The sequence below is a fragment of the Sarcophilus harrisii genome, chromosome 2, assembly GCF_902635505.1.
Source record: "Sarcophilus harrisii chromosome 2, mSarHar1.11, whole genome shotgun sequence".
Lineage (NCBI taxonomy): Eukaryota > Metazoa > Chordata > Mammalia > Dasyuromorphia > Dasyuridae > Sarcophilus > Sarcophilus harrisii.
In genome coordinates, this window is record NC_045427.1 from 518,800,919 (window position 1) to 518,945,097 (window position 144,179).

A 144,179-nucleotide genomic window follows, 5' to 3' on the forward strand; every position below is an offset into this window, starting at 1 on the left:
CCTGCTCTCTTTGTCCAGTTCAGACTCTTTGTGACCCCATTTGGTGTTTTCTTGGCAAAGATACTAGAGTGGTTTTCCATTTCCTTCTCCAGATCATTTTACAGATGAGGAAACTGAGACAAACAGAGTTGAGTGACTTGCCCAGGGTCACACAGCTAGTGAGAGTCTGGGGCCAGATTTGAAGATGAGTCTTCTTGACTCCAGGCCTAGCACTCTCACCACTTATTATATGCTCTTTTAAAAACAGTATTAACAGAAATTAGATTCATGGGAATAGATTATAAACTCTTTGAAGGCAAAAGTTGTCTTTTGCCTTTTTTCCCTATCCATAGTTCTTAACACAGTTCCTGGCACATAGTAGGTACTTAATAAATGTTTAATAATTGTTTGGAATTGAAAATGAAATTAAATCATTTCTGTTCTTCATAATATGAAATATTTATGTTTTCTAGGTCCATGCAAAAAAAAAAAAAAAAGGAAAAAAGAAAAAAATGATTCCCCTGTCACCAACCTTCTCCAAATTTGAGAAGTCAGGACTAAAATCAGGAAGTCCTGAATTAAAATCCCAGTTCAGACACTTACTAACTGTATGAACCTGAGTAAGTTGCATATGCTCATATGCCTCAATTGTCTCAGATGTAAAATAAAAATAATAATAACACCTCCCTCTCAGAGTTATGAAGATCAAATTAGATAAACTTGTAAGTCACTTAGTGCCACATAGTAGATGCTTAATAAATTTTTTTTCTTCCTTCCTTCCTTCTTTTCTTTCCTTCTTCCTTCCTTTTTTTCTTCCTTCTTTGGCTTATCCTGGGAAATGCAATCTGTTTCCAAACCCATACTTGAAACCTTTCTAACTTAGGAAGACTAACTACAGTTTTCATTCTGCCAGTATAGTCTAGATCACAGGGGTCCTCAAACTATGGCCCATGGGCCAGATGCAGCAGCTGACGACGTTTATCCCCCTCACCTAGGGCTATTACGTTTCTTTATTTAAAGGCCCACAAAATAAAGTTTTTGTTTTTATTATAGTCCGGCCCTCCAACAGTCTGAGGGACAGTGAACTGGCCCCCTATTTAAAAAGTTTGAGGACCCCGGTAGAGGAATCCACACTTACGTCCACACAGTGATGGGGTATTGGAGTATAAATTTTTCATATATAAAGTGCTAAATAAATGACATTCTTATTTATCATAATAGACAAATTCTGTCTTTTTCCAAGAAAGAAAATGTGTCAGAAAGCAGATGCTTAGTTTCTTTCCAAAGTTTTCCCCTTCCCAATATTTTTCCAATTTTCCTGATTTCATTAGTGAGAATGGCCTCAATGAGGTGCTAATAGACTTGAACACCTCTCTTTTACATCTACACTCTCCCTTTTAACAAGCAAATTGTGCCCAGCTTTAGAGAAGTCTCCAGACAGAGGCACTAGCAGCCAAAGAGGAGGGGGTGTGGCTTCATCAGTCAGCTTGAAGGCAAGAGATTTTGAATTTACAAATCATAAGGATTTCATCCATTTCATTATTTTCTCACTCTTTGAAAATTAATAAGCCATCTACTAACTCCTTAATCCAGGGATAACCCATCTAATAACTCCCTACTTATCAAAATATTTTCATAATGATTAATACTAACCTTTGGGTTGACAGAGGTAATATGGCATAGTGGGTAAAGTTTTAGACTTAGATTCAGGAAAACCTGCATTTAAGTTCCCGACTGGAACACTGACTAGTTGTGTGACTCTAAGCAAGTCACAGAATCTCTTTCTGCCTCTATTTCATCGATTTTAAGATTCGAAGTTTGAGCTCAACAGCCTCTATGGTCCCTTCCAGCCCTAAATCTAAGATACTATGACCCTAGAAGTCCTGCAACTCAAACAATCATTGCCCTGCATTGGTTGTCTCCTATACTGGTCATTAGAATAATGGATCTCAGAAAACTTTTTTTTTTAACAGATGAGGAAACCAAGGTCCAAGGAAGTGACCTGACATATCTAGTATTCTAGAACCAACTGTCCTGAATAACAGATTACTTGTATTCAATTTTGGTTTGTGCCAACAGTTGGGAGAAGAGGTTTGATGGGAAGGAGATGGAATCTATTGGTTCAAATGAGGTTTTTGGATTCTCTGTGGATGTCAATTTTCCATGCTCTCCCTGTCTCCTTGACCATGGAAAATTCTAAGAACAGACTCCTCTCTGAGTCCTTGAAGGTGCTGCTTAGCTTCTAACTTGGATTCTCCCCTTTTATCCCCTTGTCCCTCCCCTCTCCCCCAACACACACACACAGTCTAGAAACTGAGACTGGAAGCTAAAGATGTCTGGGGGGGACACAATTCTGTCCCCTTGGGGATGGGTGGGTGTCTGACTGACTGCATCTGGCAAAACCCAAAGCAGTTATAAATCGACAGTGGAAATTACCAAGTTATTTAGCAGTTTTGGCTTTTAAAATAAAACAAGCCATTATAAATGAATGGTCTGACGATTTTTAACTTAAAAAAAAATGCATCAGGGACAAATGCCAATATCCTCCCCTAGTAGTCCCCTTTCACACACACACACACACACACACACACACACACACACACACACACAGCCCTGTTCCCAGTACTTGCCTTGTCCTGGCAGTCTATGAGAGGTAGTCTAAGAACGACAGAGAAGGTTTGTCATTTACTTGTTGGGTGGGTTTTTGTTTTTTTTTTTTCATGTTCTGAGAGAAAAATTCTCTGCTACAGGGTTGAGACTTGGTATTAGAGCTAAGCAGTTGGAATTCCCTGAGGGGATAAGACTTATAACCCCTGAAAATCAGGATTACAACAACGAGAAATCTGACAGACCCTTCACCACTGGGGCACCAATGGCGCCACTCTGGTTTTATGGGATCTGATGTGGTTTTCGATGTTCGTTTACTTTATATTTTCTTCCACAAAAGGAAGGATTATTAAAAAATCAAAATAGTCATCCATCAGAAATAGGAATGGCAGGCATCAATTTTCTCTCAGCCGGAGAAAGAGAGATTGTTATTTCATAATTGTCTGTTTCTAATAAACAGATTTAGAAAACATCAAACTAATACAACATTTTAGTCAACTCAAGTTTACTAAAGTTTAAGAACTTGAGGCAAAATTTTAGGCTATATATTTTAAAACACCTCCTCTTTCAACATTCATGATTAGAAATGTTTATTTGATTTCTTTGAAACATATTAATGGAAATGTAAATCAGTGTGTATGTACAAGTGTACTCTGTGTATGTGTGTGTGTGTGTGTGTGGAGAAAGGTTAGTAACTACATGGTATAATGTAATAACTTTCAAAGCATGCTTTTGGGATCTCTGGGAAGTCCCTAAAATCCTTTTAGGGGGGTCAGTGAGGACAAAACTTTTCATAATAATATTAAGACATTTATATTTCTAATGTTCTCAAATATATAAACAATAGCTCTTTGGGGTCCTCAATAATTTTTAAATGGAAAAGGGTCCTGAGACTAAAAGCCACTGTCTATATATAGTGTTGGAGTGATGGACTTGGAATCAGGAAGATCTGAATTTTAATCCTGTTTCAGGTCATAACTGTGTGACCCTGGGCAAGTCATCTAAATTCTCTCAGCTTTTGTTTCCTTACCTGTAAAATAGGAATATTAATAGCATCTACTTTACAGAGTTGTCATGAGGATTAAATGAGATAATATATGTAATTTGTTGTTCATGCATTTCAGTCATATTTCAGATTCTTCATGGCCCTATTTGGGCTTTTCTTGGCAAAAATACTGCAATGGTTTGCCATTTCCTTCTCCAGTTCATTTTATAGATTATATATTTTACTGAGGCAAACAGGGTTAAGTGACTTGCCCAGTGTCACAAAGCTAGCAAATAAATATCTGAGGTTCTATTTGATTCCAGGTCTGGTCTTCTATCCATTGGGTCACCTAGCTGTCCAAAATCAAGTATATTTTATACTAAAAATGGTTCCGTGTAACAAGTCTTTTTGATAATACAGTATTTCACATTTCACAGTACAAGGATTTTCACAGAACCAAAAGGAACTCCAGAGACCCTCTAGACCAAATTCCTCATTTTGCAAATGAAGGAATTGAGGCCCAGGGAATTAAGTATTTTGTCAAGGTCAGAAAGTATCACAAATGAGGAAGCATTACTAGCATCAAAGTTTTCTTGCAATGTCACCATTCACAACCCTCCCCCATACCAAGATATTGTAGAACACAGTCTGTAAAAAATGTGCATCTAGTCTAATTTCATTTCACAAAGGGGAAACTGAGGCCTAGGAAATGATTTGGTCAGTTGAATGGTGGGACCAAGAATAATAATAACAATAACAATAATAAATAGCTAGCATTTATATAGCACTTTAAAGTTTGCAAAGAACTTTACATATGTTATTTCAGAAGGTCTGAGTCTTCACCAGTGTTCTATATACATCATGGGAAGCCTCAAGTCCTGGATTTCTTAGGCATTATCAACTTCTGGACTCAAGTAAATTAGGCACTTAAAAATGCAATGATCTACATAAAGTACTTTGCAAATCTTAAAGCAAAATATATACAGATAGGTATATGCACATATATATAATATATATGTAATGTATACAATATATTATTCATTATAGTATATAGTATATATTTATGGATAATATATGCACATATATACACATATAAAATACACACATATAAATGTTAACTGCCATTATTGTTGTTGTTATAACTATTATTACCAATCTCGACCATCAACTAACTCCCCAGCTGGAATTTGCAGAGATATTCACCCTCTGAGTCTTTTATTCCTTTGTATTGTTAACTTTTTTCTCAGTGCTTTGGGTGTATATTTTCTCTCTCTGAGTGAGAAAGATGGAAGACTGAGCTTCTTTCTGCATTTCCTTGTATCCTAGTCCTTAGCATGATACCTGACACATAGTAGGTGCTTAATAAATGCTTGTTGATTATAAGAGGCAATCGTGCAAAGATCGGGTCTCAGCCTGTACTAAGAGGCTTCCTCAGGAGTTTGAACAACATCCTGTCCTCAGACTGGGCAGCCCAGGAGCCCAGCCTCCCTGCACCACACACAATCCTCCCAGCCACCCACCCCCACCCCACTTCCTCAAGGGCCAAGAGGGAATCAGAGTTCTCAGTAACTTTTCTCCAGGTCCCACTTCTGGAAATCACTCTAACTTATTTACATTGTTTCTCAAGCTTCCTGCGCCTGAGTCATAGGGAGCTCTGGGTGGTCTGAGGGAAACCACGAAAGCAGTTTTACAAGTAGGGCACCATTAAAGGGGGGATGTGTAAAAGGGGGAGCGGGCAAGGAGAGAAGGATGTGGGGAGCCAGGGAGAGACGAAGATGAGTCTAGCTTAACTAGACTTGCCCCTTCACTTGCAATGTCCTATACAAGTCCTTTCCACTCTCACCCCCAGTACCTTCATCTCTAAAATGAGAGGTTTGGATCAAGATGACATAGGGACCTTCTTGGCTCTAATGTTTCAAACTTCCAAGAGTCTAGCTTTTCAGTATTGTACAAAGATCACCATGATTGACTTGGCTATCCTCAGAGATACAAAGATCCGAGACAATTCCCTTAGACTCATGATGGGAAATGGTATCCACTTCCAGGGAAAGAACTGAGGGAGTCTGAATGCAAACTGAAATCCCAAGTCCATAAGAGTGGTTTTTTCCTTTTACAAACTGCAATTTTTTTTTTTTTGCAAACTGCTTCTTCTTACACAACATGTACAATATGGAAATAGGTTTTTATAAGATTATACATATATAACCTATATCCAATTGCTTACCATCTCAGAGAGAGAAAATTAGAAATTCAAAATCTTATTAAAAATGAATGCTAATATATTTCTACTATGTTTAACATATTGGACTACTTGCCATCTAGGACAGAATGTGGGTAAAGGGGGGGATTGGAACACAAGCTTTTGCAAGGGCAAACGTTGAAGAATTGTCCATGCATATGTTTTTAAAAATAAAAAACTTTAATAAAAGAAACTGAATGTTGGAAACTATATATATTTGGAAAATAAAATACTATTATTAAATTTCAAAAAAGAAAAAATGAATGTTAATAAAGTGATATATTGGTAAATGTTTTACAATTGGCTCTCAGGGTAGGCCAAGTGTGTTATATCATACTTTTCCCCATTATTAACATGTTTTCCACTAGTTTCTTAAGTCTGGACAATAAACGAAACAAAAAATGAAGTACTGTTCTGTTTTTTTTTAAAGAAATGTTTAAAATTATCTTTTTAAATAGTATTTTTCCCCTACTACATGTCAAGAACATTTTTAGCATTCATTTTTATAAGATTTTGAGTTCCTAATTTTTCTTTCTTCCCTCTCCTCTCCTCTTTTAAAAATGGTTTCCAAATCAGTCACAGCTGTGGAAGAAGAAATACATCAAAAGAAAAAAAAAACACAAGAAGGTATAAGGTAAGTGAAAAAAATACATTTTATATGCATTCAGGATTCATGAGTTCTTTATCTGATTATAGATAGCATTTTCCTTCATGACTCCTTTATATTTGTCTTGGATAATTGTGTTGCTAAGAAGAGCTGAGTCAATCATAGTTGATTATCACACAATGTTGTTAAATGTGTTATGTTTTCCTAGTTCTGCTCATTTCACTTTGTATCAGTTAAAAATTGTCTTTACATGTAATTAGATACTGTTAAATATCCAATACTGGATTGGATAAATCCAATATATAAAACTGGATAAAAATAAAATACTGTTAAAAATAAACAAACAAACAAAAAAAGAGTTAATACTTTTCTAATGGGACTGTTTCCCCAAGGGTAGAAAATAGAGTCCATTTCTAGGTAGGTGTGTTCCTACGCTGAGTAACTAAATTAAAGTTCAAATCACTGACTCACATATAAAGACAATTAGAGTTAGGTGTGATCTAAGGAGGACGAAGGGCAAAGTAGAAAGACTGCTGAATTTAGCATCACAGAATCTAAGTTCAAATTCTGGCTCTGTTCCTTACTAACCAAATGATGTTGAGCAAGTCATTTAGTTCCATGGACCTCATTTGCAAAACAAAGGGGTTGATGATGTCTACATTCCCTTCCAACTTTAAATTTTTGAATTTTTTCTATCTTCAGACTTCAATAAGCAATGACCCAGTTTTGGATTTCTACTAGGATTGTTGATAACACAATATGGTGTCAAAAAATTCTTAAGAAGCACCAAAAGGAGTTTTTAGGAGACCATATATAAACTTTTAAAAATGTTTTGTCAAGATAGCTAGGTAGCACAGTGGATGGACCATTGACTGGAGTCTGGAAGCTCTGAGTTCAAATCCAACCTCACAGCTTACTAGCTGTGTGATCCTGAGCAAGTCACTTAACCCTGACTTCTCCTCCCCCACAAAAAAGAGTTTGTAAACATCTGTTCAGGAAAGCAGTCAGCACAAAGATGTAACTATCATGTCTTTCTCAAGAATACAACACAAATTTATTGGGTAGGGAAAGTATATATGGTGATGAAGAAGAAGTTGTGAAAGTGAAGGGGGGAAAGCAGAGAAGAAAGCAAATAATATCAATGAAACATTTAAAATCTACTCTAAGGACAGCAGAGGAAATTATACAGCAGGGCACAGTCAGTGCAAGACAATGTAGGGGTTACTGTATTGAATTGAAAGTATATATGATAAACTATATGAAATGGATTTAAGGTTTCATGTTCAGTTCCCACTTTCTGACTCTATGTGAATTGAATTGTTCATATCTATACATGATTTCTGACATATAATTTTAAAAAAATTTTAAAGTAGAAACAGCCGTGGATTTTAGACATTCAAAAAGAGTTTAAATCATTTTTTTGACAAGGTTACTGGACTTTCAGATCATAATATATGGACCCTGAATACCTGAATTTCAGTAAAGCATTTGACAGTCTTTATTGCTAAATTTTCAGAGATGAAGAAAGGAATTGTTTTCCCTTTTTGGTCCTTATATCCTCAGTATCAGCACAGAGCCTGAAACAGAGTAACTGCTTAACAAATCCTAGGTTGATTGATAACTGATAGTACAGCCAGCTTTATTTGGAACTGGTTAATGACAAGGCTCAAAGAGTAGTCATTGTTCAGTCCTTTCTAATTATGTCTGACTTTTCGTGACCCTATTCAGGATTTTCTTGGCAAAGATATTGAAATGGTTTGCCATTTCCTTCTCTAGATCATTTTACTAATGAAGAACTGAGGCAAACAGGGTTAAGTAACTTGCCCAGGATCACACTACTATTAAGTGATTGACACTGGTTGTGACTCCAGGTCTGGCATTCTACCCACTATGCCATCTATATTTCCAAAGAGTAGTCATTGATGTGTAAAGATCAACTTTGAAGGATATCTTTAATGGAGAGTCCCAGGGATCTATTCATGGGCTCATTCTATTAAATATTTTTATCAATGAATTAGAGGAAAGCATAAAATGTGTAAATGTCATAAAACTAAGAGGAATAGCCAACACATTAAATAACAATTAAGATTCAAAAAGATCTTGATGGCCTAGATATTACAAAGCAAACCATGGCTCATAAGCCAAATCCAGTTTGAAGCCTATTTTTGTACAATTAGTAAGCTAAGAATGATTTTGAGGTTTTTAAATAAAGTTTTATTGTATGCAACACTGCATGTTTGCAATGTAATGCAAAATGCAAAAATGCAAAAAACATTCATGGATCATAATTTATTCATGCCTGGCCCTAGAATAATAGCTACAGTATAATTAACAATGAAATTTAATGGTGATAAATGTAAAGTGCCACAGTTGGGTTAAAAAAATCAAGTATATAGGGGATATATTGTGAAGAGCTCTTATGAAAAATAACTGAAGATTTTTAGCAAGCTACAAGTTTAACGTAAATCAAATCTGTGACATTACAGTAAAAAAAAAAAAAAAGACAATGCAATCTTACGTTATAGTAGGGGGAAAACAGGCTGGAACAAGGGATGTGATTGCAATCTTCCCTTGTCAGTCCACATCTAGAGTACAAGCACACAGAAGAATTCGTTTTCAGTCACCTCACTTTAGAAGGACTACTGATAAACTAATGCCCAGAAGAGAACAGTCAGGAGGATGCAAAAATGGGGCTAGATATCCTCTTTTGACCACAAAGGGCAGAGTTAGAAACAGTTGGTTGGAAGTTGGACAGAAGTAGATTTGGGGTTGATACAGGGAAAAATCTTCCTAATAATTAGTACTGTCTCTCATCACCACCTCCACTCGTAGAAGTCTTCAATTAAAATTTAAATGTTGACTTATCACCTAAATGTTCCCATTCAGGATTGAAAAACCTTTGAGCACCCTCCTAATTCTGAAATCTGTGACTTTTGTGATAAAGACACTAACAACTCAATCTCTGGAGCTGAAAGGGACTACATATATCAAACATTTCAATCTTCATTTTATAAATAATGAAACTGGACAAGAAAGGACTGCAGCCTGTACACAATTTCAGTGGAGTAACTGGAAAGATATACAGCCTCACCATACCATTATCTCTTTGTTGATCTTTGATACTTAAGTTTCTTTGAAAAGGGAAAATATTTTATTCAGGAGGAGCCTATCATCATCTAAGAATGAGTGCTTAGGACAAAATCAGTTCCTTAGGTCAAGAAAACAGATACCCAAATTGATGGCATGGTGCTTTTTTCATATATACATACACACACAGTACATAGACAAACATACACCTCATATATGTGTGTATATCTACACTTTTTTTGTTTTTTGTGCCTCTACAGGTTAAAAAAAAAAGGCAAGCATTTATAGAGTGCCTACAATGTTCCAGGCACTGTGCTAAGCACGTTATAACTATTATCTCATTTAATTTTCATAATAACCCTGGGAGATAGGTGTTATTATTATGATCCATCTTTTTTTGCAGATGAGGAATCTGAAGAGTTCCAGATTCCAGGCAGCATTCTATACACTGAGAGTCATAATATATACTCACACATATGTACATATATAGTTGTAATATTCAGATATATGTATATATTTATATGTATTTCATCTCTTTGCATTTGCTTCTCTTCTATCTTCCCCCACCATTTATCGATTATTTCCTTCCTCAATAAATTATGAGTTTGGATTTCCAAAGATTGTTTTTGTTCACCACCTAGAATCCAATGGATTCTAGAACATTAGAACAATAAAACATTAAAAACTGGAGGGGGAAGTAGGAAATTTGAGTGGGCAGGATAAACATCTAGAGCATACTGGAGAAAACAAAAATCTAGATCCATTTTTTCAACTCATAAGACTTTTGAAGTCATCTGTGTTAATTTTCCAATTGTCACAGAAATTCTCATATTATCTGATAATGGTCAACCAAACTGCTTTACCAGGGATAGGGCTTGGAGTTGTGATTTTATTTGGTATCAAGTACTCCCAGGTGAGGAAACTCCCTTTACCAATGTAGGTCAACACCTTTAACTTATAGTATTGAATCTTTGCTTTAATACTTGCAATAATGATGAACTGAAGAAGAAAATGGTAAACCACTTCAGTATCTGTTCCAAGAAAACACCAAATGGAGTTGCCAAATACCACTGAAAAATGACTGAACAAAAAATGATACGTTCACTACTTTTATGACAGACTATGCAGCCATTGCTGAAAAGCTCTAATTTTTATTTTAAAATCTTCCCTTCTTTGAGCTATGATCTGCCTTCTTTTAATTCCAAACAAGACTCCTGTTCAGTTGTTTTCAGTTGTGTCTAATACTTTGTGACTTCATCTGGAGTTTTCTTGGCAAAGACACTGGGATAGGTTGCTGTGACTTACTTAGGATCTCACAGCTAGTTGGACAGTGGGGATAAATTTGAACTCAGAAAGATAAATCTTCTCAACTCCAGGTCCAGTGTTGTATCCATGGTCCAATTTAGCTGCTCCAAAAGATGCTGTGGCCTTCCAATTCAAGCTGCAAATCCCAAACCAAGTGCTTCCCCTTCTTGCCATCATCTTTATAACTGCCTTCCTTGGAAGCAAAATACAACACTGGATACCAGGCATGCAGACTCAATCCCAAGTCCAAAAAGCTACTCAGAGGAAGTTGTGGTGACTTCTGAAAGCAAGTTAGGTATAGCTGGTGTGACTATTGCCTAAGGCCTCTCCTCATTTGGCTAAAACTCTGACTAACTAAACAAGAACCAGACATGATGATGACATTCATGCTGATCTCAACTGGCTTTCTCTAAGGCACATTGAGGAATCCAATAGTCCATAAGAACAGACTGTAAGGTGGCAAAAAATGCTCCAGAATATTGCTGGATCCTATTCCTTCCTTTGCCTTTGCAGGAAATGAAAGCAATGACTGGCAGATTGGACAAGATCACTGCTAAAATCTTTCTCACATCCTAGATTTTAAAGCATTTTACTTGATGTTTGACATCTACAATCTTAGTATCAATGTAGGTTAGCAAATTTATATGTGCTTCATCATCCAGCTAAACTGGTGATCTAGGCTTTGACACTTGCCAGTTATTCTTTAGAGGTTATATTTTCTAGTATTTGGGAAAGTAAAGGAAATTAAGACGTAGAGAATAGATCCAGAGAGAGTACCTGGAACCAGAATACTCAAAATGCCCATAGCAGCTTTTCATTCTCATGACCAACTCCTATCACTTCACATTCTGATCTTGCTTTGCATCCTAAAAGTCCTAAGAGGTAAAGGGGCAAGGAAGGCACGACTCAGTATCCATTCACTTCATGGTGAGGGAAGATTCGGGCATGGATTACCCTGGCTCCTAGATTAGCACTTACCTTTCTGCTTATGACAAAGTTGCCACATAGGAAAATATAGGACAACTGATTCCAGTCAAAACTATTCTTAGACCTGATCCACAGAAGTTTACTATCTTGTTTTTGGGGGTCCCCAAGCCATCCCTATTATATCCTTTCTAATAGAGAAGGGCTAACATACTCTGATACCCAAGAAATTACAATGGATGAAAAGTAGCTTCAGTCTGATCCGAAAGTCAGCTTTTGGTCTTTTTGCTGTAGATGTCAAGAATAACTCCCAGGGAAACCAGGTGTTTCCACAGCTATCTACAGATTAAGTGAATGTTATCTATCACCTCATTCTGCATTCGATAGATAGTTAGCTCTCTGAGGACAGATACCATGTTTTCTTCTCCATCCCATACCCATAATGAGGAGGAAACTCAAGAATCTCCTTTGTTATAGTCTGACTTTAAGTTCTATTATTTTCCTCAGAGGAGGTGGACTAGTGAATAGTATTAGATCTGAAGTCAGTAAATTCTGAGTTCAAATCTGACTTCAGACCCTAGCTGTGTGGACTTGGGTAAAGTAACTGAATTCCTGTCTGCCTCATTAGTTTTCTCAACTGCAAAATGAGAATAATAACAGCAGAGCTGTTTTAAGGATCAAATGAGAAATTTTAAAATTGCTCTGTAAACTTAAAGTGCATATAAATAAGTGTATATCATCATTATTAATTTTTATCCCCCTATTTAAAAAATGAATGGAAGCTTCCAAATTCAGTGTTTTCACTGAATTGATCAGAATCCTATTGATATCATAATATTTAGAGTTGATAGGGACCCTTCAAAATTATCTAATGCAAATTTCTCATTTAATAGAGTTTTGAAAAAAGATCCAGAGAAATTATATGACTTGTTAAGAATGGACTTTATATCCATGGGTTCTCATCCTTTAAATTCAGTCCCATTACCTCTCAACTTTTGTCCTTCCTTAAGAAAAAAAAAGACAGAAAATTTATAATGCGAATACTTTATTATCAATGAGTGACTGGTATTAGCTTTTTGTCTGGGTATTAATAATATTTCAAAAACCATACACCAAACCCAGGTTTTTTACCTAGTTCTGCTGTATCATTTTTTTTAAAAATCTGTATTGAAAGAATTATATATAAGCCAAAGTGCGTTTTCATTTCTTTGTCCATATACACATTGCACCATACATAAATAATTACATTGTAAAATGACTCCATCATTACAAGTATAATATATATTTCCATATAATATATAAAACTTTATATTAAATCTAGGTAGATGATATTTGGGGTAGTCTGTGGGATTTTTGTCTTTTTTTCTCTGTCTCCCTCCCAGGGGCTCTTCCTTGACTTAGCTTTTCCTGCTGGAGGCCAGTTGTTATCTGTTGTTGCTGAGTAAAATCTCAAGCCAACAAGGGCAAGAGGTGATGAACTGTCTGGAGTAGCAGGGGCCCCAGCCCTTGGCAAAGCTGATCCGCACGCTGTTGGGATCGTAGGGACCGTCGGTGTAATCCAGTTCTGTGGCGTGCTGCTGCAGGAGGCAAGACTTCTCAAAGTCAAACACTTTGATGGAGTACCCCGGCATCACCTTGCGCACAATCAGGGTCCGACAGCTGGGAATGTCCAGTGTTGGGGAGTTGACAAAGATGGGATGCTCGCCCCGGTTGTACGCCCACACGCCGTCGGGCTCCTTGCTGAGGAAGATGCCGTAGCCAATCTTGTTGCGGGTCCTCCTGACTGTCTCACTCCGGTGCTCCAGGTTGAGCTGTCCCAGGCAGAAGCCATTTCCTTGAGGTAGGTCATAGAAGATGCTGACGGACTGTTCATACACCGTATAGAGGCGGCCCACTCGGGTCCGATGCTCCCAGTAAGCGACATTACACCAATGGCTCTGCTTCATGGTATCAGGAGACATGCTGGCATCTGCGAGGAAAAAAGTAAGTAATGTCACTCACGGACCGGGAAATCAGCCCGACCAGTCTTTTTTTTTCTTAGCTGAGGCAATGGGGATTAAGAGACCTGCCCAGGGTCCCACATCCAGGAAGCGTTAAGTGTCTGAGACCAGATTTGAACTTGGGTCCTCCTGACTTCAGGGCTGGGGCTCTACCCACTGTGTCACCTAGCTGCTCCCCAACTGGTCCTTTTTTAGTGTGTGCACATTATAGGGCCTCCCAACTACCTACATATAGGCCCTGGGGACACAAGGAAACATAAGACAACATCTGCTCCGTGGAAGCTGAAGACAAGAGTGCCAAGCTGGTGAGAGTTGGTTCTTGGTTACAAGGACTATTGTTCCAACTTCAATTTAGAGGATTTTTTTCCCTCACAGTTTCTGTGATCCTTCTGAAGGACAGACATTAAAGGTAGTAAGAAGGTTCATAGAGGATGGTTCTAGGATCTGCTACTGACATGGATACTAGACCCTTTCTTCAGAAAAACCCAGCAATGAAGGCGTCCTCATCTGCTTTCCAAAAGGCTAGCAAGGACTAGTCTACCCAAGGTTTGTATTATCACATCCCCTCTCTGGGTCTCAGTTTCCTTATAAAAAATGAAGGTGTTGGACGAGACAATCTCTAAGGTCCCTTCCAACTTAAAGAATTTTTTCTGTGCACCTACTACCTAATGAATGATACCAACTTAACGATGACCGACCTTCAAAAAGGCAGTTACCTCCCTTCCCAACCTGACTCTTTAAGACACAATTTAAGGTGTTCTCTTGGTTTCTGTTCCCTTCCCTCCATCTATGATGGAGCTCTCCCTATCCATTATGCTATACATCCTCTCATTATTTTATATCTACTTTGCATTTACTAAAAATGCTGAAGATGCTATATTCCCCTTCCTCCCTTCCCCCTTTAGAATAACTCATTGAAGATAGGAAGCATTTAATTGTTGCCTTAATACACCTCCTCCTTATGCATTGCTGCATAAGTGCTTGATAAAAAATGTCTATTGAAGAGAATTGAAATAAGCTGACTTAGAGAACCCAAAACAGGTTAACTAACCGAGGCATTCTTTGATTCTAACAATGGGGAGAGCTACTCATCCTATCTAAGTCTTAGGAAAAGTGAAAGATTATTTAATGCCTATTCCAAAAGGTCTGATGCCCTTTTTCATCACAGTCATGAGAACTTGGGTTAATTAATAGTGGGTAGTCCTGTACCTTTGAATAAGGGCAGAAGCTTAAGCAAAAGGACTCTCTAGGAGACATGAGAGAATCAATTTAAAAAATACAGTGTATCTAAACATTGTATGTATTGAAATGTAACTTTAACACTGAACTGGAAAAGGATATTGTTAAAATAAATGTATGAAACTCTAAAATATGTTACAATTTTTTTTAAAATGACCTAGGAGGCTTAATTAAGCAAATTCTCCCCTTTCCTGCACATTCAGTGCAGGTCTTTGAACATAATATTAACTCCCTAATAAACATAACCTGTCCAACTCTTTTACAGGGCACCGTGCATGAATACAAGACAAGCCAAGGCACACTTGTGTTAAGGAGTTTCACTCTAGTTGGTGAGAATAAAAAGAAATAACATAATGTAAGACAGTACAATGTTTATTTTTGTGATATGAATATGAGAATAGTTTCAGAGAAGAAGAAACATCAATTAGCTTAGCATGACATGTCCATAGAAGGCATTACCATGAATGTAGTGAGAATTGGGATAAGGCATTATCTCTTTAAGTGATACAAGAAGCAGAAAAGGCATTTTTATGTAAAAGAAAAGTTTATCGACTAGTAAAGAATTTAAAGCATTGCCTCTGTCATAGTAAAACATTTTGACGTCAGAAAGAAATAAGAAAAGAACTTTGGTTTCATAAAAACTTTAAATATATATAGATATATATAGATATATATATATATATACACATATATATATATATGTATGAAAAAACAGGATTTTCAGATGGGATTTGAGCAGTTTTGGAAAGAAAATGAATTGTGATAACTATGTACATTTTGATTAGTAGATGAATATATATGTACACACATATGTGTCTGTATACACATGAAGACTTAAATCATCTTGGTAATGCTATAGGGAGATGCCTCACTTCTGTGTGAATAGTTTGATGGTTTAAAGGAATAAAGATAGACCTTTTATTTGTTAAAAACTGGAAAAATTTGAGTATGAAGAAACAGTTTCAATGATACAAACCAGAATATTTAGAGGACCAAAGAGTTTCACAGAATCATAAGCATTCATCTCATCTACATATAATTATTTCACAACTTAAGAGTGTAAAACTTTTGAAAATGAGATATTACATAATTAACAGCTAAGGTATAGTTTTTAAAAGTTTTTTTTTTGTTTTACTAGGAAAATGTAATGGTTTTTTTTTTTGGTTTTGTTTTGTTACCATTTAGATAAAAGGTAAGTCACTGAATGCCAGGAGGCTGATTTATGCCAATGAAAAATATGGAAGACAGAAAGCTGAGAAATTAGAGGTTGGAAATTGAAAAACTTAGCCAGAGAAGTGGACTTGACAGGTGGTGAAAAGCTACTGCCTGAAGAGACCAGAAGCAGGAAGTTAGTTGAGAGAAGGATTTGACTAAATGACTACTGACTGGTTGGAAAAACTCCATCTTTCTGGACAAAAGCTTCAGTTCCAGATACTGTTCTTTAGTATCTATAGGAATTTAGGTTTCTGAAGTCTCTCAGATGTATCTGTAGCTTACTTTCTGCTTCACACACACACACACACACACACACAAAACGGGAAAAGAGAGAAAAGTCCATTTTCATTATTGCTATACTGCTATATGGGAAAAGTTTCAAGGATGTAAATGGATGTTTCAGAATCCTGATAAGTAAAGAGTGGGCTAAATTTGTTTGTCTTGTTCTGGCCAATCTGAACTATTTTGTTATAATCTGACTGGACAAGACCACATCCTGGTAAGTGAATAGCTGGTGACAGCTAAGCTATATTGGCCAGAGACAGCCTACTTACCAGATGCCTCTTGTAGTTTTCTGGCTTCAAGGGAACTGTCATCCAAATTAAGAGTTTAACACTTTCTAAAGGTTCTTTTGAGAAAGATTGTAAATTGAAGAGTTTGTAAATGCTGATGAGAATAAGGGAGGAGAGAAGAGGAAAAGGAAGAGAAAGGAAATTTGTTTAGTTGGAGAACAGTGAAGACCACAAGACAAGCAGGAATCAGAGGAAACAGCTTTGTATGACTATGTTCCTAAATGTATGTATGACATCAAAACCTAAAGTCCAGAGCTGTGAGTTAAGAACATAGCTGTTCCTTCCTCAGTTAAACTCTGCCCCACAGCATCTGAGTACACTAGTAAGAGAATGGTCCAAGTTTATAGGAGGTTTGTGATTATTGATTCACTTTACCTATGACTTTTTTTCTTGGTTATATTTGCAATTTGAAAGTATCATTATTGTGAATTGCTGGTTTGTATATACATAGAAACACATCAGAAGGGGCTCAAAAGCTAAAGTCATGAGTTTGTACAAGGATATATGTGAGGGTGCATCCCTCCTCAACGGAGTTTAGCCCTAGATCCCTAAAGAGAATTTGAGGGTGACAGCACAGTATTTTTCTGGGACCTTGGACCAGCCAGTATATGAGCAGGTTTGGAGTACATCTATTAACCCAGAGAATGAACAGGTGTCCACACACATATGTGAAGAGTTTGGTGGCACAGTGAATATAGACATCTTTTTCCTGGTGTTATATATGCCTTAAAATCTGACATTAGAAGCTCTAAGGAAGACAACCCTAATATAATGTAAGGCATGAGGGCAGGAGCATAGGATGATGAAAAGCATCCCTCAGAACTGCCATTTGAATGATACCCCAAATCTGTCGAGAGAACTTTGCTTTAGGTTCCCTTTGAAGCTAAGTCATGACTCAAACAAGGACATGTGCTCTAGGATTTGCTTTTTTTTTTTTTTTTTTTTTTTTTTTGGCCAAAACAGTCAAAACCATTATTTTATGTGGAATGAGTGCTCCAGGTGGAGAGAACCTGGCACAGCAGCTGGGAGTAGGGACAGAGAATTTGGTGTGGCCAACAACAGAAAGGAAGAGATTTCATGGGTGCAGCAAAATAAAAATCCACTTCTTAAATCATTCTGTTCCTTTGGTCCATATGCTGTCCACCAGCTTTCAAGTCCATGCCTGGATAGGGATTGATTACATTTCTATTGTCAACTCTAATCATTCTCTGAATAACAGTGAATAAGCTTAAGTTCAAACACTCTTTATTGCCTGTCATAAATGATACATGTGAAATTCAAACACATTCAAGTTTAAATTTCAGGAACAGCAGGGATCTAAGCTCAGTCAATATTTTCATATACTGACCTCTTCTAAGCAAAGATTGGGTCTTAAACTAACAAAATCACTATCCTTCACAAAAGAAATACAAACGGGGCCTTCATTAATGAAAGTGCTAACTGTCCTTCCCTAGCTTGAAAACAGAAAGTTAGGGCAAGTGCAGAATGCCAAAGACTAATCTCCTTGCTGACTGACCTCGATGGGCTCTATAACCCTAGCCATCATCAAAAAGACTGCTTTATTTGTGCACATTGTTATACAAAGGAGGATTATACCAGCAGAAGCCTTGATTGCTAAATTACATTTTAACATGGATCCCTCACCTCTCAAGTCTGAAATCAAGATGGAAAGAAATTTCTGCTCCATTTTAGCTAAAGAGAGAATACTCTATTCAGACAGTATGGGTTGCAAGTCCTTTCTCCAAATATGTAAAGGAACTCTAGGGGGTACCAAGCCAACATTTAAACCTCCCACCCAAGTGGTCTGGGATATGTGAGAACAGGAAGTAATCATTCCCTATTCCTTCCTCTTTCTGCCCCCCCCCACCCCCACAGCCATGAGGCCTCCCTGCCAAGGGACCTGTTCTTCCATCACACAGCCTGGTTTTCTGTTCCCCAATTCCAAATACATATCATTCCTCTTTGGGGGAGGAAGGAGAGAGAAAGAAATAAGCATTTATGTGGCACCTACTGGATTCCAGGCACTTATTAAACACTTTTATAAATATTATCTCATTTGAATCTCATGATAATTCTGGAAGGTATGTGCTAGTATTATTTCCATTTTACAGATGAGGAACCTGAGGCAAGCAGAAAGTAAGTGAATTGCCCAGAGTCAAATAGTAAGGGATTTGGACTCCCGATGTTCTAGAGCTCCAGGTCCAGGACGGACCACTAGCTATCTCTTTGCTAGAGATGTTCAAGCTGAGGGTGATCTTCTGTTCTGTATCTCTTCACACATAGTAGAATTATTTGTTGACAAAACCAGAATTCAGCTTCCACAGGTGCCCATGATTAAATGAACAACCAAAAATTTAACAGGGAAAAGGCTCCCAATGACTTCATTCATGACCTAAGAAGGGGGGGCTGTTCCTCTTTTCTCCTAGGCAGGCCCCTCCTCTACACAAAATGCGCCTGACATTCTTGTTCTGGCCAGGCGTCTGGGGGTTACAAAGACTCGGCAAGGGAGCTTGGCATCTGAGCAAAGCTTGTGCTCGGCCTGGCATGAAGGTCCCTGACAACAGATCACCAGACTCTGTCCTGTTGACCTCCATGCCTTCATGCCATCAAGTCTGATTAACTCACCCACCGGGTGATGCTATTATTTTGCTTCAGAGACTCTATTGCCGGATTTAAACCTCCGGCTGACAGCTCCAAGGCTTTTCTTTCTCAAATGGCGCTGGAGGGGAAAAAGCCCACCCCCCTCTTCTTCTTCTCCTCCTCCATTATGGAAGGACTGAATTGAGTTACACTGTGGGAGTGTTTAAAAAGAGCTTGTACAGTTGCAGCTCCTGTTAAAAGTTTGGGTAATTAGACTGTGAGAATACTATGCCAAGAGCAAATGTGTGGGCGGCTGGGGAACACCCCAACCTCAAGCCCCAGACGATGGAAGACCAAGTAGCTATTGTTTCTGGTCAGGACCAACCACATGGTACCCACACTAGAAGCCTTAGCACTGAGAAACTGTTCCCCATCTCTTCAGAGTAATCTATTAGGGGCTGGGGGCGCTGGGAAAGGACATTTCAATGATCAATACAGTCAAGGATCGTGCCAAACCAAAACACCTATGGCTCGGTCTCTAGTTCAACAAGCAAGTATTATGGTAAAAGCTTAGAGATACACACAAAGAGACACACAAAAATACAAAACTAAAGGACAAAAAAGCAATTTCTCCATAATCAGGCAGGAGTTAGAAATCCAGATGGAAAAAGAGGTGATGCAATAAAGGAAATCGATATAAAATAATTTCTCCCTCAGGAAAAAAAAATGCTTTGCAGAGATGATTTAGTCTTGCAGGTATGTGTATTCCCATTTTACAGATGAGTAAACTAACACATATAAAAGTTAAACTGAGTAGACTATGGTCATACAGAGCTGGCAGTAGCAAACATAAGGGTCAGATTAGTGGGACAGATGGTGAAAGCTGGTCAGAAGGTCAAGAGTCCTTTAGACCTAAAGGGTAGATGTGGAAAAGAAGACTTTATGGATCACAGATTCACAGTTCTGGAGCCGAAAGAGACCTAAGAAGCCATTTAATACAATCCTCTCATTTTACAGATGAGTAACTATGGTCCCAAAAGATCACATGATTGGTGTCACAGGTAAGATTTGAATCCAGCTTTGGTCATTCAACACTAGAACCCAGGTTTCCTGACTTCACCATCCAGCACCCTGGTATGGTGAAAAGGATCTAAATGTAGGTCAAAGGATGCAGCTCAATGAGATAACCATTCCAGATCAAATCAACTTAAAAAGCATTTATTAAACCCTTACTATATGCCGGAGAATATGCTAAGTGCTGGAATAAAGACAAGGGAAAAAAGCAAAGTAGTTCCTACCTCAAGAAGCTTACAGTCTAATGGAAGAAGACAACACATAAGGTAGAACTTATCCCACCTTTTACGGAGGAGTAAAGTGTGGAGAGGCTGCTCATGGTCTTCATGACTCCAAGGTCACTGACACTATAACCTTAGCCCCATGGTTCTGAATTCATAATAGTTTTATCCATTTGTCCCCAAGGGCAGCGAGGTGATACAGTGAATAAACCAGAGAGCGTCATGTCATGCATGTCTCGTGTCACTCAAGTCACGAGGACTCAATTTCTTAAGATCAAATCTCTGAGACTATCTGTATGACCCTGAGCCAAGTCACTGCAGCCTGTTTGCCTCAGTTCCTTCAAAAATAACAAGCCACTCAGTATTCTTGCCAAGAAAACTCCCAAATGGGGTCACAAAGAGTTGGATGGGACTGAACAACAAGATAAAAAATGGGGATTGTGAAATGGTGTGGAAGATTTGTGGCGACTGTCTCATTTCCAGTTCAACATGGCTTCCTTTGCTGGAAGCTGAGCCTAAAGTCTGGATGTTTATCAGGGGCACAAAGAGAGTATGGCTAGCTGGTTCCATCCCCTCTGGCCTGAAGTCCTACCCAGTAGACAGAACTGATTGCTTCAGAAGAGGTCTTGGGGGAATCACACCTGTGATACAAAGACCCAGCAATGAAACACTGGATTTTTCAAGCATCATAACCTTGAAATTTCCTAGATAGGCCCAAAGAATGACTTAACCAAGATCACCTAGTTCAACAGCATTGGCAAGTCTGGGACCCATGAAGTCTGTGCTTTGTGTCTGCAGAAAGGCCAGTGAGTAGATGCTGAAAAAGGGCTGACTGCCAAAGATCTTTGTCCCTAAGTGGCTCCCCAGTTGCCCTTCTTGTGGGACTAGCCATCTCCCACAGCCATCAACCTAATTAAGAACTAGCTACTTAACAGCAAATAAATCCTGCCGAGTCAGACCTGAGTGAGCAACATCAAAGGTGACCAAAATCTGACCGAAAACTCCCAGTCACCAACCACTGACCACAGCCTGGCCCTGTTTCCTTATCTAATTCTGAGTCCTGGCTCCAGTCTCCCAGGATTCTAAGAGACTGGCCATCGTTCCAATCCCTGAGATTTGCAGTGTTGGAAATCATTCCCACCATCCCATACTCAACTAATTGCCAAAACTTAAGGTTTCTAACCCCAATATCTCTAGAAGCATTTGGCCATTCTAGTTCAGGCTCTAATCACCTCTCACTTGGACTTGTATATACATGGCTTTCTTCTAAGTCCAGGGAGCTTCCCTCCTTCAGGCCTATTCCTTTCCAAACCCATTATCCTTATAGCAGCCAAGGTGACACACAGAATAGAGCTGATTGTGTCCTTTCCCTTGCTCTAGAGCTCTGATGGCTCACTAGGGCCTCCAGGATAAAATAAAAACTTCCTGTGCTCAGGATCAAGAGCCCTTCGAAACTGCCTCCAATCTACCTTTCCAGGCTTATTATACATGATTCCCCCTCACAGACTCTATGTCCCAGAAAACCTGACCTGCTCTACCTGCTATTCTTTGGACTGGATAATCCACCTCTTTTCTTGTGTCTCTCTTGTGCTGGCTGTCTTCTGTGCCTAAAAATGTCTTCCTCGCCTTCATTTCTTAGAATCCTGCTTTGCATTTGGAAGCTTATGACTCTCGGCAAATGACTTCCTACTTCTTAGTTTCCTCATCTGGACAATGGTGGGGTGCATGAGATAAATGGCTTCGGAGGCTCCGCTGAGCTCTAAATGGATGGTCCTAGGACCGACCCTTGGTTGTCTCAAGACTCTGGACTGCAATCAGAACCATATGACTAAGGAAATCTACAAAGAGACCCTGGAGATGATTGAATTCACCCCCTTTCCATTTAGAGCTCAAGAAACTGAAGCCCAAATCAGCCAAAGTCGCACAGCAAGCAAGAGAACACTAAACTGACTCTTAATCTAGGATTTTGTTAACGCACTGCTCCTGCCTCTCAGTTTGGTGGTGGCTGAGATGATGCTGAAAGCCCTCGTTCCAGGTTAGAATTCAAGGAATTCTACAGAGCTGGTAATTTTAAACTTCAAGGAGAGAAGGGAAGGAAAGTCCTTTCTGCTCTTAGCAGGCAGCCCCTCCTCCCAAAGGGCCTTTCAGTGCCCGGGACCCAGAAGAGGAATGAAGTCTCATTCCTTCCAGGAGAGGGCAGTCGGGCAAAAGCACCAGGACCCCCTCTTTCCCTTACCAAGCAACCAGTCTGGCATGGCTGGGGACGAAGGGGAAAGAAACAGCCCAAACAATAGGACTGCCCGCCCGGGGAACAATCCCGTCTCTAATCGTTGGAATTCTTTCCTCTGGGTGCTCTTGGTCTTTTGAAAATGATCAGAAAAATGGTAGAGAATGTATAATTTTGTGGGAGACCAGACAACAAAAAAGCAGCTAACTTGTGAGGAGGAAAGGTGAGAGAGAAAAAGATAAATAAGCTTCCTGAGTCAGCAACTTTCTGTTAAAAAAACAAAAAACAAACAAAAAACAAGAAAGGAAGAAAGAAAAGACAGCCCCCAATGAGGCTCTGCAGAGGGGTTAGTGCTAAGCATTTCTTGGCCTTTTTTTCTCCTCTTTAGCCAAACTACTCTGGCTTTAATGCATCCCCTGGTATGAACCACAAATCTGCTCCAATTAAAAGTCTCTTCCAGTCCAGCATTCAGAGGAAGCAGCACTACAATTTCTTCTTGTCTCTGGGTTTCCAGTTGGACTCACTTTCTGTTCCACATTAGAGACATCTCCTCTGACTCCCAGACACCAGGGAGACAGGAATGGGTTAAGTTTTGATTCACCTGTAGAGCCTGGCTGCTCATGAGGAAGCCACTCCAGTTCCTGGAGACCCATGCAGACCCATCTGAGCTTTCTGATTATGAACACTGGCCTTTGGTAAATGGATCTGGTCCTTTTCAAGGGTACAGGGTTAGGATGGGTGAGTATATCTATTCCCTTTTGCAACAGAGGTTAATATAATGGAGAAAAACCACAAAATCATACAAAGTTAGATTTAAAAACAGTCTTAGGGTCACCAGCCCTTCATTTCCCAGTGGAAGAATCTGGGGCCCCAAGATAATGAGTGTCTTATCCGAGGACACATGGTCTGTTAGTGACTGAGCAAAGAGGTGACCTCCGGGGCCTACTTTCCAGCTCACGCCAGTCAGGAGGCCACGATCGAGGCTTTCCCCATCCTATATAAAGCTCTGTTCAATACCCAAAGGAGCCTGTCCCTCGTGCTTACAGATTCGAGTTCCAGGAGATTTCGGCAAGTTTTTCATCTGAAGCCTGGTAGTAATTATGAGGTCCTGCATCAGTTTAACCCAACACCCCTTTAAAAGCCCTTTTTGCCCATTAGATAAGTAGTTTTTGTTATCATTCTTTAAAGAGGAAAAAAACCCAGGAAAGGAATTACCATTTAACCCTATACTATCTTTATACATAATCTAGAAAATCAGCTTTAGATCTGGCAGCAAGAAAAATTCAGGTTCAGTGATGGGACTCCAAGCCTGGGCTGCTTTCCCCACCTCCACCCCCTTTTTAAAGGGAGAAGGGAAGCCAGTTCTTTATTCTTCCTTGCTCATTAAGCTCAGTAAAACCAAAGGAATGCAGGGGTGGGGTGGGGGGTGGAGAGAAGGCCCGAGAAATGTGTATGGACACAAGTTAGGAACTCTCCAGAATTCTTTCCTTCCAGAGCTTGGAACAACCCTGACAAGGGTTTCCCCTTTTTCTCCCCGCCTCCCCCCCGACTTCCCCCTTTTCACCACCCCCTCCCCTTCTCCCCAGCACCTTTGGCTCAAGGAGGAAGATCAGATTCCAAGCGGAAGTTCCTAATCAGTCATTATATCACAGATGGGGCCACCAGATTAGCTGCCTTCATGAGGGTGAACTCAATTCCATTTCTGCCATGGGTCTCAGAAGTCCATAGGCTGGAACCTGCCTTTGCCTCTCTATGAAAACAATTCATTCTGTAGGTGAGAGTGGTCCCTTTTTTCAAGTACATGCAGAAAGAAATAGGGGTTCAGGCATTGTACATAAAGAAAAGAGGCAAAGAGCCAAACTGGGATGATTCCAAAGACTTGTGCTGGAGAAGATCTGTGTGATCATCTAACCCACTCATTAACAAAAGAGGAAATTGATAGGTCAGAGGTGAAATCACTCAACCAAGGTCACAGTATTAATCAATTGAGAAGCCAGGATTAAAACTCTGATTCTAATTCTAATTCCCAGTTCAGAGCTTTTTCTAATACTAGTAGTGGCAATGGTTTAACATCCAGAACAGCCTTTCATATTGTCTATTAATTTTACTTGATTAAAACATCCTCATTCTCCTCCAACCAATCCTTTACACAGCTGCCAAAAATCATTTTCCAAATGTACAAATCTAACCATGTCATTCCCTAAATTCAAAGAGCTACTTATTAAATTAGATCATTTATGCAAAGTGCATTGCAAATTCTAAAGTGTTACAGATTCACTCATCACCAATAGTACAAAAATGCAAACTCCTTAATCAACTCAAATCAACATTTAAGCTATATTTCACTCTCCTCCTCCCTTCAGGTTTTGTACCTGTCAGACTAGATTATTTAGCAGTTCCATAACCTTGTCAGTTTTTCAGTTCCCCTCTCTGATGGCTGGAGGGCATCCTTCTAGAAGTAGCTTAAGTGAACTCTCCCCATAGTATCTCCCTGATCCCCCTTCTATTCCACTCCCTTTACCCCAAAGATTTCCCCTTAGAGATATATTCCATCATATTCTATATCAGCATTGCACTTCTCTGTGTAACCAAATGCTCCTTAATAATAGCTAGAATGTATATAGTACTTTACTGGTTTGCAAAGTGCTTTACAAATATTCACTTAACAAATATTAACATTAAATCATCCACAAAACCCTAGGAAGATTTATTATCCCCATTTTACAGATAAGGAAACTGAGGCAGACTAGGATTAAGTAACTCTTCCCTGACTCCAATCAATTTTTATCCAAGATAATGCTTTTTTTTTTATTATTACTATTTTTTTGGGGGGGGCTAGCCCATCCAGCACCTAGCAAACTCCTTATACATAGAATAAATGCACTGAATAAAACATTTAAATATTTAAAATAAAGATAGACCAGGTGGAGGCTGGAGAAACTATAACTCAAAGTATAAGTCACAGTTGTCTAGAAGCAAATTCTGGATTTAAATGTTACTTTTGCTACTTTTTTTTTTTAAATAGTAGCTGTGTTGCTTTATGAAAGTAACTTTTTTCTGTGACTCAGTTTCCTCATCCTTGATCCCAGATCTGAGACACTTAACCTTTTTTGTGTCATTTAGCAATCTGGTGAAGTTTAGGGATTTGACTTATTGGAATAATGTCTATATTTAATTGAAGGAAATTTCACTTGGAAGGTTAAATTTCATTTAGAGGTTAGTGAAAATAAATATCCAAGTTCACAGACTCTCTGAAATTTCTGGGTCATAAATCTTAGTTTAAGAACTGCTTATAGATAATCTCATGTGTGTATATATGTATATGTGTTTAAGCACAAAAAGACACAAAGGATACATGTATTTAAATATGTAGCCACATATGGAGGCAAGTTTTTTGTTTGTTTGTTTTGGGGGTGGGAGGATGGCAGGACCAGGAGAAAGGAACTAGAGGGAGGGATAAGAAACTGAGTAAAAAATATAGTCCAGCCTGTGGTCCAAAAGGAAATAAAGCAGGCAGCTTTTTAAAGAGCCGATGCGGGGCCCTCTGGAAAAGTTCTCAATAGAGTATGCAGGAAGGAGCCTTGCTTGCTTCTCAGAACACAGCTCCACTTTTCCCAATCTCCCAGCCAATCAAAGTAACTGCCTGAAACGTAGGTGGGTTCGGTTTCCATTCTTTTATCTCCCAGCGTATTCAAACAAATCCTGAAAAGATGAACTCATCTTGCAAGCCTGACATAAAACAAGCGCTCTCTCCAGCCCCTAATACAGAGGGCCTGCTCAGTGTCTCATCCAAAGCCAAGTATTAGTTTCGCCCGGAGCTATTAGGCTCTACCACTCAGCAGACAGCAGGGGTGATCCTGCAGAAAGCAAGCCTGTCTACACATTGGGACTCAAGATCCTCGCCCTTCTCCTCCTGCCCAAACGCAGGAACTTCCCAGGCTCGGTCGGTTACATTTCACTAGCAGGGGATGAGGTTTCTTTCTCCCACGGAGCCAGGGCCGTACCATTTTCCCTTGCAGAAAGAAGGTCGTTCTCCTCCCCCAGACCTCAGCCCCCCGTGGTACGGGCCACCTTTTTAACAACTCTCTCTCCACAGGCAGCTACAACTTATGACAGCCACATTTAGCCTGGCGTCAGAGCTATCTCCTCCATCAAAGCCAACTTTATCGATCAGCCTCTACACCAGAAACTCTGGCTCGTGTTTACTTGTGGCTCGCTCCTTGCAAGTCCCCATTTCCTCTGTTTTCAGAACTGCCTCTCGGCAGGCACATCCAAAAGGAAACTCAAACAATTTTAAGATTAAAAAACGAGATAGGAAGCAAGACAGAGAATTCAAACCAGATCCTGGAAAGAAATCAGTGCCGTGGAGTGTGGGCGATATTGATATGAGGGCTGGGGCGGAGGTGAGGAGTGAAAGGAGGTGATCAAACCCAGGCCATTCGAAGAAGATTCAAGTAATGCTAAGTAGCTTATAAAACCTGCCCCCATTTTAGAGAGGGAACCCGTTAATAAAAACAAAAGTCTTTGAACTTTGCTCCTATTCGACATTATGTTTTAAAACTGAGTCAGACTCCTTAATTTTATATTCCCATCCCCCAAAGGTTTAAAAATAATATTTCTACAAAATAATACCTGTCATGGTAGAAACTAGCATTGCTTTACAAGGAGGGAGACTAAAATCTGTCTAAGTTTCCAAACACACTATAAGTGACACTTGGTCCATTTCCAAGAGTGAAGATGCTTTTTCTCCTTCCCTCTCTCCCTCCCTCCCTCCCTCTCTCTCTCTTTGTGTGTTTCTTTCTCCCCGTTCCCTATTCCCCCCCCCCCACTCTCACACACGACTACCATCTTTTCATTCATTCAAACATTCATTAAGAATCCACTGTATGTAAAATGGTAGCCTTAATCAAGACACAAATTTAGTATGGGTCACTTTGCTTATGAGGTTAAAAGCCCAGGAAGAGAAAGACACATTATAATACATACAACATTACGTGAAAAGCGCATTAAGTGCACAAGGAAATAAAACTTATTCACAGAAGACAGATTTTTTTTTTTTTTTAAACTGGGAAAGATGATTTCTTTTTAAAGCAAAGCCCTTGACACTCTCCACCACTAATCTTCACAGTTCTTACTTACAAAATAGTCAGATGCTAACCTCAGAGTGTCAATAGTGAGCACCAGTATAATTTTAAATTTATTTTATACAGTTTGCATGCTCATCATTATCAATATCCATTTTAAAAGTTCTGATTTCCTAGGTAAATCCAAACTACCAGTCACTCCACCCCAAACACTACCCACTACACAATGATCTAAAACAGTCCCTTTTTTAGGACTCTGATAAAAGCCATTTTTGCCTGTGTGTATGTTTTTTTTTTCCTTTTGAGGTGCAGAGATACTGATTTGTGGCAGATGGCAGTATCTTGCAAAGAAAACTCTTAACTCAGACTCTGGGCATATGAAAAACTCCAGACTCCCAGGGCCAAGATAATTCATGGCACTTCAGTCAAGTTTTTACCAGGAGGCAGCTTGGTTTAATGGAAAGAATGCCGGACCTGGAGTCAATGAGCCTGGGATCAAATCCCTAGCGTGACTTGAGGCCCATCCATTCAACTCTCCTGATAGCAGCATCCACGTCTGTAAAATGGGGATAGTAATAAACTACTTACTCGACAGAGTTATCTTGAGGAAAGCAATTATATCTTAATGATTTTTTTTTTCCAGAGCAGCTTAGAGAACTCTCAGTGGAGAAACTCCACTACCTCCAAGAAGGGCACTTGTCTAGTATCAAGAGTATCCTGGAGATGACCCAGAAGTTAAATGACTTGCCCAGGCTCACACAGCTTGTAAATGTCTGAAGACAAATCTGAACTTAAGATGAGGCTTCCCAATTCTATGTATTGCAGCATCTAGCTAGGGTAAAACAGGGGAGTGTTAAACTTGAAGTTAGTGAGACTTGAATTCAAATACTGCCTCAGATGTTTACTACCTATGTGACCCTAGACTAACACCTCAGTTTTCTCATCCATAAAATAGGAAATAATAATAAAATAAGAATGCCTGGACTCTTGTGAGGATCAAATGAAGTAACATGTAAAGCACTTTGCAAACATTAAGGCATAAATAAATAAGTGCTAGATATTTTTCTTCAATTGTAAAATGGAGAACATAATTGTTCTCACTCACATGGCTGTTGAGAAGATCAGCTAAGATAATGTGGACAACAATCAGTAAAGTATCCAGCACATAGCAGGCTATAATAATTAATAAATGCTTATTCCCTTCTCCCCGTCATTAACCATATAGATGTGCCTTGCTTTACAATAAGTAGTAGTCATACATACAGGGAAATGTTTTTATATTAAAGAGTTTTACAAAGGGGGGGAGAGATTATGTAAGGGACTTAATCAATGAATAATCCTTCTCTAATTTGATTAATCTTGGGCAGTTAGGGGGTGCCATAGTGCACAAGTCACTTGGCCCTGCTTGCCTCAGTTTCCTCATGTGGAAAATGAGCAGGAGAAGGAACTGGCAAACCACTCCAGTATCTTTGCCAAGAAAACTCCAAAATAGAGTCACGAAAAGTTGTACATGACAGGACAACAACAATATGAATAATCAGTCTCTCTTAGATCTGCTTTATAAATCTGGCATTTCTAAATACTGGGTTTTCTTAAAGCAAGGCCTGCCTATACAGACATAATAGTAACAATTCTGAAACAAACATTTATAACTTATTATAATAAGTACAGAGCTAATATTTACTGGAGAGATCAGTGTAATCCAAGATTTAAAGCTAATATTTGCGGGGGGGAGATCACTGTAATGTAAAATTAAACTCTTCCCTACAAGAACACTGCAAATTATGATAAAAATGGGTAGTATCTCACCCAGATGTTATAAACACGGTAGGCTGTTTCATGACTGTCCTATGAGATATACATTCCATAGCACTTTAACCTCAGTGACCATTTCAGTTAGCTATTCTGATTGGAGGGAGAGGTGGTGGAGGAAAGATGAAAAAGGATTAAATCAATAGGGCTCCTGACTTAGGCAGGCCATCCACTGTTTCTGGCTAAGACCTTAACAAACTCTTGGAAATGCACCAATGACCTTGGATGACACACCTCAACCCTATTTAAGAGATTCTGGCTCCTGGGGTGGAAGGAAGCCTGGTTTGGTTCCCAGTCTATTCGCCCACATGTCAGGAAAAGGTCTCTAAGAAACTCTCATCTAGACCAAGCATCAGAAGAATCACATGAAACACAAAGGAACCCAGCACTGAGTTTAATAGTTATATGCATATTAAAAGAACTACTTAGCAAATGACTAATTAGCCCACACAGAGCCACACACACACATGATGGATCTCTATCCATGAATGTTGGTTAATGTCCACAGCACAGGAAGAAGAGTTTGATTTGTCAATTAGGTTTCTAGTTAGATTGTCTTTCCAAGGCTAATTATTTAAGGAAGGAGACTTAGCCTCATCAACCAAGAAGAAAATCAATTTGCTGAAACCATTCTCAATCTCTTACAAATTCTGGAAAACAAAGGAACCAAACCTCGCCATGGTCCAATATTACAAGAACCTTGGTTATAGCCATAAGTCCCATCCCTTACATAGGACCCGTGAGAGAATGTCAACTAGTTGTGCTACATCCTTGCAACCTATCCCTCAATCACGGAACATTTAGTAAGCTCCTACTATGTGCTAGGTATCCTGCCAGGCAGAGTAAACACAATATAATTGCCTGAAATTACTCAGAGAGAAAATAGGCTACAGAGCCTAGCAAATTACACATGTATAAAAGGTTTTTTGTTTTTATTTTTGCTGGAGAATGTATTTGCTGCATTCAATTAATAGATTCATCAAGCAACTACCATCTTGTTCTGTTTTACCTTGTATGGTCTCGGCCCAGAGCTTAAAGGACTTAGCATATTCTAATACTTCTGCAAGGATGCTGCTCTCTGAGTGCCGGAGGAGCGGGTGCGGGGGACAAGCAGGGGAAGGGACTCAAGGTGAGGATCAATGTAAATGTTTAAAGCCCAGGCTTCATTCAGAGGGTTAGAAAACTCCTTTCTCACTGCTCCCAAGGGTGTGACTAACTTGCAGCTCCTCCACTAAGACTGGCGCCTGAGATTCCCTGCCCCTCCATAGCCCTGCCAGCACAAATCAGCTGGGGACTAAAGCTCTTGCCCTCCCAAAGTCAGTATGTCCGCATTCCTTGAGCATATGCCCAAGACAGAATACACCGAGGATCCAGGATAATTCAAGCTAATAAATCATTTCCATTGTGAATTTCCCTTTTAGCCCCAGCAAAGTCAAACTTTTCCTTCCCCTCACTGTTAACCATTCTTTGTTCACTTTATCTCTGGACTGCTTCAGGCTGGCATGGAGCCAGCTCTCAATTATTAATTAATCTGGGAGGCGCAGGTTGCATTCCTGGCCACCCTAACCACTTCCTACTTGGGCTGGGAACTTCTTCTGCCAAGTCTTTTTAGTTACATCAAGCATGTTACAATATCTCGGCTCTATCTTGTGGCCACAAAGGGCATTTAAAATAAAATGTTAAAAATAACAACAAAAAACCCAAATACCTCAAAGATCCCCACTGCCTCCAGTGTCACAATAAAGCTGAGATGCGTGAAAGCATAAGTTAATTAATGCAGCACCCACTTTGTATATTGGAGAGGGGAGAAAGAAAATTGGCATGTGTAAGTGTAACTAATGAGGGTCAGGAAGTCCTTGGGATGTCTTTAGATGTCTCTGGCTGGTGACTTGAGGAAGGTACTTGCCTTTTTTTTTTTTTTTTTTTAAAGAATACTTACTACAAATAAGAGAGCTCAAGAAATTTAATTAGAGACTCTGGGGAGGGCTTAGTTTAAGGTAAAAGCATAGTTTCTGTGTCAAAACTAAGAAAGACTATTTGTAAAACTGCCTTTGGAACAGAAGGAATGAGTTGTATCCTATAGATATTTCAGCACTAGGCTGAACAGTTAGCTGGAGTCATACACAAATCCTCAATAGGTAATAATAACTGAATCTACTCAGGTGTGTGTGTGTGAGAGAGAGAGAAGAAAACCAAGATTTAGGCTGAGCATCTCAAAAAAAAAAGGAAAAAAAGCATGTTGACCAAACCAATAAGCTGCCGATGGGCTGAGCTAAGAGCTTTTTTGCATCTTAGAGTATATGTATATACGTGTATATGATATCATTGTTATATGTCAGCTAGTTATATGGGGACAGGGGAGAAGGAAAGATATAACTGTGATGAGCAAACTTATTAAATTTGTGCCTAGTTTTAAAAAAGGGCTTCTGACTCCTCAATTCTGAAAGTGAATTCATTGAGTCTAGCTCCCCGGTGTGAAATGAAAAGAAGTGGGAAATGCAATCACACTTGTGAAATCAGAGCACACGTTTACTTATTAAGGATTACAATCAAGGCAAAAACCTTGACTTAATTAGAAGTCTAACTAAAAACATAATGTGTTAACCCCTCCCCAAAATGTTATTGTATCATACTAAAAGCAACACAACTTAACCCCCTGCCCCTCATGTTGATATTAGATTAATAATCTCCATCTCAGCCAATAAGCCCACCTATAGGCTCACATACAACAGCTGGGGGAGGGGAGGTGGTGAGTGGTAGGGTTGAAGGAGAAGAGAGTTGATGAACACATTAAAGTAGTCACCCAGATCAATGAAAAGCAACTTAAGTGCCCAACCAAAGGAGGCAGTGTATATATGGCCCTATTACTCTAATATGCCATCCAAATGACTTTTCATCTGCCTTAAAGCAGAAGAGTTTCTTCTTCAGGGCATTCAGCCAGGTGCAAGTTGAGGCTGCCAATTCTGATGTTTCCTTGGGAAAAAAAAACCCAAAAAACAAGTAGATGCTCTGTACCCACGTGTGAAATTACCTTATGCATCAACCACAGGAGGTGAGCTGACCTGACTGGGTTGAATACTGTTTCTGACCGTTACAAATCAGCTTAATTCCACACTGTCTTCTCTTACAGAGGTTGTATACTCTCAATATTGGGGAAGCTCCTGTCTATACTGTTAGTTCAGCTGTGCATTTGACTCTTCATGACCCCGGCAAAGATCCTGGAGAGGTTTGCCATCTCCTTCTTCAGTTCATTTTCTGGATGAGGAAACTGAGGCAAAGCAAAGTGACACGGCTAATAAGCGTTGAAGACAAATCTGAACTCGGGAAGACTTGTCTTTCTGACTTCAGGGGTTGGCACTCCATCTACAGGGCCACCCTGCTGCCTCATGCTGCATATATGTCCCGAGGGCAAGATGAGTGAGACGAAGATAGGGTGCTAAGTTTTGTGGGTTATGGGTGGACCAGGTGCAAAAAGGTGTGTCATGAAGAGACTTAGAAACTGGTCTCTCTACCTTAAAATATAAAAGTAGTTTAAGGAGGGATTTTGATCCTAGGATGCAAAAAAGTTAGATTGCACGAGATCCCAGAGTTAGGCAATAGGTCCAACATTTCAGAAATAGTGCTAAAAAGGCTCTAGGTGAACAATCCTAACAAGCTAGGAAAACAGTTTCAATGGGAGAATGGAAGAAGTTCCAGTTAGGGTATGGAAAGGGAGAGTTCAAAGTCAAGTTAAAGAAACACTGAAAAGGCAAGGAGTGATGGACATGGAGCAGGGAAACTCGGGGACACATCCCAGTTCTAACTGTTGACCCTAAGCATACACTGCACCTCATTTTTCTCTTCTATAAAATGTTTGCTATTTGTCCTTCGTTCTCGAAAGAGGGCCATGGCATGAGGGAGGTGACCTATGACCTGCAAGTGAATTGGATTTAAGTGAAGGAGGGCTGGGCAAAGTCACCTGCCTCACTTTCTCCTCCAGAGACATCTGGGGTTCAGTGGCCAGACACAGATCAGGAAGATTGGAGTTGGTCCTGGATGCATGGGAGACCTTGGGCTTTTTAAGCTAAGGACTTCAACAGGTCTCACTTTGACTGAGGCTGCACCCATGTAAAATGGGAATAAATATTTGCATACACCCCTCTGCAGGGCTGCAGTAAGAAAGTGGAAATGTGATCCATGCTCTAGGCCATTCTCTTAAGACTTAGAACAGCACAGCATCAGTATGGGCAGTTTTCCTTAATAAAAGCTCCACATCTGCCTTCTCAGTCCACTCCCCCAAGCTGCTTGTTTGGGGGTGGGGAAGAGGGCTCCATCAGTACCAAGGTGCTAATGAGGCTTCCTATAATGATGGTTAGTCTATGCTTTGTTACCTCAGATATGGGCTTCCAAGGGACTCCTGTCCTAGAATGGGCCAGAGTTTGCAGGATCATATTGTTCCGAACTTAGCCAATGGACCCCCCAAACCCCACTTTCCTGAGCTAGAAGGATCTTTATTATCTCTGTCCACCTTTGTCATCCTGGTTTTGAAAGACCAATCATCAGGGCCCTCTGAGGTCCATATGCCAGCAGAAGGGTCCTGCCCCAACAGACGCCTGGATCTAGTTCTGGTTCTTTCTTCCCCTTGGATAGTTTGACTTTTTTTGGATGAGAGAGATACTGACAGCACCCAATGGGTGATGGAAATTGCCCTGGAGGCAGATTCAAGCTGCTGAATAAGGACCCCTTGCCCTTTTCCTTTGAACTGTTTTTCTTCAGATGGTTTATCTTTTTTCCCCACATGGAGGCCTTCCCTGGAATGAGGAGAAAGAGCAGGGGGAGAAATTCTCTCCTTGCCCCAGAATTGCCTTCATTCCCCTCTTTAAGTAATCAATTGTTATGGCCTCAGCCTCTGAAATTAAATACCAAATTGAGAAGCAAAAAAAGAAAGTGGGGGGAGGGAATGGGGGAAAGTTTAAAACTACAAAAAAGTGAGGGAGAAAACCATAAATGTCCTCACAAAGGAATAGGACTGCCTGGGGCAGTTTCCCTAAACTGAGGAAGTGTTGGAATGAAATGCTTTTTGGATCCCCCCCCCCCAATCTTAGCATCTTCTATCAGGGACCTCCAAAAGCCAAGTAATTCATTTCTTCATTTCTAGGTGATGTGTTCAGTCATGTCTGACTTCTCATGACCCCATTTGGGGTTTTCTTGGCAGAGATACTGGAGTCTCTCTCCTACTCCAGCTCACTTTATAGATGAGGAAACTGAGGCAAGCAGGATGAAGTGACTTGCTCAAGGTCACACAGATAAGTATCTGGGGCCGGATTTGCAGTCAGGAAGAATCAGTTATCAGAAGAAAGTGAAATAAGCTAAAGAGGAAGAATCAGTTATCACAAAGTTGTATAAAAACACTGAATGGCGGGGGGGGGGGGGGGGGGGGGGGGGAGGAGAGAGAATGAAAGAGATCATCTCTTCCATGTGGTAAGAAAGGATGAGTATGATGGATACAGAGATGCATGGGAACTATTTATATGAAATGTAAGCAATTCCAGGAAAATAGTATAACACTGTCAAGGGGCAGAACAAACCAACTGTTAACTGAATTCTGTGAAATTATAATGACCACACTTGGCCCAAGAGAGATACTCAAAGGCATCCCTCCCCCAATTCTTAGCAGAAGTGGGGGACTATGGGTGTGGAACAGTGCATGTTAACAGGCTTTTTTGGTGTTGGTTTAGTTTTGCTAAATTGCTTTCCTCCTCTTTTTTTTTTTTTTTTTTTTTTTTTTTTTTAAATAAGAGATGGCTTTTTGGTAAGGAGGTAGGAAGAAGAATTCACTGGTAAATGTAAATTACATAAAAACAAAAGATAGCAATAGAAATATATTTTTTAAAATAAGTCAAAATGAATTTTTTTGTCTAGAAGTTTCACCATGAGGGGATTTTAAATGGGGCTTTGGGGGTATATTATTAAGTTTTGCAACAAAATGTCCTGTTTCCCTTTTTGTATGCTTACAAATTTAGGCGGACTGGGGCCCGAATGTGTGGTGGGACTTTTCTTGAATGAATATCAGAGTAGTTTTCTGCTTCTCCTAAGTCCTGACAAAGAGCACTGACCCTCCCAAGCCCTCCTGTTGCTGTCTCTCAGGCAAAGGATGTGCGTTGTAAAATGGGGCAAAGTTTCCTATTTTGAAGATAACATTGTAAGACACAGGAAGTCCGAGAGTTGAGAGGCTGTGTTTCCAGAAGGCCCCTGCACACCCATTTGTAATAACTTCCATTGTACAAACTCTCTAAAAGTTCCTATATAAAAATGGAGAGGGGGAAACAAAAGAGGGGGGGGAGACTTCTGTTCAGGGGGAGTGGCTCACTTAGCAAAGGGGCTTGGTATGTTAGTGTAGCAGAGAACAGTGGAGACAGAAAGCCTGAGATGCAGTCCCTGCTCTGCATGTGATTTGTTCCTAGGCAAGCCCTTTCCTCCACTGATGCAATGTCTACCACATGATAAATCTTCAGTAAACAATTGTTGCTAGAATGAATGAAAAGGGATGCACCCAATGATGTCTGAGATCCTCTCAGCTCAGAAACATGCATTCCATGACTAGCAATGATAAATCTGATTTTCTAATGGAGAAGATGGCAAAATGGAGCATTTTCCTTCTTCCCCTTATCCAGAGTTTTCTAGCACACCCAAAGTATATGCAAGAGAGGCCAAGAGTCTTTAAGGTGTAACAGGCAGTGTTAGCTCTTAAGTCTCGATCAACATTTAGTCAAGGAAAAAGGCAGAAGTGCTAGAGAGAGACCTTCAGGCCCAGTGCCAGAAGGCCTTAGTCTGCGGGGGCACACCCATGGGCAGAACTGTGGGCACGGGTCAGAACTGTGGGCACGGGTCATCAGGACCAGCTGGAATGCCCGCAGACAGAAGCAGTGGGACCTGATGGACAGAGAGCTGCCCTCAGAGTCAGGAAGGTCTGGGGGCTCATTTCCTTCTTCTGACACACACAAGACACGGGCTGCGTAATCCAGGCCAGAGAGGTCACCACAGCTACATGTAGCCCACGATGCTCCTGAGTGCCACTTGAACCAGATGAAAATGTGATTGGGAAATATTTAATAAAATGAATAAAAATATAACAAAACACAGCCAATACCACTGAGTTTGACCACACAGCTCTATATAAACCTCTAAGATTAAATTGCTGAGATGGAGCTGACTTGCTTTAGTAGAAGGTCCATTACAGCAATTAAATTTGTTGTTTTTCAGTTGTCACCCCATTTGGGATTTTCTTGTATTAGAACCAGAGCTGTTATACATTTCCCTCATTTTACAGATGGGGAAACTGAGGCAAACAGGGTTAAGTGACTTGCCCACGATCACACAGTCAGTGAGTGTCTGAGGCCACATTTGAAGTCAGGTCTTTCTGTCTTGGAAGCCCACCTACTGCACCACCTAACTGCCCCTAACAATGAAATTATTGGTCTAGTTATTCCTGTGTCTATTTCTGGACAAGTCACTTTCCCTTTCAGTTTCCTCATTCTTCCCACTGATATTGTGCCTAGGACACAATAATTCAATAAACATTTAATTGATGGAATAAAAAGGGAGGTACACCAAGGAAAAAGAGGATTTATTTTTGTACTATTCCAATTTCTATGTATAGACTACGGATACTTATGCCTTGTCTTCCAATAAAGCCTTTTTTCCTCCAAAGATTGGGGAGGGGAAAGGGTAACCTCTTCACAAGCCTTTGCAGCTCTTAACAAGGTATATGATTGGAGACAGAGTATGTGTCCATCCTCTCAAAGGGATTAAGCTCTGCCATACAGATGAAATCAATGATCATTCAAAATACCAAAGAAACAAAACTATTTCTTCTATAATGTTCTTCCCTTTCCTCAACATTCTCTTCCAATTCCACTGCAAAACCAAAGTTAAGTCTCACTGCATTCCCTCCACCACCAATCTCTTCTCTCAACTCCCATAGCAAAAATTGTTTTCTGTCACAAAATTTAGGCTTCATTTTATATAGTTCTGGATTCCTTACAGTTTTTTTTTATCACAGCCTTTTCCCCTGAAGGAGGAGGTTGTAAGTTCTCTCATAACATCATAGCTTGGAATATGGAAAAGACTTTGGGGATAATCCAATTCCCTTATTTTACAAATGAGGACATTGAGGCACCAAGAGTGTATGCCCAAGGTCATAGTGGTAATAGGCTGTGGTGGGTGTTTCTGATCCCAAGGACAGATAAGTTATCTACTATACCATCCTTGAGTGCCAGAGTTCTGTCATTGTAAACTCAATAAAACTTAGCAACTGCACTAAGCTCGAAGAAAGTGCTCAGGAAGGCTTCACTGTTTACTTTGAGTGGCTTCTATCTATATACAATAAGATAATATCTGTGAGGTGCTTGATACTGACACACAGTGGAGGCTTAATAAAAGATTGTTCCTTTTCTCCTTTCTTTTCTCTTGTCTTTCTGTAACTCTACAGTTAAGGAGACCTGGGTTCTTGAAGTGTCTTTTTTCTACCATTTCCTACTATTTAACTTGGAGTCATGTTTTTCACTGTAGGGACCTCAGATCTATGGAATAGGGACCAGAATTCCTCACTTGTCTAAAAAGAATCAGCTGGATCTGATAGCTTTAGGATTCTATGGTATGTGTGCATTTGCGTGTGTGAGAGAGAAATCATCATCTCGAAACCCTTCATGTAATACATTGACTTTATTCACTGCAAGGGAATGTATGTTGCATGGCTTTTTGGCTTTTCCTACTCTGCCCAAACTCAACACCTCCCCTCCCCCTATTTTAATTTGTATCTTTTTCATCTCAGAACTGCCTGCCATCTACCTCTAAATGGATTCAAAAAGAAGGCATTGATTAAAACAGGTCTGTACCTTCAATAATCAAAATTCTACTGGCATTTGTGTTTTACTTGTTCATACAAATGTACCTCATTTTGCACTGTGCACATGTAATAATAGTGTTGATGATGACTAATAATAATAATAACAACTAACATTTACATAGCACTCATTATGTACCAGACACTGTGCTAATTTACAAATATTGTCTCATTTGATTCTCACAACAACCTTGAGAGGTAGGTGCTATGATCCCCATTTTAAAGATGAAAAAAACTGGTGAGTTTTTAGTGATTAGCCAAAAGTCACACTCATCTGTGGATATATGGATGTATGAAGAGATTTAGAAATTGGTCCTCTCTATCTTAAATATAAAAGTAGGATAGGAGGGATTTTGATCTTGAGATGCAAAAAAATAGACTACATATGATCTCAGAGTTAGGCAGTAGGTCCAACTAGTCAGAAATAATGCTAAAAAGGCTCCAGGTGAACAATCTAGGGAGAAGCTCCAGTTTGGAAACAGGGTGTTCCAGAATTTTTACAGAAGTTTAAGTTATTAAGCTTCTATTCTAAGACTTTTGGAACTTCCTACATATGAAAATTTTTATTTCTAAACTATAATTTATACACACAAATATATATATATACACACACACACACTCCACACACAAACATGCACACCTACTACCTCTAGATTCAAATGAATTTAAATTCCATTTTGTCATTCAAGACCCTTCCTAAGCTAAGACCCACCTACCTTTCAGGCCCTATTGGACAGAGTTAAGTCTCTGGGGTCCAGCCCAGCTGACCTTCTCATTCCCAGGACAACTATCTCTCCACACTTCTCATATAGGCTGATCACCCCAGCTTATCAATGTTTTATTAAATTTTTTTTGTTGTTATTAATGTTTTTATAACATTATATATATATATGCTATAAATGTTATTAAATGTTTTATTAAAACACCAACTGACATATATCAAAATCAGGTTTACTTTAAGCAAGGGCCCACCTACCTACATCCTCTAAGCCTTTCCCCAATCCAAAGCCCTAACATGCAAGCAAAATAGCTCTTCCAGGTAACTAAGCATTTCTAATTTGATCCAATCCCCTGCCCACCCCCAGCCCTTCCTCGGGCCTACAAACTTCACTTGAAAAAAAGCCTACTCCCCAATGCCCAGACTGAGCTCAGTGGCCCTGCCAAGACTCCCTTCATCTGCACTCAGAGAACATTCCTACAATGAGGGTGGGCGTGTATACAGAATGCAAGGCTGAGGCTGGTCATTAGGAAACCTCTGGCCGAGCGTTCGACCAGAGGGACTCTCTCACTAGGAAGGGTCTCTTGCTGGCCCAAACTCTCTTGTCTCCCTCCCTCTTCCAGGAAGAATTTCCTATATCCTCAGGAGTAGGACACGGCTCCTCAGCAGAAGAAAAGTCCCCTTAAGAGTAGGGTGCTGGGGCTCCTGCGTATTTGTTCCTTCCCTTCCCTCCCCTCGAAATGCTATAAGTATCAACTGAGCAATATATAAAATCCCAGATTTGTAACTAAAAGGGACCACAGCCACCCCCGCCTTTTTATTCTTCTTTAAACCATCGAGGAAGCTGGAGCTCCCATACTTGAACCCGGGGACTTAAGGGCCCAAAGGGAATGAGTATTCCCTTATAATCTAGGCTGAGGCTCAGGAGGATGTGAATTGGACAGCAGGGCTCCCCCTAGATAGACATAGCATCTATTTAAGGTACAAAGTTCTCTGGCCTAAGAGTGGCTACTGTAAGTTTCCTCCAAAATGGAGGAGGGCCAAGAAAGCCATCAGAAACACACTAGGAATTGGGGTGGAGAACCCAATATATAAATTTCCACCATCTCCATCTTCCCGTGTCTTGCTGCAAACATTACAGTCCCACAGGGATGTAAACCAGAAGACCCTGGATCTACTCTTTCCGATCATGTCCCTGCTACTATGAAGCAAGCTGAGCACATCATTTTGTCTCTGATGGACCTCAGCTTATCTTCTTTAAGGCAAATCAGACTAGATGTGGTATAAAGTCCCTTCCAGTGCTAATGTGCTGAACCTCTAGCAGTTTCTAAGCCTTAGGTGAGTCTCAATTCTGAAATTTTTTGTTATTTCTTTTTTAAAGGAGAGGGGGAAGGGAAAAGAGCTGAGAACAAATATTTCCAGAGGATGGGAGTAAACAATGCTGTTGGCATGACTGAGCCGCCAGTTACTGAACGAGAATCCGGAGACTGTTAAAAATAGGAGAAGAAAAAGCACAGTCCACATATTTTGCAAAGCTAAGTTAAATCAACATCTGCAAAAAATATCCCCATTAAACGGAATAGCAGGATTTCATTAAGTAAATTGCAAGTTGGCAAAAATTCTGAAAGAAAGGGAAAAAAAGCCACAGGCTGGCCTGTAATTTAAACCTTATTTTAACTGTGACAGCCTGACTGCAAAGGACTGCATTTCCAAGCTAAAGGAAAAAAAAAATCTAAAAAAACTGCCTCTCCACACTCCCGGCTACCCCCACCCCAAACTTCGGAAGACCCACAATATTTTCAGTAATTACAATGTTACCTAGCGTTTTCCCATGGACATAACAACGCACCAAAAAAATAAAAGGAGAGGAAAAAGTGAACATTCAGACAAAGTCACCATTGTCACCTCTAATTAGGCTTTTACCAAAATGGCTTAAAGCATAGAACTCTGGGAATATTTTCCTTCCTCCTGGAGGCCCCACTACTTTACCCAACCGCGGGTTCCCCTGGCCCTCTGCCCAAAGGGAAGGGCCCAGGGTCTGGCTTCATTGAGGCAGAGAGATTACACCTGACTTGCTATATAATCAATGAAGATTCTTACTGGCTTTAGGGCATCCCTTACCCAAGTCCTTTTCACCTTTCATTTGAAGAACCAAAGGAAGCTTTGTGCTAGCATCTTTGTTCCCATTTTACAGATGAAAAAAGCTCACCAATTTTTTCAGAGAGAAGGGACCTCTTTGAACTCCAGATGTGCCCAGAAGGCCCCTACCAAAAAACAAGGGAATTGAAGGGGACCTTGTAGAGCATCTTAATTAACTATCTCTCTCTCCGTTCCCCCCCACCCCAACCAACCAAACTAGACTTTTTTTTAACCTATTCTCCACATACAATATTCCATCTCCAATCTCCATATCTTTGCACTAGTTATTGCAGTGCCTGGAATGCAGTTCTTATTCATCAGTAAGACCACTCGAGGGCCACCTTCTTCATGAAACCTGTAATGATTCTACCAGTTCCTAATTTAATGCCCTCTTCTCTCCTTGGGGAATTTACCCTGAATTTATTGTGCATCTATTTTGTCTATGTTATTTAAAAGCATCTAGTTTCCCAAGCATCCTGAGGACAGGACCTGTTTCTGTTGTCATTAGGCCCCTAGCAATGAAGCCATGTCTGAAACCCAGTAGTAACTTAATAAAAGCTTGTTGACTGGTTGATAAAGAAATCAAGGGCCAGAAAGCTTTTCTCAAGAGAACAGCTCCATCATCAGCATACACCTCTGCTATCTTCTAAATTTATAGCCAAGTTCTAGCTAATGTCTATAAGCAAATAAAAGGGCCACAAGTCATTGGAAAATAGTGGAAAGCTGATTTTGGTGTCCCTGGGTTATGTTTCTTAGATTGGCCAAGATGCAGATAAAGATCAAGGAAGTTAATGCACGGCCATGGAGAATGCTCATACCCTTCTGTCCTGCTCCACACATTTCATGAACAAACAGGGAGCTTCAACACAAGCAGTGACCCTCAGAGAGCTTCTGTGCCCTCAGCACACCCCAAAAGACCCCTGGGGAAGATCCTTTGAAGGCTAAGCGTAGCACGAGAACCCAGTACACAAACAGCTCTTCTGTTTTCTACGAGGGAGCTGCCTTCTGAGCTTCCAAATGATCTATTCCCTTTTCGTAGTGCCCCTATACACCGGGACTCCCGCACTAATACATTCTACATTGTGGAGAGATTCAAAAGCAGGCTGTGAAGCTATTTATGGGGCAAGGACTTGCACAATCTAAAAAGACGTGGGAGCCCTCACAAAGAACCTTCCCAAAATCGACAATATATGACCCTGTCAGCTTTGCGGCTATGGAGATGATGGCTAGAAGCTCAAAAAGATAATCCGTGTAAAAGTTCTTTAGAAATGTCAGCTATTGCTATTAAGGGTGTGAGAGAAATATCATCCTCACCAAGGAAAACTTCCTGGAGAAGGTGAGTTGGATAACAGCTGGACAAAAATAAATGGTTCCAAAATTGAATTCCTTTGTGCTATATAAAGGGGCTTTCTGTAGCAGGAGAGGAATAATAAACTTTGGGGTCAGAAAAACTAACGAGGTCATGTTAATGAACTGAAAAGAAATAAAGAGCTCTAAGAAATGACGAACGATTCAGAGGAACTTAGGAGAAGGCTCATATGGACCGATATCAGATGAAATGAATAGAACCAGGAGAACAATTTATATAATTACTATAACAATACTATAAAAGAAAGAAATTATGAAAAACATAAGAGTTCTGATCAATGAAAAGATCACAATTATGACTCCAGAAGATTGATCTTGTCTCCTACTTCTTGGCAGAGATGCAGAATGAGAAGTACATTTTTAGACATGGCTAATTATCCATGTCTAAAAATGTATGGATCTTTTTCTTAATTATGCTTATCTGTAACAGGGGAGACACTTTAAAATATGTTAATATATTTTAAATATGTACAATAAACATATATTTTATTCTCCCCAATTAAATAGTAAAACAATTTTGGAACTTTTTAAAGTTTTGAGTTCCAAATTCTAACCCTCCCTTCCTCTGTCTTCCCTCCCTGAGATGATAAGCAACTAGATATAATTGTACATGTATAATCATTTAAAACATTTTCATATTAGTCATTTTGTACAAGAAGATTCAAATAAAAGAAAAAGAATGGAAAAAAGTGAAAAATAGCCTGTTTCAGTCTTCAAACAATATCAGTTCTTTCTCTGGAGGCACAGTAGTCCTTTGGGATTTTCTTAGATAATTGCACTGCTAAGAATAGCGAAGTTATTCTTCAATGAATATTGCTATTACTTTGTACAATGTTCCCCTGGTTCTGTTCATTTCACTTTGCATCAATTCATGTAAGTCTTTCCAGGTTTTTCTGAAATCATCCTTCTTGTAATTTCACAATAATATTCCATTACAATTCTACACCATAGCCTGTTTAGCCATTCCCCAAGTGATAGGCATTCTTTGATTTCCAATTCTTAGCCCCACAAAAAGAGCTGGTATAAATATTTTTGTACAAATAGGTCTTCCCCTCCCCTTTTTTATGCCTTTGGGATATAGACCTAGCACTGATGTTGCTGGATCAAAGAGTATATACACGGTTTTATAGCCCTTTGGGAATAGGTCCAAACTGCTTTCTAAAATGGTTGGATAAGTTCACAACTCTATCTACAATGCATTAGTGTGTCATAATTTTCCCACATATCCTCCAACATTTATCAATTTCTTTTTCTGTTACATTACCCAATCTGATAGGTACATTAGAGTTGTTTTAATTTGCATTTTTCTAATCAAGAGTACTTTTAGAGAATTTTTTCATATGATTATAGCTCACCTTGATTTCTTTGTCTGAAAACTGCCTGTTCAGATCCTCTGATCATTTATCAATTAAAGAATGACTTGCATTTTCATAAATTAGACTCAATTCTCTATATATTTAAGAAAGAAGGCCATTATGAGAGATACATGTTACAAAAAGTTACCCAGTTTTCTGCTTTCCTTATGATTTTGTTTGTTTGTTCCTTTTAATTTTATATAATCAAAATTATTCATTTTACATTTTGTAATGCTCTTTATCTTTTGTTTGCTAATATATTCTTCTGTTATCCATAGATCTGACAGATAAGCTATTCTATACTCTCCTAATTTGTCTATGGTATCATAGTTTATGTATAAATCACGTATCCATTTTGACCTTATTTTGGTATACTATGTGAGATGTTTTTCCAGCAGTTTTTGTGAAATAATGAGTTTTTATTTCAAAAGTTTAGTATTTGGATTTATCATATACCATATTACTAAGGTAATTTACTACAATATAATTTGTACCAAATCTATTCCAATGATCCACCACTACTCTATGTCTTAGCCAGTACCAGACAGTTTTGATAATTACTGATTTTTAAGTTTGTGATCTGGTATGGTGCGAGGAGCTCTTAGAAATATTTTGTTGGGGGAGAGGGAGATAGTGATATCAAAGAAAAGGAAGTAGAATAGAAATGAAACATTTAAAAAATATAATAGTAGAAGATTAGAAGGGAACAGAGAAACAGACAAATAAGAGAATGCCAGAAGTATTAACTGTTAAATTTTTTTAAGCTATACATACATTCAATTTCATACATCATACTCTTTTTTGGGTCCTCATATAAGGAAACATTTGGATTTACTGATGTTTGTCAGCTTCATCTCTGTCTGTCTCTCTCAAAGAAAGCAAGACAAAAATTATCATCAAATGGGGGAAGGGAGGATCATGTCGGAATTTAACCTCCTTTACTGCTTGGTTATTAAAAGGCCTTTCAAGTTAGATGGGGTGAGAGAACAAAGGAATCACTTTATTTGACAAACAGGGTGAAAAAAAAAAGTATTCCTTCTTTCTAAACAATGTCATGAATCCTAAGAGCAGACAATCCTGCCTATGAGGGAAAGGACTGGACCCCAATGACAGGATAGGGGACATTTTAAAGGTCTTATTTTGAGGAAAACTTCTCGGTCTGCCACTATCAAAATCACAACATCCTCCACAATTAAAAGCTCCACAATTAAAAGCTCCTCAATTAAAAGGGAGTCTTGTTTGTGGAAGAGACTATGAGTTAGGAACTGCATCCTGGGTCACTTAATCTCAAACATAGCTGGGTTAAGGACATTATGGGCTGCCCTTAGTTTAGAACAGGGAGTCTCAATCAAATATTTAATTTCTAGTGTTGCTACCCCTGAGACCAAGGGAAGGTAAGTGGTTTGTTCCAAATTATATGGTATCAGTGGCAATATATTTGAATACAGATCTTCTGACTTCCAGAATGAGTACTTTTCTAGATCATGAAATGCCTTATTTGTTGATTCAAAAACTAGTTATTAGTATGCCTACTATACACAGGGTCCCAAAAGTCTTAGTGTAGTTCTTAGCTATTAAAGCTTATAATTGGATTCAGATTTTTTGGAACATCTTGTATTATAGTGACATATTTAGTTAAGCAACAAACCACAATATGGCATAATCTGGAGAAGCTGAGTTCAAATCCGGCTTAGATATTTAGTCGTTGTGATCCTGTTTAATTTAATTTAATTTAATTCTGTTTGCCTCATTTTCTTCAATTGTAAAATGGGGATCCTGGAAAAGGAAATACAAACTACTAGAACTTTTGCCAAGAAAATCCCAAATGTAGTCATGAAGAGTTAGGACTGAACAACCACCACAAAAGCTAAGCAATAAAGGTTAGAAAAACAATTTGGAAAAGGTTACAGGGGCAACTAGGTGGTGCAGTGGATAGAGTACCAGCCCTGAAGTAAGGAAAACTTGAGTTCAAATCTAGCCTCAGACACTTATACTTCCTATCTGTGTGACCCTGGGCAAGTCACTTAACCCCAAATGCCTCAAGGGGGAAAAAAAGATTACTCCTTTTATAGATTTAAGAGAAATTATAAGTCATGCAATGTAATATAAAATAAATATACTATTATAATGCAAAAATAGAACACAATTTTAAAAAGGTACAAGATACTATCTACATTCAGAGGAACAATTTCCAATTAGGCAGTGGGAATTGTGAGGAGGGAGATTAGAGGAAGTTTCACAGAAAGTGAAAAGATTCCCCCATGTGGAATTGGCAAGAAGATAGCCAACTTCTGGACATGTCATTCAGTTTGGATGGAGGTTAGTGGATATGGAGAGGAAAAATGTGAGAAAAGAAATCAGACTGTGAAGCCCTTAGATGTCACATTAGAGAATTCTGACTTTATTTCCTAAGCAATCAGGTACCAATAAAAGTGCTTTTTTTGCAGAGAGAAGGAATACAATCCAGTGTGTGTGTGAAGAAAGAATGAATCTGGCTATACTGAAAAGGATGGTTTGAAAGGAGACAGGCTGTTAAGAGTTAGTTAAGAGGTTATTGCAATGTGTAAATTAAAATTACTCTGAGATCCCACCTGACACCCATCAGATTGGTAGCTTTGACCAAAAAAAAAAAGGAAATGGCAAATTCAAGAAGGGCTGAGGAAGGAAAAATGGCATCTTGACAAACTCTTGATGGAGCTGTGAATTGGTACAGTCATTTGGGAAACAATCTGGAACTTAGTCCCCAAAAGTTGAGTATTGGGAATACTCAGTGACCAATGATACCACTAGTAAGCTTTCTACCCAAAAAAGAAAAGGTCCTTTAGTTAAAAAGATGTATTAGCTCTTTTTGATTAGTTTGTTTCTCTCAAATGTAATTGCAATACCGTATCATCTAAGACTGAGATCATGGACAAGTCAAATAACAACTCTTCTTGTAATAGCAAAGAACTGTCCCGTCTTTGTGTTCCCCACACCTCCCTTCCCTCCACATGCTCCGCAATCCAGTGGTAATGGTCTCCCTGCTGCTCCTCATCCCAGAGAGTCCATCTCCTGACTTGAGAATTTCAATCTGCCTTCATCTTCCATGCCCAGAACTTTCTCTCCTCATCCTTACCTCCTAATTCTTTCGGCTCACAGGAAATCCTACCTTCTAGTGGAAGCCTTTCCCCATCATCCTTTGTGCCTTTCTGCCACTGATTATCTCCGATTTATCCTGTAAACAACTTATTCGTATATAATTGCTTGCCTGTTATCTCCCCCATTAATCTATAAGATCTTTCAGAAAAGGGACTGTTCCTTTGCCTTTCTATCTCCTGTTCCTTAGCGCAATCCCTGGCACACAGTAGATGTTTAATAAATACTTTGGCTGTCTAAAAGAATTGAACACCAAGAGGGGGTCCATCAACTGGGCTTCAAAGGTTGAACAAATCAATGATATATCACTATAACGCAATATTACTGTGCTATAAGGAATGTTGAAAGAGACATTTAGGAAAAAATTGGGAAGAATTGTATAAACTTATGGAGAATAAACAGAACCAGGAAAAACAATTTAGATTACATTTAAACACCTTTGTAAAAGTGAACCATTTTTAAAAACAATCTATAAAAGTAATAATAATCAACCATGACTCCAAAGGACCAAATCCTTTTCGAGAAGTTATTTCCTTTCTCCATGCCTCAGTATCCTAAGCCTTAAAACAAGACAGCTCTACTAATGGTTTGCTTATTGGTCCCTTCTTGTAGACCAATATCTACATTTCTTAACACCTTGGACAGCCTCAGCACACTCAAGAGACAGCAAACAAGGGAAACAATAAGAATTAAATTATAAAGCCTCTTGATCCTAATGAACATTTTCTGAACAGGTCAAGGAAATTGGAAATAATGTCCTATATTCCTCGTTTGGCACCTGGGTACTTATTTCTCTTGTCATTTTTTACTTGTGATTTATTTTTATTATTCTCCCATTGTCGTCTTATTTTGTGATTTAACTTTTCCCCAGATCTCAAGAGTTGGAAGTAACCCAAGAGAGCATCTAATGGAAATCTTCCATTGTACAGAAATGTGAACTGATTTGTTCAAAGTAAAGAGATTGTAGAAGAGCTAGTGGGTTGTTCTTCATTCACCTTACTAAATTTTAACTACAAGTTTCTTGAGGACAGACTATGTTTATCTCTGTATCAATCACCGTGTCTTAGACAAGGAAGGACAGGATCTCGGTATTTGTTGAGAAAATGGTTTTTAACCACAGGCTAAAGAGTAAATGGGTGTTAGGTGTGCGTGTGTGTGTGTGTACGTACACACTTCCCACGTGTAAATATTGACTTCGATGGACAGAACCTGCCTAAACTTCCAAAATGTGCTACGACACATGGTTTTTTCTCTTTGCTTTAGAAGCCAAACCAATTTGTCAGCAGGCACTCGCCAGAGTTTGGGAATCCCTGTGACTTTTTTCAACTCTGTGCAGGCACAAATAGAAACACACCAAAGCAGGCACAGTTCCAGTTTACTTAAGGAATTTGCTCCATCTAGGCTAGGTCCCCAAGTGGTGGGTGGCAAGCCCATTCTAATTTCTTAAAGGGCAATTACAGAATTAGAAGGCTCTTCTAGAATTCTTTTATTTCTATTCCAATTCCTTATTTTTTAAAGAGAAGGCCCATTCTTGCTCAAAGGCACACAGCTAACACTAAGTCCCCAGGGGGAAAAATGCTTAGTGCTCTTCCCTATGAGTTCTCAATGGAAAAGCCCAGCAACAGAGAGAATCAGGACACAAGATGCTCAAATGAGTCAAGTTATTTTAGAGGGCAAATGTCCTCACCCACTGTTTGAGCAGAGATTTTCCTGGATATAAGGATCTCCTCACCAAGAAGTCTTTCCTCTTACAAACTAATCAATCAGCTTTCCCCATGAACTTCCTAACCCACCATCTGCACTGTGCTCCCCTTGACAGTCTTTTTCTTGTGACCCAGAATTGCCAGGCCCAAACTGGGAATGACAAGAAGGAAAGAAACTTGGTCTGGGGGGTGGGGAAGGAAACATCCAGCCCCTAAAGGATAGCTTTGTATTTTGAATGATGAAGTGAAGAGAAAGAAGGGGAAGACTCAGGTGGCAGTTCAAAAGCTAATGTTTTAAAGATGAAAGCATACAATTCAATTAAATGTTTAAATAATGTTTTCTCATACTAAATCATTTGAACGTTTTTGCATTCCTCAAATTTCTAGGGGCACTGTTCATTTTTATTTATTGTTGTAACCCAATGCCCGAAGCAGTGTAAATGGTGCTATCTGAGGGAAACTTGTTTTGCAAAGGGGAAAGCTGTCCCAGGTCTCTTAAAAGGTTCATTATGCAATGGTAACTCAGCTCTATTAATAATCCAATTCTCTATAAGTCCCGTTTATTTTCCATTCAGCATTATATTTTCCAAATTTCTGTAAACAGCTCTTCCACTCAAACTCTTTTGATATTTTATCCTTTCCCTTCTTTTTTTTTTTTTTTTCCATGACTACTCTTCTCCAAGGGACTACTTCTTTTTAAAAAGGAAAGAAAGAAATCATCAAGCATACACATTTTTTCAATTAGGCCATGTTTTGTGCCAAAATGTATGGATCCCACTAATAGCCATAAGTAATCTGAAGGTCTTTGCCCTAAATATTTTGATTATTTTACAAATCCCTCAAGGAATGTGTTCTGGAAAGATGATTTACTGAGTACAAGCTGGAATTGCTCTTTGAAGGACTATGGATTCATTCTCTTATGGTCCTTCTTCATGGCTTACAATGTTTGGGAATGCTGATGATTTCTAAATTTGCTAAAAAAAATCAATTTAAAAGAATAGAAAAAGGACTACAAATGGGCCTGTCTGGCTAGAATGATCTGGAATGGCGGGTGTTCATTTTGGGATGACCGACTGGTTTGAAGATCTGTAAGATTGAAAGTTGGAGGGGATGTTGGTGATTGATCAACTAAGCCGATATCCTATGGGTATAAAAACATGAAGAGATCAAAACAACTATTCATGATATAAGATTAAATATTGATACCTGGACCCCAAGGACTTGGGTTCAAAACCTGTCTTTGATCTATCTACCCCCTGGGGGAAGTGATTTAAACTTTCTAAGACTTCAGTTAAATGAGATAATGCCCAAATCTTAAAGGGCTATATGAATGTCAGCTATCATCATCAGAATCTCAAAGGTCCCTCTAATATTTAAGATCCAAAATTCAAATTTACTGAGTCAAAATTTCAATGATATGTCCTCCAAAAAGAATATACAGAATACACAGGCATATAGATTTAGGTCAAAAAGGAACCTTAGAAGACATTGAGCCTAACCTGCTCATGGTACAGATGAAGAAACTGAGGTATGAAAAGGCTAAGGAATTTGTTCAGTTATGCACACAGTTCTTCCCATCTGTTACGTCCTCCACGCAACAGATTTCCACATCTAACATTGTATCACCTACTTTCCCACAATGAGTTTAAATGGTTAAAGGTACAAAAGAACTGGGGCAGTTAAGTGGCACAGTGGATAGAAGCCTGGGTCTGGAGTCAGGAAGACTCCTCTTCATGAGTTCAAATCCAGCATCACATACTTCTAGCTGTATGATCCTGAGCAAGTCACTTCATTCCCAGCTGCCTCAATTTCATTATTTGTAAAATGAGCTGGAGAAGGAAATGGCAAACCATTCCACTATCTCCACCAAGAAAGCTCCACATGAAGTCACAAAGAAGTGGATAAGACTAAAAAACAAAAGAATCAATCTTTTTACAATCCATGCTATACCTTTACTCACACTATTCTGGATGCTTAGAAGGATCTCCATTGGCAAATAACCTTCCCATCCTTGAGGTCCTCCATTAAACAACAGTCTTTGATTATCTCCAGGTCGAAATTTTTCCTTCATTTGATCCCATGGTATGTATAAAAGCACTACATTATTTTAATTTGCAGCCACTCTAATCTCTGTATATTTTACAGATTCCCTACCCCAATTAGTCTACAACTTCACTAACAATAAGGAGTATCTTATTTATCTTGGTATTTCCCAAAAGTAAGTAAGTATTTAGGAATATAAAATAGCATATAATAGTCGATACTTCAAAAATGGTTGTTGGCTCTTCCACTATCTCCGTGGTAACTGTTTTAGCCATATGAAAACTAATTTTTAAACTAGATATAATCCACATAAACAATGACTGATCCAAAAATCAGCACTGACTGGAAACACAGAACAATTTCTCAGAGGAAGAAGCCTTCAGTCTCAAGAGAGTCAGATCTGGGGAATTCTGATTTCCTCTCTTCAAAGTGTAAGTGAAGCTCCAATGGCAACCAATGAACAGTACATGACAACTGGTGTCTGAGCAACAGCAAGCATGGTACTCTGATCATATGGTTCCAGGAGTAGGTCCCTTTTTTCCCCTTCACAAGGACATTTAAGTACTTATAGAGGCAAAATTGGATCTTGGGCAGCTAGATTTTGCAGTGGCTAAATCACCAGCCCTGTAATCAGGAAGACCTGAATTCAAATCTTAACTCGGTCACTTACTAGTAGTGTGACTCTGGACAGGTCACTTACTCCTGCTCCCCACACCCAAAAGGAATTTGAGTTCAGGTGCCCTACCTTCAAATTTAATAATGTTTTCCCTGAACTATAAACAGACAGGGAGAAAGCAAAGCTTTCATTGTTGATGTTCATAAGGCTAGCTTGAAACACTGCCTGTCCAGGGGCAGTGGAAGAGGAAACATGGGTCATTTATAGGAAGGGTTCTTAACTTTCTTTATGTCATGTATATGTCTCTTTAGCAGGCAGGGTATTGAAACCTAGGGGGCCCTCCTCTGAAGAATGTTTTTAAATGCATAACTTAAAATCCATAGGATTACAAATGAAAACAAGTATACTAAAATGCAGTTATCAAAATGTTAAAAAAAAAAAAAAAAAACTCAACACAACAAGCTCCTGTGCCCCAGGTTAAATAACCCCAATGTTGAGTACTGAATTGGGAGTTAGGAATATCTAAGTTCAAATACTGGCTTATTATATTTGCTATAGCGAAGGGATACTGAGAAAATCATTTAACTTTTCCAAGTCTCAGTTTATTCATTTGTGATACGGGGACAATAATATGTGTACATACCTTAACCTAATATAGTAGTTGTGAGGCCCAGGTAAGATTTTATATACAAAAGAGCTTTACAACCTTGAAAGTCATATACTAGTGATCACTGTCATCATTATTATGCAGAACTTTAAACTTTATTTTATATATTTTTCCCAATAATAGCTTTTTTTACTTCTCAAAATATATGCAAAGATATTTTTCAACATTCACCTTTGCAAAACCTTGTGTTCCAGATTTTTCTCCCTCCCTCCCCATCTACCTCCTCCTCTAGACAGCAAGTAATCCAATATAGGTTAAACATATGCAATTCTTCTAAACATATTTCCACATTTATCATGCTGCACAAGAAAAATCAAATCAAAAAGAAAAATTGAGAAAGAAAAAAACAAGCAAGCAAACAGCAATAACAAAAGGTGAAAACACTATTTTATGATCAACACTCAGGCCCCAAAGTCCTCTTTCTGGATACAGATGGCTCTCTCTATCACAAGTTTATTGAAATTGGCCTGAATCACCTCATTGTTGAAAAGAGCAACGTCCATCAGAATAATGATCTCCTGATCCTGCTCATTTCACTTAGCATCACTTCATCATCTCTCCAGGCCTCTCTCAAATCATCCTACTGATAGTTTCTTACAGAACAATAATATTCCATAACATTCATACAATAACTTATTCAGCCATTCTTCATGATGGGCATCCACTCAGTTTCCAGTTTTTGGCCACTACAAAAGGGCTGCCACAAACATTCTTGCACAGGTGGGTTCTTTTCCCTTTTTTATAATCTCTCTGAGATATAGGTCCAAAGGAGACACTGCTGGACCACAGGGTATTTGCGGTTTGACAGCCCTCCAAGCGTAGTTCCAAACTGCTCTCCAGAACAGTTGGAGCAAGAACTTTAAATTTTAAAAGATTATCTAGTCCAACTCCAATATTTTACAGAAACTGAGGCCTGGAAAAGGAGCCACACAGTTAGTGAACTGGAGAGGCAGAATTTGAACTCTGATTTTCAGGCTCTGGAGCCTGTGTGCCCCCCACTACTGGGGGCCACCTTTTCTTGGGCATCTTATCCCTTATGTCTGTGAATGTACTTGCCCCCATATTACATCTGTCTGGGGGACCCGATGACCCACCATGTTGAACTGTATGAGTTCTTGGGTACAGAGCACACCCAAGAGGGAGACAGGGAGAGACAGAGAAAGAGATTGTGATTAAGTGGGGGTTCAAGGTCACTGACGGCTGCATCCTTGCGGGTCACGACCTTCTGAGTCAGTTTCTTTCCCTCGGGGTGTGTCAAGGTGAAGGCCACAGGATCCTTGACAGCCACGGATCACTGAATCCTGACAATGAAAGCGTCTTCTCGGTTTGTGGTCTGCCAGGCTGGCTTACCTTGTCTAAATGCTGGGCTCCAAGAGATGTTCAAATGGGGCAGCGTTATCTGGACACACACACACTCACTCACTCACACAAACATACTCTCATTCACACACATACACTCTCACTCATACATACACACACAGTCTCACACACATTCTCTCTCACACACACACATAGACACACTCACACATTCTCATTCACACACACACATACACACACTCACACACACATTCTCTCTCTCTCTCTCTCTCTCACACACACACACACTCACATTCTCATTCACACACACTCACACACTCACAGGCAGGAAAGGATCCCTCGGACAGCACTGGTAGGGAAAACCCAGGCCAGGGTTAAAAATGGCCTGGTTAACTTCAACCACATGCAGGCGAGCTCACCGAATACCCACCATTACCCGGTCACTGCACCTGTGTGGTGCGGTGGGGGCGGATTAGGTGGAGCCTCCTCCCGACTCCAGAGCTCTCCAGGGAGAAAGGTGAGCCAGAATCCTGCCCAGAGTTCCCCAAAGGGAAGCCGTAGGGCTGCCCGGGTCCGTTAGCTCCAGCCACCAGGGGGCCCCAAAATGGAACTCCTCCAAAACCCATCAAAGAATTAAGAATCAAAATTGGTTCATTCATAGTGGGAATCGGTGAAAGCTCGGAATCTTAGGGAAACAGAAAACACCTACTTAATAAAAGACAAATAAAAGCCCTGACTGCTCTTTGTAACTTAGCATCTTCATCTGACACTTAGAATAAGCACCATTTAATTTACTGGACAACTACAGACACCAGGACAACCTGTGCTGGGATGGGAATGGATCAGTTGGTCTAGAAAATTTCTGAATAAATAAATACTTTCTTCCAATGCATGAGGGCACCTTTGTGAACTTAATTGCCTGGAGACTCATACTAAGGTGACTTATCTCACATCAAAAAATAAAAGGATATGAAACCGTTTCTTGCTACTTTAAAGGCAGTTCTTTATGTTGGTTCTTAATGTGCAAAAATAATATCATCTAGCACTATTAGTTTGCAAAGCACTTTGCATATTACATCATTTGATTTTTGCAACAACTGGGAGGCTTCATTATTCCCATTTTATACAAGAAGAAACTGAGGCTGACAGGTAAAATGACTTCCCTAGGGTCACACAGCTAGTTAAATAAATGTCTGAGACTGGATCTGAATTCAAGTGTTCCCGACTCCAAGTCCACTTAACTGCCACTAGTAGAGAGAACTTTGTTTAAAAAACAAAAAAACAAAAACCAGCTTATTCTCATAAACTGCATAAACATGCCGATTATTTGAATGTTCTTTGTTTGCTTAGATGAATCTTTTCTTCACAATGAGAGCAAAGGTAAACCTCAGTCCAGCTTCTGTCTGAATTACCACAAAATCCAAATTAGTGGAGCCCAAATTAACAAGCTTTGGCTGTACTTACTATCCTTAGGATTAGTGGATAAGGATTTCCCAACTGGTAATCACATCATTTTAAATTCGTTAGCGAAACCTCACTTCATTAACTCTGTTAGCTACCCACAAATTGGATCATTCTCTTGACTGGCTCCATGTAGTATTTTAATTATCATGTCAACCATGTCGATAGCTTTATGCAGTTTTTTAAAAAAAATCCTGCACCCTCCTAGATACAACCACAAACAGGTGTGCCTCAATCTGGAATTAAAAAATGAGAAATACAAAAATATGACCCTACAAAACAGATGTAAGGGAGTGTTTTATTCATTTTGCAAAAGGGCTCACTTCACTTTATAAAAAGAATTGACCTGGGATGGCATTTACCCCAAACATATGAATTGTTTTAAATATATGAACTGCCTGCCCATTATCATGAACCCCTTCTTACCCCCCTCCCCCAATTAAAAAGCTGAGAGGAACTGGGGCTTCCATCTGCAGGCTGTGTCAACAGAGCAAACAATGGATTGAGGTCAGGTGTCCTTGAGGATATGGAACAAATAACTGGGTTCACATGGCAGACCTTTAACTTTCAAGAATCCCACATGTCCTATCCAGGAGGCATTTAAAGGAAAAGGCCAGAGTCCAACAGTCTTAATTGGTCACGTGGGCATTTGAATGTCTCTGGTTTTGTCCTGTCCCAAAAAGCTACAGGTTCCAAGACATTTATGACATGAATTCCAAAAGCCCCAGGGCCACCAAGCCTCCCCATCCACACCCCACATTTATTTAAAAAAAAAAAAAAAAGACAAATCTATAAAGAGCACTTTTAGAAACGTTCAGAGGAGATGACATTGGGCTGGGCTGGGCTGACTACCCCCTCCCAGCTTGAGCCCCTCCCGGGCTGATTCATGACTTAACTGGTGGATGGACATACTCTTATCTGTGCCAGCCACTGTGGCAACACAACCCTCACCCAAGCAGGTTTGTTTGTTTTCCACCCCTTTCCTGGCCAGGAAAAGGGCTGAGAAAAGAGAATGAGAGAAGAAGAAAAAGAAAGGAGAGGGAAGGAGAGAAAGGGGGAGAAGAGAAGAAAAAGGATGGAGAGGGAAAGAAGAGGGCGACAGAAAGACAGAAGAGAAAGAGAAAAAGAAAGAAAGCAACAGAGAAAGGGAGAGAGGGAGACAGGGAGAGACAGAGAAAGAGAGAAAAGGGACCCACCTGCAGTTTGGAAGGAGGACTTTCCCCAAAGGTTTTGGAGTCAGTTGGGCCCATGTGATCTAGTCAAAGCTAGACCTTAGAAATCATACAATCTGGCCCAAGATGTCAATTCCTGCAGGTCACCAGCTCTGGGGACCTTGCTGTGGCACTGGAAGCTTGGTTATAAAGATGCCCGAGTGTTTCCTCTCTTTCTCTCTCTCTCTCTGATCATTGGCATATGGATTTGCTGTTGCTTAGTTTATATTTAGGGGTATAGTAGGCTCATAGAGATGAACTTTTGGGGGTAGGGGATGGGAAGCAGAAGCCCAGAACAAGTTACCTGCCCTAAAAACAATAACCCACTTTCATAGGCTGCTTCCTGGAAAAGCAGCCTGTGTGCAGTAAGGAGGGGAGGAGAAAACTGAAGCAGGAATCAGGAGATCTGGGGGGGTGTGTGACTGTGTGACTTCAGGCATCTTCCTGAACTGAGCCTCAGTTTCTGCTTCACCCAAATGTCTGCCCAGTGTGAGGATCAGAGAGGTAAAGGATGCAAAAGTGCATTGGCAAGGGTACAAAGTACCACAGAAATATAGGGGAGCCTTATCTCTGGGGCTTAGTCAGAGGGTAGATCTGGAGAAATAAAAAATAGAGACGGAAACTCTCTCCCCTTTTATTGCTCCAGCTCAGAAAGGGTGGGGACTGTGGAGGGGCTGCTCCCAGGCAGCTTCGTTCTCCTGCTGAAGAGTACCCAGCCCTCCCTCGTGGAAGAGAGATGGGGGCCCGCCTTAGCTGGAACTAGCAAAGCTGGGATTTTAAAAAGCAGGATGTTTGGCTGGGGCCTCTCTTCTCTCAAATAAACAATCCACAACCTTATTCAAAACAGAGAGGCACCGCTGGGGAAGTACTAGAGTCACTTTATTTCCATATCCCAAGCCCTGATTTATTCTCCTCCCTGGGGGAGTGCCACCGGGCTACAAAGTACCCTGGAAACTGAACCTGGGCCAAGGCATCCCAGCACCGGCGTAGGAGAGGCAGGCCAGAGGCAGGCCGGAGGCAAGGTCCAGACGGGGACCGACCGACTCCTGTCCACTGCCCAGCCACTGTGTCAGAGGGAAGCCTTAGGAATGGAGGCATTTCTCTTCAGGCAGCTACCATAGCACTAAAAAGGCCCAGCCTCCCATAGGTATCAGGGTGTCCTGGGTAGTCTAAGGCCTCTCATCTGAGCCCACTTATAACCGTTTTAACTCATCAGAGCTGACCATGGGGGAACCTGCAAGGGCAGAGGTGGAAGGGCCTTCATTGGCCTACGGGGGCTTTGGACTTAGCTCAGGGCCTGGCACAGAGCTTACTGATGGCTGGTGACTAACTAGAGCCCAGATGAGATCATAAGGCATTGGGTGTATTGGAAGGAACGTAGAACTAGAACTAGAGAGAACTTGGGTTTGGGTCCCAGCATTCATTAGCTGTGTGTGTGCTGAACTATATTGGTGGGTTTCAGAGTCCTGCTTTCTTTGTATGTGAAATGGGGAAAATAATTCTCAGAGATTTTTGAGAGTCTTAAAACTTATTTTTTAATGTGAGCTTTTGGAGGAAGGAAGCTCTTTAAAGTATTTTTGAATAAGCCAACCCCAGAGAAGAGAATTTCTCCTTTCTGCTCCTTAAGCCCCGTAAGACTCAAAGCTGGAGAGGCTCTGGGAGAACACCTTGCCTAGCCCATTCATCCGACAGATGAAGGAAATGAGGCTCAGGGAGAGTTAAGAGCCAATGTCACACAAACAGTAAATCCCCGAGCTAGAATTTGAATCCAAGCACTGGGGACTAGACATTCAGAGTTCCTCAGTGTTGGCCTAGGGCCCCAAGGATTAGCATAGTACTTGGTATATAGTAAGTGCTTAACATGTTTATTGAGCAAGTGATTTTCTTCTTAAGATGGACAAGTAACATCTTAAGAAAAAATATGTAAGAAAAGCAGATGTCAGGTCATTGAATATTTCTCTGTGCTACCCCAAGAAATGCAATTTCTTAACAATATCAACACACTTATCATCCTTCTAATCCAATATTAAAAAAAAAAAGATTTTAAAACAAAAAGAATATTCTACCCCTTCATTCTAGGGATTCAGGCTCAATGCTTTGTATCAGAAAAAACAATAGAGTCATCCTTTAACAAGTCTCCTTTCCTGGAAGTTATCATAACCTTACTCTACCTCTCTTAAGCAGTTATGCGCTTTATGCATGTTAGGCAGCACAATGTAGCAGCTTCCAGATCAGACAGATGTAGGTTCAAGTACTCCCTTTAAAACATTCTGGCTCTTTGAACAGATGAATCCCTCAATTTCTTGGCTTAGTACCCTCAGGCAACTCTCTAAGGCCTTCACTCTGCAGCCCCTCCGAGAGTGGGCCCTCACTGCTGCCAGGCAACCCCACTATACTTATCTTTTCAATTCACCATCCCACTCTCTTCAGCCACTCTTCCAAACTTCTCATCCCTCCTCCCCCAGCCTCTCAGCTGAAAACCTTGACTCATATTGTACAGAAAAATAAAAACACCACTATAGCTCATTCTACATGAGCTCCTTCTTCTTCCTCCTCTTCTTCATCTTCTTATACTCGGATACTTTCTGCCCTATCTTCTCCTTCACCGTCTCACACAAAGTGGCCTTAGTCCTTGTCAAGGCTAAGCCCTCTGCTTGTTCAACTGATCCCATTCCATCCAGTCTCTCCAAGAGAAGGCCCTCTAAGGGCATCCCACCTCTCTCTGTCTCCTGACTTATTTCTGACTGCCTAGAAACAAGTCTATGTCTCCCCATCTTCAAAATATCTTCATGTGCTCCTTCCATCCCCACTATCAACCTATGTTTCTTTGTGGCAACAGATGCCTCTGCTTTCTCTCCTCACACTCTCTTTTTATTTAACCCTTTAAAATCTGGCTTCCCATCTTATCATCCCAGGGAAACTGCTCTCTCCAGCGTTACTAAGGAGCTCGGTTGCCAAATCCAATGACCTTTCCTCCAGCCTCATTCTCTTTGACCTCTCTGCAGTCTTGACCACTGTTGCTCCCCACCTCCTCTTGATGCTCTCTTCTCTCTAGTTCTCCCCCCAGTCTCTCCCAGTTCTCCTCCTACCTGTCTGACTGCTTTGCTGCATCCTCATGCACATCACCTCCTCTAACCATGGGTGTCCCTCGGGGCTCCGTCCCGAGTGCTCCTCTCTTCTGCTTCTATACCAACTCCACTTGTGGCAGCTCCCATGATTTAGCTGCCATCTCTAAACTGGCGATTCTCAAATCCACCAACCCTGCCCCAATCCTTCATCTCCAACTGCCTTTCAGACATCTTAAACCGGATGTCCAGCAGACATCTTAAAATCAACATGTTCAAAATAGAACCTTTATCTCTTCTCCAAACTCTCACAAATGCACACCCTCTTCTGCCAACTCCGGGCACACAAACTGGGAGTCATTCTGGATTCTTCACTGCCTTCCATCTATTATCTCCAATCTTTCACCTTTTCAACATGCCCCCTTCTCTCCTCTGACACTGGCACCTTTCTGGTGACTCAGCCCTCACAGCTGCACCTTCAATAGCTATCTAGTGGGTCCCCACCTGCCTCAAGTTTCTCACTACTCCTATCTATTCTTCATTCAGCAAATGAAGTATATTTCCTAAAGTACAGGCCCTACAATATCATCCCCTTATCGAACAAACCCCAGTGGCTTCCTATGACCTCCAGGAACAAATGCATAATTCTCTGTTTGGAATTCACAATCTAGTCCCCTCACACCTTTCCAGTCTTCTTATGCCATACAAGTGCCCTTTGATCCAGTGACTCTGGCCTCCCAGATGTTCCAATAACAAGACACTCATCTCTCAATTCTGGGCATTCTTTCCGAAGGTCAACCATGCTTGGAATGCTCTCCCTCCAACCACTCTGCCCACTGACCTTTCAGGTTTCCTTGAAGTCTCAACTAAAATCCCACCTTCCACAGGAAGCTTTTTCTAATCCCTCCTCATTCTAGTGACTTCCCTATATTATTTCCTATTTATCCTCTTATAATGTATAGATTCGGTTGCCATCTCTTTCCCATCAGAATGTAAGCTCTGTAAGGGCAGGAACCGCCTTTTGAATCTTTTGCATCTCCAGTGCTTCGCTTAACACACATCAAGCACTTAATAAACATTTACTCATTGACTGAAGCACCTACTAGTGGGTGGTTCACATAGTGAGAGCCCAAGAAATACTACTGCTTAGCAAACACTAAAAGCCTCTTTCCTTGGTTTCCTGGAGCCTACAAAAAGTTATCTCTCAGAACAGTGATTTGCAAACTTTTTCTGGGCTTTATTCCATGTGCCCCTGGGAACCTAAACACAGGTGTGGTATTGGAGTCAAGCCTGTATACTCAGAGAGGGGGCATGATGTAGCAGAAGGAAAGACTACTACTGGCTTGGGAATCCAGGCAGAAATGGAGGTGAATCCTGCCTTTGATGCTTATCATTGGGGTGACTAAAGTCAAGTCAATTCACCTTAACTCCCCGAATTTTCTAATCTATAAAATGAGGCTAGTGTGAGTATCACATTAGAAAGTAATGTACATAAAGCACTTTATAAAGTTAACAGTGGTATAAGAACATCGATGATTATAAAATCAGGATTTTTCCAGGACTTGCTATCCTAACCCCAAGAACATAAGCTCACACGATTAGAAGGAACATTATTCTACATTCCAGAACCAAGTATCAGTTTAGAAAAAGTAAACCCACAAATCCTTCAATTATCAAGTATAACCTGAATGTCTGCCATATATATGACACTGAATTAGGTCCTATGGGGCGTTAAATCATGAAATCAAAACATTTTCAAACAGAAATGTTCTTAGGGAATACATCATCCAACTTTCTCATCACATAAATATGAGAAATAAGGTAGAGAATTTTAGGTAATTTGTGTGCCTGAAAAAGACAAGTCAATTAAATAATACCAACTCATAATATCAAGGTATCTATAATCTATTTAGGGAAGCAAGACCATAATATGTTAGAATGTTTAAATCACTTATGTGATCCTTATCATAGGGGAATTCATAGGAGTGAGAGACCACTATTGTTACCACAATAAGGAGGGTAGGGCAGTTGGTCTATGGAGGTAGGAAGGCCCTAGCTGTGGCCAATAGCCTCATTGCTCCATTAGGCCAGCAGACAAAAACAGGGACAGAAGAATTCTAAACTGGCATACTAATCACTATAGTTACAGAGCTAATTATCCGAGAGAGAGAGAGAGAGAACGAACATGAATGTGTACAGGCCAAATGGGAACTTCTCTCAATGGAGAATTGCAGCTCTGGTGGTCTGGTGTCCCTAGGGACTTTTCCACTATAACTCAGGGATTCCTCTTGTTTTGCTTGTCCCTGAATAAGGCTTGAATGTTATTACACTGTGCTATGAGTGGCCTGAAGTCTTAATCAATCTAAATGAATAAAGTCTTAATCAGATAAAATCAAAGGGTCTGTCAATGACAGGTCATCCACACCTGGGTCCTCAATAACAAATGCTTGGGTATTGGCTACTTTCTTGGGCATTTGTGTGTCAGGGATTAAAGTTCCCTAAGAATGTCCAGTTAAATGATCAGAGAAGGTTTGGCTATAAAAGATCTTGAAAGACAGAGATATCACAGAAAGGGGGGAAAGAAATATTTTCATTTCAAGTCAATCAAAGGCGACAGGAAGACACGTTTAAGAAACATTAATAGGAAAAGGACATAAAGATTCTGATGTGTGTGAGGAGGTTCCATATTTCAAACCACTGAAAGTTTAGGGAAGGAAATCCCAATTCCTTAGAAGGGACGTACTGGAAAATCAGTTATGTTCTACAGCCCAACTAATTGTAGAGTCATAAAATTTATAAATGAATAAGATCTTAGGAGAACATTTTACCTTATTATAAGATCTTATTTTTCCCTATTATGAGAAAGAGAAAAAGAGAGGAAGGGAAAGGGAGAGACGAAGGGATAAAGCAGGAGGCTGAGAGAAAGGGCGACAGAGAGTGCCTAGTGTCACACTGTGTTTTCCATTTCTATAGGGCTGAAAGCAACATATGTTTACATGGCCTCATCCTAGAGCCAAGAAACCAAAAAAAAAAAAAAAAAAAAAAAGGAGAAATCCCACATGCCCAATGTGGAAATACAGTGCATTTCCAAAGCAAAAGACCTAGAAGCAAAGCATTTTAAAGGCTCTGCACGCTGAAAGGGAGCCAGACAGCACGGAGAAACAAGTAATGAACACACACTGGCATTCCCCGATGCCAAGTCCAACCTTGCCAGGCCCCTACAACACAACCCGCATCTGCCTTCAAGGGAAAAATTCATTTTCAGAGCCAGCTGTTTCTGATTGTATATTTTTTCACAGCTGGCTTAACTAATTTTGGGGAGAAGGGGAGGGAGAGGGGGAGAAGAGGGGAGGAGAGCACCAGCTTTAAAACCCCCTTCTTTCTGCCCGAAGCCCCAGCAGTAGGAGGAGAGGTAGGTCCAGTGCTGAAGGCCCTAAAGCCCCGAGGACTAAAAGCCCGATGGCCCATGTGAAGGTACCTCCGTGGATCTCTCCCACTTGGGAGTGGGCCCAGAGGATATAAGATCCATCACCTGCCTGACAATGACCTTGACAGCATTTTGGAAGAGGGAGATAGAGACAAGCATAAAACAAGGACAGGAAGGAAGAGAATTCCAAAGTTTGTTGCCGCTACCAATCAAAGGGGCGCACAGATTAAGGAAATAACAGCCCAAAAGCCAAGTCTCCAGACAAAATTCAATGAAAAGGGCCAAGGTGGATCAGACAACTGGCTCATCCAGCTCCATTATCTAGTTTCTTGCCTGGTGATTCAGAACAGGAAAAACGACCGAGTGTGCCTGAGATATTGGGCAACACTGCCATCTCCCCCTCCAAAAATCCTCCTTGGTGACCAGTCCCTGTGGACGGCCACCATCTTTCCCCATGTAGTCAAAACTGGTATTGTTAGAAAACTAAGACCGACTCATCTAATCTTCTCATACTCTGATTGATTAACCGGGGGGAACAAGTCAACCAAAGGGGGCACTGTGCTCACTGATCAATTATGAACATTCATTAAGCACCATCTGTGTACCAGAAACCATTCTAAACACTAGGGCCACAAAGACAGCACTGAAATTAGTTCTGCCTTCAAAGAGCTCCCATTCTACTCAAGGTGTCATCATATCCATTAAGTATATAATCCATCAGAAATTTACCATTGAACTAGAGGAGACAAAGCTTACATGGCAAGGAGGGTTTGTTGGGAGCCCCCTTAAGTACCCTATAACTCAGAAAAAAGAATATTAATGTAGACTGTGGTAGGAGGGAAGTGAGCCTTAAACTGGTCTGAACCAGATCAATCTTCACATTCTACAGGAATTTCCTGACTTCCTTTAGACCAAGGGCAAGGCGCTATTTGAGAATGAGAGGCAGTGGCTTCTGGGAAAATGAATGCCCCAGAGTCTTCCACTCTGGACACTTACTGCCTTTTTGTAACTTCTATTATTTCTTTCCATGAGTGACATCTTTTGTTTGTGACTGCCTACTCCTGGAGATGAGACTCTGGGCCCATCATTTGCCTAAGGGAGGATAAAGACCCAAGAAACAAGGAAAGTAATAATGGGAAAAGTGGAGATTATAAATGTAATTGGGTTTCTCTGGAATACACTGGCCAGTCCCCAGGAAAGTTCCATGTAGAGAGGAGAAGAGGAGCTGGGACTAACATAGCCGGGGACAGGTAGGGTTTCATTAGGTAGAGAAGAGAGCACAGTCAATCAAGACAGAAATAACGTCATGAGGATCCAAAGAGATCCAGGAAACAGAGAGAGGGTCAACCAATCTGGCTTCTAAGTTTGGCTTGCAAGGGATCTTCCAATAATTCAAAGCCAAACTGCATAATTGCCATTTGCTTAGAACACTTGTATCCCAATTATAGGGGTAGGTGGCTTTGGTTCCCAACTATAATGGTAAGCCAGTGGTGTCAAACTCAAATAGAAGGGGGGAAGACAGAGGATTAAACCATCACTAAAACCACATATTAACAGTTATTCAAAATATATGAAAGTTATTCACAATGAGCAGAAAAATCTCAATAAGCACTGATATGGCCTCAAAGTAGAATGGGCCAGCCTCTGGAGGCAATTAAGTCTCTGTCAGTGGAGGGCTTCAAACAGGCTAGATGGACACTTGTCGGAAATGTTCTGGAAAAAGTCCCTTCCTGCTCTAAGTCACTCTCTGTCCTCCTAAGATGTATGTTTTGGGGATGGTTTTTGGTGGAGGAAAGCAGAAATTTTAGAAATTAACTCTCTCAGATGCACAGCAAAGCATGACAATTTTTAAAAGCTATGGGTTGAATTTAATATATCGTTAAAATGAAAAGTAAACAGAGTCTGCAATAGAAATCTGAAGTTTTATGTAGATTTTTCTAATTTATGAAGTATAAGGGAAAGCCTGATTTGTTTAGTGTTTGTTGAGTTAGGATTTAAAAAATTAACTCTTAATCCATAAAAGATGGTATTGCATACCTGCTGTAATGGGGTGAGGAAGAACAGGGATATGCTTTTAGATTAGGAGGAGAGGCAAGGAGGCAGCTTGAGAGTAAGTATGAAAACGTCAGATGGAACCAAATAAAAACACCAAACCTAAAAATAAAGCCAGGACTTAGCCAAGGGAATCCACCCCAGTAGAGAAAAACCAAATCCAATCCCAAGACTACTCCATTCGAAGAATCTGCTCCCCTTGTCGACGAAGGCAGCCCCACATGGCGGAGGCTTAAGGGGCGACACGCATGGACAATATATGAAAAATTCCAAGTGTCAGGGGGCCTTTGAAGCCAAGCCCTTCCTTCAAAGAAGGGACAACATGTCAGTGGCCCAGGACGACTCAGCACAAACCAATTCAGCATGGTGAGGGCACAGCTAATTTATGAACCAGAGTTCTTTATTGGGAAAAATTTCAGAAGGATCAGTCTGTTCTCACGCAGCTGAATTTAATTCTTGAAGCTTCAGATTTGTAGCATGGGGATGAGCCCAAGAATTCAGAAGATTTGACTGTTCACAACAATTACCTAACTTACGTTGGGTGAGGATGGGAGAGAGCCAGAGTGAGGAGAAAAGAAATCCCTTTCTGCTACACACACACACACACACACACACACACACACACAATAATGGCCTTTTAAAAGAGACTCAGCAGTTCACACTTCTATAAAAGTGTTCCTTTCATGAAACGTTCAGAGGACCTGAAAATAACTAACTTTCAGGGAAGAGAATGCTAATAGTTCTCACAAAGGAATTCTCATGTCATTAGGGAGTGGAAGTTTCCATGAATTCAGGTTGCCAAGGTGTATAATTCACTTAGAAAAGGCCATCAGAGAATCGCAAAGCCTTCAGGGGGTGAACATGAGTAGATTGGGAGACTGAGCAAAGTCTTGGAGGGATAGGAGTTATACTTTGTGGGGCCCTCAGCTTTTTCATCAGTAAAATGAGGAAAGAGAATTCGGTCCCAGAAGATCCTTTCCAAAGCCTACATTTTATATAGTGTGAGCTATTCAGGTGACTCACAGGAGCACAGGCTTTAGGTCTGGACGGGGACCTCAGATGTCATAAAACCCAACTTTTCATCTTACAGATGAGGAAACGGAGTCATAGTGTTAAGTGACTCACCCTGCATTATGCAGTATTTGCGGCTGAATGTGAACCTAATATTTCCTGACTATTATGCAGCCTTTCAACCCACTGGAAAAAAACATTTTATAGCTCAAAAATCATCTTTCAGTTTGGGTTTACCGAATGTGGATGTGAATAGTTAGTTCTCCAAACCTACAGCCGGATGGATACACAGCTCAAGTGAGGTCAAAGTATAACTGGGGTCAACAGGTTTATCCAAGGGAAGTTGGCGGATCACTTAAGTGTTTAAAGAAGGGGTTGGGAGGCCAGAGGAATGGAGATCTTGACCTCACCGTAAGAAAGAAGAGTGACTTCTGTAGAAAGAAGAGTGGAGCCCATAGTCAACATATAGAAGAATGAGGCTATTTGCAGTCTTTCCCACCTAACTTGGGCCTGTGAAATTGCATTAGTACTCACACTGGCTAGCAGGAAAGGGTATAAGCAACTATCCCTTGCTTTATTTGTTTGTTTGTGGCAGGGGCAGAAGGGGTAAATTAAGTTCCAGAGAAGAAAAAGAATAGGAGGGGAGGGAAAGAAGTCAATGAGGGCCCTCACTAATCTCTCCACTCAGCACCAGAGAAACCCAAGAGCTGGTAGAGTTAGCTTTTTTTTTTAATTGTTATTTTTAAAATACGAATTATTTCCAGCCGGAAGGCAGGAGGATGCAAGCCATTGGACCCGGCCTGCCCGGCACCCAGCCAGTCTCGTAAATGTCTGGCAGCTGGCAGGCAAGTCAGCCCATTGCTATTGAAATGAGCTCGTTACCACTAATTTCACTGGCTTCCCAACTGATTTATAAAGTGTTTTCCAGAATCTCTAAAGATGCTTCCTATATCACCACAAAATCCCAGCTAGAGTCACAAGAGTCAAAAGTGAAGCAACTTTAATGACAGCCTCAGTTTCCCCAACAGAAGGAAGGAAGAAGGAAAAGAATATTCTCTTTATTTCAAATCAACCAATATGTGCAAAAACAATTAACCTTGTGGGGAAAAGAAATGAAGATGAGATCATTTCTGCCTTCAGTGTTAATGATCTCCTAAAGGAATAAGACATTCACACATGAAAACAGACAAAGCAAGATAGCATTTATAGAATCTCAGAGATATAAAGGACTTTAAAAATCACTTAGCACCCCCAAACTTTATCTAAATCAGGAATCCATACAAAAATATCCTTAGCATGTATTCACCCAGCTTCTGTTTCATGACCATGGATGGGGAACTCACTACCTACAAAAGCAAACCATTGCACGTTGGTACTAGTCTAATCATTCTCTCTCACCTGGGATAGTTCAACAGCCTCCCTACCTCAAAACCTCCTTGATTTCAATCCCTTCTCCATAAAGAATTGACAACATGGTTTTCCTCAAGGATAGTTCTAACCATTTGCTCCAATGATTCAGTGGTTTTTTAGTCACATCTGATTCTTTATAACCTTGGGGTTTTCTTGGCAAAAATGCTGGAATGATTTGCTATTTCCATCTCCCGTGCATTTTACAAAGGAGGAAACTGAGGCAAACAGGATTAAGTGACTTTTTCAGGGTCATATAGCTAACGTAAGTTTCTAAGGCCAGATCTGATCTCATGCAGATGAGTCTTCAAGCCCAATATTCTATCCACTGCACCAAATTTTGACTGACTCCTTCCAATATTTTAACTGTTCTCTCTCCTAGAATCCCTAGCTCCTTCCATATTAAGCTCAAAGGCTACCTTTTATTTACAGGATCACCATCTTTCCCCTCCTCTCAGCTGCTATTGTCTCAACTCCCAAATCACCTTGTATCTATTTCATATATGCCTAATTGAACATTTGTTGTCTCCCCTGATAGTAAGCATCTCAAGGGCAGGATCATTTCACTTATTGTCTTTGTAACCTCATCATCTAGCAAAGTGCCTGAAAGGCTTTTCATAAATGCTTGTTGATTAGTTTGTGAGTTTTTTCTTATATTTAGCCAAAATTTCACATATTAATCAACAATTATTTTGATGATCTACAATATGCAAGGGATTGTGCTGGCTACTGAGGGAGTAGTCTACGTTAAGGTTCTAAAGATACCCCTATACTCTTAAAATTGTAGAAACCTCCCCTCAAGAGCTTTTGTTTATATGGGTGATAGATAGACAGGCAGAAAGACAGACAAATAGATAGATAGATAGATAGATAGATAGATAGATAGATAGATAGATAGATAGATAGATATTCACTATATTTTAATTACAGTATTATTATGAAGATGTTATCTCACAGATGACCTGAAAGGATTTCAGGGAGTCCCTTGGAGTCCCCCCACATTTTAAGAACCATTCAACTAGATAATTTCTAAGATTCTTTCCAGATCTAATTCTTATGTTTCCTAACTGTTTCAAGTCTTTTTCTGCACAGTAATAGCTGACAGACAAATCTTCCTAAATATATCATTACTTTCATCATATCATTCCCCAGTTCCCAGAGCTTCAAGGGTTATTCCTTCCCACACCAAATTAAAGTTTCTTTGCTTGTCTTCATCATAACAAAGGGCCACCTCATCTCACCTCCCAACCAATATAACTATACCCCACTATTCACCTGCATCCACCCTCTGCTCCCAATGAGGTAACTTTAATGAATAAGCAACACAATGATGGGGTATGAGGCAAAAATGATGGACTTCAGTCACAAGATCTGGGTTCAAATCCTGGTTCTACTTTTAATCTCTATGGACCTTATTTTCCTTATCTGTAAAATAAGGTTAAGCTAGATGATCTCATATGTCCCTATCATCTCTAAATCTATAATACTCTAAAATGCAGATCACACATGTCCAATTACCTGAGTTCATGTTATTCTTGCCACATATATACTCCTTACCTATGTTTTTTTCTGTGCCTATTTCAGGTTCCTTCTCCACCTTGAAAGCTCCCAGACACTCCAGTGCCATTAATCTGCCCTCCTAAGAACTCCCAGGAATACTTAATCATCTATAACCCCTTTAATTCCAGCCAGAATCATGGTGGTTATAAAAGAAAATAAACTACCAATTGTTTTATACCAAAAGCAAAAGTTCTTTGCAATACTGAAGGCCAAATGTCTAAAAAAGTTGGCTATAAAAAGGCTTTCTTAAGAGCTAGAGAAAGGTTATCTATGAAAAAGCCTACCATAAGGAATATAAGCGGATGTTCATAAGTGAAATTTGACAGGCTGGAAAACCATGGAAATCTAGTAACTGGTATATACCTGCTTAATTCAAATCAGTTTTTGTAATAGAAATCTGAGATAGCAATGGCATTAGCCCCAAAAATCTGTAAAAATATCATAGTTCTTCCTTTGTCTTCACAGAATGGTCAACAACACTTGTGTTAACCTTAACAAGAATTCGATTAACATGTGGAAGATTGGGAACCCATACATTGCATGGGGTTCCCCCAACCTAAAGTCTGTGACTGTCTAGATTTACAAATACAGTTATGGCAAGAACAAGAAACAGATAATTTTGCTGATTGATAATTTGCTTAATGCAAAAATCTATTGATAAATATGGAATTACCCACATAGAAGACTTAATCCATGAGATCTATACTGCTGACAAGCACTTTAAAGTTGCCAGTACCTTCCTATGGCCCTCATGAGGTGGAATGGGAAAAAAAATTACAGTTTGTGCAATGCATGGAGATGTTGGTGAAAGGGAAGACCCAGACTAACTAACTTAATAGGAGAATGGACCAAAGTTCGCTATAATGATAAATTTTCTAATGCCTGTGATTAAAAACTAATAATCATCTATCCCACATAATTCAAGTGATTCCAAATCACTTTAGATTGTTTCCTAGTTTAACCTATGTAATGTTTTCCCAATGGCAAAGTCCCTTCTAGTTCTGAAGTAATAATCCTATATACCTGAGAGCATCTCTATTTCTAGAATCAAAGGACTTAATTCTCAAGCTACCAGATCACTAGATCTTGAATTTAAAACAAAGATTTAAATGAATCAAAACAGGTACGTACCAGTTGGCAGATTTCCATGGTTTTCTAGCCTGTCAAATTTCATTTATGAGCATCTGCTTATATTCCTTATGGTAGGCTTTTTCATAGGTAATCTTCCTCTAGATCTTAAGAAAGCCTTTTAAATGTCACCTTTAGACATTAAGCCTTCAGTATTGCAAAGACCTTTTGCTTTGGGTACAAAACAAAGGGTAGCTTATTTTCTTCTATAACCACTATGATTCTGGCTGGAAATAAAAGAGGTTGTAGATGATTAAATCTGAGAGGTTACCTAATTTAATTCCCATTTTGTAGTTGAAACATTAGAGATTCAGAAGTGTTAAGAGTTAAGTGACATGCAAGGTCCTGTACATGGGCAGTGACAGAGCTAACCCTGGTTCCCTGACTCCAAACCCCATCCTTTTTGTTGCCTGACAGCTTTCCCAAGGAATTAAAATCCAAGAGTGTTGTGTAGGACTGAACCAGCCCAGGTTTGGCAAGTGTCATCTGGGGGAAGGCATACAATTCAAATGGCAGCAATGATGCTTTAAAAAATCAGCAGACACCAAGCAAAGCGAAAACTAGCTCAGTCACAGCGATATTTCCAACTCTCTACCTCTCCTTTCTACTATTCCTTGACTTTAAGGAGCTGCATGTGCACGAGAAAATATTGTTTTTGTTCTGAAAAGGTGAATCACAGAATTAAATGAAAGCTAAAGTAAAGGTAAAAGGAGATTTAGATGATCTAGGCCATGAATTTGAAGGCTAGGAAGAACTTCAATGGATATCTAGTCCCAAAACATACCTGAAAAAGCATACCCACTATAACATTCCCTACAGAAAAGTCAAGCTTCTGGTTAAAGACCTTCATGAGGCAGAACCCATTCCCTCTGACACAGTCCATTCCACCAGTCCAATTCCCACATTTTATAGATGATGAAATAAAGGTTCAAAGATGGAAAGGAAATGTCCATGTCGATGAATTCATGTAAGTTTGAGTATGAAATATTACACAACAATGCTGACTTAACGGATGACATCTGAAAAGTAAAAGAAATCCCCAGTGTGAGGCTTTTCAGATGAGATATACCCTATCCTTTCCACCTAACTACCACTCCCGTGGCTTGAGGAGAGCTGGGTAGCAGGAGGTGGGGGAACTTGAGTGTCAGGAGAATTTGAGAATGCCGGAGAGGAGAAGGTTAATAAGGCCCTGGTGTGCCACAAAAATGTTTAAGTACCTACTATGTGCAACATATGGCTAAGTCCTAAGGCAAAGGCAGATATACTAGGACAAATAAAACATAAACCCTGTTTGGGGCAGTTTGTGGGAAACAAAAGGTAGGACATTTGAATGGAAATCACAGGAGAGGAGGATGTGGGCTGAACTGGGAAAAGGATGATTAAAAAAAAAAAAAGAGAGAGACGTGGACAATCCACAGATGAGTTGGGCCAGGCTGTTTTGCATTACAATGGGGTAAACCAGAAAAAAACCTGCCAGCTCAGTGGGTAAGGCACACAATCTGTTCAGAATGTCTGTTTCTTTTCCTCAAGGACTTTTTCCCCCTTTGTTTTTTAAGAGCAATCTCAAATCTTCTTTAAAAACCCACTATTATTACCTCCCTTCCTCTACTCCATCCCCAACCACATACTGTGGTTTACAGGGGGAAAAAAATCCCAGTGTTTCCTGACTTTAATTAATGAGAACAATAATAATAAATACCTTCTCTGAATATTGAAAAGGAAAGCTATTTCCAGAAGAAAAGTCTGACTTTCAAATCTGGCCCCAACATACTCATCTATTCCCTCTCTGCTTCCTCCCCACCACCTCCTTTACCCTCCTCCCCCTTCCATCACCACCAAACTCCACCATGCAGCCCAAAACCGATTTCAACTGGAACCCAAATTAGGGATGTTTTTGCTAACTTCCTTGTTTGTGCCGGAGCAGAGTTCTGGGAAACGGGACTGTAAGTTAACCGCTAGATGCAATTTGGCTTTGAGGTCCCTAGGTTTGCCATAGTGGCTGTTTTCCATCTACACCATCCCAGAGCTGGCACACAGTTACTTCCTGACTTGTTTCGTGTGTATGTGTGTGTGTATTTTTTCCTCAAATCATTATAACAATGTTTACCTTTAGACTAGATGGGCCTGATCTCAGAGGAACACCCATCAGGTACTAGTTGTGAGTAGGTACAGAAAGAGAGCAAAAGAAAGGGAGAAAGGGAGAGAGAGAGAGAGAGAGAGAGAGAGAGAGAGAGAGAGAGAGAGAGAGAGAGAGAGGAAAAGAGAGGGGGGAGAAAGAGAAGGAGAGAGAGAGAAGGAGGGAGAGGGAGGCGGGGGGATGAGAGACAGAGAGACAGAGACAGAGACGGGGTGGGGAGTTAAGAAGAGGTGTGGGAGAAGGGATTGACCCCATCAGCAAATCTTTCATTTTCATTGTTTCCTACAAGTGGAAGGGACCTGCAAGGAAACCTGTGTGAGGCATGCTGAGAGCACAAAGTGTACCTTTTTGCCAACATCAGAGATGCTGGGGAATTGCATGTGGTCTTTGGGTGATTTTTTGAGAGCTGAAATAATCCTTAATTTCTTCCATTCAGGAAAACTTTGGAGATCATCCGAACATTTGATTTGCAGCAAGAAAGGGGTATTGAGTGCATCTAGTGCAGCTCTCTCATTTTACAGGTAAGAGTCTGAAAGACTCATCCAAGGTCACACACCTCATTCTTAGCAGGGTTTCCGAAAGAGAGAACCTCCAAACCCTTTTCTCAGTCCAGTTTCCTTTTCATTCAGCTGCGTTTTTTCTGCCTTGGCCCTGGCTTCTGTATCACTGGGATGCCAGGACCCACTTTCCAGCGGAAGCGACCAAAGACAGAAGCTGTGACCCAAACCTGCTCCTTCTGGCCCTGTGTCCAGTCTGGTTTGGGCCCTCGTCTCCGTGTCCTTCTGCGAGAGGAGGACACCGAAAGCCAGGGGTTAAGCGTCTCCCGGCGGAGAGGCTGGCGAACTGAGGCTAAGCCAGTGGGCCCCGGGCCGTCTGCCCTGGCTCTTGCCCAGTCCTGGACGGTGGCAGCGATCTGGTGGCCAGCTTACGAGGGCTGCCCTTGTGTTTCATTATGTAGGAAGGGAGCCCTGGTATATGCACCGACTTCCTCCCCAGATGCCCCCGGGACCTCCTGATGTCTCTGCAGAGGGGAGGCTCAGAGAGCCCAGCTCCCACCCCCCACGCCACCGGGTCTTGGAATTCAACCCCTGCTTTGCCTGGCCCCTGGGCAGCCTGGCAGGGGAGCCATAATGCCCATTCCCTGAGACTGCTCCAGCCATGGAAGCTCTCTAAAATAGCAAGCAAGGATCTTCCCCTGGAAAAGGAATTCTCCCTAGCTGACTGTGACCAGCGTGCTTGGGGTTTCCCCTCACCCTCTCTCATCCCCTCCTCCCTCCCAGAACTCACACTCCCAGATCCCTCTAGGACTGGCAGAAAGGGAGGTCTGCTTCCATGTTGAGGAACACAAACCAAAAACACATGGGAGAAGCCAGCAGAACAGGAAGCCGGCGGATTGTGTTGTTTTTTTTTTCATGCCCAAAGCCCCATTTCAAATGAAAGGGCCTTGAAAACTCAGCACTCGGTACTTTGGGAAGCACTCAGCCAAAAAATATTTTTTTATGTGTGGATATGTTTGCATGTCCATATACACATGCATGTCCATATGTTTGTGTGTCTGTATGCAAACATGTTATATACACTCTGTATAAATATACACACTGTGTATATATGTATATATACATATATATATACATACAATTTTATATTTACACGAAGTCAGATGGGGACTTTGTGCTTCTATGGGGGTACAAGATAAATCCAACCTTAAAGATCTGTAGGAGGGAAGGAGAGAAGAAAGGAAGGAAGAAGGCAAAGGGAGAGGAAGGAAGAGAAAAAAGGAAAGAAAGGAGGAGTGGAGGAAGGAAAGAGAAGGAGGGAAAGAGGGAAGAAAGAAGGGAGAGAAGAAAGGGAGAGAAGGAAGAGAGGAAGGAAAGAAATGCTAAGTGCCTTCTATGTGCCAGACATTCCTAAGAGAGCTTTACTAACATCTCATTTGATGCTCACAATTCTGGAAGGTATAAATACTTTACAGATGAAGAAAATTAGGCAATCAAAGGTTAAGTGATTTTCACTTAAGTCATGTAGCTAGTGGTTGTCCAAAGTCCAGATCTTCCTGACTCTAGGACTGACACTCTATCCCCTGGACCACCCAGCCAGCTGGCTCTACGACATGAATGAATTGCACTAATACTTCATCTTAGCCATCATCCTACCATGTAGCATCTTCACTGGATAACCAAGGGCAAAACACTGTGGTACACGAGAGATGTTGATGACTGTGAAATCATTGACCCAAGATTCAGTCCCCAGCTCTGCTACTTACAGAGAAATCTTGGGGAAGACATTCCATCCTCGAGCTATGCAACATTGGGGGTCAGCCTATGTGATCTCTTAGGGGCTGGGCAGCTCTCAGGATGCCTGATTCTGTGCTAAATAATCTCTAGATTCATAGAAATCTAATTTGGAAGGGACTTGAGAGATTTTCTGGTCTACCCACTGAGGTTAGAGATGAGGAAAGAGGTCTAGAAGTTAAGGGACTTGCTCAATATTTCCTAAAATGCTTAGCTCGATAGGATGTTTAGTAACCATTAAAAAAGTCATGATGTGATGCAGTGAAACAATGTTGCTGCTATTTCCTACTTTTTCTTTTTTTCTCTCATGAAACAAGACATCAAACTCAAGAACCAATTTCAACATTGGTTAACCAGAATTAGTTTCATCTCAAGGTAATCTCTCCCATCTAAGTTCTATTCCCTTTACTGTTGGTTCAGGACTCTTTTCATTCCTCCCCCCCCCCCCCCCCGACAAAACCAAGTAGCAGGTGAAGTCCCTGGTTAGATAGTCAACAAATATTTGGTAACTAATTGAGAAAGTGGGAAATGGGATGGTTCTGCCCAAATAGCAAAACAACTACTTGTATATGAAGGAGCAGGATCTAAACTGGATATGGCTGGTTATTGATGCTCATAAATCTTAGAAAGGAAATGCTATCAATCAATCCTTCATCAGGTATTTACTAAGCAGTTGCTTTCATATGCTGATGAGGGAATATAGATGCTGAAAAAATATATAAAACAAATATGAGACCCTCAAGGATGTTATACACATCAAGGTCTCTATTAGTGCAAATAATGAATCTCCCTGAGGGTCACATTATTTGAATCAGCACTGCATATTCCCATTGGGCTAGAACCAATTATGACATTTTGCAGTATTATAACTTCAAATAGGGCAAATTCAAATACAAGCAACAACTTCAGGGATTCATTGTTCACATTAATCAAGACCTAGCTGTACAGTTAAGCTGAAGACAAAATATTAACACATATGAAAAAGTAATTAACAACCTATCTATATTAAAAAAAAAATCCTAACACTATATGCAATGACTACATATATACATATACACATACACACATGCCAAACAATAAGAAAAAACTTGAACTATGGAGTATGGAATAGTGGTGCATTATTAGGAAATGATAAATAAGAAATTCAGAGAGCCATGGAAAGACTTAGATGAAATTTGGCAGAGTAAAGAAAGAATCAAAAGAAAAATGACTACAAAAGAATAGAATCAAGACAAGTCTAAGAGGAAAAAAATTCAAGACAAATACGACACTCTCAGTAAAACACTATCAAAGATAAAACATATAGCCTTTCCAACAAGAAATAACAAAATCATGCAAAAAAGTAAAAAAGGGACCAGTATTATTAACTTGCAGGGACAAGATAATGACAAAAAGATAATGGAGGGGATATGGGAAAAGTGGGACACTAATACACTGTTGGTGGAACTGTGAATGGATCCAATCATTGTGAAGAACGATTTGGAACTAGGCTCAAAAAGTTATCAAACTGTGCATACCCTTTGATCCAGCAGTATTATTACTGGGCTTATACCCCAAAGAGATCTTAAAGGAGGGAAAGGGACCCACATGTGCAAAAATGTTTGTGGCAGTCCTTTTTGGGCCAGAAACTGGAAATTGAATGGATGCCCATCAGTTGGAGAATGAGTAAATTATGATATAAGAAAGTTATGTAATATTATTGTTCTGTAAGAAATGACTAAGAGGATGATTTCAGAGAGGCCTGGAGAGACTTACATGAACTGATGCTAAATGAAATGAGCAGAATCAGGAGATCATTATATACAACAACTAGATTATATGATGAATAATTCTGATGGACATGGCTTTCTTCAACAATGAAATGATTCAGACCAGTTCTAATTATTCGGTGATGAAGAGAGTCATCTACACCCAGAGGGAGACCTGTGGGAACTGAGTGTGGTTGACAACATAGCATTTTTATTTTTTCTGTTGTTGTTTGCTTGCATTTTATTTTTTCTCTTGTGCAGCACGCTAATTGTATAAATATGAATGCCTATATTGGATTTAACATATATTTCTACCATGTTTAACATATATTGGACTACTTACCATTTAGGGGAAGGCGTGGGGGAAGGAGGGAAAACTGGAACACAGGGTTTTGCAAGGGCTAATGTTGAAGAATTGTCCACGCATATGTTTTGAAAAATAAAAAGCTTTAATTAAAAAAAAAACTATTTTCAGGAGACACTTTGTATACAGGAATCCATTTAGATATTTGTTAAAAAGTGTCTATGGGATCAAAACAAAGTGTAATTATGTTTTTTTAAAAGATAACTAACAACATAGGGTATTTTGTGTCCTAGGTGCCAATCTGGAATAAACAGTAACTGTTGGAGGTGTTCAGGGAAAACAATTAGCCAGATGACACCGGAGATAAAAAGCTGGACTTGAAGATAAGAAGGCCTGAGTTCCAATTCTGACCCAGGCACTTACTGGCTCTCTGACTCTCAGCAAATCACTCATTTCCTCCATTCCTTAGTTTCTAATTGGTAAACTGAGGGGGCTAGACCCTCTGGCCTCCAAGGACCTTCAGCTAGGTAGCAAAGTGAATAGAACACTGATTCTGTAGTCAGGAAGACTCTGGGAGTTCCAAACCATCCTCAGACACTTACTGGCTGGATGACTCTGGACAAGTCATTTTTTCCTATTTGCCTCAGTTTATTCATCTATAAAATGACCTAGAGAAAGAAATAGCTCTGGAATGGTTAGTCCAGCATCTTTGCCAAGAAAACCATATAGGATCACAAAGAGTTGGAAATGAATAAACTAAGGGGATGGACCATAAGTCCATGATCCTACTGGAGGTAAAGGTGTTCAGAGACAAGCATCTAGAGGTTAACTAGATTTAGGCATTTAGGATGGGCACTGAAGCATGATGGATAATAAACTGACTTCAAAGTAAAAAAAATTGGGTTCAAATGTTTTTTTTTCTGAAACATAGCATTTTCTGTTACCTATGTGACCCTGAGCGAGCCAGTTAACCTTCTCAGTGCTCAGCACTTCTCTAAGACTGTAAACTGCAGAGAAGACATAGACCTTTGATTGGAAGCATTTGTTCCTGAAATAATAGGCCTAAATCTAATCAAGGAAATAAAAAATTCTACTTGTCATCAATATGTCGCCACTAATTCTGCTTTCTTCCCCCCAATCTTTCAGTTCACCCCGGGGTTGCTTATTAGCTTAAGAAAAAGTACATTCAACATCTTGGTGATTTCTGTTCAAGGAGAAGGTAAGGAGAGGTAAAGAAAGGCAAGGCTATACAAGGGCCACGTGACTGTGACAACTACATGCATATGCTCTACACATCTGGGTAGATGGACTAAAAACAGATAGGTTCCTTTTCTTCCTCTCTCTTTTAAAAAGAAAAAGGGGGGATTTTTAAAAAACAAATTTAAATTTGTTTGAAGAATGTTTTCTTAATAAAACATTTTTTCCACCCCTCCTTCTTCCTTCTTCACTCCATCCCTGCCTCCCTCCCCACATTTACTCTTGTGCAATAGACCAGAGTAAAATGCTGAGTTAGCTCTGGGCATCCTGCAAAGGAGCTGCCTTTGATGAATACCAAAGCCTGCAGACTTCAATCCCGCTGGTGTGCACGACACCTTTAATAAGTTATTTCCGTGGAAAACCTTAGTAACTCAGTTATGAATCAAGCCTATAAACACCTCTCAGTCATCAAAGCACCCAAAAAAAGAAAGAAAATCTATTACTGTAACTCGGAATACTAACATCTCTCAACAGGTTCCCCCAAACAACCCAGATTCTGGCTGCAGAAACATTCGAGCTTTTCAAAGGCCCGGTGTCAGCTCCGTCCGGTGCTTAGAAAACCCACTGAAAAAATTAATTGCCTCAGAGACTGTATGCAGACTTATAGAGAGGAGGAACATAGGCTGTCCTGTGTCTCCCCTGGTAGGATGCTGAAGAGGTCCAAATAAACCCCAGCCACCTTTACTACCTGTGGAGTCCAATCCTGTGGCTCCCAGCTGACAAACGTGTAACATTTTGGCTCCCAAGATGAGCCCAGTTTATTGGAAAAGCACCACTCCTTTTCCAATGTTTGTTTTCCTCTCACTCGTCTCTTTTGTTCAGAGTATACGGCCTGGCGCCTTAGAGAAGAAAGGAGAACCAAAAGTATACCCTGCCACTGTGGGCCAGAACCCGACTTTCCCTGAGAGATGGAATGGAAACTAACTAAATCAACACAGGAAATATTTAGAAGTCGAGGAGTGGGTGTGGTATGATGGGAAGAGGCAGTGGATGGGGAATCTGAAGGACTTGGATTCTAATCCCAACTCCACTAATTACTACCTATATGCCTCAAAGGAAATTAAGCCTCAGTTTCCTCCATTTTAAAATAAGAGACTCAACAGTCATCATCTCCAACCTCCCTTCCCAGCCCTGGAGCTTACAATCCTATGATTCTGACAAATGTACAGCTCTGCTTTAAGTTAATACCAATCCAATAATCAACTCACAAATGCCATAGTGTTCTGAATACTCTTTAACGAAATCTGGTTTGTCCAAGTCCTTAATAAAAGAATGACAAAAATAACAAAGATGAGGAAGAGAATAAGGATGACAATGTATAAAAACATCTTTATCTGAACAGAGAGATATAAAAAGTTAAATGAATTCCATAATAAATACAGTAAATGTTTTAATTTAGTGCTTTTTTGTGATATTTTTTCATTATAAACATATATATATATATATTTTTTTTTTCCTTTCAAAAACATCTCATTCAGGGGTATGCCCTATATTTGGACCAATAGACTTAAGTTTGTTTGAGCTGCTGAGAAATAATATATGTAGCCCCTGCCCCTCTCCAGGAGGGTAAAGGATTACAGACAAATAGAAGAGAGAAGACATATAAAAGTTAATATCAATATTATAGTACAGTTGATAATAGAATCCAAAACCACAAATTTTGTAAGGGTCAATATTGAAAAATTATTCATGTATATGTTTTGAAAATAAAAAGCTTTAATAAAAAAAAATAATAGAATCCAACTAGAAATTGATCAGACACCTAAGATGTGTAAGGAAAGATATCAGTATAAAAAGTTGGGGGTTTTTGTTCCTATCCTCAAAGAACTTCTATTTTGCTAAAAATTGAATATTAATCTTGATAGTATAAAACCAAAGGCTGGTGTAGAGAAGAGACTAGTCAGGCAAAGTACACAAAGGGGCACCCACTATTTTAGATGAAAATATCTGGCTACTCTCAGACTCCAACTGAAGTCTAAGGGCCTTCCTCACTTTATTCTTAGACACCAAGAAACAAGACTCACTGATAGGGAGGTGAGCCCCAGAGCTGAGTCCCACAGAAAGGTGCAACTTCCCTTGCAATCCTGCAATATAACAGTCTGCTTCCTACTGAACTTCTAAGTCTGGTGTTCAAAGTCTTCCACAATCTCTTCCAAACGTGTCTCTGTAGTAGTAGTAATAGTAATAATGATGATGATGATGATGATGATGACGACGATAATGACAGCTAGCATTTATGCAGTGATGATTTAAAGTAAGTATTTATTAAGTTCTTCTCAGAGCCAGGTACTGTGCTAAGCACTTTACAAACATCTGATTTGATCCTCACAACAACCATGGGAAGCAGGTGTAATTATTATCCTCATTTTACAGATAAGAGAACTGAAGCAGAGATAGATTAAATGACATAGATCCAGTTTCACAGCCAGCTAATAAACAGTTAAAGGCCAAATTTGAACTCAGATTCTCCTGACTTCCAAGTCCAACAATATCCACTACACCACAAAACTGTACCCCACATAAGGATGCCCTTCGAGAATTCAGAATTATTGATCAGGGCAGAGTATGTGGTGACATGGTGGGAACTGCACCAATGCGGCATGCAAAACTGCCAAAATGTCCCATCCAGCAAACAGCTGTCAAGACACAATCTTGGGGGCTAGAATTATATGTCAGAAACACCCTAGCTTTCACAAACTAACAGATGACAACATCTCACACTGCAAATACAGACCTTAAAATATCTGAAAACTTCCCCAATGAAGCTGTATTGAAGCCACAGCATCATCACAGTCTCAAAACAATGGCCATAATTACCTGGAGACAACACTGATCCAAAAATTTAAGAAAAATCTTATAAAATAAATGTCACCATACCAAATGCTCTTAAATATCCAAGCTATGTGAATGAAAAACTTTTGAAATGCAGACACCTTTCAGAAGAAGTCAAAATTACATGAGAAAAAGATGGGATATATATCCCATCCCTATTATACTATTTGCTGCTAAAACATTCCCAAAGATGCTCAAAGAGCCTACAACAGATAAGCTTATATTCCCATCTTCTTATTTGATTATGAAAAGCAGTTATACCATATGTGAAAGGCCATAGAACATTAAATATAAAAGCATTAAATATATACAACATATTTATATATGTTATAGATCATGTACAATATATATAATCTAACATAATATATAATAAATATAAAAACATCAAATATAAAAGAATAGGCTAGCAATTGTCCCAAGACTATTTCTTTGTGAATATAAATTTCTTTGTGAAAATAAAGTTGAGACCAGGATAAAAAACAGTATCATGTATATATCATTTATCATTCAATCCTCATGGGGGATTTGCTATCATCATTCCCGTTTAACAGATGAGGAAACTGAGGCTCACAAAGTTCAATGGCTTGCCCAAGTTTATATAAAGCTCATGACAGAGATGGCATTTGAGCCCTCTTGTCTTCAAGTCTAGTACTCTCCATTACATTCAATCTGCTAATAATGACTGCTTACTTAATTATAAATTAATTAACAGACCACCTTAGCATTTCATCCATCCAAAATAGGATTTATTTTATCATTCCATGCTCGATACAAGGCTCCTAGGTATTAAGCCAGGCAGAAAATAGTTAAAAAGATATTAGGTACAAATTGTAAGGAGGGTAGCAGTAAGAATTTGGAGACTTGTAGAAATAAAATTATGGAAATATCCGGGTGCTTGGAAAAGAGAGGAAAATTTGGGAGAAATTGGTTGGACCTTAAATACTCTACTAGATGTGAATATATATATATATATAGGCTTATTAAGCAGCAGAGATGCCCCAATCTCGCCCTACACATCTGCAAATCCTGGCTTTGAATGAGCCAGATTAAGATCAGGCCTTTGGAAACACCTAAGGGCTCTGGAAGTCTTCCCCAACTACAGCAGTCAATCTGCCTGGCAGGCAGGTAGGTAGGTAGGCAGGCAGGCAGGTGAATGGGTGGGTAAGCAGACAGACAGACTGACTGACACTGAGCAGCAAGGGGAAGTGAATGAGGTAAGACAGTAATAACAAGGCATTCTTCTTCTTCTGTCCTTTCTCTTTCTTACATACCCATAAAACAGAAGCAGAGTCAGAGGTGTCTCTATCCATTCCTCCTGGCCTTTTCCTCCTCCTCCCAGCTGGAGGAGAAGACTCTTCCAAGGCTTGTCAATCACTCTACTAGTGTTTATTAAGGGCCTACTATGTGCCAGACACTGTGCTAAGCTCTGAGGGATCTAAGAAAGACAAAAGGAAATCCCTGTTCTTTAGGAATTCATAATCCTAGTGGGAGATAACATGAAATGACAAACAACATACTAGATAATTTGGAGAAAAGTGTATGTAGATGATTCGGGGCAAAAGCCGATTTTAAGAAAGACATTCGTGGTTTGTTCCCCTTAATTGTTTTAAACTAGAATCATCATATATATTCAGCTGGTCCACTCCAGAATGCAAATGAGGAAAAATTAGCAAAATAAATGAAAATTGAGTAGAATATAGATAATATTAACAGGTGGTTTTCTAAGTCAATAAATATGTAGCCTTTGAGTATCCTGATGCATGATTTAATGGGCCCCGTTTCTATCTGAGTTTGACACTATTTAAAACATCTGATAGGCCTTTCTTCTCTCATTTCTTTCTGGGAGTTTGAAGGCAATTATGCAGGTGATGCGAGCTTGTGTTATACACCCCAGGGGTATGTAGATTTTAAAGTCAGAAGGAATCTCAGAAATCACTCTGTGCTCATTTTACAGATGGGCAAACTGAGGCCCAGAGAACTGAAGTGGTTTTTTTGAGTGTATACTAACAGAGTAACACCTAAATTCACATTCTATGATCCCAAATGTTGTGCTTGAGCTTCTGAAAAAACCTGAATAGGTACGGCTAGTAGCCAACTGGCTAAGAATCCAACATTTTAATATCCATTATCTCCTGTCTCTTTACTTTAGAAAGTATTTTCCAGTATCCTTCAATAACCCAAGAGAGCTAACTGATATCACTCATCAATGTTTAGAAGCAAGAAAAATAGAAAATAAAGAAAGGGGAAGAATACAGGAGGAAACCTATTTCATAACAGAGCCCTGGGACTTCTTGGTATGAGAAAGATCTGGATTTTAATCCTGCCTTTGACATTTACAAGCTTGATCTCTCTGATCTTCAGTTTCCTTATCTATAAAACAGAAATACTTATGCCAACTGTAGTACTGACCTCTCCAGTGTGTTCTGAGGCACAAATAAAATAACATGATCAGTTGTACCAAAAGTCTTAGTGCAGCAGAGGCTCTCTGCAAGTGTGAAAGCACCAGGCCGATGAGGGTGATCATTCCTAAGACCCTGAACTTGGGGGAGTCCCCCTAACGCACCCTGACACAAACATGCATTCCTCCACGCACCCCCATCACGGGGCCCTTTTTGCTGGATATTAACCACGGCTGCCTCTGCTCCAAGCACCCTGAATGTGTAACAGCCAAGATCTCTCAGCTGCCGCTTCCTGAACCAAGGGGACAAGAAGTGTGACCACTATTAAACGCTGATGGTGATCGGTAACTGGTCTGACTTGGCGCGGCCCACATCATCTGCTGGTGGGGTCAACAGGAGGCCTGGGCCTTCCTACAACTCCTGCCCTGCCTCGGGGTTCAAAGTCCACCCCAGAGTGTCAGCCTCCGGGCTCCCCAAGCAGGAGAGATGTGGAAGCCCCCGCTCTGGCACCTGCGCCTTCCTCCACGTTAAATACTACAGGGCCCAGTGTCTCCCCAGGCTCTTCAGCATGACCCCCTCGCCCTGAGGTTGGTGCTGACCCATCCCCCAGAACATCCTGAGAGATTAAAATTAGTTAGAGTCCCATCACACAGCTTCTCTAGCTCGCCTTTTAAAGATTAATTAGTTGTTTGAGCAGTGATTCACCTTGTAGTCTGGGAGGGTGGCTTTGATGTCTGCTCCAGACACGGTTACTTTGTTTTTATTAACACAGAGACTTTTAAGATGGGCCGAGGGGGGCCTGGCCGCCGCTGCCCAGCATTCTCTGGCCCCGTGGTTTTGCTCCGTCTGGCTCACCAGGTCTAATTTAAAGCTTTACTGGAGTGCTGTGGGTCTCTGGGGCAGGGGAGGCTGGGGGAACGTCCTACGAATATCGAGAATTATTTTCAAAAAGTAAACTGGAAAATAGATGTGTGCTCGCTTCCCTTTGGCAGGCAAAGGCTATAGAGGGAAAATGTTTAATATAAAAACATCTGACAAAGTACCTTCAGGATGTATTTTCTGCATCAAGGAAGTAGCTCTTGGCAACAGACTCTCGAACTTGACAAGAAAACTTTCTAGCGAAGCCCTGATTGTTATAGACTGCTCTGAGCAGAGCATGCCAGAAAATCTGAAGTCGGAATGGGAGAGAAGGAAAGGAGCAAGGCAAGTCCGCAGGGACAGATGTTTATGATTAGGCTGGATGCAACCAACTGCATCTTCTGAAATTTCGGGGATCCTAACAAACAAACACACACCGCCGTCCTTGATAACTCATGCAGCAAGCTGGCGAGGAATGATGGGGATCCAGACAGATAAGTCGCTAGTCTCTCCCAACACAGAATGAAGTAAACGCCAGCAGAAACAGCATCAGGCAGCTCTCTGCAATTAGGATAGAAAGCTCCAATCTTACACTGGGAAGGAGCTCTTCAGCTTTATCACTGCAGCCTTCACTTTTCAGATGGGCAGGGACACCCATCTCCTAGTCCCCAGTTTCCATCCCTTCCTTTCCCTTGCAAATATTTGTGTCTGTCTGGTGAGTTAATGGTGTGCCATAAACCATATCCTCAATATTGTGTGCTTTATCCCATGGGTGAGGGGATGGAGACAGAAAGACACAGACAGAGAGGAGACAGAGAAACACAGAGACACAGAGAGGAGCAGACAGAGAAACAGACACAGACAGAGATGAAAGGGGAGACAGAGAAGAGACACAGAGACAGAGAGAAAGAAACACACAGACAGACAGAGAGGAGAGACAGAGAAACAGACAAAGAAACACTGTGACACACAGAGAGGAGCAGGCAGAGAAACACAAAACACATACAGAGACAGAGATGAAAAGGGGAGACAGAGAGAGAAGAGACACAGAGACAGAGAAACAGACAGAGAAACACTGTGACACACAGAGAGGAGCAGGCAGAGAAACACAAACACATACAGAGACAGAGATGAAAAGGGGAGACAGAGAGAGAAGAGACACAGAAACAGAGAAACACTGTGACACACAAAGAGGAGCAGGCAGAGAAACACAAACACATACAGAGACAGAGATGAAAAGGGGAGACAGAGAGAGAAGAGACACAGAAACAGAGAAACACTGTGACACACAGAGAGGAGCAGGCAGAGAAACACAAACACATACAGAGACAGAGATGAAAAGGGGAGACAGAGAAACAGACAGAGAAACACTGTGACACACAGAGAGGAGCAGGCAGAGAAACACAAACACATACAGAGACAGAGATGAAAAGGGGAGACAGAGAGAGAAGAGACACAGAAACAGAGAAACACAAACACATACAGAGACAGAGATGAAAAGGGGAGACAGAGAGAGAAGAGACACAGAACAGAGAAACACTGTGACACACAGAGAGGAGCAGGCAAAGAAACACAAACATATACAGAGACAGAGATGAAAAGGGGAGACAGAGAAGAAGAGAGACACAGAGAAAGAGAGAAAGACAGAGAAACAGACAAACACTGTGACACAGAGAGGAGCAGGAAGAGAAACACAGACACAGACACAGACAGAGCCGAAAAGGGTAGACAGAGAAGAGACACAGAGACAGAGAGAAAGACACAGACAGACAGATAGAGAGAAGAGACAGAAAAGCAGAAACAGAGACAGAAATACAGAGACATACAGAGACACAGAGATAGGAGAAACAGACATAGAGGAGAGACTGAGACAGAGAGACCGAGACAAAAAGGAGAGGAGAAATAGAAAGAGAGCAGACAGAGACAGAGAGAAATGGAGAAAGATTTGGGAAGATGGAAGGAATCAGGAATGACTCCAGAAGTCATTCCTTTGGAAAATGAGCTTCCCTCCAGTATCTGAGATGGAAACCTGAGAGTCAAGTTTATATCTGGATTTTTTTTAAAAAAGGGTTTGGTTCTTACTAGATCCTTTCAGAAAAGAGAAAGTGAGTCCCACTGCATCCTCTCAAGAGGCAACCACCTATAACACCTTCCCATCCTGTTCTAAACTCAGTCACCTTTCTGAAATCAAAGGGCCAGGATCAGCACCACCATAACAACAACTCACATTCACTGTGTGGCTACTACCTGCTAGGCAATTATCGTGTTATTCATTTGTCAACAGATTCATTTGTCAACAGTACTGCAAACTCTCATATTCTGGGCCTTAGTGAAAACTGGAAGAAGACTTAAACCAAATGATCTCTGAGGTCCTTTCCAAATCTAAGAGTCTATGGAACCTATTTAAATCTGCAAAGACTTGGCATAAAATCGAAAATCACTAGACCTAAAAGGGACCCTGGAACTTATACAGTCCAGTTAAAAAAAACTAGGGGGCATAGAAAGATGGAAATTTGTAAAGTGAGTAAACTCAAAGGGTAATCAGTGCAGGATGGATGGTGTCCTTGACAAGGCTATAATGCAGAACCCAATCAGGAATTAGGAACAAAGAAATGTCTCATAAAAACATGGTGGCTGACATCTACTAGTCATCCTGCCATCTAGGGGAGGGGGTGGGGGGAAGGAGGGGAAAAATTGGAACAAAAGGTTTGGTAATTGTCAATGCTGTAAAATTACCCATACATGTAACCTGTAAATAAAAAGCTATTAAAAATGGGGGCTGATCACATAGAGAGAGATAACCAGTGGACAGTAGGCAGCCCACGTGTTTCATTGAGTATCCTCAGAATATCAAGAGAAATTAAGGAAGGATACTAGCACACCTGGTAAATTCCTTCTGGTGAACTCTTGGGAGGGCATGGACATCTTACATTCACGGGATCCTTGGAAGAGAAGGATGGGGATGGGGCTACTCCATAGAGGCTGTCATGGAAGGGTTGATAAGTTATTAACACAGGGAACATTCATATGGATCCTATTTCAAGAATCATATCTATAGAGGTAAATTATCTCTAAGCTTCATTCTTTTTAGCTATATTTCTGTACATCTATCTCTAACTTTCCCTCTGTCTCTTTCTAGAACTGTGGGAGCCTCTCTCACCTGCAGAGGGTTTACTAATGCACCAACTAAGAAATGTTAAAAATGTTACTTAAGAATCCCCAAGGCCCAACATTGTGTCTTACAAATAATGGATACCACACACCTGTCAGATTGGCTAAGATGACAGGAAAAGACAAGAACATATGTTGGAGGGTAAGTGGAAAAACTGGGACACTGATACATTGTTTGTGGAATTGTGAATACATCCAACCATTCTGGAGAGCAGTTTGGAACTATGCCCAAAGGGCTATCAAACTGTGCATACCCTTTGATCCAGCAGTGTTTCTACTGGGCTTATATCCCAAAGAGATACTAAAGGAGGGAAAGGGACCCACATGTGCAAGAATGTTTGTGTCCTCTTTGTAGTGGCCAGAAACAGAAACTGAGTAAATGCCCACAATTGGAGAATGGCTAAATTGTGGTAGATGGATGTTATGGAATATTATTGTTCTGTAAGAAAGGACCAGCAGGATGATTTCAGAAAGACCTGGACAGACTTGCATGAACTGATGGTGAGTGAAATGAGTAGGGCCAGGAGATTATTATATACAGCAACCACAAGATTATGCAACAATCAGGTCTGATGGATGTGATTCTTTCCAACAATTAGATGCACAATGATTCTGTGATGAAGAGAACCATCTACACCCAGAGAGAGGACTGTGAGGACTGAATGTGGATCAAAGGACAACTTTCTCACTTTTTTTGTTGTTGTCTGCTCGCATTTTATTTTCTTACTCATTTACTCTATTTTTTTATCTGATTTTTCTTGTGCAGCAAGAGAATTATATAAATATGTTCATATATATTGGATTTCACATATTTTAACATATATTGTATTGCTTGCCATGGGGGAGGGGGGAGAAAATCTGAAACACAAGGCTATGAAAGGATCAATGTTGTCAAATTGTTCATGCATATGTTTTGAAAATAAAAAAAAACTTTATAAAAAAACAAACAATGGGTACTTGATAAATGCTTTTTTGAATGGGGAGACAAAAAAGGAACAGCCAAGCATGTGATCTCTATCCATTTCTCTCTCCCTTCACCCCACACCCTTTCATTTCCAAAGATATCCATCTCTGATTTGGAGTTTCCAAGTAGTCTGGATTAAGAAATATGTAAGACTGTAACCTATTTAACATGTATAGGACTGCTTGCCATCTGGGGGAAGGGGTAGAGGGAGAGAGGGGAAAAATCGGAACAGAAGTGAGTGCAAGGGATAATGTTGTAAAAAATTACCCTGGCATGGGTTCTGTCAATAAAAAGTTACTTAATTAAAAAAATAAATAAATAAATAAATTTATTAAAAAAAAAAAAAAAAAGGAAAGAAATAGGCAAAGAAAAAAAGAAAAAGAAAAAAAAAAGAAATATGTAAGAAGCAGGCATAAGAATGCAAGCCATGTTTCAAGTGACACAATGCTCCTTATCAAGCACAAGACCCCCCAACAGACAACCTCCCTCATTCAGCACTGATGCTACTATAACACTCCAAGGAACATGCACAAGACATGCATAAAGACCCAAGGTGACTTTAGGGTTCCTAAGTCTTCCTACCCTTCAGAATGAAAGAGCATTGGGCTTAAAATCCAGAGAACTGAGAGCTAACACTGGCTCTATCACCAAAGAAACTGCCATAACCAAGTTTTAGCTTCTTATCTATAAAATGGGAGGGAAGGGGGGCTTTAGACTAAATGACCTCTAAGGACCTTTCCAGCACTGACATTCTGGACCTAAGATGGCAGACTCTCTGCTGTTGGCAACATCGGGGGACTCCTGCCTTGGGGTTACTCTCAGGAAAGGCTCATCTGCTGAGCCCAACTGGAGCCCCTGGTGGTTGTCCGCCATTCAGGACACACCTCCCTCCCCTAACCTTCACCGTGCCCCTGGGTCCCCTATTGCTCCAAGTCAGAATGCTCTAGGAGCACAGAAAATCAATGGTGACGGCCAAGTTAAGATGGTGCCACAATTCTAACAGCCTTGGGATGGAAAATGTCAATCACACCCAGAGAGTGAACTATAGAGATTGAAGAATAATATTTTCATCTTTTTGTTTGTTTGTTTTCTTTCTCATGTTTTTTTTTCTTTTGGTTTGATTTTTCTTGCACAACATGACAAATATGGAGATATGTTTAAAAGGACTGCATACATTTAACCTATATCAGGTTGCTTACTGTCTTGGAGAGGAAGAAGTTGAGGAAGAGAGGGAGAAAAATTTGGAACACAGAGTTTTACAAAAATGAATGTTGAAAACTATCTTTACATGTAATTGGAAAAATAAAATACTACTGAGGGGGGAAAAAAGGAAGCTGTATCACCAGAAAAAGAACATGAGAGTACTGAGCACTAAGAGCAAAGATCAGCCAACTCCAGCCTGACACTGGCCAAGTGAAGAATGGTTGTTACATTTTTAAACAGGGCAAAACTTTATTAGTGGCTTAGTGGCTGTCTTAAAGCTAAAAGAGACAAAAATCACTCAATCCAATCCTTTCATTTCATAAATTTGGAAATAGAAACTAAGGGAAGAAATTGCTTGACTAAGGCCATTCATTGAATAAGGCAGCTAATAATCACAACAGTAATAATACAGTAATAATAATCATTACAATAACAGCATTTATGCTTTGAGGTTTACAAAGTGCTTTACACAACAACATTGGGAGGTAGGTACTATTATTATCCTCATTTTCCAGATAAAGCCACCGAGGCACAGAGAGGTTATATAACTTGCCAGGGTCATACAGCTAGTGTCCAAAGCAGGATCTGAACTCAAGTCTTCTTGCCTCTAAGTCTTCTGACCCAACCTAAAGTCATCATCTTTTCATTCCTCAACACTGCTTTGTCAGCTTCCTATAAGTTTAGACAGAAGCCCAAGAGAAAAGGAGTCCCATGGAATTGTGGAAGCTTACTGGATGAGGAAGTACGACAGTTAAGGTACTGGCCACAGAGAATCTTGGAGGCCATCTGATCCAACTCCCTCAGATTAGAGATGAGAAAGCTGAGGTGCAAAAAAAGATTAAGCGATTTGCCTCAAAAGGCCCAGGCAAATAAATGGAAGAAGTAGAACTGGAAATCAGTTCTTCTGTCCCTAAGTCTAGCACTATTTCCATTATCCCACAAAGGAGGCAGCAAGAACTGGCTCATCATTAGAACCAAGTATTTCAAATAAGAGATCATGCTTGAATGAATAAACACTTACAAAATGGTCCTATCAATAGAAAAACAAGTACACCTTTTAATAATTTTCCCCCTGTGCTTCACACCTTGCCTTCTCAGAAACAGGGGGTGCTTCCTCTGAGCCCTCACCTGACTGCAGAGACCCCTCTCCAATTACAAAGGCTGGCAGCCTATGGCCATGCATGCCCTTACAGGGAATGAAATTCCACAAGTGTTAATCCTTCCTCCATATTGCTGTGACTCACTCACCCTGTCCCCCAAGGTGAGTAGAAGATGCTCATCCCTGGGGGACATCAGGAAAACAGAACCACCAAATCTGAAGTATTCACCTTCACAAATGAAACAAGTTCCAAAAGGGAATGAGATGAATGGTGAAGCAGCAAGTTGAGTTCCCCATTACACATCATGAGAGGTATTTGAACAAAAGCTGGCTAAGGAACACCATAGAGCAGATTCACCCATTGGGAAATGAGCTAGTTTGACCCAACCTAAAGTCATCCATCATCTTTTCATTCCTCAACACTGCTTTGTCAACTTCCTATAAGCTTGAAAGTTATAGGAACTTAATATGGAGGTTTGGAATATATGAGTTTGGAATCTAGAATCCTGGAATAATAAAATCACAGATTCAAAGAATTCTGAATGGATAGATTGCATTGCTCAGCTAACTTAAACCAAACCCAAACCATGAATCAACAGCATCAGTTCAATAGCGAACAAAATCAAGGAGTAAATTAGCAATCGCCTAGCCAAGTTTTTTCATTCCTATATTAATATAGGACATTTCTGAGTGTCATAATTTTTTTATATTATAGTAAATAAATGAGTGAAACACTGATTTTAAATGTACAACTTATTTTCTACTTCATTACTGAGGTCATTATTTCTCTCCTGAGACCCTTCATTTGAAGGTGGTTGAACTCTGCTCTAACCAGTAACTGAGAATCTACATTCTGGATCTCTAAGGAAAAATTTTTCAAAGGGCAAACCTCATCACCCATCCCTGTCTCTAGCACACTGTGTTTTCTAGAGAAACCCTGCGTTTGGGGAAATCAGAGAAGGAAAGAATGTCTGGGGGCTGTTTGGATGGCCCCATTACACCCTTAATTCAAAATGTCTTTTTCTAGGCCCATGAAATCTGAATGAATAAGGTTCTACTTTGTGGGATACTGGCTCTGTGAAAAATCTAATGAAACCCTGGACAAAGAAGGCCAACCGAAAACAAAGGCACCAATAGCATGAAGTCCCATTTCCATCCATTTGCAGCATCTGCTAGCTGGTTCATTAGAAGCCTTTCCCCCAGTGAGCCCAGCAAAGTCTGCATTCCAAGATCATGGAGATAACCTTTGCCTCTCCCTCTCTCCTCACCAACCCCCTACCCCCATCTCTTCGTTCCTGGCCTTTCTAACTTCCTAGCTACAGAAACACCAACTAAACTAGCAATGTGTGAAGAATGGATCTCTTTGTTAGCCAGGAATTCCAATTTTGTGGTTTTAAGAAGGGAAAGTTTTTTTTTTCCTCCTTGATCAAAGCAAAAGCAAAAAAATAGCAGAAGCTGCTGCAAGATCCAAAATTTCGTCTTATTTTTGGAACAGGAGACAATTTTTCACATACACAGGAGGAGAGGAGACAGTGAAGCCCACATTTTATGTCCTGTATCTGCCACACTATCAGGGGAGATTAGGCCCCAGATCAAAAGTGGAAATAGGAAAGCCAGCATAGGCCCCATCAAAGAATTCTAACTTGGCCCAGGAACTCAGGGTCCACCCCTTATCTGAGGTAACTCCTGTGGGAACTCCGCCTAGATCTTTAACTCTGAATATTAGAGAAATATTTAAAGGACTCAGCTCTATTTCTGAAAGAGGTTGCAAGGAGAAAAAGCTTTTTTCAGTCTACATTTAATCACCTATTGTCACTCTATACTCCAAGCTCAAATTTCTCTTTCTGTCTCAGTCTGCCTCCATTGGTGTGTGTGTGTATAGATAGATAGATAGACAGACAAGCAATTTTAAAAAATCAGTTTCTCCTAAGGAAACTCAACCAAAAGATCTCCTTTCATCAGGCCACTATGAGGAGCCAAACAGACTCCCCTGGCCAGAAAAAAAGGTCTTTCTCAATCTGATCCTCCCCCACTCCTCCATCAATGGATACACACCCACCCTTTCCTTAAATAAGAATTAACAAGCATTAATAAAGTTGTGCAGACCTCAGGGAAACTGTTTGAGCCACCTTGCCCTACCAATTTTATTACCATTTGCCAACTGATCCTAGCTCAGTCTATAATCGACTTCGCTCCTATCACTGCTCTCCCTCCCTTTGGCAGACAGGGACAACCAGAGTACCCCACCAGAAGAGCAGCACTCCCCTTCAGAAGAAAAATGGATTCAGGGAGTCTCTCAAGGTCCTAATTATCATCTCTAAATCTAACACCCCAAATAGTTTATTGACCAAGTATGCTTAAGTCTACATAGTCTGGGGTGTCCCTGCAGGTACTGAACATCAGGAAGACTTGCCCCTTCCCCAACACCGCTGTAATTATCCATTTCTCCTCCTCTCTCACCCATCCCACCCCAAGGTCTGCAACTGTGTTCTACTCCTAAGCATTCCGCAACTCCTAACAAGGGTGTGAAGAACAGAAGTTCTCCCTACTCTGTGAGGGACGGCCTGAACTGCTAAATAGGACAAAATCTGTTACCTTGCAGATTTAGTGAAGGGAGGGTGGGGATGGAGGGATCAAGCTTTATTCACAGCTTCTATGTGCTGAGCACTTTACAAATATCCTCTCATTTGATCTTCACAACAAGCATCTTGGGAAGTAGGTACTGCTTTTATACTCATTTTATAGTTGAGGAAACTGAGGCACCAAGGTTGAATATGTGAAAGCAGATTTTCATGATGACAGCAGTCATTGGTACTTTCTTTCCCCAGCCTAAGAATGCTGATATCACACCTTTGATATTAGCTCTTAAACCTTGGCTATCACTTCAGTTTCTTGGGCCTCAGGTTTCTCAACTGTAAAATTTTAGGAGGGGACACAATAACCTTTAAGACCTGTTCTAGCTCTAAATTTATAATCATATGATCTATGCCTGTATGATCTTTGTGACAAGAGTTTTGTTTTTCTTTTCTTTTTCTGGTGGGAGAGGGGGAAGGAGTGAAGTAAGGAAAGAAAATGAATGTTTGTTAAATTTTAAAAGATGCATAACAAAAAAGTATTTTTAAAAGCAAAATACTGCCAATATAGGATAACCCAAGGGCTATTTAAAAAAAATCTGGATAAGAATGAGCACCAAGGAAGTGGCCCAGACAATAGGGTACCTCACAAAGAGTCTTATACACAGAATAGGGACTCACTGTTTTACTTGCAGGAAAAGAGATAGAGTGCTCTGGGAAAACAGTGAAGGTATGGTTGGGGTTTATATAAGCTTTAAAAGATAAAATACTTTGGAAATACTTGTCTAGAAATGGAATGGACTGCTTTGCATATAAGTGATAGTATAGCTCTAATCATTAGAAAGTGAAAATCTGACTTCTTGTAACTTCCATCTACATTATCCTTTGGAACTACATTTGTTCTGAGTAATCCTGCTATACTGGTTTTCTGTATGAATAATCCCAACCCTTTCCCTTTTTCCTTAAAGACCCAATTGCATTCCCATTCCCCATTAAATGATAGAGGTGATCCGATACAACATACCTATAAAACTTATTCTGCAAAACTTACAAACAGAATCACCCAATTTCTCCTTTTTCTCTTCTTTTCCAGAAGCATTCCCCATTCCTTGCTAAGGCCCAAATCTTAGCTCTGCCACTCATTACCCGAATCACATTTTCTTTCCTTCTTCCTCCCTCTTTCTCTCCTCACATCTGTCTGTAATCATAAGGTGATCACCCCCAATACTTAAAAAATTCTCTTAACCTTTTAATCTATTTTGCTATTGTCCCATATCTTTCCTCCCCTTCCTTCATTCACAAGCTCCTTAAAAGAACTCTTAATCCTGTAACCTCTACTTCTTTAGCACTCACTTGCCATCTGTTCTCTCAAAGGTCATAGAACATCTCCTAATTGACTAATTCAATGCCCTTTAAAAAAAAAATCTCATCCTGCTGGGCCTTCCCAAAGCATCTGACATCACTATCCACCCACTCCTTCTGGATGCTCTTCCCTCCTGTGGCTTCTAACACACATACTCTCCTGGTTCCTTCCTTCCCTTCTCATTGCTCCTCCTGTGACTCCTCAACCTTTCCCCAACCCCTTCAAGTTCCTCAAGCCCTTCCCAACATTCTGATCTTGTTTCTCTTCTCTTTCCCTTCATCAATTCCCCATGGCTTCAACTCCTAATGATGATAATTGACTCCTAAATTGTTAACTTAGAGACAGAAATCTGTCCCCCAAGCTGTAGACCCAGAATGGTACATTCTCAGCTCTACTACTTATCACCTGCATATTTAGTCTCTTTAGGCCTCAGTTTCCTCATCTGACAATGAAAAGCTTGGATTAAGAGACATCTCAGGTGCTTTTCTAGAATTAAATCTATGCTATTAGGAAAAGACTTCCCACAGGCACCTCAAACTCAACTTTAGTATCTTTCTCCAAGAACTTGTCTTTGACTTCTAATTTCACTAACTGTATTCTCTGGGTGACACTACTGTTCATCCCATGTTTGCAGCCATGGAATTGTTTTTGATTCTTTTCTCTCCTCTCACACCAATCTGTTACCAAGTTTCATTAATCACTCGTTCATAAAAGGAATCGGTAAACAATTTATCAAGTAAATATGATCTAACTCTCCATTCAACCAGCACACACTGTCTTTCACATTCTGCTCCCTCTATTCCTACTGCTATCCTTAGAATGAGTCTGTACCACTTGCCTGGAGTCTTCTGAAAGTGTCATAAGTCGTCCCATCTACAATTTATCTTCATACTAACTACTACCATCTTCCTAGATACTGAAAGACAATCTAAGATTTATTGAACTTCTACTGAACAAGGCATTATGTTAGGAATACAAAGGCCAAAAAAAGAAAAATTCCTCTCTTCTCAAGTTTACATTACTAAAAGGAAGATAAAGTTTACATTACTAAGAGGAAAAATGTATAAAGCATAGTGAAGTAATACAAAACAATGCCAAAAGGAAGAAAATATTAACAAGTTGTGTATGACTAAGGAGTAAGATCAGCAAAAGATTTCATATAGAAAGTAACTACTGAACTGATGCTATCTGCATATAAAGAACTGATAAATAGAAATATGCATAGAATGATTTTGCAATTCTATGATTCATATATCATTCTATACATAATTATTTATCAAGATAATGATTTTCCGGGAGATTCTGAAAAGGGACTGGTGAAAGGCAGGAATACAGATTGACAGGGAGAAGGGAAGGGCAGGGCCAACTGAAGGATTTTGTGTTTTTTTTTTTTTTTTTTTTTTAAGAATTGGGGAATTAGGGTACATTTACTGGTAATGGGGTTGGAATCAGCAGGCAACGGAGGCTGAAGATTAGAAAAAGAGAAAGAATAACTGAGGGGACACATTTAGATGATTGAGATGGGACATCAAAAGCACAGAGTTGGCTCCATGTAAGTAGAAGGGCTACTATTTCATTAGAAATTAGAGCAAAAGAAGAGAGAATAGAGGAAATTTTAAGTTAAGATTTTAACACAGGATATTTTGAGGTCTGACCAAAAGGAGGAGAAACTTGCAATGGATCAAATTTTCTCCATCATCTAAAGCAGGGGTCCTCAAACTTTTTAAATAGGGGGCCAGTTCATTGTCCCTCAGACAGTTGGAGGGTCGGACTATAGTAAAAACAAAAACTTTGTTTTGTGAGCCTTTAAATAAAGAAACTTCATAGCCCTGGGTGAGGGGGATAATCGTCCTCAGCTGTCACATCTGGGCCGCGGGCTGTACTTTGAGGACCCCTGATCTAGAGTCTCCTCTGATGGTAGGTTTCAAAAAGGTGATGCTTTAAGGAGAGAGAAGGTTTGTAGTCCCTGCTATAGAGAATGTGACAGAATCCGACAGGGAAGAATAAAAGGAAATCTCAATTGAGATCAGATAACATAAATCTGTAGTTAACCTAGTCATTGGTATTTTACCACACTTGAGGAAAAGAATAATTGGATTGCAGGGACATCTCAGATGCCTTGACTAGCAAAGAGGTAAAGAAGCTAGAAATTCAGAGTAGTTAATGATGTTCAGTTCAACTGATCAACAGCAGAGTCAAGACTATGAAGGTAAGGTTGGTAGCTCATGTAGGGGTGATCAAGGAGGAAGACTGAGGCAGCAAATATGAAGGAGCAAAGCAAATGGAGTATGTTATTGAGTATGGGAAGTTATGACCCAAGAAATGAATTATAAGTCTTGGGGAAATCTAATCAAGTCATTTCAAAGACTCAAAACTCTTCAACAGCTCCCACACATCTATCAAGTAAAATTCAAATTTAGTATTCAAGGTCTTCCACAATCTGGCACTACTCTATTTTTTAACCTTTTCTCTGAACCTAGAATTCCACTCCCTTTGAGTGGAAATGGGATTTGCAAGGTCAAGGGCAAAATGATTTTTGTAATAGTACTGAGATGGTTTTATTTCTAATAACAGGCAAAATTGAAATTTTCAAAAGCTCTTCAGAGTATCCTCAATAATTAATAGGGTAAAAGAGTCCCAAGATCCAGACATAGGTACTAAATGAATCTTCGCTGACTTGAACTATATGACAATGATGATGATGATTACCAACTTACAAATAAGGATCCTTCAAATATTTAATACTGTGCCTAATCTTTAATAGAATGAGGGTTAAACAGTCAACAATCACTTATTAAAAGCCCACCATGTACCTAGTCACTATGCCAAGTGATAGAGGTACAAATGTAAAGACCTGAACATGTATTCCCCTCGAGAAGCTTACTTTCTAATATAGAAAACCACTAGTAAATTAAAGAATAAATTAAATAAACTAAAGAATAAATACAAAGTGAATAAGCATAAAGTATTTATATGGAAGCAAATCTGGGTATGAGTGCATACAGCCACACCAAACCAAAATGGAATGTGTTCTTAGTCCTTCATTTCTTTTCTGTTTTCTTTTTTTTATTATAGCTTTTTATTTACAATATATATGCATAGGTAATTTTTCATCATTGACAGTTGCAAAACCTTTTGTTCCAATTTTCCCTCCTTCCCCCCACTTCCTCCCCCAGATGACAGGTAGACCAATACATGTTAAGTATGTTAAAGTATATGTTAAATATAATATGTGCATACATGTCCATACAGTTGTTTTGCTGCACAAGAAGAATCAGTCCTTGATTTCTTTCTCCTAAATTCCCATAATAAAGAAAAGTGTTTATTTCCACCATAAATCTGTGTAAAATATGTCCAATGTGTACTGTCATTAAATAACATTAAAGGCCCTGGGCAAACGAGATGAACTGGGGCCTAGAGAGGGAAGCCTTGCGTAATGATGAAACTTGTCAATCAGACCGAGAGATTTAGAAGAGGAAGTTAGCAACCTCTGACATACTTCCATACTAATGACTTTTATACTTCCAGAACAGTGATACATGACAGCAAGGTACAATGGGACTCTCCCCGATTTTGATTAAAAATGTCTCTCCCACCTCAATTAAATAGCATTTTGAGTTAATAAGCTCCTCTTTTCAATGGCATATCTCTACCTACCTCTACAGTCTTACCTCAAACCATTCCCTCTAACATTCCAACCAAATTCTGCTCTATACAACACCATTCCCTTTGCCCAGAAAGTCCCCCTACTCTTCAATTCCCAATTCACATTTCTTCTCCTCCACAACACATTTTCTGGCCATTTCCAAAAAGTGATTTTTCCTTTCTATGAATTTTGTCAAAACCTTGTTCCTTTTTCCTTTATTCACTCAACACTTTCCCTTCAGTATTCTCATTTAACTTTTTATGGGCCAATTTGAGCTCCTTTGTTAGAGACTAAGCTCCTTTAAGAATTTATTTATTAGGACTTTAAGAGTTGAATAAATATCTATCTCTAATCCCTATAAACCTATCAATCATTCACACCTTAGAATAAATTACTCTACTCAAATGACAGCAGGGTTTTCCACTAAGTTTAGCAAATATATTAAGAAATGAAAATTTGGGGGAGAGAGGACAATTTTGGAGCACAGGTCTTTCTGGGATTGAGGGTAAATAAACTGGAAGCATCCCAGACCATTTACAAAGAGGGGACCCCATGGTTTAAGGACAGATATGAGTAACTGAGTAAGAGAAGCATAGAGGTAAAAGAAAGGGACAGAGAAAGAATCAAGAAGAGACTAGAGACAAACTTTCTGATCGCTCTGTGATTTTTCTGAGGACTCGGGAGAGGCAGCCCCCACACTGGGGATCTCGCTAGTCTTTGCCTACAGGATGTCAGTGCTGCTTGCCTTTGACCTGTGGATGTGTCTAAATACTCCCTCAATCCCAAAATGGGCCTTAGCCACACCAACAGGAAAGCTGAGCTCAGACACTGGAGCCTGGCTAAAAATAGCCAGCTCTGTAACTCGTGCCCAAGCCAACGCTGGTGGAGACTACCCTCAGTCAGAAGCCATGTGTGCGGCGGGAAGGCCCATCCCCAGGGCACCAGGGGAGCCCAGCCTGATAACCGGGCCGGGGAGCTGGGGCCCGAGTCACCGGCCAGGGAAGGCAGAGGAAGGGCGAGGGAAGCGACTAAAGCAGAATTCCCAAGTGGTAGCCGGCGTCCCAGGGAGACAGCAGCTCACCCCCCATCACTCAGAGCCGACACACGGTGCCAGAAGGACCTACTTTAGGATTAAAGTGCCAGCTCCGTCAAGGAAACCCTCAAGTACTGGTGGCAAGTGGGCAGAGCTCTGGGCCGGAATCAGGCAGACCTGAGTTTAACAAGTCTGCCTCCATTTTTCAACTATCAAATGGGGACAACTATAGCACTCACCTCCCAGAGGTGTTGTAGAATCAAATGGTATTATTTGTAAAGTGCCTGGCATACAATAGGTTCCATATGAATGCTAGTCGTTTATTACTATTATTTCCTTTATCCTTGGGGATCATGGATTCAGAAACTCAAGACCATTTTTGAAACAGGGAAAAGGCAACATGTATTAGATAGTTCCGTTCATACATTTGCCACCTACAATTAGCTAAAGGCTTTTCCAAGAAGATGATGAGACCCAAGTGTCTGGCAGTTGACCCACTCCTGGAGAGTAAATGACATGACAAACACAAAGACAAACCCTCCCAAGGTGGACGCTCCCTGGTCCTCTGAGGTTGCCTGCTATCTAGAGGACCTGCTTCTCCAAGAGTACTGGTCCAACTTCAGCTCAACCAGTCATGGGGACAATGACAACTGGCCCCTTACACGCTGTCGGAAGTAAGGGGCCATATATTCAGGACCATCTAACAAGGTTACTCTCTCTTTGGGCCTCCAATGTAAATGAGGAGACTAGAAAAAATGACCTTTAAGGTCCCTTTCAGTCTAGAATTAAGATCATATAATCTATCCCCTTATAACAACCCAGAGACTATTTTAGATTATTGTGTGTAAGAGAGAGAGAGAGAGAGAGAGAGAGAGAGAGAGAGAGAAAGAGAGAGAGAGGAAGAGAGAGAGGAAGAGGGAGAGAAAGACACACGGGTTAGCACAAAATCCTTAAAACAAAATTAAGTGCAATTGCATATATTTTAGGATGAATTGGGTAGAAATAAATATTCATAAATAAAAACCTTAATTAAACCAGAAGTGCCTTTCACCAATCTTGATAAAATAAGGAAAAAAAAAAAAAAAAGGATGGGCTGCCTATTTCTTTTTGTAATTGTCCTGCCTATTTTGTAGGTAGAAGAGTTAATGAGCAAGAGAATGCTCTAAAATGCTGAGTCTACAAAATTAAACAATAATTGATTTTTTTTGTATAATTTTTTGGGGAGAAAGAATATCTGGCCTTTAACAAAGAAAAGGATGATGATGAGAGGAAAACAGAGAATCAATGGACAGAAGGAAATGGGGATTTCTTCCAAGCAAGCTGCAGAGCATAGAAGCAAGCATAAGATGAACATCTTCTGTTGACACTTCTCTACTTGGACTTACTATTTCAAGGCTTCAAACCTATCAGCAGATTGATCACAACAGAAAACAAAATCTCCAATGCAAGTCATTTTCCCAGCTCTACATTTCTTTGCCTCATGCCTCATGTAGGCACTTCCTTTAGCATGAGAATCCTACTCCCACAATTCAGCATTTCACCTCAAGCCTTAACTTCTTGAAAAAGAAATTTTAATGAAACCTTCAAATACCACTGTGATGGAAGACAATGAGATTCACATAGTCAACTTGCCATTTTCAGGGTTTCTCCCTTATGCTTTTAGTTATTTCTATGTTCCTCACCCTAGCACTCATTTCTCAATCCTCAAATTATAATATTGTAGTCTTCTACACTTGTAATGCCCTCAATAGGGCCTGAGTCAAGCCCATTCCTTCTGGCTTTTTGAGACCTATCTGACGCACATGAAATCCCCAATATTGAGAGAGGTCATTGGGTAATACAAGAAAAGTTTGTGTTCTTTTCTCTTCTTCTAAGACCAAAGGTAAAAGGAATTAATAGCTAAAATGAAAAAATGAATGTAAAAGTGTAGTAAAGATTGGAATATATGTAAAACCTACTATACATACATTAATATGATTTATGTACTCATGACTACATTCACATATAGGCAAATTATATTATTGCAGTTGAAATTACTAGAGACTGAAATATGCAACAAGGAGAAGGAGTCTCCTTCATGGAAAGAAAGTTGATATTCCTCTCCCTTCCACACCCCACCCCATATTTGGGGAGGGGAGGAGATAGAAGCTACCAGCTAATAGATTTTGAGGGTTTTTTTCTCTTTTCATTATGAGTTCTCCTCACCCCTAGAACCTACAACAATTAAGAACTGTCTGTATTTAATTTCAAAGTTTGGCAATTTTCCCACTTGGGAGGGTTGGGAATATTGAGGGAAGAAAAGTGAGAAGAAAAAATTTTAAACCATTCAACCACCTGTCCCCTCCTCTACATTTTAACATGAAAATAATAATTAATGAAGAAAATTTCCAACCTGAGAATTCACCAGGAGTGATGTTTGGGGAATTGGTGGTCTCTGCTTCAGTGTAAGACAACGTGGAATCAGATAAATCTGCAAGATGAAAAGAAGGAAAAAAAATCAGTGACATATTTTCTCTCCTAAGCACTCATATTCTCTTGTTTCCTTGTCTCTCTCCTCCTTCCCTTCTCTGTCTGTCTTTCCTCCAAAAAGGCAGGGTATCCCAAGTAACTTCCTGACACTTCAGCCCAATCCCACGATGGAGCCAGACAAAGCCAGCCTGCCCCTAACTATTCAGGAAAATGCTGACGTTCTATTTCACTGCCCTACAAGCTGAAAAAAGTTTCAATTGCTTTGACCACAGAAATAAATGAAGTTCAGGGGATCGAACAAGTAGAAACTTGGTGCTTACTTGAGTAAGGTTAAATTAAGCCCCTAAACAATTCATAGTTGCTATACTTAATTACAACCATTAAAATTCTTGAAGCTGTTTCTTCTTGTTTCCTTCCTTCCTTCCTTCCTCCCCGCTGAGGCTGAGGAAACTTTGTTTTAACAAGTTAACAGTCATCCTTACTCTGTCCTGCTTACACCCCTCTAATTAAGCGTTCAAATGTTTGCTCCCAGATTAACTTTTCTTCCCTTTTTTTTTTCAATCAAACCGACCCACAGAGCAGATTTCAACCTCAGCCCTGTTGTTTTAACAAGTTCATAGGCTGTTCATTCTTTTTTCCCCCTATCTGCAGCATAATTAGGCTTGGAAGGGAAATTCTTTGAGTGTCTGCTTCTTGGACAGTCTCTGTTTACTTAACAAATAGATTCATTTCAGGGTAAGCTCACTTGGAAAATTTTCCTGGATCACGATAGCCTTTACTACCAACTGGGATGTTGTCCCCCCTCACCCAGTGAAGGTTACCAGAGCCTGTCGGAAAGCCTTATCTGCAAGGATTTCCTTCAGAAATACTACTGGCATAACTACTACCTTTTGCAATCAGTCAAGGGTACCTTGGATTCCCAGATGGTAAACCTTGCCTTCCTCAAAAAGACATTATTACAGTTTTAGGTCACAATGCCTAATCTTGCAACAGAGTAGCCTAGTATAGGCTTGAGTTAGTTGGAATTCCTTTGGTGTTTTCATTTTTTCCTTTTACCAAATGTCCTGGGGGTGGGAGTGGAAAAGGGATGAACAAGATGAAATATTAACCAATTTGTCCTTCCCCAGCCCCATTGGCCAGATGCTGACTATGTTTAGTTATATGTTTTAGCTCGTTGTCTGCATATGATTACAGTGGCCCAGAAATAAACTGACTCCCTTTGGTTTATAAAAAATAAAAATAATGTGGTTTAAAAAGAAAAAAAAAACCTTTTAGGATGTTTACCAAAGGACTAAAAATTTTCTAGCTGTTTAAAAACATCTTGACTTGGAAGGGGTAGAAAATTAAAACTCGGGTACACATAAGGAAGATCCTAAGAAAGATTGTCATAAGAGTCAGAGATGAAAGAGCTAAGATCTTAGATCATGAGGCTGTTGTCTCATTTTACAGATAGGGAAACTGAGAGCAAGATAAATGAAGTCACTTGCCTAGGGTCATGCTGCTTATAAAGAAGTAGAGATAGAGTATGAATCCTGATACCCCACTGTAGCAGTCTACATTGTAGCAGCATAATTATGGTCATAGATACAGAGCTGGAAGGACCACACATCATCCAGCTCAAGCCTGTCATTTTGCAGGTGATGAAAGTGAAACCCAGGGAGGGTGATGTATCCAATGTCATACAAGAGGTAAAGGAGCAGAACCAGGATTTGAACCCACGTTCTACATTCCCAAATCCAATATCTTTTCCTACACAATGATTCTTAAAATCAGAGGTTTTATCAAAGAGGCCTCCCAAGGCAACTGGTAGGTGCAATGGATAGAACACAAATCCTACTTCAGATGTTTGACCCTTACTTACTGTGTGATCCTGGGCAAGTCACTTTAACCCAATTGAAAAGGGAGAAAGCAAGAGAGAGAGCTCAAGAATGACAGTGAGAGCAAGAGAGAGACAAAGAAGAGAGCAAAAAAGACAAAAGACAGAGAAAGAGGCAAACAGATAGAGACAGAGAGAGAGAGAAGGGAGATGGAGGAGAGAGAAAAAAACATAAAAAATAAAGAGAAGAGAGACTAAAACTGAGAAAGAACAAGAAAGTCAGAAACAGATATATATATATATATACTTAGAGAGAGAAGAAAGAAAAACAGAAAGACAAAGATATATATATATATATATAGAAAGAGAGAGGGAAGAAAGACAGAGAGAGAGAAAGAAAGAGGCAGACAGAGAGACAGAGAAAGAGAAGACAGACAGAGGAAGGAAAGAAAGAGAGAGAAAGAGAGAGAGAGAGAGAGAGAGAGAGAGAGAGAGAGAGAAGATAAGGAGAGGAGAGAATGAAAGAAAGAACAAGAGCAAGAGAGACAGACACAGAGACAGAGAAAGAGAGAGGGAAGAAAGAGACAGAGAAGACAGAGAGAGAGAGAGAGAAGAAAGATAGAGACAGAGGGAGAAACACAGAGACAGAGAAAAAGAGACAGAGAGGGTAAAAAAATACAAAAAAAGAAAGGAGAAAATGGAGTAAAAGAGAGAGTAAAGAGAAAAAGCAAAACCAAGAGGGAGAGAAGAGAGACAGAAACAGAAAAAGAGAGAGAAGACAGAGAAAGAACATCACCCTCTTCAGAGTTACTTTCTTTCCAAAAAGCTGCATCTCAGAGGATACTGACACTATATTAGAAGGGGATTTTCTTATTTACTTATTTCTGGGCATATACACAAAACATTGTGATTATACTAGTGATCAATAATGATGGCGGTTTGTCATTTTTCAGAGGTATCCATTACCCATTTCAGAGGCATGAACTCCATTACTCAATTGCCCTCATTACTATAGACTTAAATACATAGCAGTCCTAGGACCCTTTCTCACAGGGCATCTTCAATGGCCATCCAACAAGACTGCGGGATGCACCCCATGACTTTGAATTATATATACTTGATGAGGGCTGGAGTTCTCAGCATGGCATCCTTTAAGAGGACCATATTTTCTTGTGTGTCGTTTGTTTTTTTAAACGGAGCAAATCATAGGACTTAGAACTGAAAAGGACTTTAGAAATTATCTGGATCAACAACCACAGTTTACAAGTAAGAAAATTAAAGTTCAGAGATCAATTCACTTGCTAGTAAATCAGTAGAAGTAGGTTGTAAGCTAAGACAAAGGCTTTCTGACCCCAAGTTCAGTACTCATTTTATTATACCAGTCTTGTACTGTCCTGTTTGTCATTGGAATCACTCTATTAAGTTAGAAAATAATTATTTTAAGCATGGGATGAGAGGAAGAGAAAGTCAAGAAACCTCAGCCCTAGGCCTGCTCGAGAGGGGAAACGTCCATATTTGCCCATTCCTTCTATAAGGCCTGAATCAGGCCATATCCTTCTGGCTTTGGGGTTCTATTTGGTGAGACCCTCTACCACAGAGGGTGAATATCAGGAAATATAAGCTTCTATATTCCTTCTTCTACTTCTAAGGTGTCAGATTGAACAACAATCTTAGGCAAATTACTTTCCTAGTCTGGGCTCAATCTCTTCTGTCAAATTAGGAAACTGGGTAGTTTCTAAGTACACTGCATAGTTGTATGCATTTGTCTTTTGAGAAAAAGCTCTATTCTTAAATTCACCTTAGTACACTTAAAATGTTCTTTCCATTAGTCTATGTTTTGGAGGGTTCAAACTTTGTCACATACTACTCAAACAGGATAGGGAAGGAGTCTTTTTAAAAAAAAAGTGTAATTTTCAAGTGCTTATTAGAATATCATTAGTACTCTGCTTTCAAAAAAAAAAAAATTGTATCTGATTTGATAAGTTCTGGTCTCTTGCGGAAAGCCCACAAAGCTACTCTGTTCATATTCAGGAAAATGAATCAGCCACTAGGGTACCAATATATCAATCCTTATACCAATAGTTCCTTTGATTCTGTCCTAGGGTTCTCTACTGCATTGCTAATTAATAAGGTTCTTACTGTTTATTAAATGAGACCAAATCCACAATGCTTCATTTCATGAACCTACTGAACCCTCAAAATTTTAACTTGCTGATCCAGTTATGCCTCATACTAAGTCTTTTACAAAGTATTTATTCTTTTAATGATAAATATGTGTATAGCACTATCTAGCAATGTTTAAGGCTACTTATATGTGCTTTCATATAGTCTAAGTCAGTCATTTTATTTACCAATCAGCATTCTTTTCCAGATGTTCCAAAGCTGTTTCCGCTCAGGTGAAATTCTTGGCATAAATCAAAGGGAATAAACAACCTCTTTTGACAAAGATTTAATGCCCTACATATTTAGTATAACTATGAACTCAGGAGCAGAAGTACAAGTACACAAGATGGGAAAAAAGGGCAGAAGTAAACCTAGCCCCATATGGATGGATAGGTTGAAATACATTCATCCATGACAGTACAATGTTTAAAGGTCACACAAAGGTTAATGATGAGCAAAGGAATTCTAGGCTGAGGGAAATATCCCACTTCAGAGGTTATAAGGTAGTAAGATACTTTAGTTATTTTATTTTCCCCTCTGGGACTTCTTCAAAAGTACAAAAACCAGCAGCCTGGCATTACTCCATTCCTTTTGGGGGAAGGTGAGCTAATTACTTACAGTTAAAACATGGGAATCATAGAAAGGGAATAGAAATATAAAGAAAGATTAAGATTCAAACAAACACCTAATAGCATGGAGATTCAACTGACAGCTTCAGATTTAAATAATAATTATAAAAATCAGTATCACTGTCAATCTGCTTCGCTACAAGAGCTATATTAGTTGTTGTTTAGTCATTTCAGTCATGCCCAACTCTTCATGACCTTGCAGACTTCTGCCCATGAGGTTTTCTCAGCAAAGACATTGTAGTAGTTTGCCATTTCCTTCTCCAGTGGCTCATCATTTCTTGACAAGACATCGATCCATAAGAAAATTGAGATTACATGACTTGCCCAAGCTCACACAGATAGGAAGCTTCTGAGGATGAATTTGATATAAGATTTTCCTGACCCAAAACCTAGCACTCTATCCACTGTGCTACCTAGCTGCCTCAGGATAGCTATATAGGCCCCTATAAATAGAAAATATGGTACATAACTTTCCATTTCCAATAAACTTCTGAGACTCACTGTCTTAGTAATATATTCTGGATATCCAAGGGCAGCTTTGAGGTATGTCCACACCAGGTTAGGGACAGCAGATGGGTAAGATGAGGAAGTTTTCACAGGTTTAAAGCGTGGGAATTTCAGCAAGATCACAATGTTAGGTGGGGTATGGCAAATATGGGCGGTGGAATAGGGATAGAATAAGGCAAATATGACTGAACTCCTTAAAATCAGAGTATCAAAGAAGCAGATGGGTTACACTGAATTAGTTTGGACACCTGGCTTCTATTCCTGGCCCTGCCTCTAACTCACTCTTTGTGAGTTGGTTGCTTGGAGAAATATTTGCCCCATCCCTCCAGGTCAAAGGTGGATGGAACCTTTGTCCAAAGGTGGATTTTCTAATGAGAATCCTGAAACAAATCCTTTCCAGAGAAAGCAGACTTACTTACCCAGGGGTTTTCGATCATCGTGGGGAGGAGACAGCCGAGAATAAGGGGGTGGTGGAGATTCTGGAAAACAAGACAGATCACTATTAGGGCTGGGCATGGTGGAAGTCCAACCTCTTGGATTTCATATTTCTCTGACTTTAGGTAGGAAATACAAAAATAGTCCAGCGGAATGGGATGCTGCAGACTAGTTTGTAGTTTTGCCATAACAGTCAGACCCATATCTAAGTCAGCAACTTACTCTGAGACGCCAGGAAGTCCTTATTGCGCTTTGCTGTTTATACCATCAAAGCGAATTATTTTTTTTTTTAAGCAAAGCTTATACATTACAACAAGAGATACAATAGAGCAGTAAAGTCAACTGATTGAAAACGATTGAGTGAAGTATTTAAAAAAAATAAAAAACTTTATCCTTAACTGGCTTGTCCCTTTAGCACAGGAAAGTGGCAAAAGTCCAAGACCAAAACTAAATAGACTCTAATTCTAATTCTTCCATTAATAAGAAATGTGACTTCATACAAGTGAAATCCCTCTACTGTTTCTCCATTGGAGGGGCGGGGAAGGAGAAGGAAGAGAAGTAGTCTACAATGCTCTTAAAAAAAAAAAAAAAAAAAAAAAAAAAAAAAACTATCTATTTTCTATGGGATTTTTTTGTTTGTTTGTTTCCATTCATTTGCTTAAAATACTCCCCTTTAAAAACATATACTTTGTCTTCAGAAGAATTCCTTGGGCTCTTGTTTTACGGGAAGTAACAATTTGCTAAAGTAAGTAACAATTTGCATGAATGAAATGACCCTTCATTTGGGGTAAATGAAACTAAATGCCATCAACTCCCAAACTCAAACAAAACCTCAGTGGTAATAACCCAGTAATAACTATTATTAGCCAGAGTATCAGTAATGACCCAAGGGGTAATAAGTATTTTTCGTAATTATAATAGGCACAATTAGCAGTGGTAGTAGTAGCAGTTGTTTTGCTCCCTGCATTAAATTAAGTTTCCCCTCTTTATAACCTTGACTCTGAAAGTCAAAAGAGTTTTCTCAAGTGGGGAATCCAGGATTCTCTACCTGTTTGAAGAAAGAATAGAAAAAGATGGTTCATGGTAAACAGAAAATCATCTAGCCTAGTGCCTGCTTTGAGTCAGAAAGAAATCAAAATCCACAAAGATGAAGTGATTTGTCAAGATATCAGGAGAAATCAAGTAGGAGATCAATATTTTTCTGACTCCAAATCAAGTTTAGACTATCCCACTGCTTGCCCCTTTCAGGTAGTACACCAAGAAAGGACCTGCTGAGCCCTCTCCTGGCTAAGTATCATGATTCATTCATTCATTTCTCAATAAACATTTATTGAGTGCTTATTATAAATAAGCAAGGTAATGCTGTATTATAAACTGACAGACTTAAGGGAAGTGGAAGAAAGAAGAAGGAAAGATACAAAATGGCTAAGAGCTGGTGTTTCTACCTACAAAAAGCTTGCAATCCAGAACTTTGTATGTCTAACAACAAAGCCCTATAGCATTCCACATAGAAGAGGCGCTCAACAAATGTTTGTGGTTGATGCTGACAAATGGCTGGGGTTGTTTGTCAACAAGGCTAAAGGGGGAAAGGACCTAAAAATGTTATCCAAGCAGACCACTGAGTTTTAAAGTCAGGCAAGAAACTAAAAGAGAGATCTTAAATGAAACCCTTAAGAAAAAAGGCTGGACAAGTGCTTAATCTACAAGTTTAGGCACCAGTTCAAAAGATCTTTTTTCAACATATCCAAGTTCTTCTGACTATTCCAAAGATTCATTCTCTAAATACAGATTGCTGGGAAACATAGAGAAGATTGGGGATAGATGAGGATTGATAAATTACCTGTAGGTAATGTAGGTAAAAATAGCAGTACTTAGATACACAGGAAATAACAAATAGGATGGGGCAGAGGCACTCTAGTCAGGTTCTATAATTTCAGAATGTGTTCATGTTTTGGATCATTAAAAAAAAAATCCACTCATTGAATTAAAGTCATCCTATTTCATGACAGAAAAAGGAGATTATGAACCTTCCTCTAGATGCCTATGGCACAGAATAGGAAATAGAAAACTTGGCAATAATGGGTGTGGCCTGTAGTTAGAAGTCACTCTCCAGCTTCTTTTTAAAATCACACTTTCCTTCAAGTCCCAAGGCCAAACATCCCTTCAAAGGCTTGTCTGAGTCCCCGGAGAACTGAACACCCGGGGCCAAAATGGGAGCCGTCAGAGTCCCCCTAGGCTGGAGTTAAATCATCAGTACTCTGACCACACAAGTTCCTTAGAGCTGGGCTTGGCCTGTGATATTAAAACCCAGCTAAATGCATGCCAGACAGTGTTTCTGATGTGGTAGTGAAGAGAGAGAGGAGAGGGACAGAAAGAGAGAGAGAGAGAGAGAGAGAGAGAGAGAGAGAGAGAGAGAGAGAGAGAGTTGTGTAACTTGAAGTGTAAATGGGTAACTGAGGCCCTTGCAATATAACTCCAGAAGGAACTTCTGTCCCACATCTACCTTACCAAGATGGTGCTCAATGAACCATTTAATAAGTGCAGAGGTGGGGTAACCAGTAAGTTCTCTTAGGGGCACATAAAAAAGCAGGGAGTGGAACAGATTGCATTGCAGTGACCTAGACAAAGGCTTAGACTAATAAAGCCTAGAAGGGCCATTAGACCAATTCCAAAGCACACATTTTCAAGATCAGAAAAATGAAGTCTAGAAAAATCAATGTTACTCAGCTTGTTGATCAATCATTAAGCACCTACTATGTGCTATGAATTGGAGAGTAGAGTCTGTACAAGTTTGTTTGTTTGTTTTTTAAAGCAAGACAATTAGTGCCAGGGCCAAGAATCTACATCCCCTGATTCCTAGTGAGGATAAAAAAACCCCAGACATTCTTTCAGTCTTGTCAAGTCAGAATTATTTTTCCTTAACTAAACAAGAGAGAGAGAGAGAGATCTGACCTGGGAAGTGTGTGCTATCACTGGATGATAATTTTCACATCCTCTGCAGGGGTCACCAACAACAGAATTTTGTCAAACCACACTAGCAAGTATTGGATACCTGATTTTCCATTATGACATTCAGATGGCTAAAGAGTGACGCAAGTTAAAGGAGTAAGGTTGGGCGCTGGGTGGGTGAGGCAGAGAGACTCTGAATTACATTTCTAAAAAAGTTTGACTGTTGCAGCTATTGCTGTGGGCTCATTTTATAGGAGAATAAAAATGCACAAGCTTTTAACCTTAAGGGGGAACTCCCAGAGTCCTCGGGGCCTCTCTAAATGCAAGCAGCAGTGTAATTAGGCAATCCTCCTACATACTCAGACAGCTATCCATCTGCATAAAATCCAGGAATCTCTTCCAGCTTCAGGGATCTACAGTAAAAAGCCAGAGCTACAGTCAGCTCGAAGGAAAGCATTCATCACAGATGTGACTTTTGTTAGCTCCCGGTGGAATTTTCGCCTTTCAGGATCTGGACCTCAAGTAAGCCAGGAGATAGTTAAAACTCCTTCAACTTACTGGTGTGGTCTGTATTTTCGGGACTCTCAGTCTTATTCTGCCTTTCCACCTCTGCATCTTTCACAGGAAATGATCCATGCCCCTAGCCCGGGGCTTTTCCAGTCCCACCCCCTTGTGGGGCCAGTTTTCAGCCCTCCAGCTAGTGTACCTTCCCCCACTATCCCAGAGAAGCCAGTGCCTCAGCAACAAAGGAAGACAAGTTGGAAAAGAGACACTGCAGCTTTAAGAAAGGCAGGAGTTTAATTGCCTAGATTCCCCCGTCAGTCAGATAAACAGCTAGTCCGGCTGGCGCCAGCAATATGCAAACTGCATATTATCACCACTTCTTCACCTAAATAGCAGAGGGGACCTCCTTAGGAAAGGGGGAAAGGGGGGAAAAAAGGGCTTTTTAAGCACAACTTGAAATTGATCTCATTTCAAAGGGATAATGCCAGGCCAAATAAAAGAAAAAAAAACTTTTTAGTCTGTTTTAATTCCTATATTCTTTGCCTGGGAAACCTGTGTTTTTCTAGGCTGTCTTCTAAAGTCATTTAAAAGTTCTCTCTCTGTCTCTTTCTCTCTCTCCAGCGTAATTTAGATAATAGTCATTTACTGAATATAATTACAGAAAAAAAAAGTGGTGAAGCAAAGAGCCCGAGATTTATTCCAAAGTTAATGGATACTTTCAGTAGAAAGGAGTTTTAAACACAGGTTAGAACCGTGATTAAAGTATTCCTTCAAATTTCCGTCCACATAGGCACCAAGCAGAGAGCAAGCATTTCCCTGGGGATTGGGAAACAAAGACAGATCTAGAGGGATCCCATCCCTAGGTAGGAAGAGACTAGCAATTCCGGGAGGGGAGTAGGGGTAGCAATCTCCGAATGCTTTTGTTGTGATTCAATTGTGTCCAACTCTTTATGTCCCCCTTTGGGGTTTTCTTGGTAAAGACACTGGAGGGGTTTGCCATTTACTTCTCCAGCTCGTTTTACAGATGAGGAAACTGAGGTAAACTGGGTTAAGTGACATATCCAAGGTCATACATCTAGTAACTATCTGAGGGCACATCTGAACTCAGGTCTTCCTGATTCCAGGGCCACTATTGCTACCCAAAGGTAAAATGTTCAAAGAGAGTGTATCAGAAATATAGGCAAGTGCATTAGTGTTGCCTTCATGTTCACTGTGCTTATGTGTATGCAAGCATGTGCATGTTTGCTGCTATCAGTGTGTTCTAGGCTTTAAGATGTTGATCTATGTGTTTCACTGTGATAAATGTATCTGTGTTACCTACGGTTTAGCAGTTATTTATATGTGACTTTGTTTCCATGCTCTTGTATCAGTGTGCATATTAATCTATGCTCTTCAGAGTGTGAATATATATGCATCTTACACTATGATGGTACCCCTATTTGGGTTATTCCCCTCCCCAATTATTCATGCAAATGTATCTTTGTGGCATCTATGTGACCCTAGCCATGCATTCCACTCTGGATGGATTGTTTTTTGAAACTGTATTTGTGCCTGTTGTATATTCCTGCCATGTTACAATGTGTACACTTTCATGTATTAATATCTATTTGTATCTTCATGTTTGGAGGCAGCATCCCCCACGGGGTATAATTTTCTGACTGCCCATACCCTTCTGTCTTCTCTTATCACTGTCCAATATGGGCAGAGTTCTCCCCCTACATCATCGTTTCATGTTCCTCTCCTCCTAGTGACATGGAATATGGAGGGATTCTGAGCACCAGCAATGTGCTTTCTAAAGTTCTGAGATGGGGTAGGATATGGGGAATGGGGAGGAGGGTGGGGATCGTCCTCCTCTGACCCTCTGGCCCCAAAACCATCACTTAGGACAAGGAAGTTAAACAGACCCAAGTCCTCAGCCATAAATTTCCATTCCTATGTCACTAGGGGAGAGTTATCTATGCACCTATCCATCCTTCTGGGCTTTACTTTTTTAAGCCATAAAGCACTAAATAAATGTGAATCTTCATTATCACCAGCTATTTTGAAGGCTATGGGGTCCAGAACCACTATGTTGATTTAGGGCTGGCAAGGTTAGTGAGTGCTGCAGTAGCCTGTAACAGCACCTCCTACAGGCAAACAAGAGCCAATGCCCAAAAGATCAATTTCTAAAACTCCATTCTCTGTCCTCCTATATCCTACCCTCCTCCCTCCATCCTTTTCCCACCTTGCCCCATTGAAAAATACTATTAAAATCAAACTATCCACGATCTGGCCATTTTTAGAAGAAGGGGAATTAGTATCCACTATTTCAATCATATCCCAAATCAACCTGACTTTATAATCTCTCAACATCAGAATTCAAATTCAACCTTAGACACTGTGTGACTCCAGATGGGTCACTTAAACTCTACCTCAGTTTCCTCATCTATAAGATGAAAACAAAAATAATACCCATACTTCCCAGGGTTGCTATAAGGATCAAAAGCCATAAGAAAAGTGCTTTGCAAATCTTAAAGTTCTATAATATAAATGTTAGCTGCTGCTATTATCTTTTATATTATTATTATGCCCCAAATACTCTAACCACTATTTCTTTGATAGATTATAAGCATCCTTTGGGAAACCTCCTCCTTGGAGGTCCTATCTCCTCCCAGAAGCCTTCCCAGATTACCCCAATCTTACTTCTAAATTTCTATATTATCATCCTGAAAGTTTGTATTGTCCACTTTGCACTTATATTGTCTTGCTTTATTAAAATCCAACTTCATTCACTTATTTCCTCTCTCCCCAACTCTTCACTGTAAGGTCCTTGAGAATAGGAAATTTGGCATATACTTTTCTATATCCCTCAAAGAATAGTGCCTTACACACAGGAGGTGCTAAATTAATAGTGGTTTTTATTATTGCTATTATTATTATTACTTTATATAAAGAAAGAGGAAAAAGTCTTGCCAAGGAGTAGCCCTGAATTGGGGCATGAATCAGCCCTAGATGGGGTAAATTCAGAGATTTTCTGTGTCCAAGTGACTGGAAAAAGAGAGCAGGCTCCTAGAAGTCCAGGTCAGGATTAAGAAGCTGTGTGGCTCTGAGCAAGCCCCTTCTTTTTTCTAGATCTCAGGGTTTTTTTTTTAAATGTTTAAAAAAAAAAAAAAAAAAGAGTGGCTTAGACTAGATGGCCTCTAAGGCTCCTATTGGCTCAAAAGTTCTGTGCTTCTCCTGGAAAATTGTCAGGGACAGGACATTAGCCATGGAGCCAAAGATGGGATCACCTCCTTCAAAGACTTGGAGGGGAAGCAACCAAGAATCAAAGGGTATGGATATGGGGGAAACCACACTTCCAGGGGAAGTTGTTGGTTCAAAGTGGACCAGAGGCATTGGAATCTGACAGTCAACAAAGAAACAACAAAGTGAGTGTTTCGGAGAATCCAGAGGAGTGAAATACAGTGAAGAACTGTATCGAGAGACATAAGACAAGCAGCATTTAAAGCAAAATGTTCAAAGGCACTCTCCAGCTCTTATCCACATTTCCTCCTCACCCTTTCTTACCCAGAAGGATCAATCCCCACACAGGCCTGAGCAGAGCTAACCACTTCTCCCATACTGCCCATCAATGATATATGAATGATATATGAAGGTGCTACAGAAACAACCTTCCTCTCCCCTGAATTCACTGATCTTCCCCAAATACAGAAATACAATCTGCATCCTCAAATATAAGGTTTAAAAAGCCAAAGCCCTCCCCCAAATGAATGAAGCTGAATCAGATCCCTGGATTAGGAGACAAGAAACCTGGATTGTGGTTTTGGAGGTATAACTAGGTATGAGACTCTTAATCAAATCAGTTAAGTTCACTGGGTAATATGAAATGATCAAACTAAATTTATCTTATTCATTGATTTTGAGAAAAGACCTTTAAAGGTGGGGATGCAATGATGGGAGGGTTCCCATTTTTGGTAAACTAAAGACCATGAAAACGTTTGCCCAACGAAGGGTAAAAAAACTCTTAAAAGTTCTCTGAATTGACTTAGTCAATGAAAGGCAATATGGATAGTAGAAGGGAAAGGAATGATAAGAACATAATAAGGCTGGCTTTCTTTAATAAGATATTAAAGTACTATCAAAGTACTGGTCCCTTAATTCAGGTGTGGGCCATTATGATTTAATTACTAAGAGGCAGATTTGGGGGGGGGGAGGGGGGAGAGAAGGAAAAGACAAGCATAAGTTACTATAGCCAATGATAGGAAAACAGAGAAAAAGCTAGGATTAAACCATTCCATCCTTTCCACAAAGTCTGCTTGAAGGTGATAAAGAAAAGGAATGGGGACAGAGAGGAGTAACTGAGGGAGGGAGAAGAGAAGAGAGGGAATTCAAAGTTTAACAACAAAAACTTAGCTCTCCATTTCTGAAATACATCCAGGTTCTTTACAAGTTTTGAAAGGAAGGATATTGGGCCAAGGTGAGTTATCACTCAGTATAAACAGGCATACTGGGGCACTTTAATGCCTTTTTGAAAATAAAGAAAGGAAGAATGTAACAGAATACAAATGAATATGTAAGAGTATTGTATGCACGGGAGCATGGAGGGGATACACACATGGAGTATGGCACCGACTAAGTCTAAATGTGTAGACACAGAAAGGGACACTGATTCGGTGCCATTCTCATGTATGTGAAGAGAGATAGCGATGAATAAATAGACAAATGGAGATCCATATTACCATCACTCTGAGCAGTGGAAAAAGCAATGAATTTGCCATAAAACCATCGTTAAGAGTCCTATCTTCAAAGTTCATTTTAATGCTGTATGATCTCACTAAGCAAATGATGTCCTTCGGCCTCAGTGTCCTTATCTGTAAAATGGAAATTATCCTCCCTCCCTCATAAAGTAGGCGTGAGGAAAGCAGAGTTGGGTTACATAAAAGTAAACTATCATTACTCGGGCTGATTCTCAAGTTTGGTCATTCATTATAGACTTCTCCCCCTCTTAGTCTATTTTTCCACTGCCTATTTCCACATTCACATTCACATTCATCATTGCTGTCATCAAGATGAGGGTAGAGGAGAGAAGATTACGATGACAAACAATCCTCTTTCCTAAAGTAGGTCCATACTTGCCCGATAAAAAATTCTCCTGGAGAGTGAGGCTGAATACTTGCCCAAAATGACTTAAAAGTGCATTTCGATTAATCTTGCTTTCTCAACGCCAAAAAGATCAAGAATAGTCTGCAAATACACCTCCTACTCAACCCAACCTCAGGTATGCTGAGCACAGGTATGCTTCCGGCGCATACTCATCCACACAGAGTAACCCACTTAGATGCGAACATCAATGAAAGCCCAACTGTGTTAAAAGGATTCATTTTTTTTTTTCATAGACCCTGTTGTTAACTAAATACACACCTGGTCAGTTAAGGGGGGGGAAAGATTTGCCCAGGAGTTTTCCCAGGCCTTCTCCCAACAAATCGGCTAAGTCCTAGCTTCTGTAGCACCTTCTCATACCGGTCCCCAACCTCATTCCCTAAAGGATGACTCCAGGACGTCCTCGCCCACTTCTCCAATCCCCAATTCCTCTCACCTGGCCCGCAGAGCCTGCTGAAGTGGTAAGGGTTGCAACACACAGTAGGGCTGTCGACAGCGTTGAAGCTATGGCAACCACAGAGGGGCTTGAGCTCCACGGCGTGCTGCAGGTCAGGCCAGCGGAAGAGTCTGCCCAGGAGTAGCTGGGGCGGGGCGGGCTGGCCGCCCAGCCTGAGGTCTGTGCGCGGCACCAGGACGCAGCCGCCAGGCACCCCACCGCGGGACTCCACCGCCTCCAGCAGCGTGTCCAAAGCGCGTTCCTTCAGCCGCTTCAGCAGCGAATAGGTGACCGTCTTGAGTTCCTGCTCTAACAACAGCAGCCGGGAACGGGCTTCCCGGCTCCTCCCGCCGCCAGCCCCTAGCTCCAGAGACGCCCCGGCCAGAGGGTCGCCGGCGTCTCGGGGCGCACCAACCACGTCCCTTTCGGAGAAGAGGCAGCAGGTCACGGTCTCGCAATCGCTTTCCGGCAGCCAGCCAGGGCCTCCCGGCTCAGCCACCTCCAACGAGGAGCCCCCGGCCCCAGCGCCGGCCCCAGGCTCCGACATGGGCCTCAGGGGGCCCCCCGCGCGCCGGCGCCTCCCTGCGCCCTGGGCGCCTCGCTGCCCTGCTGCCTCCCGGGGCCGCCGCGAGGTTACCGGGCGGATTTCGGAGCGGCTGCAGCCTCCCCTTTCTCCTCCCCTCGGGGCCGGCTCTGCGCGGCTCCCGGAGCTCCCATCCTCGTCTCCTCCGCCGCCGCCGCCTCCTTCCTCCAGGTCGGGGACCACACGACTTCTCCAAAGTCGCCGCAACAGCCCCGAGCGTTTGGACCTGAACATACGATATCCTTTGGCGCCAGGGGTGGGGGGGAGGAGGAGGTCTCCAGTTACTGGGGGTCCGTACCCTCAGCGCGGCGGTGATTGTACGGGTCGCAGTCCCACATGAAGCTCCGCCGTGCTGCGCCGTGCAAACTCTGCACAGCCTGTCGCCGATAGATCGCAACAGAGCTGCAACATGAGGGAACTCTCCGGGGGTGGGGTGACTAGGGGATGGGTGGGGAGGGGGTGAGTGGGTAGGAAAACTTTGAGAGAAAGCAACAGCAAGTGGTCAAGGGGGTGGGGTGGGGGGTGCTACATTGACCCCCGCTGTAAAGTCACTCCCGCAGTTAAGCTACGGCCCCCGAGGTTAAAGGGGGCTGCAGGAAATGCCAGGTGAAAAATACCCTGCATCGACCACCAATTCTTTAAAAGTTGTATGAAGGGTCGAAAAGCAAAAAATTCACACACACACACATACACACAACACGAAATATTTAAACTCTTTAAAAAGCAAAATGCTTTTTTAAGCAAAAGATTTGCTAGGTCTAAAAGGGATTAAGAGGGAGAATCACTCGCCCCCCCCCCCTCAGGAAAAAAGAAATATAGAAAAGTTAAAAGACAAATAACGCACACAAACAAAACCCCAAACCCTGGATTTTTATGCTGAAAAAGGCCAACTCCGTATCAGGTCCCAGACTTTGGATGCACTTGGAGGAGTTTCCCTTTAACGCTGGTTTCAACACATGAGTGGAAATTGTAAATATCCCAAAGAGCCGCTGGAAATCCTTAATTAAAAATGCAATCCACTGAGGCAGAGGTCGCTGCCCGCTCCGCGCTCCACACAGACGCTGCAGGAGCAGCAACCCAAAAAAAAAAAGTGACTCCACTTCGCCCCGTGGTCCCTCTGAGGTCTGGTTAAACAGCGCTCGGCGTTTCTTCCTTTTCGCTTTTCTCTGTCTCTCCCCCTTTCTCTCTCTCTCTCTTTTTTGTTCTTCTCAAACACACACTCAGGGCCCCCGGAGGAGAGCCGCGGAGTCATTGGCTGCCTCCCATCATATGCCAGTCTAGACACTTTGGCGGCTCTCTGCTGCGCCGCCGATTGTTGCGCAAACAAGGTTTCAAGTTTCTTAACTCTTAAAGGAGAACACGTCCCATTGCATAGACCGAGGCACAGAGGGGTTGGCTCCCGGGGCGGGCCCTCGTCCTCGCCCCTACCCTCCCCGCACTACCCCCACTCCACCCCCTAACCAACGGCCTGACAGCGCTGGCGGTGCACGCACCCGCGCACACTTGCACAGGCACAGATGGGTGCATACACTTTGGCAATAGGCACACAATTACACAAACAGTTGTTACACATGTAAACACACTAACTCGCTTGCTGAAGCGGCGCACACAAACACACCCCAAATTACCCCGATTCCGAATCTTCAATTCTAAGAAGGAGATTCTAGAAACTAAAGATGAGAATCACGTCCCGGATAGCTCCACAAGCCACAAGCCCCCCACGCCCGATCGCGGACAGATTTGAGAAGCGGGACTTTCTGTCTGGAGATACCAGTCCCAAATCCGCAGATTAACTGACAAGTGTCTGTGGGAGAGGAGCGGGAGTGGAGGGTGTGGTGGGACTCAGGTGGGGCAGTATGGGAAGCACCAGGAATTCAGGGCTGCCGGGGAGTGGGCGCGGGAGGATTCGGAAACTTGAAGAGGGGCAAAAACTACTCGTATTGGGGACTAAGCCCCAGAGTTTCGAGCACCGTGTCCTCCCCTTGTGGGTTGGACGATTGAAAAGTAAACCTTCCCACTCCCACCCCCAGCGACCACTGCACCCCCGTGCTCCTAATCGAACTTAAAGTTGGGGGACCTATACAATCTTTCCTTCCCTACTCCAACAGCCTGACTTTCTCCTGCCGCATCCCCAGGACATCCCGGGGTCTGGACCACCTCTGCTCCCTATGAGCTCGCTGATCGCCGCTGACCTCTGATCTTTATTAAAAGAATACTCAGCTCCCCGCCCCCCGACACACACCCGGAGAATTGAGGGAGACCAGGATGGGTCCGGGGTCGGCTCCCAGGCTTCTCTTTTGCCATTTGATTTTCCGTTTTCACTCGTCCCTTGCCCCCCACCGTCCTAAGAAAAGAGTTAGATTCTTTTGGGGATACGGGAAGGCAGTGAAGACGTCCGCATTAGAGCTAGCGTCCCCAGGGTTAGTGGGAAGGGAAGCCGTCGGACCGGCGCGGGAAGGGTTAAGTCCGCTCCTGCCCCTGGAGCCGGCGCGGCGGGGGCACCTCCCCGGGCGCATTCACTCGTCCTAGGGTGGCAAAAGTTCAAGCTTGTAAAGTCGGGATTGGTCCGGGGCGGAGAAAAAAAGGCCTGGTCCCCCCTCCCCCCCTCCCCTTTGCTCTGATTGGTCAGGCTGCCAAGTGAGGGCCGCCCCTCTCCCCCTTCACATCCTCCCCTAGGCTTTCCGGGTAGGAACCGGGCGCGACTCTGAATGAAAGAAATTCCGCTACTCTCATTGGCCCGGGGCTGAGCGCCATTCACGGCCCGAGGGGGGCGGGAGGGGGAGGTGCGGAGGGTTGTAGCCCAGGAGTGCGTGCCTTTCGGTGTGTGCACGTGCGGTTTGTTGTATTGGGTACATCTGCCCGCCCTTAGGCCCCGGTGGGCTTTTGGTGCCCCCGGGGGCGGGGGGAGTGTAATGTAGGGGAGGGATAAATCGCCCCTGGCTTTGGGGCTTCAGCCCCACTTCATCTTTCTTGGGCAGCCTCCTCTTGTTGGGAAGACCCCATCTGTGGCTTTGGATTAGGTATCTCTGTGTCCAGGGACTGGGGCGGGCCAAGGATGGATGCATTGTGTACATATGCAAAATGCCGTTAATCATCATTTGATGAATTTGCCCGGTTGCAGTATGTGCCCCCGTTGTGTTTCTTAACGGAATACTTACGATATGTTGCATGAGATATAGAAATCCCAAGGTTGCATCTATTCTAATGGCCCAGAATTGAATTGAAATCAGTTCATGGTTTAATTCCTGTTCATCCTTTATGGTTCATGAATCATCTATGTTTTGATAAATTGTAAAGCAGAAGGAAACCGTATCTCCAAGTACAAAGTAAAAATTTATCTGAATAGGGAGGAAGCAAGAATATCTTTATTATTCAAGCAATTCACAGAAAATTTGTAAGAAGGTAACCTAACTCAACAAATAAACATTAAACTATTACTATGTGTCAGGTACTGTTTAGCTGTTATATAACCTCACTTTGCCCACTGGGATTGTGGATTCGAAGTATGGAACCTGGAGCTGTTATTCAGCAAGCAAAGTTTGCATGGTCTTCTGGGAAAGGAGTTTAAAATTAAAGTAGTCACAGACTGCAGTAATAAAAATATCTAGTATTCAGATTAAGGAAGGTATCTTTCCTTGGTCAATGATCACATCTAGGTCACTGTGGTCAGTCATTCAGTCTGTCAGTAAACATTTAAGTGCCTACTATATATTAAGTACTGGGAATATAAAGGCAACCTTCATTCCTTGCTTTCAAGGAGCTCATAGTCTAATGGCTGTTCTGAAAAGCACTTTAAGAAAGATATTGGGGTATAGCTGCCCTAGAACATTGATCTTGGAGTCAAGAGGATGACCTTAGATCCTTGACACTAACTGTGTGACCCTGGGCAAGTGATTTAACCTGGAGAGAGAGAGAGAGAGAGAAAGGAGGGAAGAAGGGAGGGAGAGGGAGGGAAGAAGGGAGAGAGAGGGAGGGAGGGAGGGAGGAAGAAGGAGGGAGGGAGGGAAAAGAAGGGAGGGAGGGAGGGAGAGACACTGACATATTAGAGCTTATATAGAGAAGAATAACCAGTATAGTAAGAGAATTAGGTATAGTATATGAGAAACGGTTAAAAAAAAAAAAACTGGAGGAAAGAGACTTGAGAGGGGAACTGATTGTTGTCTTCAAATCTGTGAATAAGGTAGGCTTCCCTTGCTACAGAAGGCCCAATTAGGACCAGGTCATGTGGTAAATAGAGAATTGGTCTTGGACAAGAAGACCCCTGCAAACTATGACCATAAGTATGCACTTAAACCCCTTCAATCTCTATGTTCTAAGCATTACAGACTAGCTACCACCTGTCTAGTTAGAATTTCCAAATAGTGTTTCCTACACCTATGAAATCACAAGTTTTCCCACCCAGTCTCTCTAAAAACTAATAGAATGGGTTGCAGTAAGGTAATGAACAAGTTCTTCGTCGCAAAGAAAGCTCATTCAAGAGAAAGGGGGTTCTTCACCTGGTCAGAATTGTCAGAAGGGATCCTTCATCACATGTGAAAGAGAGAGACTTTGTAAAGTCTAATTGTTAAAGTGCTGGGTTTCAAGGCCAAAGGACTCAAGTTCATATCCCAGCTCTACCACTTAATATCTCTGGGATTTGGGACAAATCACTTCCCTTCTCTGGACCTCAGTTTCCTCATCTGCAAAATTAGAGGCCTGACTCCTAAGATCCCCCTAGATCTATAGGCAATCTGGAGAGTCTTCAAGGAGTATTCTGGCCACTAGAGGGTGTCTAGAGCAGTCCACCAGGAGAGTTCAGTAACTTTAAGTTTTCTGATAAGCAGGATACAACAGTAGTCAATCTTTTCCCAGTGGATTTCTTTGAGGAGGGGGGAAGGGAGAGGGGAAGGTGGGAACTTAGGAAAAATTGATTGGGATATACCTTGATAGATATACTGGCTCAGGAATTTCTAAAGTGAATTTCTAGGAAAAAAATATGTCACAAATATACATATGTACATATATATACATATATATATATGTATATATATGTTGCTGTTGTTGTTTTCAGTAGCACCAGAGACTTCCAGAGGGAAATAGGCATTAAGTAGGAGTGGGTGACAAGGAGAAGCATATTGGTGAGCCACTGTTGGGACTGTGGAAAAGAAAGAAAGACTGGAGTTTCAATAGCCTAGATGCATTCCTTTTCTGACTTAGTCCAATTCCTTCCTAACTCAACATCCCAGATCACTTTAACCATTGGAAAGCTGAGATGATAGTGTTTCCAGAAACCTATTCAATGAGTTTTCATTCCCTTGGCTCTGTACAGAAGAAACATAAAAAGTGAGTGCTGATCTCAAGCATCTTACAGTTACTGAAGCAAAAATAATCAAAGTTGATATTTTTATAAGTTTCCAGATGAATAAAGAGTTTTACTTATGTACCTTACTTACACACAATAGTCCTGGAATTAAGTTTGGGAAAGAAAGAGTTATTTGGGGTTGTTATTGTTGTGGTTTACTAGACCTGTAATTTTATCAGTCCATTTTTGAAAGCATTAAATCAGCAACTATCCTAACTTATCATCTTATATAGTTAGTTGCCGGAGGCTCGGAGAGCTTAAGTGACTGTGCTGATAGCATATGAGACAGAACATGAATCCAACATATTCCAGACTTTAAGTCTGGCCTCTGTCTCCTACACCACACTGCCTTGAGGTAAATGCTCAGGAATATAGATGAGAAAGAAAGGCTGAACCTTTCTGGACAATGACAAATTACCTGAACTTATTTCAACAACTAATAAACTCCCTCCTGATCAATCACTCTCTTACCATCCCAGTGATTCTGATCTCTCTCATGCCATTGTTTAAACCTTTTTTTGGTCCCACACTATTTCTTTATTCCCATCCACCTACTTCTCCCCAACTTCCCACTCCAAAGCTAACCCCTTCTACTGTGCTCTCTGGAATACCTGCTCCATTGATAACAAATTAGCTTCCTATCTAAAAATTTTTTGTTTCTTTCTTCCATCTTCTTGAACTAGGAAATGATTTTCTTCCACTGGTACAGGACTCTTTCCAATATTCATTGCACTTTCTAACTCACTTTCTAACTCATCTTAGTGAGCGAGTTGAAATATTCCTTGCTCTACATTGTCACTTCCAGGTTCTCCATCTACTATCATAGTTTAGTAACTTCTCTTCCAGAAGTTCAATCAATCCATATTTATCACCCAATCAAGATTCTAGTGCCTATTGTCTCCTAACCTGCAGGATACTGTCCTTCCTTCCTCAATTACTTCAGTGCCTAGCTCATTGTTTTTCTTTCATTCCTGACTCTTGTCCCCATACTATGGATGTTCCCTCAAATACCCTAACCTCATGGTCTCTTAACTTTCTCATTTCCCATAGCCTACTTCTCCATTCCACCTCAGCTCCATACAAAGATAATCATAAACTCAATCATACCATCACTTATAAACATGCTACTTTTGTGTTCAGAACTCTGAAAGTCCTTTGTCTAGTCACCACCTGGAGAACAGTGCCAAAGGCCACAGAGCCTTTGGGTGCATGTCCTGTCTCATATGCCATTGGCCATGTAAACATGGAAAACTCCTTTAAGCCTTCCATGTCCCAAACCAAGTTCTGACTTGTCATCACATGTCTCCCTCTGCCTTGGAACCCCAAAACCTGTTCTCCATCCTCAAATCCCTTCACCCTTTGGTTCTTTCCCAGACCATCATCATTGCACTTACACTTTCTTCCTTCCTACTCAACTCCTTGAAAAACCCACCAGTTCAACTTTCCAATATTCTCTTCTCTCCAGATCCTTGTTTTTCCAGTCCCATCTTTTTTTCTAGTTTCCCTGTTTCTCTGGAGAATGTCTCCTTCCTCTTAGTCACTCAGGTTCAAAACCTAGATGTTATCCTCAACTCACCCCTGTATCCTATCAGTTGTCAACTCCTGACCATTCTACCTTCATAACATCTCTTGTCCATTCTCCCTTTTCATTTCTGATACTTTCACTCGTTCAGGCCTTCATCATCTCATACCTGGACTATTGCAATAGCCTGGTTGGTCTCCTTGATCTCCATCCATCTTCCACTTAGCTATCAAACTGAGCTTCCTAACTCACACCCACACCCCATCCAATGACTCCCTATTGCTTCCAAAATCAACTATAAAGTCTTCTCTTTGGATTTTAAACCCTCCCTAATGTTGTCCCTTTCTCCCTTTCCAGTCTTCTACTTTATATTTTACATCTTCCAACTCTGGGCATTTTTACTAGCTGTTTCCCCTGCCTGGAGATTTCCTCATCATCATCTCTGTTTCCTTGTTTTTCTGACTTTCTTCAAGTGTCAGATAAAGTCCAAAATTGTTTCATGAAGCCTTTCTTGAGTACTTTTCAGGTTAGTGCCTTCCTTCTGAAACTTTCCCCAGTTTAGCCAGTGTGTTTCTCGCATATACATAGTTATTTATGAATGCCCCCCATTAGATTTCGAGCTCCTTAAGAGCTGAGGCTTTTGCCCCTTTTTTTGTATCTTTAGTTCTTAACACAGTACCAGACACATAGTGTTGTTTGTTGTTCATTAATTTCATGTCCAATTCTTGAAGACCCCATTTGAGTTTTTCCTTGGTAAAGATAGTAGAGTGGTTTGCCATTTCCTCATTTTATAGATGAGGAAACTGAGGCAAACAGTAAAGTGACTTGCCCAGGGTCACACAGCTAATAAGTGTCTGAAGCCAGATTTGAACCCAGGAAAATGAATCTTCCTCATTCCAGGCAAGGCAGAACACTTACTTGTCCTTAATGACTTTTTGCACATGCTCAATACAAAAAGATCTGTGAATTCTCATGGGAAGTTCTCTGCAAAGATGTAGATTGCAACCCATCCATGCTTGCTGATCCTGGGTGATATCTTGTTCATATCCTGCTACAGGAGGTCCACCCAGGGTGCTGGAAGTCTCTCAGTTTTCTTGGTAGTCTTTCCTCACCCATACTGTGTAAACAGTCTATGCTTTTCCCATGAGAGAAACTATTATACTATTATATTAATAACCAATCATTAAATTGGGATCCAGACTTTTCTCCATCTATTTCCTCATTAAGTCCAGCTCTTATGAAAGTCAGTCTCTGAAGGATATGACTGATTGTTGAGATTGTTGTAGCTCTCAAGGAACAAGCTTTTCAATTTTGGGCAGGACCTCACCCAACTAGGAGACATAACTTCTGTTTAGTGCATAAACAGAATCCAGTCTAGGCAAGTCCTTAACTCTAGGAAAAGGAACCCCTGTCTTTGTGCCTCTCCATTAGAATTTAGAGTGACCAGGCTTGTGGAAGAGAAAACCAACCAGAATGATCTGGATGGAGATGGATTCCCCTGTACAGATAGTTGGACATCTCATGATTAAGCCACATTCTCGGCAGGAGGAGCTAAAGGCTTCTGACCCACTTCCTTATTACAGATCCACTTGTAAGAGTTTTCACTTGTCAGGGGCATTCCCTTTTAGAAAAGTATTTAAGAGTCTCCATTGGGGGGTCTTTGGTTACCAAGAGAAACCCTTGACCATGAATTCATTGATTGCTAGCCTAATTAATAAATCACCCAGAAATTCTTTCAGGATTTTTATTCATTTCACATATCATATGTTTCTTCAGTTACAATTTTTATTTTTGATGGTTTTTTCCCAAAATTCTACAATGATTATATGTTGCAGCATGGTTATGCCCACTTCGTTTATGGGGTCCTCCTTTGATTCTACGATGTTCCATGTTTTCCACCCATGGAACATGCTGGCAAAAGAGAGGTTCAAATTCAAAAAGAAATGGGAGCCACTAATTCTGTATATAAGGATTCCTGCAGGGTTCCATTTTGAATTAATTTTAAAATGCATTTTTCTACTGTATTTTTATTTATATTGTGAAATATTTCTCAATTAAATTTAGGGGATGTCCATCAATTGCAAAATAGCTACACAAGTTGTGGTATATGATAGTAATGGAATACTTTTATCCTATAAGAAATGACAAGCAGGCTGATCTCTGATAGACACATAAAATGATGCAAAGTGAAGTGAGCAGAACCAATAGAAAACTGTACACAGTAACAACAACATTGTTAAATTATCAGCTGAGAACTTAACTTTTTTCATTAATACAACAATCCAAGACATTTCCAAAAGACTCATGATGAAAAATGCTATCCATATCCAGAGAAAGAATTGATGGAGTCTGAATGCAGATCAAAGCATACTATTTTTCCCTTTATTTTTCTTCAGGTTTTTTTTTTGTCTATTTCTTCTTTCATGATACTACTAATATGGAAATATGTTTTACATATATGTTTATGTTTCCTACATATAACCTATATAAACTTGATTACTCTCTTAAGGAGTAGAGAGCTAAAGGAGGGAGAGAGAAAATTTGGAACTCAAAGTGTTAAAATATTGAATGTTTAAAATTGTCTTTATGTGTAATTGGATAAAAAAAAATTTAAAAAGATCTTTCCCAATTTTATTTTCATCTGGTTCCTATTGCACTTGGGAATTTTGTGGGCTAAATGTGACACTTCTGATCTAGACTAGCCTTCTTAATTTACAGATAAAGAATATGAAATTCAAAGTAAAATGTCTTGCCCAAACTCAATAGCTACCAAGAGTAGTCTCCAAAATCAGAAATCACATCCTAGAGGATTTAATCTTTTCAATTCTGTAATTCTCATTCCTAACTTGATTAATGAATACTTATTGTAGCCCACTGACTAGCCCACAGTATAGGTCAGTTCCAGCCAATACTTCATTCCTGGCCATCTTCTCACCAGCCTTATGCTTACCCTTCTCATATCCTCCAGTTCTAGAACCATAATCAAGTCAACATTTCTCTAGCTATTGGCAGAGGTGTGGCACTCTACTCTTAGGCTGTACTCATCATCTCTGTAAAATTTTCCTAATCAAAATACCCTCTCTCAGGCCATTTCCCTAAATGTCCCCTCTCAGAATGTAAGAGCCCTTTCAGGACAAGGTCTTCACTTTTGTAAGATCCTAGAAAGGGGACAGAGCACCTGGCCTGCAGGCAAGATGATCAAAATTCAAATCTGGCCTCAGACCGTAACAGCCGTATGACCCTGGGCAAATCACCTATCCCCATTTGCCCCATTTCCCCTTTTGCAAAATGGGGGTCTTGGAGAAGGAAATGGCAAATGATAGCAGAATCTTTGCCAAAAAAACCAACATTCCCATGTGTAGTTTCTCTTTTCCTAAATTTAACAAAACTCTATTTCCTTTCCTTCCCACCCCAATTTTGGGGGAAAAGAAAAGCAAGTTTCTTGTGATAAATATGCATAGTTAAGTAAGGTTGGACAGGACTCAACAATAACAACAAAAAGAAACTGGGGATTGTTTCATTCTTGATATTTGTATCCTCAAGTCTAACACAGGGCCTGGCCCATTCATTGTTCCAGGTGCTTGGCAGAGGGTAAGCACTTATTAAATGCTTTTTCATTCAATCATTATTCGTTCATTCATTCACACTGGTGACAAGCAGTGACAGTAGAATTCCAACCCAGAACCTCTCACTCTAAAGCCAGTGCTCTTCCCATTACAGCCGTTGTCTAATTTTGTCTTCTCTACTAGATCATAAGCTCCAACAGGCTGGGGATCCAGGCTTATCCAAAGGCATATCTTCCTCAGGACATACCTAGCACATTGTTCTGCTCACTTTGTTTATTCAGTCATTTTCCAGTCATATTCAACTCCATTTGACAGACGTAGAAACTAAGGTAAACAAGGTAAAGTGGCCCGGGTCCTACAACTAGTATCTAAGACTAGATTTGAACTCAGTCCTCCTGACTTCCTTTCTGTCCACTGTGACATCTAATTGCTTTTCTGCCCTTTCCAGCTCCTTAATGATTGGTAAACTGAACTGAATTGAATTGGAATTAGTATTCTTGGGGAATAAAAATACATACACATAATAAGAAACTTCTTCTTTGTCTTTATCCCTATCTGTTAATAACTTATTTAGTTATTAAATAACTAACTAAATATAATAGCTTATTTCACAGGGTTATTGCGAAGATTAAATGAAATACCCTTAAATACTTAGCACAGCACCTGATTTATACTAGATACATAATAAATACGTCTTTCCTTCCCTTTCCCTCTTTTGCTGTTACCTATTTTGTGACATCTCTTACATGTATCTTGCATGGTTTCATCTGTAAGAGTTATTCCAAGAGCTAAAAAATCTGTGATTCTTGCTTTTTTCTAAGTAGTTTTTTGAATAATGGCAAAAGCAATTAAAATTACATTCAAAGTGAATTAAACCTTAAAAAAAAAATCTCAACATACAATACAGATCTCTCTAGCAATTTACCAGTTCCTCCCTCCCTTGCAGTCTATTTCCTTTACTTCACATAAATCTTCCCATAGCTCTAACTTTTCCTATGTGTATCATAAAATTTTAGACTTGGAAAAGGACCTTCAAGATCCTGTTTCACCTCATTTTACATATGAGAAAGATGAGTCACAGTGGGGTGGAGTGTTTGTCCAAGATCCAAGCTTGGTGTAGTCTGTAGGGCCTCTTAATCTGGGGTCTGTGAAATTAAAAAAAACCAACAACACCTAATTATATATAAGTGTAATTTATTTCCTTTGTCACCCTACTTATTTTATTTTATGAATTAAAAAAAACCTTCTGAGAAGGGGTCCAGGTTTTTGTTGTTTAGTCCTTTTCAACCATATCCAACTCTTCATGACCCCATTTAGGATTTTCTTGGCAAACATATTGAAGTGATTTGCCATTTCCTTTTCCAGCTCATTTTTCAGAGGAGGAAACTAAGGCAAATTGAGTTAAAGTTACTTTCCCACGGTAATACTACTAGTGTCTAAGGCTGGATTTGAATTCAGAAAGTACAGTTTTCCTAATTCCAGGTCTAGTACTTTAGCCCCTGCACCATCCAGCTGTCCCCAATTTTTTTTTTTTTTGAAAAAAAGGATCATGATACAAAAAAGGTTAAGAAGCGCTGACATAGTTAATAAGGCACTGAATTTGGAGTCAGTAAGATTTAGATTCAAATCTCAGCTCAGATAGTACCTTTGTAACCCTGAAAAGACCACAACTTATTACCCCATTCATTCAATAAACATTTATTAAGTCCATATTATATCACAGGCACTGCACTAAGCATTGGGGATACAAAGAAAGGCAAAAAGCTACATCTGCCTTTGAGGAACTTGTTTTTCTGTAAAAGAAGGAACTTGGACCTGATGGTCCCTAAGAGTCTCTCTAGCTCTAGAGAGCTATTCTTTGTTTTGCATGGGAATCCCAATACTTATTTCCTGGGGTGACATTGAGCAGTTCACTCCTCCTTCCTAGGTTTAAGCTAATAGTAAATCATGTTACTGTAAGTAATATACATTTTCTCACCTTACTTCCTGAAGAGCACAGGATCATGCTTATTATATAAATCTTAAACCTCACAGTGTTTAGCCTAGTGCATTATCCATAGTACATATTCATCAAGTATTTATTGCATGAATGGATGAATGAATTTGATGAGGAGAGACCTTGGGATCACTTAAGAGGCTTTGAAGGTCAGTAGGAAGAGGTTAGATTTGATTTAAGAATCTAATGCTTATGAAACAGTACCATTGCCTGGGACATACTATCCATTTTGACAGCTAATGAAATCAAACCATCAATGTTTATTAACTATTTACTGTGAACCCAGTTCCACAAGGCATCCACAGGACGCAAAGGAATGTCAGACATACATCCTGTCCACACATCTTAAAATCTAGTAATGTCTTATAATTGTGTTTAATAATAATTATAATTTAGGAGAAACAAAATTTTTCAGCCCTATATCCTTCTAATCCTGGAAGATCCCTCCACTCCAGTAGCCTCATCATCTGATTGATGAGTTGATCCTAGAATTTTCATTTTGAGGCTGAAGGAGGACCTGATGCATTTATCCTTCACTCCTGTACCCTACTTCTCTGCTACTTTTATATCATATCCCCCTTCCTGTAAACTTCTCCCACTTCCCTTTTATGTGTTATTTACCCCTATTTGAATGTAAGCTACTTGAGGTCAGGTACTATCTTTCTCCTTCTTCCCTCCAACCCCTTGGCTTAGTGCAGTGGCCTAGCATAGTAAACTCTTTATAAATTGCTTTTTGATTTGACTTGATAAATAGATGTAATAACCTTTATTAAATGCAAGCACTGTGCTGAGCATTGAGTGTACAAATTCAAATACAAATGCAAGGAGTCTGTATTCTAATATAACACATATAAGGAGAGTTGACCAAGGAAAGTTACTTTACTTGGAAATTTCCAGGGATGATAAATATGGCCATTAGGGAATAAATTGACACAACTCTTTCATGAACAATAGCAAAGTTGATCTGATCATAGTTACAAAACTTAGGGAGAAATATGGAGGATTTTTTCCTCTGGCCTGGCAGTTAGGTTGAGGCTATGAAATGACTGGGGAAATGATTTAAATGACCATAATCACAGTGCCAGATAAATAGATGATATGGGATTATATTATAAAATTAGTAACACAATATTTACATAATAGTTTAAAAGTAGGTTTTATGTTAGTCTGTTTTATATAGAATTTTAACCAGGAATTCTTGAGTCTGATGATATTTCTTTCCTTTCCAGCTAAATAAATTCCTATAGCTCATGGACTGGGTCTTACATTAATTTGGATCCTCTGCAAGTACTATGCAAGACATAGGTGCTTAATAAAAATTCAAATTTCCCCATAACCTTGTGAAAGGCTCCTCATACCCTAAAACAGAGATCCTTAATTTGGGACTCATGAACTTAGTTTTTAAAATATTTTGATAGCTTGTTTCAATATTATTAGTTTCCTTTGCAACCCAATATATTTTATTTTATGCATGTAAAACAGTATTCTGAGAAGAATCTCATAGTCTTTACCAGACTACCAGAGGAGTCTATGACACAAAAGAAGATTAAGAACTCCTGCCCTAGATGAAGTATTATATGTCTTCCATTGTTATCACATAGTAGGTGCTCAATAAAAGGTTGAGCCCTTAATTAATGCATCTGATCAGTGTAGGAGGAAAGGGGAGATGGCCATCTTGTTGGGGCAATCAGAGCTCATAATGTTCCATTTATTTGGAGAAAATCTATCTCTTATGACCAGCTCAGAGGACATGGCAAGTTTACTGTTGGTACTTGATCAGTGTAAAATAATAATTATATCAGTCATGACCATGGGAAATACTCAGCTCCAGGGTCAGACTGGCACCTTCCAGGCGACTGAGTTTCTCAGGTTTCTTCTGCCCCGGGCTCTATTCCCTGGGTTAAGGAAGGTGAATGTCACCTGGCCTCCTCTACCCAGTGTCTGGTAAAGATAAATAAGGATCACAGTACATGACCCAGACTTCCTTAAAAAAAAAAAAAAAAAAAAAAAAAAAAAAAAAAAAAAAACTCCAATCTGGAATTTAGTTGCATAACTATACCTTGTTACTAAGAGGATATAGGGAACTCTGAGGAACTCTCACTCTTCAGCAAATATAATTTATTTCAACAGTTATTAGATATCCACCGGATGCAAGGATCTGTGCTAGAGCCATGAAGAGGGAAGGGCATTATTGGACATCTGAGGAGACAGGGCATACCACATCGGAATTAGTGGACTAAGGACAACATTTTATCTGTATGTTCCAAAACAGTCCTAGAATGTAGTAGTAGAAACATTCCTCATAGGGTTATATGTTGCCTTCCTTGAACCTAGAAATTCACTTTGCTACTGCATTCAATTACTGCTTCAGGTATTTATTAACAATATGACTCACTTCTGTGCTTCATTTTACTCTGTAAAGTGAGGAGGTTGGACTTGATGGCCTTTATAAGGCTCTTCCAGATTTAAAACTATGATCCTGTATGAAGTTTGAATTCATATTAGCGAAATACCAAAGAAAGATTAAGGGATAATGAAATATTTTGTTCAGATTAAAAGAAAAAACTATTGTTCTGGGAGGCAGCAGTGGATAGAGCACCAGCCCTGAAGACAGGAGGGCCTGAGTTCAAATCTGCCCTCAGACACCTAACACTTCCTAGCTGTGTGACCTTGGGCAAGTCACTTAACCTCAATTGCCTCAGCCAAAAAAAAAAAATTATAGTTCTTTTCCTAATCTACATCTGATCATTTTGCTTCCAATCTGAATAATACCCTCATTGTTAGAGGACATAAATAATCAGTAAACTAAGAACACATAGTTGACTTAATACTGTGAAAAGGCAAGGGAAAAGGTTTCAGCTTATGGGAAGTTCTGCCTCCAGTCAAATTGTAAAATTTTCACCTGCTTGTCCTCCCAACTTTGCTATAAAGGGCCCTAGAGGAGCAGTCCCCTCACACTCAAATTCAAACCCACTCTCATGGGGAGGAATGACAAATCTGGCACTCTGCCTCAGGATTGGCGAGATGAGAATGGGTCCCTTCTTCTCTTTAAGAGTCACAGTAGTTGTCTGTCTAGCCCCATCCCAGTCCCACCAGATATTGTGGAAATCTTTGGTTTCACAATTAGTCTGAATCATCTCAGGATCTAGTGCTAGCTTCACACAGTTTCATTGCCGACAGATAGTCTCAGACCCATCATCTCAAGCCAAACCCTGCCAACATCCCATATCCTGCACAACTAGGGCAAAAATCAATCCTGGGCACCAGCACCCAGATTTCATGATTTCCTCCAGTCTTATGCTTGTGTCTCCATTGGAACACTCTTGGGAAAATCCTTAAATTTAAGTGAAAAATTGAATGTGATCTACAGAAGGATTCTGGGTACCCATCAATTGGGAAATTACTGAACAGACAATGGTAGATGAATACAATGGAATAAGAAATGATGAATATAATTATATAATATAACTGTTGGGAATCCTCCGGAGGATAAAATCACTCCTTGGCTGTTGGGCAGGAGAGAGAGAGACAGAAGAAGATCTTTTCCTCCAACCTCCAACTCTCCCTGGATTATACTATCTTGTAGCAGAGCTACTCACCCAATAGGAGACACCATAATTAGCAAGGGTAGCATACCCAGAGCGAGCACAATGAGAAGTAAAAGGACATAGGAGCCCTAAAGTATCAAAAGGATGTCACTTTAGCAATATGTATTTTCTAAGTATGTACCTCTTCACTAGTAGGTGCCATGTGTATACCAATTATTCTTGTTTTGTGTATTTGTGGAATAGGGCACTTCAACTCTATATAGTGGAAGTAAAGGAAAGTATTTTGCAGTTACTGTCTTTATAAAGTAATCCTAGTGAAAATTTTTGCTATGGGCTAATTATATCCTTTTGGCTTATTATTGAAGGTTAACCCCAAGTGGATATTTGTGAACTAAAATTTTAAGCGTATAAACCCAGAGAGTATTTTAAACTAGGAATAATCTTTTCCTGAGGATCTAACCTGTAAGCTTGGGTTTGGAGGTGCTCCATAAAGGGGATACTACTTAAAGAAGAAAATAGAGCAAGAAGGGACACAAATAGAACATATCTTTGCCCTGAAGCAATTGGGGTTAAGTGGCTTGCCCAAGGTTGCACAGCAAGGAAGTGTTAAATGTCTGAGGTCAGATTTGAACTCAGGTCCTCCTAACTTCAGGGCTGATGTTGTATCCATTGTACCACCTAGCTGCCCTAGAACAATTTTCTTAATGCCTTTTCAACTTTTGCACATTTTGTTATTTTTTAAAAATCTGTATGTAACAGAAGTTTAATTTCTTGTGCTACATTTTCCTATTCTTTGTATCCTGAAATGTTCTGTTTGTTGATATTTGTTAAGTTTATAATAAAAAAAAAATCTAAAATTTTGCAAAAAGGAATGGCTCTTGGAATACTACTGTGCTATAAGAAATAATGTTCTTATATGAAGTGAGAAAAATATGGATAGACTTGAATGAAATAATGAAGAACAAAATGAACAGAACCAAGAAAACACTGTATATAGTAACAAAAATATTATTTTAAGAATAACTTTGAGCAAATAAGTAATTTTGACTATTATAAATATTCAAATTAACTACAAAGGATTATGAAGGAAGACACTCTGCATCTGGAGAAAGAAATGATAAATAGAAGTATGTATAGAATAATTTTACTTATATATACCTATTTGTGTCTAATGTGGCTATCTCTAGGGAAGAAGAGGAGGGACATTTACATAACTTTATTATAAACTTAAAAGAAATAGCAAGTTGTACATAATAAATTTGCAATTTGATGTGCAATCATTTTTAAATTATACCATTATGGAAATGTTTATTTTATTCCATGAATTAAAAATAAAATTTTTTTAAAAACTTAAGGTATGGCTCTACCTATTCTCTCTGTGTTCCCAAATGTAACATTATTAAGGTTACTGGGTTAAATTGTATTCTGAGAGGCTCAATATTATGACATGGGCTCAAAGTATAACCTGAGCGTAGACATTCTTGGGTACCAGTTACATGTAAAAATGAGAATAATATAAAATAGAATATAATATGAACAAAAATATCTAAACAAAATGTCCAAGGAACTTTAAGAAAGGAGGGAGAAAAATCATTTGAGGAAAACAAGGGCAGCTTCAAAGAGGAGGTGATATCTGAGTTGGATCTTGTAGGATTAGAATTATTTTGACACTGTAAAGACATGAAAGGATTCCACCTATGGGGAATAGTCTTCTGGTATTGTAAGGTAGGAAAATGAATGCAGGATAAAGTTAGAAGGATGACTTGGAGGTACTCTATTCTGTAAACTGAATAAAGAAAAATATTTTAAAATAAGACTGGAAAGATAGGTGGGGAACCAGATTGTAGTTGGCTGGAGATGTCAGGCAAAGAAGTTTGTACTTGTTTTTTTCCTAGAAAAAAATAGGAACCCACTGAATATTTGAAAGCAAAATGTCAGGGTCAGATTTTGGGAGATAGTTTGAAAGAGAAACTAGAAACAGGGAAATTAATAAGGAAACTATTGCAATAGTCTGAGAGGCAGAGGTATAACTAATATAGAATCATATAGCACTAAGGCCTTTTTGCTATTGTGGTTTGAAGTCTTGTAATTTGAAGTCATGTGTAAGTCAGAAGGATAGCCAAGGCGGAAATGAAGCATGACTAGCCTTAGACTAATCCCAAAATGGAGGCTCTAGAAATAACTCCCCATTAGAAAGAAGCCACCATGGCAGAAGAAGAAGACCCCAGACACTGAGGAAAATTTCAGTTCGAGAAGGTAGCTGAATCTTTTTGGCAAAGAGAACCAAAAAGTCAGACGCAAGGCCTAGAAAAGAATAAAGCATTGCCAGTCTAGGTCTGTCCCCAAGATGAAGATTCATAATGATGGAAGGATATTCCAGAGTTAAAAGGAAACTAAATCAAGAGATGGAGTAGCAGTTTGGGGAACAACAAGAGTACATGGGGGTGAGCAAGAAATAAGAAGTATGGAACTGTGAGGTTTTGAATACCAAACAATGGATTTTATATTTGATTCTATAGGTTATAGGAAGGCACCTGAGTTGATTGGCTAGGATATGGGGGGTTGGGTTTACATGTAAGGCTTGTGTTGTAGGAATATCAATTTGACAGTTGAGCAACCGATGGACTGAAGCAAGGAAACACTAAAGGCAGGAAGACGAGGCAGCAAGTTATTGCAGTAGTCATGGCATGAGGTGAACAGGGATCTCATCAGAGTGGCAGCAGTGTCAAAGGAGAAAAGGGGACATCTGGCAGATGTTACAAAGATAAAGTCAACCAAGTCCTAGTAATTAATTGGATATGGGGAGAATTGGTGCTGAGAGAGTACCTCTTTCTCATGGAACCTATTAGTGAAGAGGGACACACTAAGAAAATACATATTGCCAAAGTGACATCCTTTTGATACTTTAGGGCTCCTATGTCCTTTTACTTTTCATTGTGCTCTCTCTGGGTATGCTACCCTTGCTAGTTATGGTATCTCCTATTGGGTGAGTAGCTCTGCTACAAGATAGTATAATCCAGGGAGAGTTGGAGGTTGAAGGAAAAGATCTTCTTCTGTCTCTCTCTCTCCTGCCCAACAGCCAAGGAGTGATTTTATCCTCCGGAGGATTCCCAACAGTTATATTATATAATTATATTCATCATTTCTTATTCCATTGTATGGAATATGGAGGAGAATAACATCTCGTTTATGAGCCTGGGTAACTGAAGGGATGGTGGTACCCTCAACAGTAATACGAAGATTTGGTGGGTGAAAATAATGAATTCCATTTGGACATGTTGAATTTAAGATGTCTATGAGACATACAGTTCAAAATGTCCCATTGGACAGTTAAGAGATGCTAGACTTCAGGTCAGAACTGGACAAATAAATCTGAATCATCTGCATAGAATTATGATTGACTCCATGGGAGCTGATGAGATCACTAAGTAAAATAGTATAGAGGAAGAAGAGGAAAGGGCCCAAGACAGAGATATGAGGAACATCCATGTTAGCAGACATGACGTGGATAAAGCAATGAGAAGACATGGTCAGACATGGAGGAGGAAAACCAAGAGAGAATAGTGTCATGAAAACTTAAGAGAATGAGCTTTGAGGGGAGGAGGGGGAGGCAAATGGACTTACTCAGGATCACACAGTTAAGTAAGTGTCTGAGGTCAGATTTGAACTCAAGTTCTGATCCAGGTGCTCTAGCCATTATACCACCTAGCTGCCCCTAGAAGAGAATGATTTTAAAGAGAAGAGCATGGATGACAGTGTTGAAGATGACAAGAAGGTCAAGAATGATGAGGATCAAGAAAAAAACCATTAGATTTGACAATTAAGCATCAGTCCTAACTTTGGAGAAGGCAGTTTCAGTTGAATAAGGTCAGAAGCCAGATTGTAAAGAGCTAAGAGCGAGAGAAAAGGAAGTGGAGGCACCCGCTGTAGATTGCCTTGAGTTTATCATAAAAAGAGTAGAGACATATGATGAAAACTAGAGGGGACAGATAGTCAAGTAAGGATTGTAGGAGGCTATCAGAGACATGGGTGTGTTATAGGGAGTAAGGAAGTCCAGAGGGAAAGATTAAAGATAAGAGAGAAGATGGGATCAGTTCTGTATGTAGAGGAGTTCTTGGCCAGAAGGGACACTTCTTTATGTTTACTATTGAGACTTCCTTTTCAATTGTATCTGGAATTTTCTTGGCAGAGATACTGGAGTGATTTGCCATTTCTTTTTCCAGCTCATTCTATAGATGAGGAAATTGAGGCAAACAGAATTAAGTGATTTGCTCAGGGTCACATACCTAGAGAGTGTCTTGAAATTTGAACTCATGAAAATGAGTCTTCCTGATCCTAGCCTAGTATTCTATTCACTGTGCCACCTCTCTTCAGGTTAGATAAAGAAGGAGATAATGGCAGAAGATATCTGAGTGATGTGCAATAAGAAGAAAAGAAGAGAGATCAAAGTAAATGATTTCAATTTTTTTGAAAGAAATAGGAGGCAAAGTTCTTAATTGTTAAAAGTAGGGGAACAGGGAAATAATGGGAGGGTTGAGAAAGGATAGAAAGTTTTGGGAAAATGGCTGTGGGGAGTGGGCATAATGAGTCCATTAGGGAAGAATAAAAAGATCGCCTTATGTTGGTGTCTCATAGACAGAGCTTTTGCCCTGATGTCAGGAAAACCTGAGTTTAAATCTGGCCTCAGATTCCACCTAACTGTACAACTCTGGGAAAGTCACTTAGTCTGCCTCAGTTTCCTTATTTGTAAAATGGAGATGATAATAGCTCCTACTTTCTAGAATTGTTATGAGGATAAAATGAGATAATAAATGTACAGTCTTTAGCAACAGTGTCTGACACATGAGTAGGAGCCAAGGTAGTAGCTGGTAGGAGTAATCCAAGGTGCAGGGACAAGGGCCTGGTTGAGAAAAGGACACTGTGACTTGAACTGGTTCATCAAGGGGTCAAGATACAAGAAGAAAGGAGAGTGTAGACATTGTGGAAGTAGTAGTCTGGCAAAGGACTGAGTCGTAGAAGGATTGGAAGTCACACTGAAAACAAAAACAAGGTTTGGAATTGCCAAATCACAGAAGCAGTGGAACACATTGTGATCAAATAAAGGAATTTCAGAGTTCATGACCATGGAACAGTGGTGAATTTGTGGGTGATGGCAAGATCAAGAGTATGATCATCTCTGTGTATAGCAAAGTGGAGAAATGGATCATGTGAAAAGAATAAGTTAAAGAACTGAGAGGCTAGAGAGTGGGATGCTTTAAAAGAATGTTATGGATATGTTGAAGTTCCCTAGAATGAGAGTAGGAGTTAAGAAAGAGAGAAAGAAGGACTGTTCTGGAGATCAGGAGATAACAATTCTAATTGGGAAGTAAATATGGATTGAGTGAATCTCAAAGGAGAGAAAAACTATTATTATTACTTGAATCAAAAACCTAAAAAAGTATTTCTTTATTAGATAAAAGTATTCTTTTATCAAGTTTAGGGAGAGATCCCAGTTCCCTGAAACTAAAATTTTTAGCAAGTTTGTCTTTTTTTAAAGGGACCTAATAAGAGTAGGAAAATCTTTTGGTTGATCCAATTAAGAATAGTATCACTTTTTTCACTCTTGAACAGATGAAAAGCTGAATAGTCAAATAGGGAACTTGGGTCAGAGAGAATTCCAATTAGCAGGAGAAACTCTCCCCTCTGGATCTACCTCTAAGCAGAAATGCTTGTATATTAATAAATTGTCTCTGACAGACTTTGGCTGAAATTCAGACTTTGGCTAAAATGCAAAGATTTTTTCCACACTAGAAATTTTATGTCTAGGATAAGTACCACAAAATGCATGGTGGGGGGAAAGTATGGGGAGTAGCTCATTCCTGCACAGACTTTAATACATCCTTCTCTTAACTAATTATCCTGCTAACTATATGCTAAGATCTATGATTTCTAGTCTGCTGGAAATTTGCCAAAGAGATAAAAATTTAGCACTTTAAATGTTGTTTTCTGAAAAAAAAAGTTCCCTATCTTCCCATCCTCCAACAGCACTAGTGAAAGATAATAAAAGTTTGAATTAAGGTCAGTGGCATTTGGAATACTGAGAAGATAGATGCAAAAGATAGTGTGGATGGAGAAACAACAGAATTTAGCAAATGAGCAAAATCTGATAAAATCTTCTTAAGAAATACTTTTTAGGTTTTTTAATTCAAATAATAATACTAACCTTACTCTCCTTTGAGGTTTATTCAATCCATATCTACCACTCAATTAAAATTCTGATAACTGTTTCCTAACGATTCCTACCCTCTTACTAGGAGACTTCATTCAACATCCAACTGACATCCCCTCAAGGAAAAAAAAGAAAAGGAAAAATTCAGAATGACTCAGTGACTGTAGATAGCTTTATATAGATGTGTAGGAGGTGTGTGTTTTGTGTTGCCCATGTAGGTTATATGTATCTACATGAGTTTATCTAAATGTGGGAGGTGTGGAAAAATATCTTTAGAGTCTCCTCGTCCTAACCTTCTCCAAGAGAAACTTCGATTCCTGCCAGAAGGGGAAGTAAGAGATTGTCTCCAAAAGCTGGCCACTTTGATCTCTTCTTGGAAAGGGTGCTAGGCTAGAATTATACTTTTCTACTCCCACTAAATATTGTTTGTCCAGGGGAAATGACATGGGTATTCTGATCACTATTCTTTAATAGGGAAGAAATGCCCCAAGCTACATGCATCCAAAATCTGACTCCCCACCAAATTCAGTTCTATTAAGACCATGAGTAATAAATAGCAAACAAGTACACAAATAGATCCTAGCTGATAGCAGATAGAAATCAGAGAAGTCATACAGATGAGAATATACCAGACAATACAAGAAGTTACACTAGGAATGAGATAGCTCAGTTTATCCAAAAGAGAGTGAGTCCCAAATCTCATGGAAAAGGACAATCTCCAAAATTTATAGAATAGTAAGTTGGGGATAGGGATATGATTGAAGTGCCTAGGTTTTTTATGTGTTGGTTTTTTTCTCAGAGTTTTTCTATCCCTTCAGAGACTTTTCCCTAAAAAGATATTAATTATAAAGCCTTTTGTTATATTCATATAAATAATATGATGATATAATGGTGAACGGTCTATTGCAGTAGATGGAGTAAGTCCTGGATCCCATCTTGCTTTAAATACTTTTGTGTGTGACTGGGAAAATCTGCTCTAAAAACTGCTCCGTGCATCAATTTCCTCTTCCGTAAAAATTGTAAAACCTATCTCCTAGGGTTGTTTCAAGGATCAAATTTGATAATAGGTATAAAACATTTTGCAATCCTTAAATCTATATAAACATAAATGTAAAACACTTGGACATCCATTATTTCCTTTGATTAATACAAGAACTCTGTGAAAGAGGTAGTAGCCATATTTTACAGATGATAAAACTGAGGCTTGGAGAAGCTAATATGGTACCATTAGTAATTGTCAAAGTTGAAATTTAGTTCTGAATCATTCAACTCCCATTCTATCTTTCCTCCACATCAGATACCTTGAAATCTTTTTGACTAAGCATTCAATAGTAAGAACAGAAACAAACACAAAGAAAGAATCTTACGTATGCATCCCCAATACATGCGTATTTACCTACATAATTATCTTCTATATATAACTGTACTAATAGTTATACATGTTATAAAACTTACACAAAAAATAGAAATGAAAAAGGATGAGCTAAAGATGAAATTATATTTGATCATAGAGTCAATTTGGAGATACTGGAATTTACTATGTAGGGAATTCACTTTAGGAAAATTACTTCAGTAGGTGGGTTAGAGAGAAGAGGCTATTGCAATAATCTATTTGAACTATGATTAGAGCCTAATTCACATGCTGGCCATGTAAATAGAGAGAATAACACAGATTTGAGTCATGGAGGTAGAAATAACAAGATTTTAGAAATTGATTGGATATATGGAACTAGTAAAGGATGAGTTTCAGATGGCATGCAATTTGTAACCCTAGGTCAATAGGGAATGATAGTAATTCTCTTAAGAGAAATAGGGAAATTCAAAAGAGGGAGAAGTTGGAATGGGAGATAAGGAATGTAATTACAACTGATCTGTGCTTGCTTATTCTTTGCTTCTTACTCTATTCCACCATAAAATGTCATATATATCAGCTATTTCCTTAAGAGTATAAAGCCAATAAGAAATGACATGCAGGATGATTTCAGAAAAACCTGAAAAAGATTCACATGAACATATGCAAAGTAAAGTGAGTAGAACCAACAGAACATTGTACACAGTAACAGCAATCTCATACAATCTCATACAATCACAGCTGTGAATGACTTAGCTATTCTCAGCCATACAATGATCCAAGACAATACCAAAGGACTAGTGATGAATCATACTATCTACCTCCAGAGAAAGAATTAATAAAGCATCCAATTTTTCTCTTTCTTTCTTTGTTTCTTCCTTCTTTCTTTTTTTTTTTTTGTTTGGTTTTTCTTCCACAAACTGACTAATATGGAAATGATTGCTTATGTATAACCTGTAACAAATTGCTTACTGTCTCAGGGAGAAAGGAGAGGAAAGATAGAATTTAGAATACAAAACATTTTTTAAAAGATTTTAAATTGCTTTTAACAGGTAATTGAGGAAAAAATGAAATATCTTTTTTAAAAGTGTAGAGCCAACCCTAGGGATATCTACAGCTAAAATAGAGTGATCCATGGGAAAGAGGAAAAGGAGCAAGGAATTTTACCTATTTAATTACTGAAGGTACCTGACTCAGTTTAGCTTATAATTATCCTAAAAAGCCCAGACCAAAGGAGCAATCACAGAACTGGAAGGGAATAGAGTGAGGGATTATTAAAGGGTATGGTATAGTTTTATAGAAGATAAGCTACGTACTATGGAAGGGTGAATATAGGATGCAACCCATTTTCCCTGCCTTCCAACTAGTTGATCATACAATCCTTGGAGTAATTCAATAGTCCTATAACCCCCACTTTAGAAAGCATTGCTGTACATTATATTGTGTCTGGAGATGGTAATGCCCTCAATAAAAATCAGGAAACTTAAAAAGAAGGATAATCAGTTCTGTTTTAGACTTGTTACATTTAAGATGTTGCACTAATGAGAGATATATTCAGGAGTACTTTAACAATCTGGAGTTAAAAGAGAAATTAGAAATGCATATGCAGCTATGGAAAATATCTGTACTGAGTTTTATCTTAAATTCTTTATTCTGACAGTGCAATTGCTATCTCCCTACTGAAATACAGAGTTCTCTTCACAAGGTTAACCACTGGTTTCATATGGAAAACTGCTTGGCCTTGAGTATTTATTACTCAATAATACAATAGGAATAATGTATCTTGGAGATCGACTAAAAATAATTCATAGCTAAATCATACACCTGAGCTACACTTGGGATCTCACCTTTAATAAAAGGCAGGAGAACCAGACAAAGTGTTTAGACAAAAGAGGAATAATTTGGTGAGAATTTTCCATGTAAGAAGATGTTTATAAAGCTACAGTGTACCTCAGGGAACCATGTGAACCAAGATGATAGCATGTAAGAGGCTGTAAAGGATCAATGAGAGACTTCCAGGCCAAGTCAAAAGCTTCAGGGCAACAGTGGAATGTCACTGATAGCACAACAGAAAATGCCTGGACCAGATTTAGATTTCTGTCTTTTACGAGTTCTGTTAATTATATAGACATTATATGGGCATTACTGGGAAGAAAGATCAATATCTTGGCAACTCAGAATTGTTTCTTCATTTGGTAAGGGAGGGGTCATTATTAAGGTGATGCTGGAAATGCTTTGAGTTTGGAACTGGAATAAAATTAGCCATTCATTAACCAAAGAAGCCAAATCAGGGAAAGAATATTTAAATAGTAGGGTAATTTGTAGATGGATACAAATTCCCTGTCTCTGCATTAGCCATGCTAGTCCATCAGTCAGAAATCTTAAAGAGGAATTCCTAACTTCTTTTGCACTAGCTTTTGTATTTAAGTCCCCTGGGAGTTCATGTCAATGATTCTCTATGATGTGAGCCTTACCCTTTTGGGTCAGTTAAGTGTAAATTACAGTTTCAAAGTCAATTAAGTCTAAGTGAGAGTTTAAAAATCTTTTCAGGCATAACTAGCCTTGCCTTCATAGGGTAAGACCTTATAATATTATTTCAATGATACTGAGGTAGTAATAGAAGCCTGGAGAATTATATAGGTTCCAGGAGAAAAGTAGGGCTTACAAGGAGGGAATGATTGCTTTATTCCCAAATAATGCTAAATTCTTTCCCTTTGAATGGGTGGGAAACTTTAACAAAGTGGTAGTACTATAAGTCTGGAGCACTATGTAGTCTTTCAGAGACCCACAAAGAGATGGCTGTGAGATAGAGAGAAAACTTAGTTGATTCCCCCTTCAAGGGTTATCATTCTTAGTGCTTTCCCCTCACCCATTCTCATTCAAGGGGAGAAGCCATATAGATAAAGTATGAGAATCGGGATCAGTGGGTCTGATTCAAATCTAGCCTCAAATATTAGCTTTGTCACCATGAGCAATCACGTTGTTAGCCTCAACAAAAATAGAGAAAGGTGCAGGGATAATGGATGATGGGTTTAGTGGGGGGAATAATCATTCATCATCTCTCCAAGCTTCAGTTTCCTCACTTATAAAATGAGGGTAATAATGTCTATTGAGTGTCCCTGAAAGAGCTTTTATAAAAGGGGAAAATACTCAAGATTGTTAGATAATGATGCAATTCAGCTATAGCAATTCTTATAGTCCTGTAGACTTAAAATAGTACCCTTGAGTTTAGTGTCCTTGACAAGATAAAAGTCCTTAACAGTTGCTAAAAAATTGATTCCAGTTGTATCCATCTGCATAGATCTAACATCATCATCATAATTTTTGCTAACATTTATGGAGTTCTTTGCTGTTTGCAAAGTATTTTACATGGGTTATCTCATTTGATCCTCATAATAACGCTCAGAGATAGATGCTAGTATCCTCTCCATTTTTGCAGATGAAGAAACTGAGTCTAAAAATGCATCACACATTCTTATGCAATCAATCATCAAGCATTATAAAGGGCCAACTATATGCTAGTTATTGGGGGTTACTTTGTAGTTACAAAGAAGATAACAGGTTAAAGTGAATGTTTGCCCTTCCACCTCATAGACCTGTTCCTTGCTCCCTTATGCTGGCTCCTGATTGATCTTCCTTCGAATCCAGGAGGCTTGGTCCTGGAATTCCCCAACTTGTCCAGGAAACCTTCCATCCCGGCACTGCTGCCAGCTCTCATTCCAGAAGCTCCTGGCTTGGCTCAAGGACTTCTTATTGCTCTACTGCTGCCTCCAGCTGCTGCCAAATCCAGGGCTGGGTGGTTCCCCGGAGAGACCCACGAGAGGTGCTGGCTTTGCCTCCAGGGAGCCAAGTTCAAGCCTCTGCCTTTTACATTCTTTTCCTTCCCCTCCCTTTTCCCTCCTCCCCTCCCCAGCTCCTCTCCTGAGGCTAGGACAGCTCCCTGGAGGGGCCTCAGAGATATAGGCTTCCCTCCAAGGAACTGAATCAGCTCTCCGAGTATTTGTCGGTTCTCTCATTCTAAAGGCCAAGTCCGAGGGCATAACCCAGCCACGATTCAATCGATCAACCTCAGGGAGATGTCAGTGAGCCAAAGAACCCAGAAGCATGAATCTATA

General features: G+C 40.1%; 1 protein-coding gene across 1 annotated transcript; it reads right to left on the reverse strand.

The window, feature by feature from the left end:
- Window positions 1–12,926: 12,926 nt before the first annotated feature.
- SMAD6 (SMAD family member 6) lies at window positions 12,927–117,949 on the reverse strand. The gene is made up of 4 exons (XM_003755676.4): window positions 115,950–117,949; window positions 106,906–106,965; window positions 101,295–101,372; window positions 12,927–13,702 (listed from the first exon to the last, which is right to left on the reverse strand). Exons 1-4 carry the CDS (start codon window positions 116,764–116,766, stop codon window positions 13,158–13,160), a joined length of 1,500 nt encoding a protein of 499 aa, XP_003755724.3. The 5' UTR covers window positions 116,767–117,949; the 3' UTR covers window positions 12,927–13,157.
- Between the last annotated feature and the right edge of the window lie 26,230 nt (window positions 117,950–144,179).

What these genes read in the sequence shown, in the direction of transcription:
- SMAD6 (XM_003755676.4), bottom strand. Translation starts at nt 116,766, where the DNA reads ATGTTCAGGTCCAAACGCTCGGGGCTGTTGCGGCGACTTTGGAGAAGT. An exon ending in CAGCAGGCTCTGCGGGCCAG is followed by an intron (nt 106,966 to 115,949) that starts GTGAGAGGAATT and finishes CTTGTTTTCCAG; the next exon opens with AATCTCCACCACCCCCTTAT. An exon ending in CGATGATCGAAAACCCCTGG is followed by an intron (nt 101,373 to 106,905) that starts GTAAGTAAGTCT and finishes TTCATCTTGCAG; the next exon opens with ATTTATCTGATTCCACGTTG.